The sequence below is a fragment of the Eschrichtius robustus genome, chromosome 1 (genome assembly GCF_028021215.1).
Source record: "Eschrichtius robustus isolate mEscRob2 chromosome 1, mEscRob2.pri, whole genome shotgun sequence".
In the NCBI taxonomy this organism is placed as follows: Eukaryota; Metazoa; Chordata; class Mammalia; order Artiodactyla; family Eschrichtiidae; genus Eschrichtius; species Eschrichtius robustus.
This window is the reverse complement of record NC_090824.1, coordinates 175,403,144-175,547,322: the sequence shown is the minus strand read 5'-3', so window position 1 is coordinate 175,547,322 and position 144,179 is coordinate 175,403,144. Positions and strand designations below refer to the sequence as shown.

General features: G+C 48.5%; 1 protein-coding gene across 6 annotated transcripts; it reads right to left on the bottom strand.

The window, feature by feature from the left end:
• Positions 1–33,390: 33,390 nt before the first annotated feature.
• PFKFB3 (6-phosphofructo-2-kinase/fructose-2,6-biphosphatase 3) lies at positions 33,391–116,898 on the bottom strand. 6 transcript variants are annotated; one of them, XM_068559970.1, is made up of 16 exons: positions 58,858–59,021; positions 51,836–51,961; positions 50,756–50,852; positions 50,111–50,177; positions 49,575–49,649; positions 49,128–49,184; positions 46,831–46,955; positions 46,143–46,350; positions 45,552–45,698; positions 45,324–45,428; positions 43,852–43,981; positions 43,170–43,232; positions 42,991–43,055; positions 41,048–41,221; positions 39,563–39,585; positions 33,391–35,981 (listed from the first exon to the last, which is right to left on the bottom strand). In XM_068559970.1, exons 1-16 carry the CDS (start codon positions 58,931–58,933, stop codon positions 35,972–35,974), a joined length of 1,548 nt encoding a protein of 515 aa, XP_068416071.1. In that variant the 5' UTR covers positions 58,934–59,021; the 3' UTR covers positions 33,391–35,971. The 6 variants fall into 6 exon arrangements, with proteins under 6 accessions (XP_068416071.1, XP_068416080.1, XP_068416089.1 ...); XM_068559979.1 differs by having other exon boundaries at positions 33,391–35,978; XM_068559988.1 differs by lacking the exons at positions 39,563–39,585; positions 58,858–59,021 and adding an exon at positions 116,786–116,898.
• Between the last annotated feature and the right edge of the window lie 27,281 nt (positions 116,899–144,179).

Here is a 144,179-nt window from a genome sequence, read left to right as displayed (position 1 = left end):
AAAATACTTTAAATATATACAATTTTTATTTACCAATTACCTCAATAAAACTGAAAAAAAAAATGAGCAAAGACTTCAAAATGTACTTCACAAAAGATAATATCCAAATGCCCAATAAATACATGAAAAGGTACTCAACTTCATTTGTCACAAATGGAATACAAATTAAAATCAAGATATCACTACACACCATCATAAAAGCTGAAATTAAAAAGACTGACAATGCCAACTGCTGGTAGGGATGCATGCTGTAAAGACTCTTGTACACTGTGGTTGGGAATGTGAATTAGTACAACCAGTTTGGAAAACTGTTTAGCATTAGCTACCAAAACTGAACACATGCCTATCACCCAGCAATTTCACTGATATTTACATAGCAAACTGAAATGCATGCTCTTTGTCTCTGAAAGACACATGCAAGAATGTTCATAGCAGCATTTTTCATAACAGCACAAAATTGGAAAAACACAAATGTCCAAAAGCAGTAGAATGGAAAATAAATTGTGGTATATTCATATAATAAAATACTACACAGAAAAGAGTATCAACCACAACCAATGCAACAAGTATGAATCTTAAGAACTTAATGATGAGTTTAAAAAAACAGTTATAAAAGAACACATGCAGTATGATTTTGTGTTTTAAAAAACAGGCAGGACCAAACTGTAGTGTTTAGGGATGCATGCTTAGATAGTAAAAGTATAAGGGAAAGCAGAAGTCATTATCATATATATCAGGATGGTGCTTACTTCTAGGAGATAAAGAGGGGGTGACAATAGCAGGGATGGAGAGGTCTTCTGGGTGCTGGCAATGTTCTATTCTTACCTCATTTATGTTTTTGCTTTTTGATAAAATATAGAACCATACTTTACTTTTTGTGCACATTATGCAGGTTGTATTTGACCAAAAAAAAAGGTTAAAATGTAGATAATAATGCACATTTCTTAGGATCATTGTAAAGATGAAGTGAACTAGGATGCATAGAGAAGGCGTTGTAAAGCGCCTGACATATAATAAGTATTTAGTACAAGCTAGTTATTATCTGGTGTAGTACTATAGAGACACAAAAGTAACTATGAACCTGGGCTAGGAGCAAACAAAACCCTAACAAGAAGCTGTCAGAGAGCCTAAAATGGTTTCTAATATATACTAAAGACTAGGTAGAGGATGGAGGTAAGTTTTAAGTGTGTTTGCTACACAGAAATGCCAGGAGATAAGAATTCATTCCTACCACAGTGCTTGGCTTATGAGCATCTCTCAATAACTATTAGAAATATGGATGGATGGGTGGAGGGGTGGATGGATGGATGGATGGATGGACGGACGGATGGGTGGATAGGTAGATAAATTGAAACAAGAGTTAGTCTGATGCACTTCTCTGGTGGCGCAGTGGATAAGAATCTGCCTGCCAATGCAGGGGACACGGGTTCGATCCCTGGTCCTGGAAGATCCCCCATGCTGTGGAGCAACTAAACCCATGCGCCACAACTACTGAGCCTGCACACTGGAGCCTGAGTGCCACAACTACTGAGCCCGTGTGCCGCAACTACTGAAGCCCACATGCCTGGAGCCCGTGCTCCGCAACAGGAGAAGCCACCACAATGAGAAGCCCGCGCACCACAGCGAAGAGTAGCCCCCACTCGCCACAACTAGAGAAAGCCCGCACGCAGCAACAAAGACCCAACGCAGCCAAAAAAATAAAAATTAAATTAAATCTAAAAAAAAAAAAGAGTTAGTCTGATGCAAATCTTGCAGCTCCAAGATCTTAACACACATCATATACAATAAAGTTTCAGGCTTTGTGATAACAGGGAAGTTGGTGACCATTTTCGCAGAACTTTTCATGGTCCTTCCTGGCTGTTGACTAGCCAGGGAAAGGGCAAATATCAACCTGGATCTATAATATCTACCACCAAGTGGGTAATTTATTTTACCTACAAATTAAGCATTCTGCCAGGGCTATCAATCTAGTCTGAAGGCAGAGTATGAGAGTAGTTTTTCTACCCACACAGTCTCCCACAGCAAGCAGAGGCTAAACTAATGCTCATCCAATGGACAGGGATTCACTAGGCTAAAAACATGTTTTCCTAAGACACCTTAAAATGACAACCAGACATCCGGAATGGAGACCACTGAAGCCACAATTTCCAGACCAGTATTGTATGTAATCGTAGTCCTCAAATTTTGTTCATCACAGGGAAAAGAAACATCATTATATTCACCAAGCAGTCACTATGCTCCTGTCTGGTCCTTAGAACTGCAGGCCAAGAAGGCTGTCAACTATTGAGGCATATGCTACAGTCACATGGCAGAGGCCGTGTACATTGAATGATTTCGTATTCCTATTATAAGGCATAATATGCTCGCTCACAAACTCTGAACATCTCCACCTACACCTCCACCCCTCTTCCCCAATCCCAATCAGTCCTCTCGCAACAATTACAACTGGATCTATTTCCTTCCCAACTTTTTTCCTTACGTACACACACACATTTGTTTTTATTTAAAAAAATGATATCAAACTATATATGTATAATACAATAACCAATATATTTGGTCTCTGTCCCAGGTTCCTGGCACAGAGCTCCTAAAACCCTTGGAAATTCCCGAGTAATCGGAATATCTTTTTTTTTAATTCATAAAGAGCCCCTTTTGATCACACCTGAGTTTATGCTAATGAGGTGATCTAGGTGGGGCTCCACATAACCTCAGGGTGGGGTTGGTCACAAGAAAGACAAAGTGATACAGGGTTGGAACTTCCAGCTCCACCCACTGACCTACGGGAAGTGGGCAGGAGGACTGGAGAGTAAGCTCTATAAAACTCTTGAGCAACAAGATATGATGAGCTCCCAGGTTGGTGACCACGTGGAGGCTCTGGGAGCTTGCGCACCCAGAGAGGACACAGATGCTCTGCGCCCCTTCCCACATGTTCGCCCTTATGCATCTCTTCCATCTGTCTGTCCTGAGGTGTACCCTGTATAATAAACCTGGAACTGTAAGTAAAATGCCTTCCTGAGCTCTCTGAGCCATTCTAGCAAACCACTGAACCTGAAGAGAGAGTCCATGGAACCCCCGACTTGTAGCCAATCAGCCAAGGACAAGCGCCAACCGGGGTCTGGCATCTCGAATGGGGACAGCTTGTGGAACTGAGCCCTTTGACTTATGGCATCTGACAGTAACCCCAGGCAGTTAGAGTCAGAATTGAACTGAACCACTGATACGCAGCTGGTGTTGGAGAATTGATTGGTGTCAGGAAACACCCACTGGACAACTTGCTTTCTTTGCTCAGTGCTTCCCATAAACAATTTTCATGGGAAGGACTCTGCACTGTACTTCACTCTTTTCATGGGTTGCATAAGAAAGCAGATGCCCTAACCAGAACCCCTCTGATCCTTTTTCCATTCCAGCATGTGCCCACCCCCTGACTTATGTGTGCTTTCCTGTAGCGACTGCACCTGTAACTCTCTCCCGAGGCCCGCCCGGGCTTCTGGAGCCATCTGCCTGGAAGCATTGAGAATTAGGAGGGCCTGCAGGATTAAGGAGGCCCAGCTCCTCGCCTCCAGGTGGTACAATTTATACTCCAGAGCTCCCCCCAGAAGATTGGCTGAATGCTGGGTCTTCATCTGAAATCACACCCTGACTTGGTGTCTTTCCCTCCCCCACTCCTGTCCCGACCTTCCTTTATGGGGTTGTCCTGGAACATGTCCCTAATAAATGACATGCAGATGAGTCCTCATCGCAGGGTGTGTCTGGGGAAGATGACTCGTCACACACAATACTCCATGGTATAGGATGTGCATTAATCCACGTAACCAGTATCCTGTGAGTGGATTTTTGTGTTATTTCTGACTCTTCCTATCCCAGACCACACTGCATACGTAATTGCACGCTAGTCCTACAGCAGTCCTTAATCCCTCCCCCCGCCCCCCTACTCTTAGGAGTTGGTCCAGTCAGTTGTCTGGCCTCCTGCCATCAGAGTTTAAAAACAAGAATGTATCTACAAAACAGAAACAGACTCACAGACATAGAGAACAGACTTGTGGTTGCCAAGGCGGAGGGGGAATCAGGGAGGGAAGGGTTGGGAGTTTGGGATGAGCAGATGCAAACTATTATATACAGGACGGATAAACAACAAGGCCCTACTGTCTAGCACGGGGAACTCTAGTCAATGTCCTGGGATAAACCATCATGGGAAAGAATATAAAAAGAGAATGTATACTTATGTATAATTGAATCACTTTGCTGTACAGCAAAAATTAACACAACATTATGAATCAACTATACGTCAATTTTAAAAATAAATAAATAAAAAGAAGGACCCCACCAAAGGAAAAAAAAAAAAAAAGAATGTAAACACGGCCACAAGGAACTCACTACCGTTATCAGCCACTGAGAAGAAAAATGACTCAGCAAGCTTGTTTATTTTTCCTGGAGTTAAGTTAGGATCAAAGGGCTCAGCCCACACAACTTCCCGAACTGCTCTCAGATTCCTAAGAAATCAATGGTTATTATCACACACCCGCCCCAGAGGCTGGGTCCCCTATTTTCAGATCAATGACTCAGAAAGGGTCCTTTGTCTGAGAAATTACGAGGTCTTACATCCCAGTGTCTAACCTCTTCCTAACTCCTTAGATGGTCCCAAATGAAAAAGATGAAATCTTGATGATGGAGAGACTTCATTTATCGATACTACTGTGAAATTTTCTGGGAATTTCCGCAAGGAAAAGGCTTGCATATTTCTTTTGAAATGAGTGGCGAGGACATGTGGAAATCTGTTTGAAACCTTTTTGTTTGGGAAACCTCTAAAAATAAGCTAAACTATCTTACTCACTGGGGAATCACCAGAGTGGAAACTTCCTCCACACTGTTCTCTTGACACAGAATCTAAGGCAGGAATCATTGGATTCCTTCTTTTTTCCCTCCTCGCAGGTGTGAATTTGATCTATCAGTGTCTGAAAGGCCCCCCTCATCTCTGGCTGTGGGTTTCCACTCACAGAATAGTTCCAAACGGTGTTTCGGGCTGACAAATCTCGAGCACATTAAATATACCTGCCAGTAGCCCCACCTCATTCTTAAAGCTTTCCGGGACAATTAATGAAGTCAGTCCACTTAAAACACACAACCACCATGTGAATAAAAGGGTAGTGGCTGCAAGCCAGTGGGTTGCGTGATAGAATGTGAGAAGTCATTAAAGACACAATCTCATTATCACAACCCTAGGACCAGCGGGGTCCAGACACAGCGGCCTCCTCTGTGTGTTATCAATCACATCCCAGCAAGTACTACCTTTTTTTTTTTTCATCAGGGATGACAAACTTAAAACAGGTTGACTCACCTGGACCTGCTCACTGTCTCCTGCTGACACACCCCTTCCCACTCTGAAAAGAAAAGAAAAAAAAATCTTCAATCAGTCCCTGGGAATTCACATCCTCTGGTTGGAGGAATACATACTGGGCCAAACCACCCACAAAGAGGAGAATGAAATCTTTTACAGGGAATCATCTCTGTCCTGATGCTAAGAACAAAAGACAAAGTAAGTTCTGAGGGCACGGATGTTAAAGTCTTAGAGGTAGGAGGGAATCAGACTATGAAAGGGGCTGTGGGGTGGAATTGGTTTCAGAGTTTAGGTGGTTTACCCCAAACAGGCTCATTAGTAGGAAGTCGGAGGCTTCAGCCAGCTTCTCTGAATTCATGGCCTGGGGCTCTTTCCACCAAAATGCATTGCTAATGTTGTTAGAAACAAAGAACACAGGAGAGAACGGAAGATGCAGGTCAGGGCTCCCATCACCTGTCAGTTACTTTTTAAATAATAATAATTGTCGTTATTATTATTATTATAGACTTGTCACTTTTTTCCCACCTCGTAGAGATAAAGGCCCCGAAGGAGAAGCAGCTGTGCCACTTCGCCAGCGGCTTCAGCAACACGCGCGCCCAGGCCACCCCTCTCGGCCTAAAACTCAGAGCATCTCCAGCCAGAGGCTGCTCAGGACCCAGAGCCTTCACCTCCTGAAACCCACACATCCCAGCTGCTCCCGGCAAAGCCAGTCCATCGGACGCCATTGTTTGCTTGACCTGGCGGAGATCTGCGTACTCAACAAAACTAAACCAAAGTACTAAACCAAGTACTCTGTCTCTCAAGTTGACACAGTCAGATAAGGGAGACACCTGTTGAAATGATCTTATCCAGAAAAAATATACCTTGCGTTTTTTATGAAAATTTATTGATATTTTTAAGAGGTTGATTAAATTTTATTTCATTTGCGTGGGGGTCAGAAAGAAACAGAAATAGATGTGACCCTTCAACATAACGCTGTAAGTGGGGCCCAAACAGTATAAAATGACAGGTTAATGGAAAACAATCACTTTCAATAGGTCTGTACTGATACCAAAAGTACAGAAGACACTAAAACTTATATTTTACGCAGTTGACACTGATCTGAGAAAGCACAAGATGACCCCAGAACAAGGAAACCTTCTCTGGGAGGCTCACTTTTGTCTTGGGTTATCTTGAGGAGATGCTTTCAAGAGAGCCAGAGCAGTGAAGGAGGAGTCAAAGGACCCGTCCGGGCTCCAGGACGCTGGGTGCAGGTGCCATCCCTGCACCTGGATGCCTATGCCACCTCTCCGCATATCCACCGACCACTCTGCTGGCCAGGGGGCTTAGACGGGGTGACCCGGGTCCCTCCCAGCAATTCCATTCTTGAACCCCTAAATAGGAAGGAGCACATTGTGGATTGGTTGGCTTGAGTGGATAATCAGAAGAGGATAAAGAGGAAAAACAAACCACCTGAAAGTACGTGAATTAAAAGACACTCTATTCCTTGTCCCAAGTGAAGCCTGTCACATTTTAGTAACGGCTTCCCAGAGACTGTACGCTTTCTCTCGCCTTGACGGCACACCAACTGCCCTCCTGATCCCCTGGACCCCAAAGCCAGGCTGTGGCAGCCTTTTCTGTCTCTTCTCTACGCCAGTGACCAAGGTAGAAGGATGTTGGAACCAAGGATGGGAGAGATTTTTTTGAGCTAACAACTCATGTCACAGAACACACCTCACTGCTGGCTACTGGGTGATGACACACCGTCACCCTTGCCTGGACCAGATCCATCCGCCTTAGGGGACCACACCCTGCCACCCACAGCCATCCACCTCCACGCAACTTGTGGGCGACCTCATCGGGTAGCCAGTTCACCTCAAGGCAATTGCCCAATTAGTTAAATTTTATGCTACCACTTTAGATTTCTGGAAGAGAGGGTAACTTTTTTTTTACCCTGCAATAAGCAGGCAAGCTTTAAGAGAAGGCGCGTAGGAAGAAAACGAAAAGTCAAGTCTTTTAAAGATTTTACTAGTTTTAATTACATATGTAATAGAAGTAATTGTTCTCGCTGTAAAAAATTCAAATATAGAAGTTTATAGAGTAAAACGTAAAGGTCCCACTCTATCATCCCCAACCACTTCACCTTCACCTCCAAAACTAACTTAACCGCTATTAGGCAGTTTGATATGTATCCTTCTAGTCTTTTTTTCTATGCATTGGCATATAATATATATAATTTATACATTTTATATATAATTAATATATAATTATATTATTCAGTAATATTTATATGATTTATATTGTATTTTATATAACTTATATTATTAAATTATAATTATATTATTATATTAATTAAATATAAATTTTATATATAAGTAATACATTATATAATTAATATATAATATATTATATTATATATAATTATATTATTATATTTAATGTTAAATATATTATTATATATAAATATATTTATAAAAATATATTTATAAATTTACTATATATAAATAAATTTATATTAAAATTTATATATAAATTTTATATATTATATATAATTATATATTAATTATATACAATATATAATTTTATAATTATTAAAATTATATATAACATATATTACATATAGGATTCTTGGTTCAAGATGGCAGAGTAGAAGGACGTGTGCTCACTCCCTCTTGTGAGAGCACTGGAATCACAACTAACTGCTGAACAATCATCGACAGGAAGACACTGGAACTCACCAAAAAAGATACCCCACATCCAAAGACAAAGGAGAAGCCACAGTGAGACGGTAGGAGGGGAGCAATCACAATAAAATCAAATCCCATAACTGCTGGGTTGGTGACTCACAAACTGGAGAACACTTAAACCACAGAAGTCCACCCACTGGAGTGAAGGTTCTGAGCCCCACGTCAGGCTTCCCAACCTGGGGGTCTGGCAACGGGAAGAGGAATTCCTAGAGAATCAGACTTTAAGGCTACAGGGATTTGACTGCAGGACTTTGACAGGACTGGGGGAAATAGAGACTCCACTCTTGGAGGGCACACACAAAGTAGTGTGTGCATCAGGACCCAGGGGAAAGAGCAGTGACCCCTTAGGAGACTGAACCAGACCTTTCTGCTAGTGTTGGAGGGTCTCCTGAAGAGTCAGGGGGTGGCTGTGTCTCACTGTGAGGACAAGGACACTGGCAGCAGAAGTTCTGGGAAGTACTCCTTGGCATGAGCCCTCCCAGGGTCCACCATTAGCCCCACCAAAGAGCCCACCGTAGGCTCCAGTGTTGGATTGCCTCAGGCCAAACAACCAACAGGGAGGGAACCCAGCCCCACCCAACAACAGTCAAGTGGATCAAAGTTTTACTGAGCTCTGCCCACCAGAGGAACAGTCAGCTCTACCCACCACCAGTCCCTCCCATCAGGAAACTTACACAAGCCTCTTAGGTAGCCTCATCCACTAAAGGGCAGATAGCAGAAGCAAGAAGAACTACAATCCTTCAGCCTGTGGAAAAAAACCACATTCACCGAAAGATAGACAAGATGAAGAGGCAGAGGGCTATGTACAAGATGAAGGAACAAGATAAAATCCCAGAAAAACAACTAAATGAAGTGGAGATAGGAAACCTTCCAGAAAAAGAATTCAGAACAATGATAGTGAAGATGATCCAGGACCCTGCAAAAAAAATGGAGGCAAAGACCAAGAAGATGCAAGAAATGTTTAACAAAGACCTAGAAGAATTAAAGAACAAACAAACAGAGATGAACAATACAATAACTAAAATGAAAAATACACTAGAAGGAATCAATAGCAGAATAACTGAGGCAGAAGAACAGATAAGTGACCTGGAAGACAGAATGGTGGAATTCTCTGCTGCAGAACAGAATAAAGAAAAAAGAATAAAAAGAAATGAAGACAGCCTAAGAGACCTCTGGGACAACATTAAATGCAACAACATTCGCATGATAGGGGCCCCAGAAGGAGAAGAGAGAGAGACAGGACCCGAGAAAATATTTGAAGAGATTATAGTTGAAAATTTCCCTAACATGGGAAAGGAAAGAGCCACCCAAGTCCAGGAAGCGCAGAGAGTCCCATACGGGATAAACCCAAGGAGAAACACGCCGAGACACATAGTAATCAAGTTGGCAAAAATTAAAGACAAAGAAAAAGTATTGAAAGCAGCAAGGGAAAAACGACAAATAACATACAAGGGAACTCCCATAAGGTTAACAGCTGATTTCTCAGCAGAAACTCTACAAGCCAGAAGGGAGTAGCATGATATACATAAAGTGATGAAAGGGAAGAACCTACAACCAAGATTACTCTACCCAGCAAGGATCTCATTCAGATTCGATGGAGAAATCAAAAGCTTTACAGACAAGCAAAAGCTAAGAGAATTCAGCACCACCAAACCAGCTCTACAACAAGTGCTAAGGGAACTTCTCTAAGTGGGAAACACAAGAGAAGAAAAGGACCTACAAAAACAAACCTATAACAATTAAGAGAATGGTAATAGGAACATACATATCAATAATTACCTTAAACATGAAAGGATTAAATGCTCCAAACAAAAGACACAGGCTCACTGAATGGATACAAAAACAAGACCCATATATCTGCTGTCTACAAGAGACCCACTTCAGACCTAGGGACACATACAGACTGAAAGTGAGGGGATGGAAAAAGATATTCCATGTAAATGGAAATCAAAAGAAACCTGGAGTAGCAATACTCAATATCACATAAAATAGACTTTAAAATAAAGAATGTTACAAGAGACAAGGAAGGACACTACATAATTATCAAGGGATCAATCCAAGAAGAAGATATAACAATTATAAATATATATGCACCCAACATAGGAACACCTCAATACATAAGGCAATTGCTAACAGCTCTAAAAGAGGAAATCGACAGCAACACAATAATAGTGGGGGACTTTAACACCTCACTTACACCAATGGACAGATCATCCAAACAGAAAATTAGTAAGGAAACACAAGCTTTAAATGACACCACAGACCAGGTAGATTTACCTGATATTTATAGGACATTCCATCCAAAAACAGCAGATAACACTTTCTTCTCAAGTGCGCACAGAACATTCTCCAGGATAGATCACATCTTGGGTCAAAAATCAAGACTCAGTAAATTTAAGAAAATTGAAATCATATCAAGCATCTTTTCTGACCACAATGTTATGAGATTAGAAATCAATTACAGGGGAAAAAACATAAAAACCACAAACACATGGAGGCTAAACAATACGTTACTAAGTAACCAAGAGATCATTGAAGAAATCAAAGAGGAAATCAAAAAATACCTAGAGACAAATGACAATGAAAACACGGCGATCCAACACCTATGGGATGCAGCAAAAGCAGTTCTAAGAGGGAAGTTTATAGCTATAGAAGCCTACCTCAAGAAACAAGAAAAATCTCAAATAAACGATCTAACGTTACACCCAAAGGAACTAGAGAAAGAAGAACAAACAAAACCCAAAGTCAGCAGAAGGAAAGAAATCATAAAGATCAGATCAGAAATAAATGAAACAGAAACAAAGAAAACAAGAGCAAAGATCAATAAAACTGAAAGCTGGTTCTTTGAGATGATAAACAAAATTGATAAACCATTAGCCAGAAAAAGAGGGAGAGGACTCAAATCAATAAAACTAGAAATGAAAAAGGAGAGGTTACAACAGACACTGCAGAAATACAAAGCATCCTAAGAGACTACTACAAGCAACTCTATGTCAATAGAATGGACGACCTGGAAGAAATGGACAAATTCTTGGAAAAGTATAACCTTCCAAGACTGAACCAGGAAGAAATAGAAAATATGAACAGACCAATCACAAGTAATGAAATTGAAACTGTGATTAAAAATCTTCCAACAAACAAAAGTCCAGGACCAGATGGCTTCACTGGTGAATTCTATCAAACATTTAGAGAAGAGCTAACACCCATCCCTCTCAAACTCTTCCAAAAAATTGCAGAGGAAGGAACACTCCCAAACTCATTCTATGAGGCCACTGTCACCCTGATAACAAAACCAAATATACTACAAAAAGAGAATTACAGACCAATATCACTGATGAATATAGATGCAAAAATCCTCAACAAAATACTAGGAAACAGAATCCAACAACACATTAAAAGGATCATACACCATGATCAAGTGGGATTTATCCCAGGGATGCAATGATTCTTCAATATACGCAAATCAATCAATGTGATACACCCTATTAACAAATTGAAGAATAACAACCATATGATCATCTCAATAGATGCAGAAAAAGCTTTTGACAAGATTCAACACGCATTTATGATAAAAACTCTCCAGAAAGTGGGCATAGAGGGAACCTACCTCAACATAATAAAGGCCATATACGACAAACCCACAGCAAACATCATTCTCATTTTCATCATTCAATGGTGAAAAACTGAAAACATTTCATCTAAGATCAGGAACAAGACAAGGATGTCCACTCTTTCCACTATTATTCAACATAGTTTTGGAAGTCCTAGCCATGGCAATCAGAGAAGAAAAAGAAATAAAAGGAACACAAATTGGAAAAGAAGAAGTAAAACTGTCACTGTTTGCAGATAACATGATACTATACATAGAGAATCCTAAAGATGCCACCAAAAAACTACTACAGCTAATCAATGAATTTGGTAAAGTTGCAGGATACAAAATTAATGCACAGAAATCTCTTGCATTCCTCTACACTAATGATGAAAAATCTGAATCTCTTTAAGGAAAGAGATTAAGGAAACACTCCCATTTACCACTGCAACAAAAAGAATAAAATACCTAGGAATAAATCTACCTAGGGAGACAAAAGACCTGTATGCAGAAAACTATAAGACACTGATGAAAGAAATTAAAGATGATACAAACAGATGGAGAGATATACCATGTTCTTGGATTGGAAGAATCAATACTGTGAAAATGACTATACTATCCAAAGCAATCTACAGATTCAATGCAATCCCTATCAAATTACCAATGGCATTTTTTACAGAACTAGAACAAAAAGTCTTAAAATTTGTATGGAGACACAAAAGACCTCGAACAGCCAAAGAGTCTTCAGGGAAAAAAACGGAGTTGGAGGAATCAGGCTCCCAGACTTCAGATTATACTACAAAGCTACAGTAATCAAGACAGTATGGTACTGGCACAAAAGCAGAAATATAGATCAATGGAACAGGATAGAAAGCCCAGAGATAAACCCATGCACATGTGGTCACCTTATCTTTGATAAAGGAGGCAAGAATATACAGGGGAGAAAAGACAGCCTGTTCAATAAGTGGTGCTGGGAAAACTGGACAGCTACATGTAAAAGAATGAAATTAGAACACTCCCTAACACCATACACAAAAATAAACTCAAAATGGATTAGAAACCTTAATGTAAGGCCAGACACTATCAAACTCTTAGAGGAAAACATAGGCAGAACACTCTATGACATAAATCACAGCAAGATCCTTTTTGACCCAGCTCCTAGAGAAATGGAAATAAAAACAAAAATAAACAAATGGGACCTAATGAAACTTAAAAGCTTTTGCACAGCAAAGGAAACCATAAACAAGACCAAAAGACAGCCCTCAGAATGGGAGAAAATATTTGCAAATGAAGCAACTGACAAAGGATTAATCTCCAAAATTTACAAGCAGCTCATGCAGCTCAATAACAAAAAAACAAACAACCCAATCCAAAAATGGGCAGAAGACCTAAATAGACATTTCTCCAAAGAAGATACACAGATTGCCAACAAAAACATGAAAGAATGCTCAACATCATTAATTATTAGAGAAATGCAAATCAAAACTACAATGAGATATCATCTCACACTGGTCAGAATGGCCATCATCAAAAATCTAGAAACAATAAATGCTGGAGAGGGTGTGGAGAAAAGGGAACCCTCTTGCACTGTTGGTGGGAATGTAAATTGATACAGCCACTATGGAGAACAGTATGGAGGTTCCTTAAAAAACTAAAAATAGAACTACCATACAACCCAGCAATCCCACTCTGGGCATATACCCTGAGAAAACCATAATTCAGAAAGAGTCATGTACCAAAATGTTCACTGCAGCTCTATTTACAATAGCCAGGACATGGAAGCAACCTAAGTGTCCATCATCGGATGAATGGATAAAGAAGATGTGGCACATATATACAATGGAATATTACTCAGCCATAAAAAGAAACAAAAATGAGTTATTTGTAGTGAGGTGGATGGAGTTAGAGTCTGTCACACAGAGTGAAGTAAGTCAGAAAGAGAAAAACAAATACCGTATGCTAACACATATATATGGAATCTAAGGGAAAAAAAAAAAAAAGGTCATGAAGAACCTAGTGACAAGACGGGAATAAAGACACAGACCTACTAGAGAATGGGCTTGAGGATATGGGGAGGGGGAAGGGTAAGTTGTGACAATGTGAGAGAGTGGCATGGACATATATACACTACCAAACGTAAAATAGATAGCTAGTGGAAAGCAACCGCATAGCACAGGGAGATCACCTCGGTGCTTTGTGACCACCTAGAGGGGTGGGATAGGGAGGGTGGGAGGGAGGGAGATGCAAGAGGGAAGAGATATGGGAACATATGTATATGTATAACTGATTCACTTTGTTATAAAGCAGAAACTAACACACCTTTGTGGGGCAATTATACTCCAATAAAGATGTTTAAAAAAAAAATCCAAAAAAATGGGCATTTTCTTATCTAACTACAGTGTCATTATCACTTTTAACAACAATAATTCATTGATATCACCTGGTACCTGATCCATAATTAAAATTCCTGAAATGTCAAAAATATATATATATATTACATATATAATTAATTATATATAATTTATAATTAGTATAATTATATATAATATATATTACATATATAATTAATATATAATATATTATATAATATAATTATAAAATATATAATTATATATAATATATAAAATTTATATATAAATTATATAATATATAAAAATTTTATATATTATATGTAACTTATATATATAAATGGGACATAAATGGTACCAGACTAATAATAATGTGTATTAGAGATATTTTCAAATCTGTACATATATGTTTATCTCATTATCTTTAATTGTTGCACAGTTTTCCGTAGTATGACCATATTATAATTTTTTAACCAATTCCATATTGATGGCCATTTAAGTTTTTCAGATATTTTTATCATATATACATGCATATATATGAGCATATAATATATATCATTCCTTAATATAAGACACTTCCATCATTTCTAAATTTATCCTTATTATAAACAACTTTCTATACAAGTATTTGCCTGCATTTATGTCTTAGGACAGATATCTAGAAGCTGAATCACTGAACTGGAAGAGACAAACTTTTTAAAACAAAAGTCTTACATGGTTAAGTATTCAACTACCAATCAGAAAGTATATACTACTGTTGATCACAAATAACACTAAAAAAAAAAAAAATCACGAAGGAAATTTACAGAGAACATTCTGGGTATCTGTTACCAATTATACCATGAGCTTTGGCTTGAGCTTTCTGAACCATCTTCTTCATTCTCATAAAACAGAGTATAGGAGTCCCAAAAGTATATCCTTCAAATACCCCAGGATAACAACTTAAGCCAAAGAGAATTATTTCTGTATTAGCCACGCAGCAGCAGGAGCTGCATCCTGTGACCAGTGACACAGAAGATACAGACCAGAGGTTTAGGCTCTGGAGTTAGACACAGATTTGAATCTGTCTCTACAACTTGATGCTTACTCTCTCATAATACCTCTGTTTATCAACTTCTGTTCCCTTCTTTCCATATCCTCCCCTTGCCCCTCAGCTCTCAATTTCAAACATCCTGCCTTTGCTACCAGACTAATATTCCCCTGCACCGGTTCACATCCCTCCCTTCGAAGGGCTTCCAGTGCCTGAGAGAGAGTTCCACGTCTGACTGGAACACAGAAGCTTGTAACAGACCATCACGCCCACCAACAACACTGGAAAAAGGAGAAGAAGAAAAACTGGATAAACAAACAAAAACATATTTTTTAAAAGCTATTGGGAACCACAGATTCAAAAAAATGTCTAAAGGCACTAAACTGGAGAGAGAGCCAGGGGGCTCTACCCCGTGATCAGAGATGGCACTTTGTTTCAGAAGTGATGGCTGAGTTGGGGAAGGGTTGTGTGGGTGAGTGTGCTGTAGACAGAAGAGAGGTGATGGATGATCCCTGTGATGATTAACTGAGAGTAGAGATATAAATGCAGTGGTTCCCTCCTACCCCAACCCCTGCCCCTGAACACGCGAGGTATACTCACATCCATTCAGGTTTATGCAATCTGAGAGTTGGAAAAAATAGTTTAGGTTATTCTAGTTCAAGGTTCTCAATTTTGGCTGCATGTTAGAATCACCAGGGAACTTTTAAAAATATGTTCCGGGGGTGCAGTGGGAGGGCAAGGGGACGTCCAGACCAATTAAAACAGAAGCTCTGCGGGCAAGGCCCAGACCTCAGCACTTCCTAAAGTTCCCAAGGTGATTCTGGGATGCAGCCAACATTAAGAAGCACTGGTTTAACTCAACACGCTTCTATCATTCCTTAGACTTTAGATTAGATCCTCATGTGTTAAACTATTTTATCTCCTTCCCACTGCTGAGGGCTCAGGCTACTTCTCGGCTACCTTTGTGTCTTTATAGCATCCACCAAAGTGCTCTGCATGTAGTAGGTATTTGATAAACATTCTTGACGTGATCGATTAAATACACTCCCATGAGAGTTAGTCATTAGGAACTCAACGTCAGGAACAAAATGCATTTCTTACAACTTCAAATTGAACACATCAAATATAGGAGAGAGAAGGACATTCCCAAGCCAGAAAAATTCACAGCTTATACTTTACATCAGCCCAGGAGAGTGGAAATGAATACATTTCCAGGGAAATCACCTCAATAAAAATGAAAGAAAAACTCTGTTTCCCTGTCTCAAAAGATTTTCTTCTCTTTCTGGAAACTCACTGACTTTAATCAAGTTGGATCTAGCAAAATAACAAAGACATTGGCTTCATGGCCACCTGGTAACCATGGTTACCTGGTTTGATTTCCCCCTCTAGCCGTGACAATCTGTGTGATCCAGGGCAAATTATTTAACCTCTCAAATTATTTAAACTCTCAGCCAGAGTTTTCTCATATATCTTGTTAAAAGATAAACTGAAGCATATTAAATTTTTTAAGAGTTTATTTGAGCAAAAATTGACTTGGATCAGGGAACATCCAATCTAGCGGATAGAAAGTTGCTCCAAAGAGCTGTACAAAATGAAAGACATTTATAGCCAGAAGGGAGTGGGAACAAGGAAGTTATTCTAGGCAAAAAGCGGGTTGGTTATTGCAAGGTTACTTTCCTGTAGGGGATGTGGGGGTCTATCAGGCAGATGACCTAACTAGTGCAGATAAGGTGTTTCCTGATTGACTGGCTTAAGACTCCATTTCTGGAAGAGCGGAAACTGTAATTAAGTATGGGTTTGGTGACGTGGCGCTTGGCATAAGTGATTCCATTTTGGGCCCGTTGCCTTGTTCTTAACAATACAAAATGGAAAAAAAACATAGAACTAACTCATAAAGTTGTGGGGAAGATTCAATGCAAAGTTTCAAGTCTAGACATCTAGCCCATAGTGGGCATTCAAATACTACTTCTGTGTATTATTGGGGACCATAGAATATTATATATCTTCATATATATTATATGTTATATATATATTATATTATTATATGTCTTCATACATTCTGTGGTATTCAGTTGAGTCCTTGCCTGTAGTCCTGATTCCCAGAACTCATCCAACACCAAAACTGGCCACGGAAGAGCTAAGGCGATTCCCCCATCAAGACTAGAAAGGGTTCAGTTAGGACGGGTCTGAAAGATAACACATCACAGCCGTGGAACCGGAAATTGGGCTGGTTGGGGAAAAGAAAGATGGATTTTTCCCTTACTGAAGGGAGAGCTGAACTCTTGAACCAACTGGATGTGTTTTCCTGTGTTTTGCCAACTAGCCAAAAGCGGTGGGCGGATGGATGTCTCTGCCTATTTCCTCCAGATTGTTTTCACAGACCTACACTTTGAGAGGGCTAATTGTTGAGTCCTCATCTTTCTTCCCCACAAGAAGAGGGCTTTGTTCAGCGATTAAATCAGGCTGAGAGGCAAAGCCTTTCCATTTTAGATCAAGGTTTGGGCCCCCACGGAAAAGAAATATCGCTTCTTTTTTCATTTAGCTGACAATGTTTTCTCCCCTAGAGAATGAATTGGAGATTTCCACCCACCAGAAAGGCCCCACCGTGACTCATATGGATATCAAAATACCAGGAGGTGAGACCCCAACAAGCAAAGCAGAGCGTGAAGACAATCGTTTAGACATCTTGTTTCTACTTCCAGTGAATGAACACAAGCAAAGATCGCCTTTGGTTCATCTACACAATGGCCTCAGCGCTCTCCCTTCCTTTGTTTTGGGGCGTATTGCATTTCAGGTTCACGGGGAGAGGAAACCCTGCCAGTGGCTGGGTTCTTTGTGCTCATTGTCACCATCTCGGGAGGTTTCTTTGCTGCCCAGCTTTGCAACACTGATGGATTTTTCTCTGAAGTTCTAGAGCTGATGAGAACTTCTCATTGTTGCTGTCTAAAGTCATCACCTGCTCTGAGATTAAAGCATTGTGCTCCATGGCTTTAATCTGAGTATAAACTTCTTCAGTCCTTTCTTTGGGAAATAAATATTGCCTCAGTTTCTTAGTGCAAGTCACATGGCAAATTCACCCTTTAAACAGGAGACTCTAAGGAGCTTGGGTCCAGCGGGGTTGACAGCCAGCACCGAAAAGCAACGCAGGAGAGCACTGGGGCTGAGGAACCCCATGCGGCATCATTGAGAAGGGGGAAGAGGGTCAGCTTGCAGGAGAGGAAGGAAGTTGTCTTCTCAGCTGTTAGTAGTAGCGGGTAGTGGCTGTATCTGGCAGCTTAGAGCTTTAATGCCACACAGAGCTTCTGACACATCCTGGGGCACTGTTTTCTCTCTCATTCTTTCCAGGGAAGTAACTCTCAGTGAAAAAAGAGCTGGATCAGGAGTCAAGTCGGTTTCGTCCCAGCTGCTATTATGCCTGAAATCGCTTCCCCTCTGTGAGACTCAGTTTCCTCATTTGTAAAGTGTTAGGGTTGAACTAGAAGACCTTGAAGACCCCAGCTCGAGCCATCATGGCTTCAAAGACTAAAAGGCTCATATGATGATGTGTTTATAATTCTCTTTGATAGGAGCTAATGTTTTTCTCATTCATCTCCTATAAAATTTTCTCCTAGCATTTAGCAGTCTTGGACCGTAACTGGAACTCTATAAACCTTAAGTGAGTGAATGAAGGAATGAACCTGATTTAACCCAGCTCTTCTCACTCCAGAGAAACTCCATCTCTGAGTGAGGAGGCCCCAGTAGTAGTATAATACTCCTTTGTCCTTAACTGCCCTTTTCCAGCTTCTCACTCACCTAATCCTTTGTGAGCTGTGGATTTTAAAGACCGGGAATTACTTGTCCAAGGCCAAGTAATTCTACTGGCAAAGTATACCAAACGTCCGAAAAAGAAAAACACTTAAGTGATTTTTTATAAGATGAATATAAGTCTGAGTCAAAATCAGGAAAGAACAGTGTAAGAAACAACAATTATAAGCCAGTTTCACATTTACTATAGTGTGAGGCTAGAACCACAAGGCTTGATTTCAGTAAAGACTGCTAAGAATGATGACTGAAATCTAATTCCTGGTGACCTTCATTTCAGTTTCCTCCTGAATCAGTAAACAAATAAAACACAAAATATACGAGATAAAGACACAACTAAGAAAGTGGATACAGCTTCCCATCTCTTGCCTAGTTTCTGAGAGGCGTGCTTCCTAAGTTTTGTTTTCTGTGAAGAGAAGGCAGGATGAGAAATCCACCACATCAAAGAGCCCAAGTCACCAGTTTTCTTCCATGTGTGCTCTAGAAAAAGGAGAGGGGTCATCATTCAAGGGTCTATCTATTACTATATAAAGCAATTCCTTTTTCCACTACAAGGACCACAATTTTGTGTCTTTGAAGCATTGTGTTTTTATTGCATTACTGGGTCCAGAGTAGACTTGACCATAGCCTATTACAAATATACGCAAAACTCCTAAAAATGTCTACCTGCAAATTGAAATCTGCAATGTATTTTAAAAATAAATAATGACCAGGTTGGGTATATCTTAGAAGTAGAAGGATATAGTAAAAGCTCTCATAACGTAATACACCACATCAATAGATAAAAGGGCAAAAAGTACAATTTTTGTACATGCAAAAAAACCCCACATTCTGTGACATCAACTCCGATTTATGATTTCACATAAAAAACTGACCAAATCAGGAAAAAAAAAGAAAAGAAAAAAAAGAATTACTCGTCCAGATGTACTCTGCTTGCCACAGAACTAATTTATTCTTGTGTAAGAAAGCCCAGAGTGTTGACTGGGCTAAGGTCCCTCTGACCCAGAGCATCCGCTGAGCACAGCTCTTTGGGGGGGACTGTACCCACACTCTCAGGCCTGGTCTGAACTGGAATATGGTTAGTGTCTTTCTAAAACACAGTGAGCAACCAGATTGCTCCAGAGAGAAGAGCATCTCTCCAGAAAGTCCCTTGGTCTTGACCAAGCTCGTCTTCCTGTGGCTGGTGGTGGTCCGGCTCCCTTGGAGAAATGAGGGTTTGATCTTCACTACATGCACTTGACTCACGTTCCCTGGGTATATGCATTTTTAACCTGGTAAGTGGAGTGGTGTCATGCTCTTCATTTGGCACCTGGGGCCCAGAATGTCCCCAACAGCTGAGCTGAGGCCACGCTGTCCCCTCAATGGGCTGAGGAAACTAAGAGCTACCACGTTTAACTCCAAAACCCTAGAGTTACAAAACGACGAATCATAATTTGTCTCCCACCTTTTCCACTCCACTGGAGGGGAGAAGCAAAGTGAATTAGAGAAAGAGAACAGGCCCCAGTAAGAAAAATCCCAGGCCCCGGGGGAGCAGCCCAGGAAAACGTCTGTCTCAGTTGACAGCTCAGATGTGCAGACAAGATCAGAGGGGTGGCACTTAGAGGCCAGCCTGAGCACATGGCCGTGTCCTTGCTCCCTCCTGGGGCAGTCGGGGAGGGCTCGTCTGATGCTGTCACAGTGCGTTTACTTCCCCTTCCTTAATCTTCCTCCATCCCTGTCATTCCTCACCAACTTCATCCACTGAGACATTCTGGGACTTTAATAACAAAGTAAAGAGCCTTGGGCGGGGAGTTACATCTAGGAGTTTTGTGTATATTTGTAATAGGCTATGGTCAAGTCTACTCTGGACTCACATCTTGGAGGTGGACAAAAATGCTAAATGTGTTGCCCTGGGACCAGCCACTGCTCCATTTCCAATCATGACAATGTGGTTTGTAAAGGAATCTTTTTCTTTCTTTAATGAGACACTGAAGCACCTGCCTTCTTCTCTATGCTGACACCTCGGCCGTACTGGAACTCTTAGGACCTGGGCATCCCCAGTGAATCTATCAGATTGCTAGCTCAGAAGGGGTGATGCCCAGTCGTAAAATGTTTATTGTCTCTAGTACTTCGAACAATGACTTGCACATAACACACCTTCAACAGATACTTGTTGGGAGGGATAAGCCCCTTCCAAGTCATATGTGAAAGCCTCAAGTTCTAGTGAATGAGCCCCTCTAGACTGCACAGTAACTGAATCTGCTGTAAAAAAAAAAAAAGGGGGGGGGATAAATTGGGAGCTTGGGAGCTTGGGATGAACAGATACACACTACTATTTATAAAATAGATAAACAACAAGGAGTTACCATACAGCGCAGGGAACTAACTATATTCAATACCTTGTAATAACCTATAATGGAAAAGAATCTCAAAAAGAATAGATATATGTGTACATCTATAACTGAATTACTTCGCTGTACACCTGAAACTAACACACCATTGTAAATCAACTATACTTCAATTTTTAAAAAAGAAAGAAAAAAAGCAAAACAAAAACTGTTTTTAGGGCATTGCATTGAGAATGTTTTCATCCTGCATGCTCAACCGAAACACCTGAAAGAAATCTTCCATTGCAGTTACTGCACTCGAGGAAACCCTGAGCCAGGATGACGCTGACCTTCCAGTTAGCATGGAAACAGGTAACCACCTCCATCCCAGTTAGGAATATGAAGTGCTAAACATTCTGGGTAGTGGAGGGCAATAGTTCATGGAAATCAAAGAACTACAGAGCAGGTAAGAAACTTAAAAACTCATCTGCAAAGGAATATCTGTGAGTCCATAGTGATATAAATAAATGATTGAATAAGTAAATGAATGGGGAGGAGTGACTAATTTTCCTTACAGAAGAATCACACACAATCATTGTAAAAGAAAGGAAGGAAATAGAAAATTGCCGTTAGACACCACCGTAATAACATCCGCAAAGAAAATACACCAATGAATGCTAAAGTTCAAGGGTGAAACTTTAAGAAGAAACAGGATATTTGTATATCCTCAGTGTCTCCCCCCAGATCTTGATCAATTACTGTGGTGGTTTTAACACATGTCCACAAATTCTTTGCTACTCCTCCCTTCAGAGATGGAGATAATTTCCTCAAGAACTGAAAATTGAAAGGGAAAAACACTAACCTGATGGTGAAAAGTGGCAGACACCACTAATAAGAACCTGCTGTATAAAAAAAAAATTAAATTAAATTAAAAAAATTTTTTTAAAAAGTGGCAGATACCACATTCACCAAATGACTGGTTAACATCACCAGCAATAAGTCGTGTTGTTATCTTGTCCCCCAAAATGATGCGATGAGAAAATCACCTCCCCCAAAATGCATTAGCTTAGTCCTATCATGAGAAAACCTAAGACAAATCCAAGTTGAGGAGCCTTCTGCAAGATACCTGACTAGCACTGCTAAAAAGTATCAAAGTCATTATTTAAAAAAAGGAAAGTCTGAGAAATTGTCACAAATTGAAGGAGGTTAAATGCCATGTGGGATCCTGAATGGGATTCTGGAACCGAAAGTGGATATTAGTGGAAAATCTGGGGAAATTCTAATAAAGTCTGCAGTTTGGGTAATGGTATTACACTAATGTTAATTCTTAGTTTTGATGAACGTATCATGTTTTTGTAAGACGTTAACATTAGGGGAAGCTGGGTAAGGGGTTGATGGGAACTCTCTGTGCAATCTTTGCAACTCTTCTGTAAATCTAAAAATATTCAAAAATGAAAAGTTTTTCTGAATCTATCTAGTCTATGCTCTTCATTTTATATATAAGAAATCTCGGGATGCTAACATGCAAATGTCCAGTATCCTAGCACCAGGCATGTGGTAAGTGCTTGATAAATGGTCCTTTAATTACATGGACTTTATTCTAGTGGCCCTAGAACCCAGGCATCCTGGCCATGCAGTCCTGGGCAAGTCCCTACAAATACTGACTCTATAAAGTAATGAAAGTAATGTTTTTTTTAAGTTTTGTTTTTAAAAGATAAAACAGAAATAAAGTAAAAACAAGAAGTAGCTCCTTTCCTTTCACTAACCATCAAATTCAGATTTTCCCTAGATATATTTAGTGAAAGAGAAAAATTAACATGGCTAAAATCTAACCTGTCTGGCAGCTGGCACATACTTTTAATTTTAATTTTAATTAATAGGTGGTAGACATCACTACACATTTAAAAATAAAATAAAAGGAGGACCGGTGACAATCAGAATAAATATTTCACGATACTATTTGATAGGATAGGTTTTAACCATCTCATTAAATGCCCCAGACATTTAAAGAATTCATGAAATTCTTTAAGAAGAAATTCTTTCACATAATTTACATGTTTCCATGCTTCTGTTTTCACTCTGCTTTGTCAGAAGCACTGAACAGAGTTTTATCTTTTCTATTCCTTGTTAGACTGCTCATTTAAAGAGAGGGGGGAAAAAAGCCAAACTCTACAGACACTTTCGAAGTTCAGTTTTATAATAAAAATTGTTTGGATAATTAGACCTGACACTCCTGAAGATAAAAAAAACATGTCATCTTCTATTTTATTTTGCTCAGTAAAATTGTTCAGAAGATCAAAAGTAGTAAAGACAATGTAAAATTTAACGTTTTGATATTGATGTTGGACCTTGTTTAACTTAACATTTTGGAGAGTAACTGCCTCTGACGTCAACTCAAGGAACACTTTTTTGCCGCTAATGTAATCGGTTTTGCAATGACATCAGCAAAGATATGTTTATTATTTTTTTAACAAAACACACGGAAACATGTAAAAGTTTTTAACTTTTTCTTTGGAAATAATTTCAAAATACAGAAAAGTTGCAAGAATAAGAATGGAACCAAAAAAAACAAAACAAAACTATACACCTTTTACCTGGACTACTTATTGTTAACATTTAATCCCATTTGCTTTATCATCCTTCCTCTCTTTCTCTCTCCCTCTCTCTCTCTCCCTCTCCCCGCCCCCAAGGTGAAATTTCACTCAGCCATTTTTTGCGTAAGTTGTATGTATGGGGACATCACAGCCCTGAAACCAGCAGTGTAAGAGATGACATAGAAGTTTTATCTGTGGGGATTTTTTGCAATGTTTTCTACAAATTGTATTAGCCCTAGAAAACATTCCAGTTACATTTTAAAGACTATTTATGACAACCTACATGGCTGCTCTGTTTAAAGGTATTTTTCTCTCCAGCTAGAGAATAATATTGAGAATAACTGAAAATAATCACTTATGTTTAAATTTTTTTTTTAATTTTAAGCATTCAGTATTTCTTACTGATATTCTTTGCTTTTTCTCAAGCGACCCTCTTTCAGAAGGGTTGTATCCTTGGACACTAGTGGAGAAATGGAAGAGGCCAAGACATTGTGAAACAAAATTATTATTTCTTCCATTTCCTTTTATCATATACCATTCAGAATAATGTAACAAAATGATTCTCCCTTTAAAGAAATATCTATAAGGCAGGGAAAGGCAGGAAGTTCCAGGGTTCAGGGTACCTTGATGAATATTTGAGGGAGTCATTTTTTGTTTCGTGCGCTAGAATTTTTTTATACACTAGGGCAATGCAGCTAGGGGAGATTTGAAATGGGCAAGAAGCACATTCTCAGACACATTATTTTGCAAAAGAATACAATTTAAGGAATTTAAGGTCTGGGATTGCTCGAAACTATTGCTGTTCCCCTTACACCTTAGAAGGTCTTCCTTTAAACACCCAGGGGAAACCTCAACCAGTTTAAAGACCACTGTCCTGAACAAGTCGTGGTCGTCTAGGCAAAGAAGAGGTTAAACTGGAGAAAGGAGGTAAACTGAACCCAGCTTCTTGGAGACGAGATTAAGGAGATGGCCCACCCCATCCCCATTCGACATGATCAAGAGCCGAGATTCAAAGGATGGCCAATAGGCACATGAAAAGATGCACAACATCACTAATTATCAGAGAAATGCAAATCAAAACTACAATGTAGTATCACTTCACACCGGTCAGAATGACCATCATTAAAAAGTCTACAAATGACAAATGCTAGAGAGGGTGTGGAGAAAAGGGAACCCTCCTACACTGTTGGTGCAAATGTAAATTGGTGCAGCCACTATGGAGAACAGTATGGAGGTTCCTTTAAAAACTTAAAATAGAGTTACCATATGATCCAGCAATCTCACTCCTGGGCATATATCTGGAGAAAACTTTAATTCAAAAAGATACATGCACCCAATCTTCATAGCAGCACTATTTACAATAGCCAAGACATGGAAGCAACCTAAATATCCATCAACAGATGAGTAGATAAAGAAGATGCGGTACACACACACACACACATATATATATGTATGGAATATTACTCAGCCATAAAAAAGAATGAAATAATGCCATTTGCAGCAACATGGATGGACCTAGAGATTATCATACTAAGTGAAGTAAGTCAGACAGAGAAAGACAAATATCATATGATATCACTTATATGCAGAATCTAAAATATGATACAAACGAACTTATTTACAAAATAGAAATAGACTCGCAGACATAGAAAACAAATTTATGGTTACCGAAGGGGAAAGGGGGTGGGGGAGGAGGGATAAATTAGGAGTTTGGGATTAGCAGATACAGACTACTATACATAAAGTAGTAAACAAGCTCCTACTGTATAGGAAAGGAATATACAGGGAACTATATTCAATATCTCGTAATAAACCACAATGGAAAAGAATATATATATATATGAATCATTTTGCTGTACACCAGAAACTAACAAAACACTGTAAATCAACTATACTTCAATAAAAATTTTTTTAAAAAATAGTTGAGATTCAGAGGGAAATGCAGAGTTGGGTGAGTGTCATTTTGTCCATTGGTCACCACTGCAGCATCTGATAAATATCGTATGATCAGAATGGCAGCCAAGAATGTGATTTGTGATTAATCAAGTGAAAACTAATTTGGTTAATAAAAGACAGAAAGGTCTGAAGTAACCTGAAACAGAAGGATGAGAGTTTCCAAATGGTAGCCCTTCTTTCACTCATTCACCATCAGCCTATTTGCTCTGAGATTGGTTATTGAGTATTTATCATGTATGTATGTATGTATATATATATATGTGTGTGTGTGTGTGTATATGTATACCCACTGGTTCTGGTCCTCTGGAGAACCTTGATCAATTAATACAATCCTTAATATTATATACTCTCAGAGAACCCCATACTTAAACTTCATGTTTTCATACAGCTATATAATGGTATAATGATAGAGAGATAGATATAGATAGACAGATAGATAGGTGGGTAGATAGAGAGATAGATAATAAGGGACTGGCTCACACAATTAAGGAGGCTGACAAGTCCCAAGACCTGCAGGTTGGGTCAGCAAGCTGGAGACCCAAGAGAACCAGCAATGTAGTTCCCGTCCAAAAGCCGGCAGGCTGGAGACCCAGGAAGAACTGACATTTCAGGCCGAGTCCAAAGGCAGGGGAAGACCATATCCCATCTCAAACACTGTCAGGCAGGAAAATTCCCCTTGCTCAGGGGAGGTCAGTCTTTTGTTCTATTCAGGCTTTCAACTGATTGGATGAGGCCCGCCCACATGAGGGAGAGCAATCTGCTTTACTCAGTCTACTGATTTAAATGTGAATCTCATCTAAAAACACCCTCACAGAAACACCCAGAATAACATTTGATCTGGGCACCCTGTGGCCCAATCAAGTTAACGTATAAAATTAACCATCACAAGGATGAAGGAAGACAGTCCAGAAGACTGACACCTAAAATTGAGTCTTAAGGGATTTGTGAGACTTGGCTAAATTTGGGGGTAAAGATTTGTGATCCAGGCAGAGAGAGAAGAATGTGGAGAGGGTCAAGAATAGAAAACAAGGCTCACTCTGAAAATCACAGAGGTTCAGACAGTGGGAGCTGGGGTAGCCAGGCCTGGAGGTCATTAGGGGAGGTGTTGGAAGGTAAGCAGAAGGGTCCCTGGCTTAGGGGCTTTGTCTGCCACACTAACGTCCTGTCCTTTTTTGTGGGAAATGAATGGGTGGTCACTGAAAGGATTTATGCATAGGAATTATCAGATGTCCCTTAAAAACCTTTAAATTATAAAACAATACTTACAGACATTTTCTCAAAAATGAATGAAGTGAGCTTATCACTTTAAGGAAAACAACTGACAGTATTTGTTGGCCATTTTAAGTTTTTCAAGTAAAAATTAGAACTGTAGAAAACTTGAATCCGTCACTATAAGGTTAATTGCTTTCCAATACTTTAAGAAGATGAGATCAGAGGGAGATTAATCAACGTGATTTTTTTTTAAATACTGTGTTATGAAATGTGTCAATATTGGAAGATCTTCATAACTCAGTGAATCAATATTTTCCAAATGACCAGTGTTGGATGTTACATAATCACGTGTGGGTTAAAAAAATCAATCCAAAGAGCAAGATAACCAAATGGATTTTAATGTAACAAAGTACAAAAAGTTCACTGACATGGTTTCAGATCTGGCACTGCAGCTAACATTTAAGAAACTATAATTTACCCAGTGTGGGTGTAGAATCAAAGGAGAATACTCACAATTATCTGAAAAGGCTGTTAGCATACCCCTCCCATTTTCAACTACATTTCTGTGTGAGGCTAGATTTTCTTCACATACTTCAACTCAAGCAACATATCACAATAGATTGAACACAGAATCAGATATGAGGATCTGCCATTAAAGAGATTTCTAAAAAATATAAATGCCATTCTTCTCCCTAAAAATTTTCTATTTTGAAAATTATAGTTATTTTGCATTCAATATAGGTTAGTTATAACATGTGATGTGTTTATTATATTATTTTAAAAAAACATAGTTTAAAATTTTTTTTCAGTTTTCATTTCAAATACACTAAATATAAATAGATATAACTCACACGAACAAGGGCTCTTTGGAGTCTTTAATCATTTTTAAGAGTGGAAAGGAGCCTTCAGATCAAAAATTTGGAGAACTGTTGCACCAACATATTGCGTTAACTGTTCTAAATTTAAAACATTCCAATAGTAGCTGAGTTGCACGTTTAACAGAAAGATAGGGTAGGAAAGAAATCCCTGGGGGTGTGTAGTGCCTGAGTTAATCATTAAAGGAGGCTTCCCTTTCTTGGGTGCCCTGGAGGTGTTTCCACCCTGGGTGCAATGCACTGGAGTGAGTGCTTTTGGGGTGGGGAGGGCTTTGCCTTTCTCTGCCTTGTTTGCAAAGTAGAGAAAGACTATTTGTGAATCTAAGCAAACTTCTCAGGCTACTCTGGAAAGGGCAGATGTGGACGTTGAGGATCTGGAAACCTATTTGCCTAAAACGTAACCCTAACCTATGCAGGTGAACTCCTGGGAAAGGCTTCATGTACCTCAGGAACGGGGTACTCCAAAAGATGGTCTTGAGGCCCAGTTTAAAACAGGTGGAAGGGGAAAACACAGAATCTTAGAGACTGGGCATCCTGAATCACGACCCCTTAAAAAAATCCTATTTTCTTAACGTATTTTTGGACACAGACAGTCCTCTCCATAGCCCCAGGGACACAAAAGCCCGTTTGCTAATTAACATGTGATTCATCTGGCAGCGTCTGGCTCAGCCCTAACACCTGGAGCTGACCACCAGTTAGGGCTGGGCGGAATCAGGCAGTCTCTGTAAGTTCTCCCAGCCTCAGATCCTCACCTGTAAAGTGGGGTTCACAGCATCGACTTTGCATTTAAAGGACCTGGCACCCGTGACTAGATTAATAACAGCCATTCCAGTGCTTACTCTATGCCAGAACTGTCCAGGGCTCTTCATGTATAAGATTTAGTCCTCACAGAAAGCCTGAAAAGTCTTTACAGTATTGCTGCACTTCTAAGGAGACTTTTGGTCTACATTTAACACATCCGAAATTGAATTTTGTCTTGCATTGGTTGTGCATGTGGTTAGTTCTCTTTTGTAGGAAAAGTTAATAAATTGATGGTGTATTCTACTGAAAATATGGTATGAGTTCCCCCATTTTATGGATGGGGAACACGTTAAAAATATAAAGGAATTTGTCCAGGCCCACACATCAAGAACGTGGGAGGATAGAAGTAAACCCAGGACTATCTTTCTCCAAAGCCTGAGGTCATCTTATTGATTCACTGCACTGGGCTGGTAGTCTCCCCTCTCCCCTTGATTCTGCCACACGGCACAGATTTCTGAAAATAAACTGAGCCCACCCAGGCCTCGAGTGCCCCCTCTACCCCTTTGTTCACCAAATGTAGGTGCCAGAATATCCAGGTGAGACATCTTTTGCGCAGTTAACCCGACGTCAGAGGCAGAGTTGCTCTGATGCCTGCAGCTGAGGTTTAGGCCTCAAGGAACTGAAAATGGACGGCTGGCACCCCCAGTGTAGAGCACTTACTGACTATGCAACGTTATGAAATATTTTATATATGGGGGACACGTCCGCACACTGCCCACCCTCATCCCCACCACCATCAGGTCCTAACAGCCCACCAAGCCAGCCTGGCCGTGGGCTTCATTTCACCCTAGATGTTGAATCTTGTGTGGCTAATGCGTGACAAAAATGAGGCTTCTGCCATGGATGTCCACACCATTAAATACATGCAAAGACATCTCTCAGGGAGTGTGCGGAGGGCCCCCTTTAGTCCTAAGTGGCTGAAGTACTCTGTTTTGTGCTTCTGCTGTCTTTTTTTTTTTTTTACTTTTTTTGTGTGATATAGTTGATGTACAATATTATATGTTACAGGTGTATATCATAGTGATTCACAATTTTTAAAGGTTATACTCCATTTATAGTTATTATAAAATATTGTCTATATTCCCTGTGTTGTATAATACATCCTTGTAGATTATTTATTTTATACATAAGAGGTTGTACCTCTTACTCCCCCATGCTTCTGTTGTCTTCATGGGAGTTCTCTCTGAGCATGATCTTAGTGGTATGTCAGAACCTGTAGGTTGAAACCTGTGCCTAAGCCATCAATGCACTGGCTGAAGACTTGACCCAAACTACTCACACTGTGTCAAAAAAATGTGAGCTCCAACTGAAGCTGATAAAACAGCCATTAGAACTTAACTCCAGGGACTTCTCTGGTGGCGCAGTGGTTAAAAATCCACCTGCCGATGCAGAGGACACGGGTTCGAGCCCTGGTCCAGGAAGATCCCACATGCCGCAGAGCAACTATGCCCGGGCAGCACAACTACTGAGCCAGTGCTCTAGAGCCTGTGAATCACAACTACTGAGCCTGCATGCCGCAACTACTGAAGCCTGCGCGCCTAGAGCCCGTGCTTTGCAACTAGAGAAGCCACCGCAATGAGAAGCCCACGCACCGCAAAGAAGAGTAGCCCCTGCTCGCCGCAACTAGAGAAAGCCTGCACGCAGCAACGAAGACCCAATGCAGCCAAACATAAATAAATAAATAAATGTATTTAAAAAAAAAAAAGAACTTAACTCCAGCAAACGTCAGTTGCCACATCTTTAAATGGTAAGGATTAAATAAAAGCCTTTGTCCAAGGATCTAGAAGTCTCCATGTTTTTCTTACTGCTCTGAATGTGTTTCCAATTTACATTTTAGAAAAATTTGGGGATTTGTCAAAATTGTTGCAAATATCTGTTAGCCTGTTGTTCTCCTTCTACTCATGTTCAAGGTTTTCGATGACATTGAACTTAAAATGTTCACAGGGTGTGGAATCTCAGTATTTCCTTTGTAGTTAATCTTATTGCTTCTAAGCCTGGTCTTTGTCCAACCAAAAATTAGATATTCACCAACATTTTCTTCTCCTTTGTTAATAGCTTGATTTTTAAAAAACACTTAGGTGGATGGTGCAACACATGATCTGATTAGCTTTTTCATCCCAAATAGTTGGCCAGTTCTCCCGTTACAGTTTATTAAGTAATTCCAAGTTAAGAGACTCTCAACCTTGCTGGTGGGAAAAGTGGAAAGTGAGCTGAGGGCAAAGTGAGATGAGAATCAGTCTGGCTGGAGGCTCCTGCCGGCCGCCCGGGGCCGGCAGGTGGGAGCACCTGGCATGAAGAATGCAGGCACGGCCCGCCCTCGAGAGGGACGCCACCAGCTCTGTTCACTCAGATCACTTTGCTGCAGCAAATCCTCCCTAAGCACGCATGCTCACTCCCCACCCCACTAGGCATCCTCTCTCTATGCAACCCTGTGATCTGTTGCCTCTTAAAAGTGCTAGTCAATTTCTTGGGAGGAAAGATTAGCAAGGCGGATTCTGGATATTACCTGGGGAGTCCAGAATCTGGACCAGGGCGCCCACCTTCTCCTGAAGGGCCACTGCTGACTTCCCTGAAGAGCCTGACCGTCTGACCACCAGCTGGGCACCACAGGGAGCAAGGCGGGAAGACGGCCCATGCCTCCCAGCCCAGCGGGCAAGCAGCTTGAAACTGACCTGACCTCTCACCTGTTCCACTGCTAACTCCCATTAACTTGGAGAGACCAGAAATATGCGGAGGGGAAATTTTACAACGGTAAAGCCACAAACCTTAGCGTCCCAGGCACTTGGATTTGAATCCTTGAAATTCACCTGCTAAGCAGCCTTGGGGAAGTTCTTTACCTTTGGCGAGTGTCGGATTCTCCATCTGCGAAACAGCAGAAAGGAAAAGCCTCACGCCTCAGGGCGCGTAAGGATCTCCTTAAGACCATTAAGTCTTCCGGCATTGCAGCTGTTCCTGTTTGACAGAATGACTTTATCTGCCGCTGGGGAATTCCTCACTTGGTTTTCCTGGTACAAAGAGCCACAGTCTGGCTCTAGACCCTCCATAATGAGTGTCCTTCCAGCATTCACCTTCCTGCAGCTCTCTGCATCCCTTCACCCACCATGCGTCCACCTGGTGACTCATTCTTCAGTATTTTTTCAATAACGGTCACTGTCGCACAGATGACTCTCAGCTTGCCCAAAAGGCCACAGAACTGTCATGGATTCCCATCTCCCAACAGGCCTGGGACTTTAAACTATGTACATATCCTGTTAGGGCAGCCTTCCAATTTCCTTAGTAGGTAACCTGGAAGACTGGCCCTGATTTGGGGACAAGGACCGGTGTCTGTGAAAGCTGCCTCTCTAAGCCCTGCACCCAATGCATAATGAGCGCTCTGCCCCATCACGCCGGTGACGGGTGACAACCTCCGAAGTCATTTCACAGTGGAGGTGCCAAACTGCTGAGTCCTGCTCTCTTCACAAGGTAGGGCTGGAAAGCGTATGGGATGCAGAAAGACTAATTTGGGAGTGAGGGCTATTTCTGCAGCGTAGCAGTGGGGCTGTGGAGAAAAAAAAAAAATCAGACGCAGTGAGAGCCCTGCGGGTCACAAAGGCCATACCCGATGGGGGTGCTCAGTGCTGCCTTATAACCACATGCATGTCCTCATCCAGCCCCGCACCCGCCTGAGGAAGTCCCCTCATCGCAGAGATGAAGATGCTGAAGCAAAATAACAGGCTCGAGTTGTGGCAAAGTGGTCCTGGAAGTTGGATTGAGTCTCTTCCCATTGGAACCCTGAAAGGGGTTACAAGGGGGTGGGGGGAAGGGCAGGGAAGTGAAAGGGACCAAGAACCTAAGATGAAATGCCTTCCTGTGATTCTACCCAGGGCCCCAACACCATCTGCAGGGCTTGTATAAGAACAGCTGCTGACTGGGACTTCCCTGGTGGTCCAGTGGTTAAGAATCCGCCTTCCAATGCAGGGGATGTGGGTTCGATCCCTGGTCGGGGAACTAAGATCCCACATGCTGGAGGGCAACTAAGCCTGCGTGCTGTAGAGCCCACGTGCCACACCTAGAGAGCCCACATGCCGCAACTACTGAGCCCTTGCGCTCTGGAGCTGGCATGCCACAACTAGAGAGAAGCCCACGTGCTGCAACTAAGACCAGACACAGCCAAATAAATCAATAAATAAATCAATAAAAAAGAACAGCTGCTGACTGAAGGGGCTGGGAGAAGGGATGGATGGCATTCTGAATACCGTGATGGTAGATACGTATCAGTATGTGTTTGTCAAAATGCACAGGACCACACAACAGAGTGAGCCCTAGTGGAAACCATAGATTCTAGGTAATAATAACGCATCAATATTGGCTCATCAGTTGTAACAAATGCACCACAAATGCAAGATGCTAATAACAGGGGAGACATATGCCTGGACCTGGGGGTATCCAAGAACTCTCTGTACTACCAGCTCTTCTCTGTAAACCTAACACTGCTCTAAAAATAAAGGCTATTCATTTTTTTTTAAAGGTGACACAACACTGTTTTGCAAATGCAGACAGTAGGCAATCAGAATCTGCATGTCCCGTTTTGTTTTTTTTCCTTGGCCATGCCGCACGGCCTGGGGGATCTTAGTTCCCCAACCAGGGCTCGAACCCAGGGCCCTTGCAGTAGAAGCGCAGAGCCCTAACCAATGGACCGCTAGGGAATTCCCTGCAAGTCCTGTTTGAAGGAAGGTGATGGGGCTGAGTGGTGGAAACTTGGTGTACTGAGCCCAAGTGTGATTAAAGACTCTTCCTCCCCACCCCCCAAAAAGGACCAGAGACGCACTTCATCCGTGTATTTTTCAACCAGGTATTTTATTGTTCTGGCAACTGCAAAATATACAAATTTCCGACAGGCATCCCCTGTTTGAAAGCTGGCACAGCTTCATCCCAGGTAATTAATTCAGACAAATGTATACAGAACACAGAGAAGTCAGAAATCACACGTAAAAGGCCCCCAAGCCAACCAACTAACAAGACCCAATCTATACAGCTTTCCATCTTCAGGATCCCTTATACATATTAAATAAATAAATAGCACATCTGCTATCAAAATAATAAAAAAATAAATTTCAAGTATTAGAAACGAAAACGTCATTGGCGTGGTTCAAACAGTCTTTCTTCCCCCCGCCCCCAAACGAAGAGCTTCGCCCACGGTCTCAGGACAGAAGAAGGAGAGGGGTGAGCCCACCCCCAAAACAAACACGCAAAGTTAAAAATATTGGTCCCATATGTTTTTAGGGGGGTGAGGGAGTGAGAGTCAATGGTCGGCGTTGCAGAAGCCCTGAGACCGTGGCTCAGACACACCCTTGTCCACCGCCTCCCTTCTCAGACGTCAGGTCCCTGGTCTCCAGTCTCCCAGCCTCCGCTCTCTCTCCCCATCTCCCCTCCCCGCCCGTATTGATGTTCTCTCTCCCCACTGAGGCTCCTGAAAACCAAGGTCCCGGGTTAGGCCAAATGCATCCTTTGTGGATGCACTGATTTCGGGCAGTCAGAGGCAAGGGGGGACACACCTTCACGAAGCCTCCACTCAGATGAGCCATGAGAGTCAAAACTCAGGGTCAGCTCCAACAACCAGAGAAGGAGCCAAAAGGTGGACATAAGAGAGCCATTCTCAAGAGCAGAGCTGCAGGCCCCTCCGTCTAAAAACACAAACCTACACACACACACACACACTCACACACACACACACACACTCACACACACGTCTGACAAGACAGCGGGAAAGCGAGAAAGTAACCAGTCTTGCATGGCAATGTACAGAGAGACGTCGTCTTGGGAAGATGGCCAGTTAAGGGAAGGGAGGATTTGAATGGTTTTGTGTGAAACCCACAAACCTGGTTGTAGGGTGTCTGAATCGTGTTCCCATTTCTCCTAACCAGAGGAACGTGCATTTTTCTAGAAGCTCCTCTCAAACAGAAACCCCAAAACAACTCCTCTCCCCACTCCCAGCTCCAGCTGTCTAGACGCCCCTGCCCCTACCCCCAGTGACTACTGCACAAGCTAAGAGGGGTAAGGATGTGGGACCCCAAAGCAGAAGGCAGGAAGGGAAGGTGACCTTTGGCACTGGCTTTCAGAGATCCTGAAAAGGGTCATTTGGACAAACTCTACTACTGAGTCCAAATCCATCCTCCTGGGCCTCGACACCCTCCCCCCCAACCCCAGTCCCCGGAGGCCTCAGAGGAAAACCCGCAAGGCAGAAACTACAGGTGTTCAGAACCACGTGTCCACAAGCCCTGCCTTGAACCACGCCCCCAAAATGCCACAGGTGCCATGAAGGCAAACGAGGACTCCAGAATCGCCCAAGGCACCCAGCTCCACGCCGGGCACACAGCAGACGCTTGACACAAGCATAGGGAACCGAGCTGAATCCTGCCAGGAGACAGCGGATAGCCAGGCTCTTGGAGGAAGTGGCCGTGAGCGAGGCCTGGTGTGGGTCACTGTCCCCACCAGGGAAACACAGGAGGTGATGAAGGCCCCAGAGGAGGAGGCCAGACCCTCGTTCCGCGGCCGTTTTACGGGGTGAGGGGTCCCTCCCCTCCCCACAGGCTGCCCAACTCCCACATCCTTTCAGAGCTCCAACCCCAAGGGCGCAAAATGCAAACATCTAAGTTCCTGAAGGTGTGACTTTCAGGTCACACTCTCTGCCATAAAAAAAGTGCACGAGCCAGCAGCCCCGGGAGAGCCGTGTCCCAGGTGCCTCGAATCCAGGCGGGAGCCTTCCCTGGGAGGCGAGGCCCCGGTGCTCTTTCAGCAACGTATCTCCTCCTGCCTCCGCAGCTAGACGGTCCCACACCATCTTCAGAGGCAGGACACATACCTGGGAGGGTGAGCGACATGCGGAGGGTCGCTGCCTGGCTGACCAGCAGGTCCAGATCCGGGCTCTCCCGGCCGACCCCAACCTAGCACGGGCCGAGGGCTCCCTGCAGGAGGCAACGTCCAGGCCGAGAGGCACCAAGAGCCTTCTGAAAGTCTTCAGCGTCCCTTAACCTTCAGCAGCTGAGATCCAGGCCCCCTTTAAGGTTAGGACTCGGGGCAGTGTCATCTCCCCAGCAGGGAAGGTCCAGAAACGAGATGAACAAGCCCACGGGGAGGCGCCGCCGTCCCGCCTCCACTGCACATCGTCCTGCCCGGGCCTCAAGGGGTCCGCGGGGCGCGGGGCGCGGGGCCCGAAGGCCAGGGGAGCACAGGCAGGCGGGGGCCCGGTCCTCCTGGAGCAGCCGCCCCTCCTCCACGCCGCCCTCCGGAGATGTCCTCGGGATCGCTGGCCTTGGGCAGACAGAAGGGCAGGAGCAAAGCTGCGGGAGCGAAAGGGCGGGGCGCCGGCGGGGCTGCGTCAGTGCGTCCTGGAGGCCTCCGCGCCGCTCGGGGAGCCTTTCATGTTCTGCTTTCGGGAGAAAAGACGGGGAAGCCGGTTACCGTTCCTGTTGACTAGGGTTCTAAAGCAAAGACGAAAGCCATGCAATTGAGACGTGCCCCCCTCTCCCCAGCAAAGAACACGGCCCTGAAGAGCATCACCACCAAACAGCGGCCCAGGAACGTGGTGGAGGCTAAGCCCGGGGGTCCCACGGGAGAAGGGCCGGGAGGGGCCCGGACATCTGCCTGTAGGAGGCAAGGAGGCAGGGAGGCAGGGAGGGGAGGGCGGGCAGCTCCTGTGGGTCAGAGCTGTTCTGGGGAGCACTGGGTGCCAGCACCTAGGGCCCCACCCCCACCCCCCGCCTGGCTCACGGCCCTTTAGAGCCCAAGGCTACCCTTGCCCCAACCCGGGGAAACTGTTGCTGGCTTCGCTGTCAGGCAGAGGAAGGGGGGGAGGGTGGTTAAATCTGAAGAAGCATCAGTACTCTCCTCCCAGCAGGGTATACCACAGCCCTAGGGACCTGGATTCCAGGAACACAGCTCGGATGCCGGAACTCAAGCAAGGGAGCCGGGCAGAGAAGGCACGTGTCAGTAAAGCTCTCACCCTGTTCTAATAAAAGCAATCCTACCCAGAAGCCCCAACCCAAAGATGCTGGCCAGTACCAAAACCCCCTTAAAAAATATTTTTCAATCAGCTGGGAGCAGATGATGGCTGCCACCACACAGTAGCAGTCTCTTGACCTACCCTCCCTAACCCACCCTGCAGGAAAGGGAAGCAGAATCTTTAAAAGTGTCCTCTTGCATCCTGAGTGTCTCCACCAAGACTGTCTCAAAGGGGCAGCAGGAAGAGTGGAACCCAGGCAGACAGAAATGTAAGCATCACCAAGGCCCACTCCCCTCCCGCGTGAACCGGGGGGCTGAGGTGGAGAATCTCTACAGAGGACCATCGCAGGGCTGGCAGCACGGAAGCCAGTGCCTGATCTGAGCCTGCTCTCGGCCGGACTCAGGAGCCCAGGTGACCGACCCTCCGACAACGAGTGCATCAGACAGCCCCCTGTGAGCGGGGTGTCTCCTGGGGAGGCCCCCAGCCTCGCAGCCAGAGAGGACCCAGTCAACCCGTGGGGTCAGAGATGGAGGTGCTGGCTCCCACCCACCCTGGGACATCTCATGCCCAAGGTTGGAGCACCCACGAATGATGGCAATGCAATGATGACACTGGGGACCACAGGCACAGGCCACGTCATTCACTCATGGTGCCCCTGGCTCTGGACACATGGGGGATCTCAAGACAATGGGGCTGCTCTTAAAAAACACACAAGTTCTGGGGCACAGGGTGTATGGGGCACAGGGTGTATGGGGCACAGACTTCACAATGGCCAGTCTGCACGCAGACTGAGACGCCCCAAGGGCTGAGATGCCATGACCCAGAGAGACGTGGAGGGGACAGGAGGGCATGCACGGAGCCATTTACCTTTCCAAGGTTAGTAAGGAGAAAACTTTGAGAAAATATGACAGACAGTTCGTCTTTCAAGCACAGTGGGGGGGAAGGAAGAAACATGTTGGGAAAGAAAAACAAAACAAAACATCTTTAGTAGGATTCTCTTCTTAGCGTGCATTTGAAATTTAAAAGTCAAGGATGCATCGTGAGGGCCAGATGGTCCGTTGGCCCCGAGCCCTAGTGCAGCCCCTGGAGAGTGGACTGCAGGGCGGGTGCTGAGTCCCACCTGGCTGTCGTGCCTGTTTTACCAGAGCACCAGCATCACCGCCATCCTCGGGCCACAACCCTAAGACCCCAGGGGCACCCCACTCCCCAGTCTCTAGGCACTCCTGCTGCCCACGAGGAGAAATCCCCCTGGCCTGTGCAGGAGGGAACACAGACCACAGAGCCCTGGATGTAACCACCAAAGCACAGGGCATCACATCTCCCACGGGAACAGCTACTGTGCACCAGGCACTGACCACATGTCAGGTATCTTGCTAAGTGCTACATCCATATTCTCATCATCAAAACACCTGGACCCTGGGACACCTGAGTGGATGCAGGTGTGATGGGTCCAGAGAACACATTTTTGCTGAACTGAAGGGATTTTGGCTACAGGCATTATTAGCCTTAGAGATGGACAAGTTCAACCTCAGAGGGTTGGGGGATGTGCCTGAATGGCCCCCTCCCAGCAAGAAGATTTCTCTCCTGGCAGCATCAGGCCATGGATCAGAAGGAACAGGATACACACAGATGCAAAACCGTAAGGTTCCAAACCCAAAGGCTAGTTTTCACACAAGGAGAACTCTTGATCCCAGGGCATCCTGGGTGCAACGCCTGGCGTCAAGGGGGTAACGGACGTGGGACTGTTACCCTTAAAGACTGAACTTAACGGGCAGGCCCACCATTAAATAAACACGTCTCAGCCACGGGAAGCAGCTGCAGGGGAGAGGCTGCAAGAACGAGAAAGGAAATTGAACAGCTTGGGGCCGCGCCCCACAGGCTGCAAACGTCAGGTGCCCCGGATAGGCAGGTGAACAGGACCCTGGCTGTTCTGGAAACCGGCAGAGAGAAAACAGCCAGCCTTTGGGACTGGGAGACCCATTCAAGGGCTGGTTCTGCTATGAACCAGCTGGGTAACAGTGGGCGAGAGACTCACCCTCATCTGGGCAACAGGGACGGGAACTGCCTTGCGACCTCCTGGGGTTATTTTAAGGACCAAAGACTCGGGATGTGTACAAGCCGTAAAGTGATGAAATGTATTTCTCAACAGGTGGTACCACCTAGTCCAAACATGATGCCCAACAGCGCCTATTTTCCAAGAATAAGCCACATTTCTGCATGAATTAGTCCAGGTAGCCTAACCAGTGAAAGGGACGCGGGGTGGGTGTGACTCGTGGCATTGGGGATGATATTTCAGGGTGTCTCTTATTAAAACTCTTCAACATAAAGGCCTCAGTTCCTTCTGGGGCTGGGGGCCGCCGGAGCAGAGGAAGTGCTGAATTATCCAGCAGCTGCTAACACTGAACTCTCTGCAGAGAAAAAGCTGCACCCCATCCTGAACGTGACCGTAAATGTCGAGCAGGTTGTGATACAGGACAACCCGATGCAGAATGATGGCTCCCAAACAGACCTCTCCAGAGCCTGGGGGTCCCGGAGCCCCTGAAGGTGGGGGTCCTTGCCAGGACAGGAGGGAGAGGCTTGGGTCTTCCATTCTTTGTTTTGCAGGTTAGGCTCTGGGTAAACTTTCCTTTCAAAATGACAGGGCTCTCCCGGGAGAGGCCCAGAACTTAAAAGACAACATCAGTAGGCACAAACCCAGCTCCCGCCAAAATCTGACTCTAAGAGGGAAAAAGCAGATAGACATCCAGCCATCAAGCACTGCAAATACTAACAGTCGCCCCGGCCCCGCGGTGGCCGTGGCAGCAGGAAGATGCACCAAAAACCCGCCGACTTCCTGTATCCTTTTCTGAAAATCCATGAATCCCTTATTCTTCCTCCCGTCCCATCTTCCTCCTTCAGATTCCACAGAAACTGGCATTACCCTCAACACTTTAACAGGTAGGAGGCCAAACTGGCAAGCAAGGAGAAAGAGATGCAAAAAGCAAAAGTATTCAGAGAAAAATACTTACAAACAGGCTTTCCCTAGCAAAGGCTGCAGAGAGAAAAGGTGGGAGAGAGAGTCAGTTGAGGGACAGGGTGAGGGCCAAGGTCATCGGGAACCAGGCAGCCTCCACGGGGTCAGAGCCCTGGACCCTCCTGGCCTGGCCAGCCAGTGGCCCTGCACACCGCCCAACCCCCGCCTGGCCGGTCCCCACGGCGTCTGTGACTGCGGCCTCTAACCTTCCAACTATGACCCCACCGTTTACACCAACGCAGGATATCACTGACACACCACTTCAGTTCTCAGTTTTCATAAAAAGCACCTCTGACGTTAGACCTGAAAGGAGCACTAATTAGACATCTCCCAGCCAGTCTACCTCCCTCATTTTAAAAAACAGGGAGACTGAAGGCTGGGGAGGTGACGGAACCTGACAATAAAACCCCAGAGCTGGCGCCAGGAGCAGACACCACCATGTCAGACTCTCAGCACGATCACCCCATTGATCAGCCCTTGGCAGTAGCTGCTGCTCCCCCATGCCACAGATGCGAAAACTGAGGCCTGAAGAGGTACGATGGCCTGCTGGGGCTGCACAACACCCGCCCCCCCACCACAACACATTTTCAGACAACACACGGTTTAAATGAGTTTGGGGGGAAACGCAGGAAGAGTTTGTGGGCCTTTAGCACCCAGCTCATTAACAAATCTAATTCAAACCTGAGCCTGTGATTTCTGTGTCAGAGGCCAGGCGGGGCAGGTTGGAGGTGGGGGAGACCACTGGGTGGGACCCGAATTTGTGCCCAGGGATTTCTACGTCTCACATCCTGGCCAGGATTCTCGGGTGTTGTTGAGGAAAAGAGTGGTTTTCTGAAAAAAAATCTTAATGCCCAGTAGCCAGTATCTTCTAGCCTTTCACCATCACAGCGAGTGAAATAACCTAAGACTGAAATCTAATTGGTTTTCTGCTTTGGGGTTTTTTACCGCGTTATAGGAAAAAGTGGCTAATTCCAGGTCCTCCGGCCCGGGTTCCAGCCCGGCCATGCTGGCTCCGTATACGCTCCCAGGGCCCCATCTGACAACAGCTTTTCTCTAACGGGGAACGATGGCAAGGGAGCAAGTCAGGAAGAATACTCAGCGTGGGGACAGAAAAGACGTCCCCGGGACACACAGAAGCCAACAGCCCAGAGCTGGATGGAGACTCCTGAACCGGGGGTTGCCTTCAACTTTTAGAAGAAACTATCCGCCAATGTGAATGGATCGCAGACACTCGGCCGTTTCTTTGCTCTGCCTGGTTCTGCCCGGGGAAGACCACCTCCCCCAGAACGGGCGTGTGCACGCACAGCCAAGGTCTCAAGGACGGATCCGGGGGTCCCACACTCAGAGCGGCGTCCATGTCCTCTCCCCGCACACCCCCAAGCGGGCCTGGGTCTGAGGCCGCCGCCGCCCCGCCGGGCACACTCCGCTCTCCCCACCCTGCACGAGACTCGACTCAGGAAGGAGAAGGGGGTCAACGCACTTGTCCGGGCAGCTGCGTGGGCACCTCCGGGGGCAGGCAGGTGGGCAGGGCAGCGGAGGTAGAGGCCACATGCTCCTCAAAGCTGTTGATGCGAGGCTTTTTGGTGGGCTCGGGGCTGGCTAGTGGGGTGACACTATTGCGTCTCATGAGCGGGTTAGGTCCCTTCTTTGCATCCTAAGCGAGACAAAGACAAAAGAGAGAAGGCGACAGTTACGAGGAAGGGGAAGTAAATAAGCCAAAAAAAAAAAATCCAAAACCAAACCAAACACGTTTCTCTGCTTCTGGATTTCACCGAGACCACGAGCCCGACCACGGTGAATGGCCCTGGACCGAGGGGCTGCTGGCTCGTCCCGTGTCTAGCGCTCGGCAAGAACAAGGGATGATCTCTCCTTCCGAACCCCCTGCCCGATCATTCCAAGACACCCACTCAGACAGACACGATGTTCGCAAAGCAGGCGAGGGAGGAAGAGCAGGACGGTTCTGCACAGACAGTGTGATGCAGTTACAGCAGGGAAGAGATCAGAAGGACCTTGCTGCCAGCCTCCAAAAACACAGAGGCAGGGGTCCTGGGCGTGAGGCTCGGGCGACCGCTGGGGGCGGCAGGAGGGGCGGGGGGGAGCAGGTGTGGTGCTGGACCCCCTCCCACTGACCTCAAGCCAGGATCTTCACAGCTCCTGCTCCCAGTGAGAACACCCAGCTTAGGACAGGAAATGCAAGCCTCCGCCAGCCAGGAGACCAAAGACGCAGGAAACCGCCAGCGAGGGCCACACACTAGCCTTCCGACCAAGTGACAACTCCGGTGGAGTGGGGACCTCTGAAGTCCCCCAGGGCCTGTCACTCTGTAGCTCGTGGCCCCGGAGCCTGAGCTGGGGTCTGTCTCCATCAAGCCCCTGCCCTGCTCTGAACAGTGAAGCGTTCAGGGGCCACCAGAGCCCAGTTCGGGCCCAACCCCAAGAACCCGGCTGCTGGCAGTCCGGCGGGGAGGCTGCTACTCCCGGAAGGAGGGCAAACGCGCATCCCGCCACCCCGGCTCAGGAGGCGCCGTCACAGCCAAGGGGAGCCGTCCGCCTTCGCTTCGCTCAACCAGCCAGGCAACTGCCATGGGAGCTGGGATTTTAATGCCAAAATCTTCTGGCCAAGCTCCTCGGGAACAGGGACAAGAACATCACACTCGGTGTAAAAGAAAGGGTCGGACCGATGCAGGCAGAGCACTGGAGTTTGACAGTCGGTATAGAGTAAATTCAAACTTTCTTTCACAATGTACGCCTGGGCAGAACCCTGCGCTGCCCTTGGGAGGCCCAGCCTGGCTGACCACCGAATTCCAGACCCCACCCTAGAGGGGGCGTCAGGTGCGGCCAGGCACTGGGGTCTCCTGGAAAATCATTCCACCCGACATTGCTCCCATGGCTAACTCCCAAATCACAGCTGTGTTTCCCAGTCCCACCCCTTCTTCACTCTTATCGTCTTCGTGGGAATTCGGGATCTGAGTGCATGCACATGACTGAGCGGATGTGTGGGTCCCGTGACTCGAACCTGCAATCGTTTAGCTGCCCCGGAGGACAAGGTGACAGTAACCAGGCTACGGTTAACATTTAAAAGAGCAAGAATGTCTTCCTCCTCAACGCTCACTGCTTGGGTCAAGTGGTGGGGGAAGAAGCATGGCAAGAAAGAAAAGGAAGACGATGCCGAGAAGCCACCAGACGGGCAGGTAGGAGCACGCGGATGCCGAGGAAAGGGAGGGCCGTCACGAGGGCCACTGTTCCAAACGAGACAGAATCCACCGACAGACACAGGCAGCCTTTACAAGCAAGCCGCCAGGGGGTGGGGGGGGCGGTGGGCATCCCAAGTGCTGGTGCCCATTGGTGCCGCCGCTTGGCAGTATCCTTCCCAGAAGGAGGACAGGGCAGGGGTGTGCGGGGGGTGGGCAGTGAGCTCGCACTCACCTCTGACCTCTCCCGATGCGTGCTCACGGACTCCACGTTCAGGTAGATGGATTCTACTCGGCAGCCTGGGCGAGGGCAGGGAAGAGGTCGGCTGCCGGTTAGAGGGGCCCCGCGCTCACAGCCTCACCGCCACCCCACCAGGGAGACTGGTCTCGGAGGGGCCGCGTCACCACACTCACCGTAAGCAACAGGCGTCAGCTTCAAGACGGCATGAAGGGGGCATTTCAGGTAGGGCATCTCCTCTGAGAAGGAGAGAAGGGCCCACGGTGAGACTGGAGACTTGAGGGGGGACATTCCCAGGCCCCAGTGAGAGCTTCTGCCATGTGGGGACCACCTGCAGAGGCCTCACTGGGCAGGGTGTCCCCCTGCCCTGCAACCCGGCCGGCCGGCCTGCTGCTCGAGGCAGGCGGCCCTACGAAGAACAGAACCGAAGCAAACCCAAACCCTCACACAATGAGCTGGAGTTAAAGAGTCAATTTCCCAAACAATTTAGGTGTCAGGATCCACATTTAAGTGTTAAGAGTAACATCAGAGTTTTCTGGGCTGTTAACTCCTTAGAGGTGGGCTGCCTCTTCCCCACCCGACCCACAGCCCCTGAGACGTGGGGACACAGGGCTTCCGGGAGGCTGGTTCTCGAAGCCATTAAGCCCACCCAGCATCAGACTGCTCGAGTGTCTTCCAGGGGCTGCAAGGAAGCGCTAGGCGGGGGGAGGGGGAGGGGACGCAGCCTTTCCTCACCCCTGGCAGCAGGCTACCCCAGCTCTAAGGCCAGTTTCCTTTCCCTCTCTCCTGTGGCGGGGCTGTGACTGGCTCCCCACCCCTCTGACCTCCCGGGAGAGGGTGCATCGGAGGACCAGGCACCTGCGCTCTTGTCCAGGAAGTAGGCCAGGAGGCAGCGCAGGACGGCCTGGTGGCAGATGACCAGCACATTCTCCTGCCGCTCCAGCTCCATGATCACCGGCTCCAGGCGCTGGACCAGGTCTTGGTAGGACTGCAAGGCAGAGGAACGGGGCACCGAATTGGAGCAGAAGCCCGGCATCCGTGGCCACACCTCTCCCACTTATAAACCAGAGACCACACGATGGATCCTCCATCAACCTCCTCCCCGCCACCGTCTGTGTGCTGCATCCCTCCCGGGCACTGGGGGACCCACCCCAACTGCCCTCTCCCTCTCACTGCTCCTTCCTGACCCTCACCCTCCACCGGGAAAGTGAGGGAACGGGGCCCTGACACACACTACAGCGCAGAACAGCCCTGAACACGTTACACAGAGTGAAAGACCACAGAGTGTATGATTCCACTGACGTGAAACGTCCAGAACAGGGAACTCCAGAGACAGAACGTAGACTCACAGTTGTCGGGGGCAGGGGAGGAGGAACTGGGACTGACCACTAAAAGGTTGTGGTTTGTTTACGGAGTGATGGAACGTTCTAGAATTAGTGGTGATAGCTGCACAATATTGTGCAATATAAGAAAAACCACTGACCTGTATACTTTGGTTAAAATGGTGACTTTTATATGATGTGACTTTTATCTCAATAAAAGGAAATTGAAAAAGAAGAGGTAGGCCTGTACCTTTAAGACCACCGAGATTCCCTCCACCCCCGGTCCCCTCTCTCACTAAGCAGGTCCCAGGGAACAAGGGCCTGGGAGGGACCAGGGACAGTGTCCTGGGCTCCAGGGAACTGACACGCTGAGCGGAAGAAAGGACCACAGACGGGAAGCACCCCTGCTGGGTGTCACCAGGCCAAGCCTGCGGAGACCCCAGAGCACCGCCTACAGCTGGACTCTCCATTCAGTGCTGCAGGCAGCTGCTCGCTCAGCCCGAGGGGGCTACACGGCATAAGGGTCCCTCCACCAGCATCGATGGAGTCAGTACAAGTGACTTGCTGACTTGTCTGCCATGTCGCCCACAGTCAAGGGGGGCCCTCGTGTCCAGTGAATCACCATCCAGGACTGTTTTTCTTTCCTGAATTGTCATGTATGTCATTAGAGAAACACATCTGTCCCTGCTGCTTGTGGGAAACACAACTGTGCTTCTCTTGGAGCTGTTTACAAGGTCCAACTCGGGAAGACTCGATTCAAAGGCAGACGGGCCAGGACGAGCATCGGGACAGGGTAGCGGGGTGGACGCAGGGGCCCTTCCTCCCCGGAGTCACCGGTAATGGGTCCCTCCGGGTCCCTAGCAGCCCCCTTCCCCAGCCTCGCCAGACACAGCAGCCTCAGAAGGACCAGCTCAGCTCCTTGCCCACAGCCCCCCGGCCACCTGCCCATCACTTGCCCAGCGCACACAGGCCCGAGCCCGAGACGCAGAGGGAGTGGGCGGCACGCACCTCCCCGGTGGGGTAGCGGTAGTAGTACTTGTCCTGCTCGCGCAGTGCATACTCCTCGGGGTAGGTGTCTTTGATCTCCTCGTAGGTCATCTCCTCACAGACGCCCTGGCGGGAACACCCAAAGGTCACCCGAGGGAATACCTGCCACAGCCGCCCCGACCTGGCCAGCGCAGCCCCTGCAGGTGGGAAGCTCTCAGGATTCCCCGCGGCTCCCGGCCCCGGACTCACGGCGTCAATCTCGTTGAGCGCCTTCCACTGCTCGTAGGGGAGCTGCAGGGCCTCCGCCGTCTGGATGGTGCTCTTCAGCTGGCTGGTCCACACCTTGAGGTCCTTGAGGTTCTGCTCCTCCACAAACTTGCTCAGGGCATTGGCGAACTGGGGGGGTGGGGGTGGGGGTGGGACGGCGGCCGGGATGAGGGGCTCACGCTGGACCACCAGCTCTGCCCCTCCCTCCCAGAGAAACAGTGCAGGGCCAGTCCCCGTGCACATCGGGGTCGGCCACACTGTCCTCACTGCTGGTGAGGGGGGCCTGGGAGCAGCCACTGCACACGTACCCCCTCCCCTCGGGCACACACACACACACACACACACCCCTCCCCACAGGCTCAGGAGACCCTCCACCCTCCCCAGACACATATATGTACACACACAGACACACGTGCATATACATACCCAGAGGAACACACACAGACATACATGCACATGTACACATGTACACACAAGGACACACGGACACAGGGACACACACACACAGAGACGCACAAAGGGACGCACAGCCCCACCCCTCGGTTTCCTGCCCCATCCCCGCACTCCTCCTACCTTCCTGCCCCTGCTGGACAGGCCCGAGTCCCCTCCGATCTTGCCCTGGAGGTTGTGCTCGCTCTCCCCGTGCCGGCACAGGTAGATGGTGCGGGGCTGCACGTGGATGTTCATCAGGTAGTACACGATGCGGCTCTGGATGTGGTCCTGGACCCTGTTCACCAGGAACCGCCGGCCCACGTCAATCACCTTGATCAGCGACAGGTCCCTGCACAGGAGGGCGACCAGCGTATCAGAACACTGGACAGCACAGCACAGCACAGCCCCGCCCCCGCCCCAGCCCCACTGCCGAGACTCAGCCCCAACTGATCCGCAGTGTCAGCTCCTGGGGACACGGATGGAACCTCTCTTCTCTGAGAGTCAGGGGGTCTGAGTCTGTAATTCCCGCAGAGGAGTGAGTGCCGGAGAGGCTGGCTGGCCTCCCAGAGCACGGGGAAAGAAAAGCAAGAGGATGGAAAAGAAAGCAAGGGAAATATCAAAGGAAAGGAGCAAGATGGGGCTCAAATATTCACTTTCCACACTTGTACACAATGTCTAAAGCACCAAATAAGTCATCAAGAGTTTTTTTTAAGATACTTAAAAAGAGAGTTTATAAAAGTATCCAGGAGCAAATGCTTCGTGGGAACATCAAGAATAATATTCAAAGCCCTAAAGTAGGTGGCTCGGATGGTCACCTCTTAGGAATTACCTGTCACATTTATCGGGGTCGAGGGGCTGGTAGCTGGCTTCATAGCAATTAATTCTCTTCATGAAATCGTCCATAGCTTCTGCTGAGTTGCAGTCTTTGTAATCCGGGCTGGAGATTTTTACTTCCTGTAACACCACAAAGAGGCAGCTGATGAATCACGCTGGAAGGCTTTCTGCTTAGAATGAAGCAGGATTTGGGGCTCGCAAACGGGGAAAAGCACAGACGGGCTCAGAATGATGATGACCCTAGCCAGCGTTTTAAGAGAAAAAAAAGAGATACGGCTGGGCGCTGAGTCATAGCCCCATGCTTCCATGGGGAGAGCACCCAGGGTAGACAGAGCCTCTCAGCCTGGAAGGGTGAACACAGGAAATCCACGCGGATTCTAATGAACCCCTCTGAAAGAGCCCGGATTCGGGATCAATCCAGTAGTCAGGTCACCACCAGACAACCCAGCCTTCAATTCAACTGAGCTCCCCATAAGCACCTACAGCGTTCACCCCACCAAGCGGAGGTTGTCCGTAAGCAAAAGTGCACCGGGAGGTGCTGGCGATGCCCTGGTCCCACGTGCCAGGCAGGATTCTTCCTCCACTGCCCAGAGGTGGAGGCAGCACACACTTGTCACTGGTCCCCAGTGGATGCTTCTCCACCTGGACTGCGTGTCCAGTCCTGCCCAAGGCTTGCTCTCATGGGACAGAGACAGAGGAGAAATGCCCCTCGGGCCTGCCATCCCCTATAACTGAACATTAGGCCTGAGCAACCTGGCAGGTTTCAGGGAAACCCAGGATTTGTTAATGCATGTGCTCTTTTCGTCCTCAATAAGGACCACAACCATAAAAGAGAGGCAGGCACGCTGCAAAATCCGAGTTCAGCGGGGAGTTTCATGGGTGCACGGTTACAGTCAGGGAAGATGAAAAAGTTCTCGAGGTGGATGGTGGGGATGGTTTCCCGACAATGTGAATGTGCTGAGTGTCACAGAGCTGAACACTTAAAAATGGTCAAAATGGTACCTTTTATATTATGTATATTTTAGCACAATTTAAAAAAAAAAATCTCAGTTCACAAACCCCTTTCTCCAGCACAGCCTTTGCATAAAAAGCACAACAGAAAGGCCTAAAAACTGCAAAGTTGCTTTGAGGCTTCATCAGAGAAAGAGATCTCTGAACACGGAGGGTCAGGGCAAACAGATCCACGGATTCACAGAGGATGAGACAGAGTTTCTGGCCAAAGCGAGTGTAGACGGCTCACTGGGGAAAAAGGATTCTGCAGCTGCACTCTGCTTCCCTACCAAGTGGAAATGGTAGAACCAAACCAAAGAAATACAGCAAAACCCTTTGTTTAGAGCATGGCAACTTCTGTTTCCTCATACCCTGAGCCTCTTCCTTTGGGGCCACTGAAACCAATCTGGACTGATTTTCTACCATTTCAATAGCTCTTCCTGAAATATGAACTCATTTCTGAGAAATGCGTTTAAATATTCCCACTGCCTTGGAGAAAAGCCCCAACACCAAAAGCTAACTAATTCCCAGCATCCCTTTAAAGGATGCACACTTGTATGTGGCCAAACTCTAGCGTTCCCTGTAGAAGTGTCAGACCAGCTTTTCTTTACAGGTAACGTCTTACTCTGATGTATTTAAGCTGGAGAAGAAATTATCTACAGTATAAGAAAGGGAACTGCGGTGAAGTCTTCATAGTAACCGTTTCTATTTATGATCTATTGCTATCAAATAAAATTTAAGAATTAATCAAATTAAACCGCCAATTACCCTCAATTTACCTGGGCAACTTCCCCTTGGTACAGGGAGAGGAGCAGGAAGATAGTTTAACCACCCACATTCTTCCCAAATTTGGAAATTCTGCCTTCTGTCTGCTGAGTCCCATGTGCTTTTGTCAATACACAACCATTCTTACTTACCAGGGGCCTTTACAGCAAAAGAGACCAGCCTGCTACCTCCTTTCCCGTCTGGAGGGGTGAGCTGCTCTTTGCCCTAAGCAGCCCCATCACCCCCCAACTGCCAAGCTCCTGCCACCAACAGAAACTGTTCGAGGTCCCCCAATTCCTCTCTTATGTCCCACAAAGACAGCTTTCTGCCAACCGTCTGAAAGGACCTTGATAAAGCCAGTCCAAGTCATAGAATGTGCTTTTAAGTTAAATACCGCTCTGTACTTCTGACCCCCCCGATCCCTCCTCAGACAAAATCAACAACCAGCTGGGAGAGCCAGCTCCTTCTCAGGGTGGCTTCTCTGGGCTGACCCAGTCCCTCACTTTTCTCAGATTAGCACACTACAAAGGGTCTTACCATGATGTTGGAGGCCACAACTGTAGGATCATCACACACAGACTCAATGAAAAACACCTGGGACGAAGCAAGACAGAAACGCTAAGAAACAACAAATGTCGTAACACAAAGGGCCAACTTTGGTATCACTGTGATGTCACTACCATGATGGAGCAGAAAGGACCCCACTCATAAATCCCCAAATACAGAAAAAGGAACCAGCCACTCAGTCCTGAGTCCTCCGCACCCGCCCCCAACATAGGGATGCTCCCCCTCCCCCTCCCTAGTCGCTGTAAACCCTAAGAGCCCCCACCAGCCAGGCCCAACCTGTAGGCAGCAAAACCCAGGCAGGCGGAGGGGAAGGCCCGAGCGTGGAGCACAGGTGCTCCAGACACGGGAACCAGCCGATCCCTCCGGGGCTTCCCTTGCTCCTGAGCGCTCCGAGGCGAGACAAGAAATCAGGCTCACCTTGAAATCATTTTCTTTGGCAAAATGAAGGATCATGTGTCTCCTCTCTCGAGTAGTATTAGTGGCATCGAAAACCTGGCAGGGAGAAAGAAGGGCAGTGAAGAGAGCCCAGTTTGAGTTGAACAGTGTTTACCAAACCACCAGAGGTGAGGCCTGGCACTTCCTGGGGCTCCAGGAGAGACCTCACCCTCCCAGGTCCCCCACTGCCTCCTGCACTCAAGGATGGAAGGGGAGGGGTGGGAATAGAACGTAAAGCAAAGGAACAACAGCCATATGCAGGGGAGGGAGCCCAAGGAAGGGACACTGGCTCCCTCGGCTGCAGCCACCCCAGGTCCAGCTGCCTGTGCCCCCGAGTCCACCCGATGATCACCTTCCTCCCGAGTCCCTGTGCTGCCCTTGCCCCCCGCTTCTCTCACAGCTCAGGCCAGACACCCGTCCCCACTGGAGGTGTCCCCACACAGCTCTGTCTACATTCCCCTCCCCCGCAGGGCACCATCCCGCTGGGATCGGAGACAGGGCTTATACTCCAGGCTTACCGCAATTTGGCCCCCTTCCTTCGTCAGGTAACTTTTGACATCTCTCAAGGCAGCCAGCGCACACTGCCTGCAACACACAGAAAGAACATGGGCGCGTCAGAGCCGGGCCATCGCAGGGGGACGCGCAGGCACCCCCAATTCACCCCAACAAGCAGGGTGACCTGTGATTCTACTGCTAAACTGCTCAGGCAGGCGGGACCGTCAGGCCTGAGGCCCCTGATGGGGGCCCCGCACACATGGCTGCAGCACTTGGGACTCAGCCTCGTGCCGGCTGCACACTGAAATTCCCCTGGGAGCTTTCAAAACACGGATGCCCAGGTCCTGCCCACAAATGCCCACTGTACCCATCTGGGCAGGGCTGTGCCCAGCTCCCAAGTGATTCTAAAGTGCAGCTGTCACACTTTGGTTCCCTGGTCACTTTGAGCTGAAAAGAAAATCCTTTTCCAACGTAAACAGATGATTTTCCAGGAAAATGATTTAGTTCACTCCTAATGAGATGTTGTTGTCAGTCAGTGGGATCAGTGAGGCTCAGAGGTCGAGGGGCCCATGCTGATACACAAGGAGGGGGACCAGCTGCCTCTCTCTCACCCAACCTGGCGCTACGGAGCGCCCGTCCCCCTCTGCCCACCGCAGCCCGGGCCTCACTTGCGGACTTTCATGGCTTCCTCGTTGTCAGGGCGGAAGAAGTTGTAGGAGCTGTACTGCTTCACGGCCTCCCGGCGGTACTCGCCCACGTTGAACACTGGATGGAAAAGAAAGGCCCCTTAGCTGACCACGCTGACCACTAGAAGGGCCTCTCATGGTCAGGATCGCTCTTTCCAGAAAAGAAAAGCAAGCCAGCACACGACTTGAATAAGATCCCGATAAGACCCGGAAACCAGACAGTGGGCTCCGCGTCCTGTGCCAGCATCGCTTGGCCTGGAAGGCTGCCCAGCTCCCCCAGACCCAGCACCCTGCTTCTCCGGGGTCGCCTCCCACGGCCCAGCCTGCAGGCCGGCCTCTCCAGGCAGGGGCTGGAGCCTGAGCCTGAGAGCAGGTGGCAGCCGCAGGCCTAGTGAAAATCGGGGCCATGATGTCCGCCAACGCACTGGGGGTGGGGGGAGTGAGAGCTCATACGCATGGCCGGGGCCACAGCAGCCATTCTGCAGATCAGCAGCCCGCACCCAGGGTGGGCAGTGGGTGCTGAACCAGCGCTTAGTGTAGGAAGCACTGCGCTGGGCACAGGGCGGGGTGGGCAGCAAATGTGAAAAATTAGTCCCCGTGCTCAACACCCCCCGTGTAGGTGGGAAGACCAGGCGAAGATTCGCAAAAATATAATCAATAGTACAGAGCACTTTATGACGGTCAGTGGAGGAGTGTCACAACTAAGGGCTTGGGGAACTTCAAGGAAAAGATCCGCACAGACTGCGGTGGTCAGAGAAGGCTTCTTGGAGGAGGTGAGGGCTGAGCTGGGCAGGATGCAGGGCAGTGGGAACCAGAGAGCAGCCAGTGAAAAGAGACCCTCCCCCTCCCATACACAGCAGGGTGTGCATACAGGGTGGTGGGTGGCACAGCCGGAAAGGAAAGTGTGTCCCTCGACTACAGGGACAGCACCCCCCAGATGGCCCCGCAAAGAGAGTACCAGCAGCTGGAGAGGGAAAGGCCATTCTTTTTTTGGGGGGGTGGTCATGGCAAGCGGGAGGGTGCCCTCAGCCTGACAGCCCTGGCCTGGAGGCGCAGGCTCACCTTTCGTGGGGACGCCAATCCAGTTGAGGTAGCGGGTCAGCTTCTTGGAGATGTACGTCTTCCCCCGGGCGGGGAGGCCCACCATGACAATCACCGTTGGGGAGTTGGTGAGCTTCGGCCCACAGGCTGGGGAGAGCAACACAGAAAGGGCCATGAATAAAGCAGCCAGCAGGGCCCACAACAGGCTTTAAAGAATTCCACGGGGGACTTCCCTGGCAGTCCAGCAGTTAAGACTCCGTGCTCCCAATGCAGGCGGCATGGGTTCGATCCCTGGTCAGGGAGCTAAGATCCTGCAAGCCTCACGGTGTGGCAAAAAAGAAAAGAAAAGAAAGAATTCCATGGACACACGGCTTTCATTCCCACCTTGAAGCCCCTACATTTTACAATCCAGCGGGACTGGGCCCCTGGTGGCCAGAACCCTTGGTCACACAGCTCTCTCTTGCTCTGAGGTCCACACGGCAGGGATCTCAAATTCCCAGCCTGACACCTGAGGGCCCAAAACCCAGCCAGGAAACAATTACTAACCCCAGAGCAGAAAGCACCCCTGGGGGTGTAAGGTTCACCAATGATGATGAGGTTATCAGTAGGAGAGGTTGTTTCAGATGCAATATAACATGTAAATCGAGGCGGCAAGTAGGAGTCCTGGGGGGCGGGGCCCCAGCGGTGGCCAAATTACAGACAGAAGCTTATTGCCTATTTCCCCACCGCCATGCACGAAGTCTGCATGGCCTTCCTAAAATAAGTAATTTTTAAAAGGCAATTTTCACAAGTAAGAGTTTATCAAATGGAAGTAGGTCAGGGACCCGGAAGGCTGACTCCCACAAATTTATCTGTCCCTGAGACTCTCCTGCCCTTTCCTCCTCCTCGCCTTCCAAGTTCAGGCTGACAGCAGGTCACATGGGCCCCGGCAGGGCCCCCGGAAACCCAGAGGGTCTTGCCTGTGAATCCCCTCCTGACTTCGCTGCTGAACCACTGTCCCATGTTCCTCAGAATCTCAACAAAACAGCAGGGAGAGAGGTTTTCACTGGGTTTGAAGAAAGCAGTCCAAAGAACCCTGTTCTGGACATTTCAGGGGCAGTGTTTCCTTGGCTGGTGTCTTGCCCCTGAGATTCTCCGGCATCCTGGTGACGCGAGTGCTCTCGAGCCTGGGGCTGCCCATGGGAGCCAGAGACCAGCCGCCTGCCCGCCCCCTGACCAGCAGAGGGGAGGCAGGGAGGGCCGCCAGGCCACTGACAGCACAGGCTTGAGGAGACGCCTCTTCTTGAGCTGGACACCCCAACACAGCCCCGTGATGCTGGGCCTGGGGGCCAAACAGAGGTCACGTGTCCAAACACCGGCCATGCTGTTCCAGGGTCTGCCCCTGGACCTGCAGGCTGGGGCCACAGAGGCAGCAAGCACCGCACACAGGGGCTGTGTCTCCTTTCATGTTTCTAGACCATCGGTGACCTTCTCCACGCAGAGCGAGGAGGAGGAGGCCAGGAGACACTAGGGAGCCACAGAAACCCTTGGCTGGGATTCCCCAGCAGCCATCGGCCGGGAACAAACAGGTTCCTAGAAAACAGAGGCCATTTCCCTGCCCTGCGTGAGCACACGAGTGGGGCAAAGAAGTACCCATCGGCCATGTGTCACTCTGGCAACTGCAGGTGACACATGAGAAAGTGAAAGTGTCCTCGCTTGTGCCTGGAAACAATACTCATTTTGCTCACCCTTCCCCCAAGCCACCGGTTTTCCCCTGGTCTTATCTGATGTCCCCACGTGCCACTGCTCTCAAGAGCATCCAGACACACACAGAGACAGACGTGTGCACGCACACACACACACACACACTCTCAGCTGTGCACATACATGGAATACTTTTGTTGGACTCATGCCAAGGAAACAGAGACAGAGGCTGACCGATTTATCAAATCGGGGATTACTTCTATATCCACTAATCGTATGCGCAAATCTCCTCTGGCAGTAGACACTTTGGGAGGAAAAAAAAAAAAAAACCATAAAGACATGGCAGAGTACATATCTGAAGCCAAAAATTCAAGCTGGATCTCAAACCCAAACAAACCATCCCTCCTTTGTCTGGCGAAGCAGAAATGATTCCTCTCTTCCTTTGGCTTCTTGCATGAGATTCAGAGAGCTGCCAGAGGGATGGCCAAAGGTGCCTGCAGCTGCCCCTCCGCGCAAGGGTCCCCAAGAGAGAAGGGAAACCACAAAACCTTGTGGCTAAACCTTCGGGTTTTACTCTTCTTCATTCCTGCCCCCTCTTTTTTTAAACTCACAACACAGCTCAAGTGCTTTCATGGTCCTATAATCACCTGCCTCTGCTTCAGTTCCCCTCTGACTCTCAGTTTCTTTTTCTCTGCAGACCTTTTTAACCCTCCCACCTCTCATACCTTCCTCCCTGGAGCTCTGCCTTTTCGTCTTCCTCCCCAACAGCACAGGGGTTTTTGCAAGATTTTCCAAAAAGTACTTGTGTGTAAGGGGATACACAGAGGTTAGAGGGGTAAAGAAGCAATCGTCTGAAGCCCCTGGACAAAGGCTGCATTCGCAGGTTCCAATTCCAGCCCTGCTCCCTGACTGAGCTGCTAACCTCTCTGATCGATGTAACCCACTGCCTCAAGCAGGCAGGACAGCTCTCCTGGGCCATGGTACGGACACCACAACGCAGGCTCAGAAAATAAAAGAAACCAGTGGAAGACACTTTGCCGCTGCTCCCATACCTCCTGCAAGCTTTCTTCTACTCAGAGGCGCTCCAAAATGTTAACCTCAAAAAGATGCCACATCACTTGTGCTCTTTCCCTACGAGTAGGTAAGTCATGTTTCAGTGCCGAGTTTCAGGGGAACTAATGGAAGACCGACGGCCAAGCTGCAGCTGTAGACAGGGCCAGTGCTCAGGATGGCCCCATGGAAGTTCCACGGCCGCGTGTCTACAGTAACCATGGCAACCTGCTCCCCTGCTGCTGCCAGGCAAGGGCAAACAACATGCTGCACAGGAAGCCCTGCTGTGACCCTGCGGTGATGCCACTGCCCAAGAAGGGCTCTCTGGGGAATGGGTCCATGTGATTGGCCCTGGACAGTGCTCCGCTGGACACAAACCCTCTCCTGAGATCACACCAGCCCAGAGAGTCTGCTTGGTCCGTGTTAAGAATACACATCTAGGGACTTCCTTGGCGGTCCAGTTGTTGAGACTTCGCCTTCTGATGCAGGGCGTGTGGGTTTGATCCCTGGTCAGGAAGCTAAGATCCCACATGCCTCACGGCCAAAAAACCAAAACATAAATCAGAAGCAATATTGCAACAAATTCAATAAAGACTTTAAAAATGGTCCACATCAAAAAAAAAAAAAAATCTTTAAAAAAACAAAACAAAACATCTAAGTGAGCTTGCCCCAGGCAGGTGGGCTGAGGCTCTGCCGGGTAGGGAGACCCCAGCTCAGCAAAATCTCTTTTCAAAGCTCTTCTGGACTATGTGGTGGATGCCAAACTCATTCATTGCTTTGCACGCACATTTTAACTCGCGCCTAACCTTTGTGCAGCAAACGGCCCTCCCAACCCGACACGCTCTCTGGCAGAGAGCAAGGGATGGGCATTTTAGTGAATCAGTTGACAACACAAGAGCATGGTGGCTGAGAGGGTCTAGAGCCAAGCAGAGTTCAAAGCCGGGCCCTGGCGCTTCCTCGGGCCGTGGACAAGTTACTTGATCTCTCAGGGTCTTGGTTTTCCCTTTCTGTGAAATGCAGGAAGGCTTCATAAAGGTTCTCGGGAGGATTAATCACAAGATAATATGTGTAAGATACTTGCCACGTTGGCCTCCATCAGCCATTAAGGCTTCATCATCCCAGACGCGAGGGAACTAGGACCCACAAGTGAAGGAGGTCCCCCTGCACAGGCGGTGAGGGACAGACCTGGGGCTCACCTCAGTCTTTCTCACCCGAAATCCTTCAATCCCTCCTTCCTCAATCAGCGGTTCTCAACCAGTGGCTGAACCTAAGAAGTTTTTTAAAACCAGGATGCCCGGGCCCCACCTGCAGCAATTCTAACTTGGTGTGGGGTACCAGCATGGATTTTTTTCCCAAAGCCTCCCCCAAATGATTTTAATGTGAAATCAGGGCCAAGAATCACCTCTATAAATTATAGTGGCCACCCAAGGATAAGGTCAGGATTTCTCTGGAAGGTTTCCTTCCCTTCCTTCCCTCTTTAAGTTGGAAAACCATCAGTGGAGCTAAGCCCCTGCTGAGATGAAACCTTCTCTCAGCAGACAGTACACAGCCTACTTTACAGAGATGAGGAAACTGGATTCTGAGTGGGGAAACGGTAAGTAGGTCCAGACCTGTACACAGAACTCTCAGCTTTCTGTGATGACAAACAGAAAGGATCGCCAGCTCTTGCCAGTCGAGAATTTACTTCCTTGTCCATTTAGCTGATTCACCAAGTCAGTAAGTCTCCCTGAGTTACGGTCTGCACTTGAAGGAAGCTGCAGGTTTTGTAAGAAGCATTTACCGCCATGAAGGTGTAGCAACGGGGCCCCTAACCGATGTGTTTCAGAGGTGGAAACACCACCAAACGAATCAATCTGGGGCTCTGTACCATGCTTGTTTGAGTGTTCTTTATATATCAGCAGTAGTGTTTCCCCTGCCCTCTTGTAGTTTTCACATCTCAGAGGAGGCTGCTGTAGACCCCCAACTAGGACAGCACTCAGAACGATGGGAACAGGTTCAGAAGGGAGAAAATCCACCCAATGTTCCAAATGCCATGAAAGAAGGGGGGAGGGGCAGGGAATCTGGAAAGACGCCAAGAAGGGATACCCTCTCTTCGCTATTGGACGAGAGACAAATGTGAGTATATAAACAGAGACAGACACTGCTACTTAAAATAATGGCATGCAAGCAGTAAATATCCAGGGTACAGATATTTTCATAAGGAAAAAACATAACCCCACAGCCACATGCAAGGATTCCAGGAGTGGGCGGGGACAGGAGACTTAATCCATCAGCTTTAGCAAGCCCCCCCCACCTCAAGCCGTGAATTGTTCCGACAGGGATTTTCAGGCAAATCTCTCATCTGCGTGTGAGACGTGCAGACTGATAGATTCTAATGGATGGGTCCCTGAAGCCTGGAGGAAAAGCATGGCTGCATACTTGTGTCTCTCACAATCACGCGGCTGAGCGGATGCCAGCCAATCTCAGCACCCCGGCACCGGCTGGACCTCCCAGTCCTCACCCCACCGTGAACCCCAGGGGACGACTAAATGTGTGTGTGCATTTGTATGCGCATACATACAGGCGTTTAGAGAACCAACCCATATTTGTATGACCCATTACAGTTTACCGAGCACTCCATAAATATCTTTTATTCAAAAGTCAAAAAGGCTGGGGCTGTTTCTGCATCTCGCCATCTCCCTCAGGATTTCAGGCGGGGCATTCCTCACTACCAATAGGTTTTACAGAAATACAACCGGACCGTGGTCAGCCTGTTCAGCGAGCTATGTAAGAGCATACCTGAAAGGCCGGCGGAACAAGACATCTGCAAGGCCCCCAGCCCTCGGCTACCTCGTAAAGAAGCCTAGCTGTCCTTCAGGCTCCTGTAGCCCACTGGACCTGAGGGGTCAAGCTGGTGGAGGAGCCCCCCACCCCCAGTGTGGGGAGCACCTGGACAGGTCCCCATCAACAGGACGACCTAGGAGCACCCCAGGGCCAGCTCTCCCAACCTCCTGGGGCAGGTCCGGGGTTGGTGGGGGGCGGGGGGGGGGTGTGTGATTCACACCCGGGCAAAGCCTGGGGAGAGGAGCTGTCACCGTGGCCTTGGTGACCATCCCCTGAAAAACGTGGCAGCAGAGAAGGTCAGCAGGCCACCTAGTGCTCAGGCTCTGTGGATACCTAAAAGCCACCTGGAGGGTTTGCACCTGGGAGCCCACATTTACCTCTCAGGCAATCTGACCTGACCTGGAGCAAAACACCACTGTCTCGGCCTGGCCACCTGATAGGCTCCTGGGCGGGTTCCCTGGAGGAGTGGTGTCGCCTTCAAGAGGTGGCTCTCTCCCTGGCTGGGGACGGAGCCCAAGGTAAACCTTCCCAAAGCATTTATGGGCCGCGACGGACAAGGCGAGGAAGTGAACTGCCAGCAAACTCCGAGCTCAGTGAGTGTCTGTGCGCGCGCGCGCACGTGGGAAACGTTGCCAACTGTGCAGTCACCCATCCGCAGAACCCCCACCCAAAACCTGCACAAAGGCTTGGTTCCAGACAGCTCTCTTGTAGGACCCAGCACAGGAGCTAGAGGTGGGAGCGGGCAAAGGAAGAGAGGAGGGAGGAAGACAGCAGTAAAGACAGAGAAGACAGAGGTAAAGAACAGAACTAGAGAGAGGAGATTAGAAATTCATAGAAAGGAGGAAAGAAAAACACGAGATATATAAAGAGAGAGAAACATATAGAAAGATGGAGTGAGCGGGGGTGGAAATATAGAGATTGAGAGATAAATATATAGGAGGGAAAGGCGAGATGGAAAGAGGTAAAAAGGAGGGAGGGAAGGAGGGGGAGAGAGAGGAGGGGAGGTAGCGACGGACAGAGAAAGGGGGCTGAGACCCGAGGAGGCGCGGTGGGCGCCCGGGAGCGGGGCCCGGGCCGGGGAACACGCCGACGTTCCTTCCCACGCCTCCCCAAAGCGGAGACTTTCTGCCGCGCTCCGCGCCTCCCGTCCCGTGCGCTCGCCGTTTCCGGGTCCCTCTGCGCTCCCGGCGCGAGCGGAGTGGAGCTCCGCGGAGACCCCGGGCCGGGCCACAGCGCCCCTGACGCCGGCCAGGGTAGGCGCAGCGCCCGCGCCGTCCCCGCCTCGCGCCGAGGCCGGCGGGGAGGAGCTGGGGGCGCCTGGGCCGGGCCTCGGGGACGGCGTGGAGGGCGGCGCCCGGCGCGCCCGAGCGCGCCGGAGGAGGGGAGCCGGCACAAAAGCGCCCGGCCGGCGCCCGCCACACAATGGCCTCGCTGTCCACACGGCGCGCCCTCCCCGGCAGCCCGGCCCCGCGCACGTCTGCACTCACATCTGGGCAACGAGGGGCGGTGGTCGACCGGGATCCAGATCTTCTGCACCCGGCTCTGAGTCAGCTCCAAGGGCATCTTCTCAGCCGAGACTCGGCGGTCCTCCGCCCCTTCTGAAGAATTCGGACTTGGGGAGGAGAGCGATCTGGCGACCCCCGAAACAAAGGGGGGAGGGGGTGCGTGCGCGAGAGCGCGGCTTTTTGGAAACGTGCTTTGTGCTAAATCACGGACGCTCGCCCGAGGCGTGAGGCTCCCAGAGAGCGGCGTGAGGGCTGGGGCTGCACCCGCAGCTCCCGCAGGGCTGGACTCTTCCGCTCGGGAAGCCCCGGGATGCTCAGAGCGCCGTGACAGCCGCGGTCCCCGTGTGCCGGCTCGAGTGCGCCGCGGTCCCCACCAACTCGCCTCCTCTCTGGCTCTGCTGGGATGCCCAGCGCTCCTCCCGGGCTTTTAAGAATCCGGGCCGGCAGAGACGCACACGTCAGCCCCAGGGCGGGGACGCATTCCTCGTGTTCCATCCCCCTTTCACGTGGAAGGAGGGTGGCCCAGCCAGGAGACAGCCTGCTGGCGCCCCCTGCAGGCCGGCGACATCGGCGCGCCCGGCTACTGAGGTCCCTCGGATAACGCCCTAAACCAGCCCTGGCTGAAAGTGCTACTCCGTGAGCCTCCTCCTATCATCCCCTAAAAGCGACCTGCACAGTTTCCCAGAATAATCACCTCAACTGCGCTGGGAGGAAAGAAACAGCACCGTCCAGTGTGGTCCACGGAGCCCCTCTGCCGAATCTCCTGGCATGCTTAATGCATCCTGCTGACTCGGTCTCTCTGGGAATGGGACACCCATACTCTGCCTTTTTAGCACGAGCTCCGGGTCAGGCACAGTCAAGGTGAAGACGCGGGTTTAGGGTTAAAGGTTGCAGAGAGGTTAGAGGGGACCCGGGGTGGGGGTGGTGTCTCTGCCACCCTAGAGGGAAGCCAGAGGGAGGATGCTGAGAGCGCCTGTGGGTCACTCCTTGCCGGAGCTGCTCCCTAATAATACCTGTGAGTCACCCACCACGGGCCCCGCCACCCACGGGGAGAGGGCTTCCCTGGTCCTTCGTCCTCACCGCGCCCAATTTCCTGAATTCCTTAGAAACCCCAACTTGTGCTGAACATTGCTCCCCCAACACCCAGCCCCCAAGACCTGGAACCCCGGGTCCCGGAATGCCGGGCACGAGGAGGGGGTGGGAGAGACCCGGAGGCTGGACCAAAATGGAACGTGGCATCTTGGTTTTCACGGTGACCGTTTACAATATTTTCGATATAGCCTTATCTCTCCGAGTAGAAGAGTAAATAAAATAGATCCTATTCCGACGTGCAATTCATGACTTGACTGCAAGCCCCGGAATAACTATTGGGAGGCGCCACCATGATTGTGCAAACCCCTAAAATTCGTGCCATTTAACCGGCGCAGCCCTACTGCATCTCTTCCTCGCCAGTTTTTGGTGTATGTGTCCCTTCTGCATCCCCGGTCCCCGCAGCTTTGCATCAGCAGGCGACATGTGGCAGTCGTGTAGTCAGGTCGGTGGCCGCTCTGTGAAGATCTGGGCTGCTTTGAGCGGGGGCTGCCGCCCGCACAGGGCATGGCATGTATGTGGCTTTGGAATGCGATGCCTCGGTGCGCAGCGCAGCCCTGCCCTGCAGAGGTGTATCCCTCACGCTGGGCTGCGCCGTGATTGGAAGGAGGCGGCGCTCGCTGAAACCCACACCGCCACGGAACAGTCTGCGCAGAGGCTGCCACACGTCGCTCACGTACCGCATGGCTCGGCTGGGACTGCGCCCGCTCCCTGGCGGCCGTCAAGCGGCTCCCGCCTGCCCCGCCCCCCCGGGCCTCCCCCTTCCTCTCACCCCAGCCCGCCCAGAGGCGGGGAGCGCCCAGCGTCGCCCATCGGGCGGGTGCCCCAAACCACCCCCCAGCCCGACCTCCACCCCAGGCACACCCCCAGTCCAGGCATCCCCCTCCCAGCCCGCCCAGGGTCGCGGAGCGCCCAGTGTTGCCCACCCGGCGGTACCCTCGACCCCTTCCCCCCCGCCCCGCGCCCCGACGCCCACTCTAGGCACCCTACTAGCCCGGGCATCCCCCACTTTCCCCGCATCCCAGCCCAGGGACGAGTGTCGCCTACCGAAAGGGTGCCCTTGACCTCCTCCTCCCCCCGCCCCGCCCCTACCCTGGGTACCCTCCCACTCCCACCCCCACCTCCCTCTCCTGAGTCCCTGCTCTCCTCCCTCCCATAGCTTTGCTGACAGTCTGGTTTCGGCGCTTGGGCAGCTGTTCAGAAACCCGAGTGCACTGCATTTGGACTTGTTTTTCTGTACCGGGAGCAAATGCCAGAGATGACACCCTATAGCGCCCCAGGGAGAGTCCCACTCCACTCCTGAAATAAGAGTGGTCTGATCCAAAGAGGAAAATAGCAGCGAGGGAGCGCTGGCGCCCGCGCCGGAAAGTCGCTGGGGCCGGGGTGGGGACGGCTGCAGCCCTACAAGCGTGCACACTTGTCTCTCCCGGAGGACCCAGTGTACCTGGTGTACCCGCGTGCCTGTACTTGCCCACCGATTTTTTTGCACACGCTGAAGGGCAAGGCAGGGGATGGCGGTCCAAGCTTGAAAACAACTGTGGGTCTCAGCTCAGCGGGAGAGTGGTCCACACCAGTGAAGGCACATCTTTAATCTCGTCATCTGGAGGATGTGTCTGACCAGGGTCCAGCTCTGAGGGCACCAGGCAGTTGACGTTCCTCGGAGCTTCTAGCTAAGTATTCACACTCCACACCCAGACCTGGTGCCTTCCCAGCCCGGGTGTCGGTAATGCCTAGAGCCTTAGGCGTTCTGGCTACAGAGCAGAGACTAAGTTCTCCCTCATCACCTCCTACACCTAATGGGGGCCAGCAAATGGAAGTTTCACGTAATCCCCCTCCCACTTCTGATATCTAAGTGCAAACAAACTGGGAATGAGTGGGGGGCTAGGACAAATTTACACTTTAAAATAAAGGGGGGGTAGGGCAACTAGAACTGCAATCCTCAAGTGCCATACATTAGCGTAGCATCCTTCTGCAAGCTAACACTGATTCACTGCAATGCCGTTTACAAACAACCCAACTGCATCTGAACTCCAAGAACGTACTGGTTCAGTGTTTACTGTTTTAGACACCCACCTCTTTCCCTAGTTCTGCTAACGACCGCATCTGTATCCAACTATCCAGGACTTTGACCAACTCCCCCCAAGCCGACGATCAGAACGCCGTCCTTCAGAAAAGGCAGCAGAGAATGTAAAAATTCCTCGAATACGATGATGGTTTTACAGATAGGACAGCTCCAAGTACTGGGGCGGGTGGGGGGGATTCTATGACCCCTGGTCCTAGGCATTATTAAGGCTAGAAGGAATTTTCCAGATAATCCAGTCATCCTTTTAAATGAGTAAAGGGAAGTAGCGATTAGAGGGGTTAGAACTAGGCCAAAGGTCAAGGAACCCAGCCAGTTAGGACCCTCTACTTGACACAGTGGGCAGATGGCCCCCAAGGGACTTGTGATGACTACAGCCTGACCTGGGGGTGCTGAGTGGAGTCCTGATGAGGGGCAGAGCACACTGTGACTCAGACCACCTCACCCAGAACAGCTGAGTGGTCTGGCAGGAGAGAGCAAAGAAAGCCCTCCTTGCACAGTAGTGCCTGGTGTGGTGCTTATTTATAGCGAATTCCTTAGCTAGCTCCAGACTCAGAAAGGATGGTGGGGGTGGGTTTTCTCCATGACCTCTCTCTTCTCAGTTCCCTCTGCCGGCCAAAGGCATCTAACCCTCACCCCTGCTCCCCGATGCTGCTGTAACTTCAGCCAAAAGCAACCCCGTTTCCACGATCAGAAGCCAGCGAGCCAGATTTAAACATTGAAACCATGCTGGAATCTACCTCCTTCTGTCCAGTGAGAGGAGGCAGAACAAGCCATGGCAGGCGTGAGCAATCAGAAGTTGCTAATTAGACACAAAGTGTCATCATTTGCTCCTGAGAACAATCCTGTGTCTGAGAGAGTGAAGAGAGACGCCAAATAAAAGACTGAAATAAGCCCTTACCTCACTGCCCATCCAAAGCCAAAGACGGGAGAGGGCGACATTTTGGTTTTTTTTCTAAATAAAATGTAACTCATGTGAATGGGAACACAGGCACGGACGTCCACACGATGCCACAACGGCAGGTTGAAAACCCAGTTCAAAACTTGCACACAGAGGTTTATAGCAGCTTTATTCATAATCACCAAAACGTGGAAGCAGCCAAGATGTCCATCAGTAGGTGAAACGATAAATAAACTGTGGTGCCTCCAGACGATGGGATATTATTCAGTGCCCAAAAGAAATGAGCTGTCAGCCACGATAAAGACATGGAAGAACGGTAAATACATATTCCTAAGTGGAAGAAGCCAATCTGAAAAGGCTACAGACTGTATGATTCCAACTCTATGACATTCTGGAAAAGGTACAACTATAGTAAAAAAGATGAATGGTTGCCAGGGGTTGGGGGGAAAGAGGGATGAATAGGAGCAGCACAGAGGATTTTTAGGGCAGTGAAACTGCTCTGTATGATCTTACAATGATGGATACATGTCCTTATACATTTGTCCAAACCCATTAAATATACAACACCAAGAGTGAACCCACAGTAAACTATGGACTTTGAGTGATAATGATGTGCCCATGTAGGTTCACCCTTAGTAAAAATGTACCATCTGGTGAGCGACATTGATAACAGGCGAGGCTGTGCGTGAGTAGGGGCAGGGGGTACATGGGAAATCTCCATACTTTCCTCTCAATTTTGCTGTGAACCTAAAACTGTCCTAAAAAATAAAGTCCATTTTTAAAAAATCATTCCTCTTCTACAAATGTCACGTACACTTTTCTCCAAATGAGGGGACTTACCCATCTCATTACGAGAGTATCAGGACAGTTAAATGTGGCCATGACCTGGCTCTGGGTGAAGCGTCACAACTGAAGTCCTACTGAACCAGCAAGTTTCCTTTCCTTCTGCCCAGTCCGCGGTCCTCCACTTCCTGCAGGCCTTTCCTCTTCTGAGTGTACGCCCCTGACCTTGGGACCACGCTATTAAAACTGCCCCTGGGTGTTTCACACTTAGCATCCCACCAGGCTCCTGTTCTGAGAGTATTTTACACTCCCTGTCAACCTCCTCACCCTATATCAAGACATATGTTATTTGTGTTTAAAAGTATTACTTTATGACTTCAGAATATGTGTGCTTTTTAAAAATCAGATATTCTGTAGTCTAGTTAACAGTCCTGTACCAACGTCAATTTCCTGGTTTTGATATTTTACTACAGTCATATAAGAGGTCACCATTAAAGGAAGCTGGGTGAAGGGTTCATGGGACTCTACGTACTATTTTGTAACTTCTTGTATTTCAAAATAAAAAGTTTTTTAAAAACTGCCCAAATTTTAAATCGATGATAGCTCAGTTTGCTCAAATTCTGGAGGAAAAAAGAAGAAGAAAAGCATAGATGGTATATAGATCCAGGCATTGAGGGAGAAGGGAACTGACGGAAAGGTAGCCAAGAACTCTGTAGTGATTTGCATGTGTTCCTAACACCTTTGCTTCTTGCAAATGACACAAATATACAAACAGAATTTGCACAAATCCTGCACCTGTGGAAAAACGGAATCAAGCTCAAGCTGTGTTTTACTTGGGGTGGGGGGATGATTCTATTTCTGGGCTTTGCGTAGATCGTCGGGAGAATATTGGTGGGTTTGTAGTCTTTGTTGTCACCAATTTGCATGCACAACACAAAATAAAGAGAAGACACATGCAGAGTTCAGCTGAGGACTCCAGACGGCTATGCTGAGCCTGTCTTTCCCGGAGGGGAGAGGAGCCACAGAGATAAGCAGCTCACTGTGCATCTTCTGGCACATGTAATAGATGCTCACAGGCAGTGGCTGCGTGTCAGACACAGAACAGGCTGCACCGGAACCTCAACAAGCTCGGGTCCAGCCAGGAAGAGCAGGTGATCACACAGCTGTCATCAAGGTGTTCCGTGCTCCATCTCGCTCCGGGTATGACAAAGAAAGATCTCCCACGCCCAAGAGCTTGTAATTGAAGACCAGAGGGGGAAATGTACACGAATTAGAATACAAGCAGGGAACTAAGAGAGAGGTGTTGGGTAAGATTATGCCAAATGCAGGCTCAGGGTAAAGTCCAGGTTGAGAGAATAAGGAAAGTTTGCATGTAATGGGGGCAGATCCGCTGGGAATTTCATATCCATTTCATTGTCCTTCAGCCTCTCTCTGCTAAGCCCAAGAGCAAACATGGAACTAAAAGTCAGTATCTCTCATTTCTTCCCACATGAAACAAGTATTCACTGAAAGCAACTGTCCCGGGGTCTCCAGAGTCAAGTGAGATGTGGTCCTTGTCAGAATTATGAATTCATTTTTGAATTTCACAGTGTCCCTAACACACAAACACACACAGACACGCACACGCGTGTGTGCGCGCACCCCTACCTTTTTCCCTTAGAGTTAATGAAACTGAGGCTCAGAAATATTACATTACTTCCCTGTGATCACATAGCTAATAAGCAAAGGAATAAAAAACAAGTTCTCCGGCTAGGCTGGTATTCTTTCAAGTGTCACCCAATTAAATTACTTTCCAACTAGAACATTCAGTCTTCTTCTCAATAACAAAGTCAACAATAAAACTTTGGATCCAAGTGGTTTCTATGACAATGTCTAAATTACTTAGTATTTGGATATAATGAGGAAATAAGAATCGTCTTAAGAAACGATTATGAAGATTAATAACTAAAAACTTTCAAATGAACCTACAATGTAAAGTGCTACTTAGCATATGAAGACAGAGAGATAGCCTCCCAAAGAGTCCCAGCCCTCATACTGGGACAGCCTCGCCTACTGATGCAGAAAAGGCTCATGGTCGACACCACAGCTGAGCTAATTTAAAAAGAAATTACTATTTTATGAAATAAAACTGTCAGCTTTAAAAAATTTTTAAAAAGAGGTAGAGGAGGCTTTGGGCTTTCTGTGTACTTCTCAAAGGTTTTCAGATGTCCTAATTGATTAGCAAAGGGAAAGAAGAAAAGAAAGATCCTATTTCTCAGACACTATTCAAATTCTTCGATAAGCTTCAAATTTCTATTGTTGATAATACATCTTTACGGCCAGGCTGTCAACAGCACGACATCACCGTAGCTGCAGGGCAGCACTGGCCCATAGGAGCGACAGCCTTGGCTTAAGATTTTCCAGTTGTGAGAAGAAACAGGAGAAGCTAACAGCAGCACTAGATCCTAGGTAACCTCACATAGCCCAGATACTGTCCCTTCAACACGTGCTGTGACAAGTTGGCGAGATGGTCCACATTCCATTTTGTATCCTGCATCTTCGGTCGCCCTTCCAGGTATCTGGAGTAAGAGGCGTCCAAGTGGAGACACACAGACAGAGGCGCTGGGGTAGGATCTGGATTCAGGGAAGAGCCAGGTGGGTGGCACAGAGAGGATAGGAGAGTGAGGAGGGGGCGGGGCAGTCAGGGGGCACCTTGTGGACCATCAGGATGACTGGCTCCTGTTCTGAGAAAGAGGAAGTCCCCAAAGGGCACTGAGAAGGATGACCAAGAGGACGGGAGGGACCTTCCTCGCTTTCACAGCTGTTTCCATCCCGAGGGGCCTGGAACAGAGCCGGGCTGGTGGCACGTATCCGTCAACACTGGTTGACAGAATGCATGTTTGGTTAAAGACTGGCCTCTGGGGACTTCCTTGGTGGTCCAGTGGTTAAGACTCCACGCTCCCAATGCAGGGGGCACAGCTTCAATCCCTGGTCAGGGAACTAAGATCCTGCATGCCACAGTGGCAAAAAAAAAGACTGGCCTCTGGTTACGGTGCTAAGAACAGGTTATAATAAGCAGGTAATGGTCTTGGGATCCTGAAATAACCGTTAGCTCCAGGATCTCCACTCTGGGTGTGTAAGGAAGATGGGGTCAAGGGGAGCTCAAGAGACAGGCCCCTGCGTGGAGACAGTTTCTCTTCCACTCCTCCCGCAGAGAGCATTTATCCTATGAAACTAGAAGAGGAGACCAGGCCAGAAACCTTTATTCTGGAAAATTCCTCTCCAAGGCTTTAAAACAAGAGGCGGGGGTGGGGTAGAAAAAGATCGGGGTGCTGAAACCCATAACTGGATGTTGGGATCCGTAACCACACTATACGTTGTGGTAAAGGGTCCTCAGATCCTGAAAAAAGTTGCCGTCTGCAGTGAGGATAAATTAATGGGTACTTTGCTGAGAAACTATGTATCAGCTTCTGATACATAGCTCCTGCCAGCAGCCCTGACAGGAACCCACATGCTCCTTTCACTGCCCCGCCAGGCACAGAATCCCCCTAACTCCCGCTTACCTGCCCTCACAGACAGCCCACCGGCGAGCAGACCTGAATGTTCTATTCTGACCAGCAGCCATGACCCTCCTAGAGACGTACCAAGTGTGCAATCTAGATTAAATACCATTCTCTCACCAGTTTGGTTTGTGACTTGGTCTCCCTAGGCTTGACCATCTCTGGCTGCACTGCTAAAATCCAGCTTCTAAAGAAGAAAATCTGAGGACCAGACACCGGGGCACAGGGACCCCACACAGACAAGGCTGGCCACCCGTTCCTCTCTGACACCAACCTGGTTTGTTTTCATTGTGAGCATGGATATATGCCCTAGAACACTTGTGGCTTTGTTTCTTATCAGAAGAGTTTCCCAATGACAATATTTTATAGACACAAACACAGAACAGAGATCGAAGAAACAATCCAGAAGTGAAGAAAGACCCAGATAAACTGATGTAGCAGCTCTGGGTAAACTCACTGTGGAGTAGGGAAAACCATGGCAGCTACTAAGCCACCCCAGATGTCCCCTGTCTGAGGGTCTTCTAGGACCTGCACGACACTCTCTCCCAAATCACAGATGGAAAAGAAACAGGCAAAAATCCACCTCTGCCATGAGAAGAGGGCTGCGTGACTTTCAGTAGGTGAAAGATTTTCAGAGTACATCACTAGATAAACTGAGGATAAGTTGGACAACTCTGGAGTTATTCTTTTTGATAGCTCTTGCTGTTTCTTCATCAGTAAGAAAGCTATCACTCAGCCATTAGTCATGGTGGATGAAGAGGCCAGAGAGATGCCAGGGAGAGTGTGCAAACGCCTGAACAGTGATTACATCCACTAAAGACTCAAACAACCCAGCAGCTCTTCACTGCCCCAAGGCAAGCTCACAACAGCACAGCTGCTTGTCAAATACCTGTTACCAGCTTTAGGAGGGCCAGCGCTGCCCTGATACAGAAGGCTGGACTTTGAATCTGCACCCAGACACTTAGCACTGCTCCCTGGGGACAGTGTACACATCCTACCTGGCCCTCCTCTGCCACCCATCCCCCAGTGCCAGTAACTCCTTTATGCAAAAAGGCAGTGGATGTAGCAGCATTTTTCGCAAGAACCAAAGGCCCAAGTGTCCATCAAGAGATGAACGGAAAGACAAAATGTGGTCCATGCATACAGTGGAATATTATTCAGTCATGAAAAGGAAGGAGGGGGACTTCCATGGTGGCGCAGTGGTTAAGAATCCGCCTACCAATGCAGGGGACACAGGTTCGAGCCCTGGTGGAGGAAGATCACACATGCCGCAGAGCAACTGAGCCCGTGCACCACAACTACTGAGCCTGCGCTCTAGAGCCTGCGAGCCACAACTACTGAAACCCGTGCGCCTAGAGCCTGTGCTCCGCAACAAGAGAAGCCACCACAAGGAGAAGCCCGCACACCGCAACGAAGAGTAGCCCCCGATCGCCGCAACTAGAGAAAGCCCACGCGCAGCAACGAAGACCCAATGCAGCCAAAAATAAATAAATAAATACATTTTTTAAAAATTTAAAAAGAAAAGGAAGGAGGTATTGAAACACACTGCAACATGGATAAACCTTGAAGACACTACAGGTATGGACTGAGTTGTGTTCCCCTAGAACTCATATGCTGAAGCCCTAACCCCTAGTACCTCAGAATGTGACTGCATTTGGACATACAGTCTTTAAAAAAGTAATTAAGTTAAATGAGGCCATTAGCATGGACCCTCATCCAACCTGACTAGTGTCTCTATAAGAAGAGGAATTTGGAAATTCCCTGGGGTCCAGTGGTTAGGACTCCGTGCTCTCACTGCCGAGGGCCCAGGTTCAATCCCTGGTCAGGGAACTAAAATCCCATAAGCCGTGTGGCATGGCCAAAAAAAAAAAAAGAAGAGGAATTTGGACACAGCAAGACATACCAGGTGTGTATGCCCACAGAGGAAAGGCCCTGTGAGGACACAGCAAAAAGCCGGGCATCTGCAAGCCAAGGAGAGAGGCCTCAGGAGAAACCCAACCTCATCTTGGACTTCCAGCCTCCAGAACCATGAGAAAATAAGTGTCTGTTGTGTAAGCCACCCAGTCTGTGGTATTTGTCATGGCAGCCGGAGCAAACTAATACAATTATGCAAAGTGAAAGAAACCAGACACAAAAGGTTATGTACTGTGTGATTCCATCAATGGGAAATATCCGGAATAGGTAAATCCATACAGACAGAAAGCAGATTAGTGCTTGCCAGGGGCCGATGAGAACAGGCGTGACTGCTTACTGGGGATGGGGCTTCCTTTCCAAGTGATGAACGCGCTTTGGAATTGGATAGAGGCAAGGGTTGCACAGCACTGTGACTGTACTAAATGCCACTGAATTGTGTGCTTTAAAATGGTTCATTTTAGGGGCTTCCCTGGTGGCGCAGTGGTTGAGAGTCTGCCTGCCAATGCAGGGGACACGGGTTCAGGCCCTGGTCTGGGAAGATCCCACATGCCGAGGAGCAACTAGGCCCGTGAGCCACAATTACTGAGCCTGCGCGTCTGGAGCCTGTGCTCCGCAACAAGAGAGGCCGCGATAGTGAGAGGCCCGTGCACCGCGATGAAGAGTGGCCCCCACTTGCTGCAACTAGAGAAAGCCCTCACACAGAAACGAAGACCCAACACAGCCAAAAATAAATAAATAAACCCAAAGTTTTAAAAAAAAAAACCCACTTATAAAAAAAAATAAAAATAAACAAATAAATAAAATGGTTCATTTTATGTTATGTGAATTTTGCCTCAATTTAAAAAAAAAGACAGCGGATGAGGGAAGACAGAGAGTGATCCGAAAAATGAAGATATTAAACCTGTTCAAGTTAGGACAGGGTGGTAAACAAGACAGAGGAGAAGAGGATACTCGAAAGACCAGGAGAAAGCAAACTCGAGAGACCGGAGAAAAACAGAAAAGACACGGTCGGCCCAGACCTCTGCATCCACAGCCCAGTCTGCACCTGCCGACTGGCAGCCTTCCCCCACTTTGCTCCTTACCCAGGCCCCTTGTCATCAACCACACAAGGGGTAGGGAAGGAGGAGAGGGGAGGAGACCGAACAAAATCATTTCACATCGTGTTCATTCCACATCAGGCGGGTGTGACCTGCTGTACCAGAGTGGCTTTGCTCAACGATGCATCGGGGACAATGCCCACCTATATACAATGGGGTTTTCGTATGAAGAGTGCACAGCAGAGCCCCTGGCACACAGTGGGCTCACGATTTTGTAGCCAAGAGCTCTGTGCAAAGCGAGCCTTCAGCTTTCTCCAGACCCTGCATCTCACCCTGAACTCTCAGCCAGGTGGTGGCATCTAAGCTAGAAAACAGGTTCCCTGATTCCTCCACCTTCGCCACTCCACCCTGCTCAGTGAAATCCATCACATAGCTGGGAGGCTGCATTACTTCCTGTAATAGTCACGGTTCTCCTGAGAAATATGTATGTATGTACAAAAGGACGCTCATTATACGGTTTTGGAGGCTGAGAGGTCCCACCAGCTGCCGTGTGCAGGCTGGAGACCCAGGAAAGCAGGGGGGATTCACTCAGAGCCTGAAGGCCTGAGAACCAGGAGCTCCGAGGTCCGATGTCCAAGGACAGAAGAGGATGGACACCCCAACTCATGCCGAGAGAGCGAGTTCGCCCTTCCTCCATGCTTCTGTCCCACCCAGGCCCTCACCAGACAGGATGGTGTACACCGCTTTGGGGAGGACCATATGCTTTACTCAGTCCGCTGAATCAGAGGCAGTCTCTCCAGAAACATCCGCGCGCACACACACCCAGAAATCATGTTTTACCAGCTACCTGGGCACCCCTTGGCCCAGTCAGGTTGACACATAAAATGAACCATCACTCACCCCAGTAGCCACTCTTCCCATCATCCTTAGCAGCAGAACCCCCGTTTTTAGCTAAACAATCTCCTGGCTAAATGATGATTTTCAGACTTGCAGGTTAGCCATGGCTGAGGCGAAGGTGGAGCCAGGGGAGAGGGTCAAGCTCCCAGCCGCTCCTCCGCCCGCACCTGGCACCTTCTTCTGCTGCTGGAACAGCTCACATCCCCACCCTCCACACCCTGCATGTTCCCTAGGCTGTTTCCACACCGCATCTACAAACCCCAATCTAGAAATCTGACGGCCCTCCCGCAAAGCCTCAGCTTGAACCTGTGGCTTCGGGCTGGTCATTCTATTATTAGATGGGCTGCTGGCCAGACAGACAAATGTCCCTTCCTGCAACTTCCCTCAATTCTCTCTCTTCCACCTGCCCCCTCCTCCAGGGCAGATGCCCACCCTCCAAGCTGTGTGAGCAGCCGTCGTGTCCCCATGAGACATGCACTCTTCAGGCTCAGAAGCCCACTCCTGGGCTTTAAAGCAGCGTGAACACAGCCTTCCACGGCACACAGCAGAGCAAGAGTGGACTGGCCCCACGATGTGAAAGGAATCAGGTTCTAGGGAGGAGTGAATGATGACTGACACCATAAGACCTGCTGTTAATACCACAGCCAGGCTCTTGAAATGACTGGCAAAAAGCGATACTAGGGAACCTATGGATAACCCAGGTTTGGATCCTCAACTACGCAAACCAGCCCTGTCTGGTCTCCAAAGCTTATTCAGCGGGAGTGGGGGCAAGGAAGAGACTGCAGGGTGGGGAGGAGCGTGGGCTAGGGCTGGGAGCCTGGACCCCGCCCTGACCCTGTCTGTACCAGGTCACGGGATTGCCCTCTCTGGACCCAAGTTCCCTCCTCTGCCCATGAGCCCTCTAGATGGTCTGGAAGCATCTCCTCCACTTCTCCAAGGATTCTAATTGCTCTCAATGAAATGCAAATAGAAACTGGATGGTAATTACTAGACTATAAGCACTTAAAACACAGAGAGCTATTCATCCGTGTATCACCAGAGCCTGCCATCATGTCAGGCACACAGGACGTCTTCAGTATGTTGGATGAAGGAAAAACGTATTTGCAGTGATGCTATATGGCTCACATCATGGGCTGGAAGTAGCCTCCGTAACCACTCAGGGAACCCCAGGGCTCGGAGAGGGACAGAGAGCCACTCGCCCTGGTGAGCAGCTGGCTCATCTGGAAAATCCGGATAATCGCTGCCTGTGCACCTGGCGAGGTGGGGAAGGGGGTCAAATCAGATGCCACGGAAAGTGCTCAGGCAAACACTCCAGTACTCAACACATACATGAAGGTTAGCATTTTCTGAATCATCCAGGCCCAGCCCGAGGTGGTGGCTGAGGCGTGTTAGTAGACTTCTTCTCCTCTTGAGGCTCCACGACCTGGTCTGCAGCCCTTGGTTTCCTCAACACACACACACACACACACGACCTGGTCTGCAGCCCTTGGTTTCCTCAACACACACTCACACACACACACAAACACACATGACCTGGTCTCCAGCCCTTGGTTTCCTCAACACACACACACACACACATACACACATGACCTGGTCTCCAGGCCTTGGTTTCCTCAACACACATACACACACACACACACACACACATACATGACCTGGTCTCCAGCCCTTGGTTTCCTCAACACACACACACACACACACATACACACACACACATGACCTGGTCTCCAGCCCTTGGTTTCCTCAACACACACACACACACACACACACACACACACACGACCTGGTCTGCAGCCCTTGGTTTCCTCAACACACACACACACACACACACACACACACACACACACACACAGAGAAGAGCCGAAGTCAAAACAACCGAGGCTCCCGACCCAGGACCCTGGTGAGGACAGAACTGACAAGCAGCCACCTTCTGCCGTGTGGTGAGCGCCCAGGGCGATGCACCGGGAGCCGAGGTTGAGAAAGTGGGGAGCAGGCTGTGTGGCAAGCCTGCTTACGCCCCACGGCGCATGCAGCTCTGCAATTGCCAAATCAGAGCTGACATCCTTTCCCCTCTCTGTTCCCCCTTGTACTTCTTCCTTCTCCCGGTGGAAAACATTCTAAAAATAGAGCCAAATCAAGCCAAAAAAATGTTTAAATGCAGGTTTTAGAAAACAGCACTGAGTAGATGTTGGAAAGCCTACAGCAGCTGGGCAGTGCTAACGCCTAGCGTTCAAGTTAGAGGGGCGGGTGGTCTGTAATCGCTGCGCTAAGACCACACTGCGCATGTGTCCGGTTCTGGGAGACGCCTTTTAAGGGAACGGTAACAAACTCAGACACATCCAGAGGAAGGCAATCAGAAGGCCCCAGGCATCTGGAAACCACTCTGTGAGGAACAGCTAAAGAACTACATGTGAGATAAAGAACAAGATGATGAGATAAAATGATAACCAGGTACCAATACAGGGGAGCTGACTTGCATTGTGTTGCTCCCGGGAGCAGAAGCCCGACTGCGGGCTGGAGGCTACGGGGGACCATGATGGGACAGAACGATGACACAGTGCCTGCCGCATTGTGAGCCCCCGGCCCAGCTCATCAACTTGGTGATTTGGGGCAGGGCACTTCTGTACACCTGAAGTGTGGAACGATCTCATGATGTCAGTGGTCCTTTTCCGTTGTAAAGTCTTTAAGTCTAGAACCACGATACTAAGTGAATCTGGGTACAAAGCTGCTGACCCAGCATTTAATCACGCATCTGATCAGCCTGGGTAGCCACGGGGCCAGGAGCCACAGATTGGGTGGAACATTCTTCTGACAAGCCCCTTGGAATGCTATAGCCCTCCGGTGATCCGGCTGACGACTCATTCTTTCCAGTCGCCTGTTGAGGCAACTGGAGACCATTACGGCCCCTCTGAACCAATCAGAGACGCCAGCTCGAAACCCCAGACAAGAACGGAGTTAGACACCTAGACCAGCGTTTCCCATCTAGTGATGATTGAAACCTCGGGGAGTCACAAACGCGTGGGATCCCAAGAAGATGTCCACCCCCCGTGTAGGAATTAGTTCTGTTTCAAATTTCTAATTTTTGAATCAACAAACACAATCTTTAAATATTTTTCCTACGGCCGCCTTAGAGGTATGCCCCTCCGGTCTCCCTTAAGAAACAACTTGCTCATCAGCTATGAGGGGTGCAGTTAAATGAGCCTCCAGCCACAGCACTTTGGGATCCATGGTGGCCTCGAAGGCCAGGCCATGCCCCTCCCGGCAGCTCCCAGGTAAGGACTGAGGCCCAGCGGGGCACCAGGGCCTGGCCGTTTCTGCCCACAATGGGCAAGCTCTGCACTGAAGCTCCCCACCGGGGCTGGCAGAGACTTCTCAGAGGTGCTCTCCATCTCTTCCCGCACACCCCCCAACTCGCCATTCACAGGTATCGGGCCTGCAACCCTCTCCCTTTATTTTTCACAAGCACTACCCCCAATAAATCTCTTGCACTTCTGACTCCTGTCTGCCTCCTCGAGGACCCAACCAACACACATGCCCAAAATAAAACAGCTTGAGAGCATCCGAGTGTGTATGGAGTTCACAGAAGTTAGGGTGCAAGACGATTGTGCTCTTGATGCTTGGCTGGCTTAGCGCTCAGATGAATTACCAGCAGCCGCGCTGAGGGGTTTGGCCACGGTACAGCTTCAGACGAATTTAGTCTCAGTTATTTGGTATATGATGTATACCCTGTATTGATGACTGTGTAAAGATGGGAACCACAAGAATCATTGATGTTGACATGTGACTTCATGAGAAAATGATAAGGAGATGTCAAAAAAGACACAAGGGTCTACTTTAAGGCATTCCACGGGTCAAATCTGGTACAAGTTGGGCAACAAAATGAATAATAGTAATAGATTATAACCCTGAGTAAAATGAGAATCCCCAAATCCATTCACCTGTAAATAAAATGAATGAATGAATGGGTGCAGGAGATGAAAGAGCATCTCTTTACACAGAATGCCAACAAATAAGTGTAAAAACAACGATGAAATTTGTAAGGCACTACTTGGTAATAATTATTTCAGATAAGAGTCATCGAGTGGCTGAAAGTTTGACAAGAAATGGGATATTTGCAGCATCTCAGAGTATCTCCCCACAAGACACTTATTAATTACAAAGGAGGAATAGTAACCTCACAGTAGAGGAAGCTGGCAGACGCCATCCTACACAAGGAATCAAAGTGAACATGGGCAGGAATAAGACAAAGACCTACCACACAAAGACCTACCCCGAGGACACGGCACTACTCCCCGGTGTTCCTGCCAAAAATGTAGAGGTTGGATCTAATCATAAAGAAGCAACAAACAAACCCAGATAGGGGGATATTCTAAGAAATAAATGGCCTGGATCCCGAGGAGTTACTTGCACATCCATGTTCAAAACAGCATTATTCACGGTAGCCAAGAGGTGGAAACAACCCAAATGTCCATCCACAGATGAATGGATACACAGAATATGGTCTATCCATACAGTGGAATATTATTCAGCCTGTAAAAAGGAAGGAAATTCTGACGTCTGCTACAACATGCATGAACCGTGAGGACATTATGTTGAGTGAAATAAGCCAGTCACAAAAGAACAAATACTGTATGATTCCACTTACATGGCGCACCTAGGGTGGGTAAGGTGGATGGATGGATGGATGGATGGAGAGAGAGAGAGAGACAGACAGGCAGAGGAGTGAGGGAAAGAGAGAGAAAAAGAGAGAAGCAGAAATCAAATAGGGTAAATGTTAACATTTGCAAAATCTGGATGAAGGCTATCTTGGAAGGCTTTGTGCTATTTTTGCAACTTTCCTGTAAGTCTGAAATTATTTCAAAACAAAAAATAAAACTCAAAAAAATTTTAAGTTCATGAAGCACCTAAAATGGTAGTAAAAAAATTTTAAGCTCATAAAGCACCTAAAATGGTAGTAATTCTGCACATTCACTTCAAAAGGCTCTTCCTCCGGGTTGGAATTTGCATGCATCTGATCAAATCACGGCATCTCTCATATTTCGAAATCTAACGTACAATGGCAATTACATTTAATTTAACTTTTCACTTGTTGGCAACAAAAGACCTGCCACATGGGAATTCCCTGGCGGTCCAGTGGTTAGGACTCCGAGCTTTCACTGCCAAGGGCCTGGGTTCGATCCCTGGTCAGGGAACTAAGATCCCACGAGCCGCGTGGCTTGGCCGAAAAAAAAAACACAGAAAAGTCTTGCCACACAGGAAACAGGTAATTTGTAGAGAAGCAGCCTAGAATAGTTGCCTAACATTTCTCTCCTCATTTACTATATTTTAAATGGTGTAACATAAGCCATGTCATATATATTACACTATATTAAACAGTGTAACATAAGCTATGTCGTACATATTACACTATTTAAATATTATAAAGTTATGTAGAGCAAAATATACTGGCATAAAGGATGCTTGGCTTTTTACTTTTAAAACACTCTGCAGGGGACTTCCCTGGTGGCGCAGTGGTTAAGACTCCGCGCTCCCAATGCAGGGGGTCCGGGTTTGGTCCCCGGTCAGGGAACTAGATCCCACACGCATGCTGCAACTAAGAAAACAACTAAGGAGTCCGCCTGCCACAACTAAGACCTGGTGCAACCAAATAAGTAAGTAAATATTAAAAAAAAAACAACACTCTGCAGAAGTCTTGGAACTCCTCCCCATCACCTCACTGGCCAGAACGTGGTTTCCACACTGGCCACAAAGTCAGGAGGGAAACTCAGTCTTTTATCTGGACCAAATGCCCGGGATTCTGCTGCTCAGAAAGGGGGCGCGTGGATGTTGGGGGAATGCTCACAGTCTCTGCCATAGCATCCTTTTCGGATAACGCAGTTTTTCAACAAACCCCTCTCAGGAGACATAGTCTTTTATTACAAAAAGAGTGGGGAAAGCTATTAAGCTTTGCACTCAGACGAGACCAATGAGGTTTATATGTTCCGTCTCCAACCCGAACAGGTACAATCATGTGATGCCTTTTTTTTTTTTTTTTTTTTTTTTTTTGGCCACGCTGCGTGGCTTGCGGGATCTTAGTTCCGGGACCAGGGATGGAACCCACGCCCTCAGCAGTGAAAGTGCCGAATCCTAACCACTAGACCACCAGGGAAGTCCCTACGGTGCCATTCTTGAACTCACCTGTCGAAAATTCATGTTACCCTTCCATAACTAAAGTAAATCAAATAGCATGTGTTAGCTCTAAAATACCGAAAGCTGAAGATCTGTTTCAGTAGATGTGGAGACGTGGCCCACTGTCCGCCCTGCAGCCCCTCCGTTTCTCCCCGGCTGCCTGCACCTCGCTTGGGCAGATGGGGGAGGCGGAAATCCCCAATTTCAGGGTAAGCTGCCTCCCGTCCCATCCGCAAGCCACTCCCCTTGGCACGTCTGGATGTGACCATCTGACCCATTCTCGATGGAAAACAATCAAGAACATCCTTTAGGTTTAAGCTACTGATGGTCAGGAATTCTGTGAGTTCTAGCCAAAAGCATTCTTAACTGGTAGACGTATCATGAGCACCATCAAAATTCTAATACAGACTTCACACACAATTATGTTAATAATATAATCGAGAACAAAAGAGTTTCACTTAAAGTCATTTCTCTTGTTATATACCACCAAAAACACCACCAGAAAAAAAAAAAAAAACTTTTGATTTTGGCCTCTTTGCATCCCTGAAAGCAAGGGAAGACCCCAACAGCTTCACTGGAGCCACCCCAGAAAACTTGGACAGGGTTCCTGCTCTTGCGGGAGAATCAGCAAGACCTTACATCACTGTGGAAAGGGTGCCGGAGTTTTTGTAATAAAGGAGGAAGGAACTGTTGATCTAGTATAACTAGGTGAGGCCTGAGCCCCACGGAGCGACTTGCCTCAGCTCCCAGACTGAGAACTGGTCCAGCCACACCAGCGGGAAGATGGGCGGGACCAGAGCGACCACATTTGAGGCCCTGGCCTTCCTCCACCGCCCTCCTCGCCCCCTCAGTTGGTCAGTTTTTGTGGCCTGTTCTCTTCATCCTTATCAAGCTTGCTTCCAGAAAAGAATCTACACCCCATCCCCATTAGATTATCAATGGTTGCTGGGTGGCTTAAAGCATAGCCCCTCCTGTGGTCCTGAACTTAACCGGCATCCAAGCCCTTAAGCTGAAGAGACAGCACATCAGGCACAGATCCTGAGGCCCTGCACACGGCGGGTGGGCTCAGGACTGGCCTCTTGTGGCCTACATCTGCTTCCAGGGGCTGGTCTCTTCCGGGGGGATCCCTGAGCCCCTTCATGTCTGCCTGCTGAGGGGGATTCTCTCTTTGCTTTGGTCTTCAGGAGACTGGCCCGAGCCACTCAGCATCCTGGCCTGGGCCCCCCCCCCACCACAGATCGCTGCTTCTAGAGCTGGAAAGACACCCACACCCAGAAGGAGGCGGAGGCACAAGGCTGCCAGGCAGAGTTGTGCAGGGAGAACCCCACTCACTCGGAACAAGAGGGAGGCAGAGCACCAGCTCCAAGGGCGTCCTTTGGGTGCACAAATCAAGTGGAAAACACCCCCATGGACGAGTAGCCAATGCAGGGGACCCAATCTGATGACCCAGCTCCACAGTGAGTGGTCAGAAACTCATCAGCAGGGAATAAGGGGGAAAAGGATAAAAGCCAGAGACACAGAAGTCACTGGACCCAGATGGTGTCACTGCCGCGGTGAGTGCATCTTTTGGACACTGTCACGTGCCATATATGAGGTGTACTGCTGATAGCAGAATACGGCGACAAGGAAATTACACATAAAATAATGCTGGTGGGATATAGAGAACAGACTTGTGGTTGCCAAAGGGGAAGGGGGTGTGGGAGGAACGGAATGGGAGTTTGGGGTTAGCAGATGCAAACTGTTACATATAGAATGGCTAAACCACAAGGTCCTACTGTATAGCACAGGGAACTATATTCAATACCCTGTGATAAACCATAACGGAAAAGAATATGAAAAAGAATATATATATGTATAAATGAGTCACTTTGCTGTACAGCAGAAATTAACACAACATTGTAAATCAACTATATCAATACTTTGATAAATTTTTTTTAAAAAGTAATGCTGGTGGAATCCCAACTTTCTAGAATATATTAGATGTGTCTATAGATCAGAAATGATAGATCTCGGTGGTTGAATTATAGGTGATTTTCATTTTCATTTTGTGAATGTATTTTAACATATTTTATAATGACTAGAATACAATACTATAACAACTATTTGATAACCATAATAGTAATCATTATTAAAACAGCTACCATTTATCAATCAGTAAATCTGGGTCAAGCTCTGTGCTCAAGTTTTACATATATTTTCTCAACAATGCAATCAGGTAAGTAATGGTGTCACTAGTTTTCAGAGAAGGAAATCCAGGTTGAGAGGTAGAAATCCTGCACCAGCTCACACAACAGGGATTCAAATCCAGATGTGCCTGCCGCAAAGTTAATAGTCCCTGCCGTTAACCACTGCGCCCCATCGGCCTCCCGAAATGAAACCCTTTTAAAAGAAATATATATGTGTGTGTGAAACTGGTTAAAGGGGGCAAGAAAACGGGAAGGATGGCGGGTCTGGGCTGGAGGTCTGCTGGGGACCCTCAGGCAGGAGGGGCCACCGGGAGCCCCCGTGTCACCCAAAGGAAGAGGCCCCTGAGGTTTAACTCCCCGGGGAGGGAGCCTGAGGTTGGCAGCCCTCACCGCCCCTTCTCACCTACTTGCTGATCCAAACAGTTTTCCTGGAGGAAGACAAAGGCTCTCATTTCTCAGTCTGACCTCCAGTGCAAATTGGGTTAAATAACACTTTAACAAAAGCAAGGGATACAGTAAACGACTAGCATATTAGCAACTATAAATGGGGGTGTCTTCTGATTACCTTCTCTTTTTTTTTTTTTTGACAAGGGAACTCCTTTTTTTTTTTCTTCTTGACAAGCCCCATGCTGGAAGTTGGAGGAAAGGCACCAAAAGGAGAAGAAACTTATGGATCCTGGCAGACGCTACAGCCTCCAGGTAACGTGGACGGGATGAGCTCCCTGCAGAAACAGCCTGGCCCGGGATGCCTTGTAAATGGACTGTGGGTTAAAACAGCAGTCGTTTCCATAATCCTCCCAAAGCAATGAGAGATCAAATGAGGATGTATGGAGAGAACTGGAAGGCCTCATGGGCCGATAAGAGACGTGAAGGAACTTCAGCAGGAAACCCTCTGGGGCATGACCTGGTCACCCACGTGTTTCTTCCACTGAGCCTCATGTAAAGCCAGGCCTTAGCCTCCTGGCTATTTCAGTCAGGTTTGTTATGTCCTGGGTTTCAATAACTTGAGATCCCAGGCTGATAGACTGGATAATCTAGGGGGAAAAAAAGGAGTGAACACGCAAAACTGATTACTTAACCTGAACCATGATACAGATCACTGGTTTTCAGCATCAGGGACACACGAGAACCATCCAGAGAACATTTTCCAAACATCCGATGTGTAAACCCCATGCTAGACCCATTCGGTCAGAACTGCTGGGTAGGATTTAGGCTTTGCAATTTTTTAAAAGCCTCTCAAGTGATCGCTGTGTCTAGCCAAATAAAGATCCTAATTTGCACCACACCTAACCAGCCCTATGCTGAGCTTCAGGCTGGGGCCACAGGATTGGGAGAAGTTCGTGGCATCTGACTACAAATACTTTATATCTTGTTCAGGAAACAAGACATATCTGCATGGGAAGCAACTAGTAGACACAATCGCCATGGAGTTTGTTGGTGTTTTGGAGAGATCCGTGAGCAAAAAAATCTAGAATAAGTGAACCTCTCGGAGCCGGCGTTCCTACTACACCTGCAGCCTTTTCTTTTCTGTGCCTTATGACCAGCCACTTACCAGCCTTGAAACTTGTTCTTGTTTGTTTTGTTTTGCTTTTGAGAATGAAGAACTGGGTTGACCTTCTCAAAGAAGCTGGATAAATTCTTAGGATACTAAACTACTAGGTAGTTTCCAGAGAAAATTCCCTCCTACCTGCTTTGCTAGGCTAGAAAAGTCCCCCGAAAGGTCATTTACCCACGAGGTCCGTTCACCCAACAGAGATGACGAGACTCACTGGGAGTCCCCTCCCCACCCCCCATGAGAGCAGCTGGGGTGGCGGGTAAAGACGAAGTCACCTAGGGATGGGCCTGGGTGCACGCGTGTGTGTGTGCGTGTACACGTGTGCACGCAGGGCTCTGCTGCTTCAGACCCTGCAGGGCTCAGCCATGTCCACTTTCTGAGGTCAACAGGGTGGGTCCATGGGGACAGACGGACACTCCGGCTGACCCTGCCGTGGAGCAAGTGGGGTCCCTGGGGCACCGGCAATGGGGTTGCACTGCCTGGCAGAGACTCGGCCCTCTGCCCTCATGACCCTGGCCCCAGACCCTGAACTGGTTGACAAACTTCACCCACACTTGGACATCGTCCAGCTGAGCCAGGGAGAGCCTGGGGCCATCTCGCCGCCTCCTCCACTGGCCCCCGAGCCAGGCTCCATGTCCGCAGCCTGGAGGAACAGGAGTGGGTGGAGAGCCAGCCCATGGGAGGCATCGGGCCTGTGATCTGGGAGGCCCTGCTTCTCCCAGAGGTGGTGTCAGGATTCCAAGCCACCCCAAGTGTGTGCCGGGCTCCCCTCCGCTACCTGCCCCTCCTCCTCCCCTCTTCTTGTGTGTGATGCACACTCACGCTTCCCAGAGGACGGGGTCAGGGGTTAGAGGGGCAGCCGCGGGGAGGAGGGGCAGGAAGAGTCACCGGAGCAGAGACCCAACAGCTGGAAGCCAGGCTCCACGGCTCCAACTCTTATCTTTTGCCCTGTTTAGTTTCTTTCTGGTGAAATATATGTAACCTACACCTTACCAATTTCACCATTTCTAAGTGTTCAGTCCAGTGGCACTGAGCACATCCACGTGCGGTACAACCATCACCACCATCCACCTCCAGAAATTTCCATCTTCCCAAACTGAATCTCTCACCCACTAAAGGATAAGTCCCCCTCCCCCTCCCCATCGGCCCTGGTAACCTGCATTCTACTTCCTGTCTCTGAATTCCTCAGAGAGGTGGAGTCATATATTTGCCCTCTCGTGACTGTCCCATTTCTCTTAGCATGATGTCCTCAGGGTTCACACGTGTTGCAGCACGTGTCACAAAGTCCTTCCTTCCACAAAGGCTGAATATTATCCCATTGTGTGGATTAATGCATTCATCCGTCGATGGGCACTTGGCTGCGTCCCCCTTTTGCCTGTGGTGAATGTGCATGGGTATACAAACGCCTGTTCAAGGGTCAGCCTCTATATCATATGATTAGAGCGTGCCTTAGTTTTAGGGACACATTCAACAATTTGCCATTTTCCAGAGAACGAATAAACCGAGTAGACCATCTTAGTTTGAATTCTTAAAAGTAAGGCAGTCAGAGTACAAACTGCATACATCCCATGATCAACCTTTTGGAAGAAAGAAGAAAATTCCCAGAAATGATAACAACAGCTACCTCTATGCTAGCGAATCACGGGTGATGCCTTTCTTTCGTTGTACTTTCCTGCCCTTTCTACAGTGAGCCCGTATTATTGTGATCCTTAGGGAAAAAAAATAGTACTGTTTTTCCCTCGGTCTGAATGCCTTAGGACTGCCTGTTGTCCTGGAGTCCACACTGACTTACATATACATCATTCACTCACTCATTCATTCATTCATTCATTCATTCAAAATAACGCTAATCCCAGACATTTCTAAAAGCTGGTAACTTTGAATGGCTGAGTGCTGAGAGTCCGATCATTCCCGTGCAGTCGTACCTGTCACTTAGATCGATCTCACTCTGCGCCTGTTAAAGGGCACTCCCCGTCTGGAGCTAGTCACATGCCTCATTGTCACGCAGGGGGCTCAGAGGTCATCTCACAACTCACCAAACTGGAAGGAGCACTGAGTTCCAGCGCCAGCACCGCTGTCTGCCTTGGCTGAGTCTGGCTCACATGCACATCTCTGTTCTTCGTCCCTCCCGTACCTACCTGCTCAGACAAGAGGATTCCTCTCCACCTCGGGGCTCATGGGGCGCCCGCTTCCTCACCATTCGAAAACCCAGCCTCCAACAGTTGGAACTCACGGGGATGGGTTCCTTCTCTTCCCCCACCTTCTGCCCGTTGCCTTCCTGGGCCTCCACACCGTCCTTTGAGGGCCCGAACGGATGGTGACACCCCAGAGCAGAGAAAGGAGGAAGAGGAAAATTCCTCCAGCTGGGGGCCTCCTCCCCATGCCCCAATCTTTCTCCTTGTAGATGTGGCCTTTCAGCACCAAAGGAAACAAACTGTTAGCTGATAAATGATAAGAAAGCTTCCAGCAAAGAGTAAGGGACTTGGAGAAAGAGCTCAAAAGCAGCACAGGGTCCTACAAGTTCAAGCTTTTGCCTGCTTCACCTTCATCTGTTGCTCCTCCCTGGTGGGAACCAGACTGCCTGGGTTCAGATTCACCACTTACCAGCTGTGTGACCTTGGACCAAGAACTTAACCTCTCTGCGCCCCAGTTTCTTCACTGGGAAAACAGGGTAGAAAATAGAGCCCAGGAAGTATTAGCTATTTTTATTCTTAGCCAATGAATTCATCACAGCTCCCTTTTACTGAATGTACCAGGCATCATGTTAAGTACTTAAAAGAGATTATCTCTCATCTTTAGAACTACCCAACCAGGTAGGAACTATTGCTATTCTGGAGATAAGGATGCAATCTCAGAGAGATTAAATAACTTGTCCTAGGACACGGAGTGGTGGAGAAGCTTTTCACAGTGGTCACCAGGGTAGGGAGGAGGAAACTGGGACTAGAGACCATTTCCCAAGGCAGTTTGTTTCAAAAGTGGTGCCAGCAGTGACCAAAGTCCTACATCAAATCCCACCAGCCCAATTTGCAGAGGCAGAAGGGCAGGGTGCCCTCTGGGGCAGAGGAGGCAAGTAGGGGCCGAACACACGCAGGGGCCCTCAAACACTTCCCCACGTGCCCTGCGAGGCCTGGAATTGCTCCAAAAGCAATAAATCCCTTGATCCAGCAAACAAATTCAAGGCAAAGACGCCCACTCCCTGCCCCCAGGAGAAATAGCACCTGACTGCATTCCAGAGGAATCGCCAAAGGCCCCTGTGTCAGGGAGGAGCTCTCTGTTCACGTGACAGTTCCGGCCCCCTCCTCCCCTCCCACACCCCCTGCCGAAGTCACTTGGTGATGCCCCCCCCCCGCCCCCGTCACTATGATTTAGCACACACACACATCCCCCCGACACTTCACACCCCTCTTTCCTGTTTTATTCCACCCCCCCCACCCCCCGCACTTATCACCATTAACGTGCTGTGTTATGTTATCCTGTTTATTGTCTCATCTCCTCCATGAGGGCAGAGATTTTTGTTTGTTTCTGCCACTAATGAAGCCTCAGTACGAACGAAGCCTGGCGCCCAGTAGGTGTGCCGTGAACATCCGACGAGTGGGTGGTGCTGTGCTGGGCAGCGTGTGCCCACAGTGGCCTAGTCAGTGGGGCCTGAATAAACAAACGGGCTCACTCTCTGAGTCTGGGCATCACTGGTGTTCGATGCCTCACGTTTCCCATTATGACCCAGGCGGCATCCAAGTCCGACGGGAGCTTCTCGGTACGTGGGCCCCTCCCGTGTTTGGGGTCTTCACACCAGCCCCCACTTCTCACATCCACCCTCACGTGCACCCCTGCAGGTGCCCAGAGCTCTCTGAGATGCACTCCACCTCCCAGAGTTTTCCACGCTCCCCAAACCATCGCCCCCCGCCCCGCCCATGCCTGCATCCAAAACTTCCCATTAACGGGGTTTTACTGAAGTCTTTTATGTGTAGGGGAAAAAGAATCTGATACGAGGAATTCATACAAAGATGTGAATGGCTGCATGCCAGTCACCAGGTAGCTGCTGAATTTCTGTCCACTGGGAGGAAGAGCAAAGCGGTCAGCCAAACCCTCCCGGTTCGGGCTGACTGTAGAGCTGGGAAGTGTGTCCTGTAAGAAGCCACTGCAGAACCACAAGCGCTGGGGTGGCTCCCTGCAGGCGCTCTGAGCGCTGGACACCGGAGTCATAGGAGGCCTCAGAGCTGCTCCCAGCCCAGGAAGCCCAGCTCTGCAAGCCCCCAAGAGCACACGGTCAGGGGGCTCCCATCTGCTTCCCCCAGCCCTGGCCAGACAGCACCCGCATCTCCTATCCTGATTTCATCCCTGATTTCTTCCCAACCCACTCGATCTGTTTCATGTACTTAGACTTCAGGTGAGGTTTTGTTTGAAGAGATGATTCTGCGGCCCTGAGAGATCTGCAAACCACGACCTAGTCCAGGCCATCAACTTCACAGAAAAGTGGATCCAGAGGGAGGTGGTTGGCCCGAGGCACTCACAAGTTAGTGGCAGCTAGAACCCAGGTTTCCAATCCCCCAAGCCATTTTTAAAATCAACATCTCATTCTCATTTTTGTAACATACATACAAAAATGCACCCCTCGATAAAGCTCCAGGTGAACCCACCTGCGTAACCATCGCCCGCGCAAGAACTAGGTCACTTCCCGAAACCCCAGGAGCCCCGTGCCCCTGCCAGTCACCACCCACTTAGGACAACGGATTAGTCTGTTCGGTTCAAGCACTATGTCAGCGGAGCAGCACATTAGTGTTCTCCTGGGTCTGGCTTTATGCACTCGACGCTGTGCCCGTGAGATTCTTTCGTGTCGCCTCTTACAGCCGTGGTTCCTTCGTTATCACTGTTCCATTGCACAATGTACCACAATTTCTTTCTCCATGTTGCTGGAACGCTGAATGGTTTCCACTGAGAGGCTCTTGCGATAATGCCGCTGGGAACGTTCTTGCACGTCTGGGCACATAAACGATTCCTGCGGGTCTACACCGAGGACTGGAGCTGCTGGACCACGGTTCAGTAAATATTGCCAAAGCATTTTCCAAAATGATGATATCAATTTTCACCTCCAGACGAGCGTTCCTGTCACTCCAAAGTCTCCTCAATACTTGGTCTCTTTCTTTTTAGCCATCCTGGCTGAAACAGGGACAGACGGTTGACCCTTGAACAATATGCGTTTGAACTGTGTGGGTCCACTTTTATGTGGAGTTTTTTCAATAAACAGAGTATCTGTATTTTCATTTTACAGACCCTTAAATTAACTAAGGGTGGGGAAACGTCTGTGGCACTTAGAGATCATAATACGTGGAATCAAAAGAACAAGGGTTTGAGTCCTGATTCATTCCAAACTGTGTCAGCTTCCTGCCCTTGGGTGAGTCATTTATCAATTCCTCTGTTTTTGAGGCAGATAGCAGTACGTGCATTCTCGACTGTGTGTGTGGGGGGGGGGGGAGGGTTGGGGGGTGTCAGCACCCCTAACCCCTACATTGTTCAAGGGTCTGATGGTGGCTTTAATTTGATTTCCTAGATGACTAGGAAGATGGAGTCGCTTTTCATTGCTTCCTGACCATTTGGATGCCTCCTCATTGAACACAATGAGATGTATATCTGTGTTTCCACATTAAAGCCCTTTCTGGTTTGTTTGGTTTTTCTTTCTCCTTCCTCCACAGTGACTTTCATGGAGCAATGCCGTTTCCTGGGTAAGGGCTCTGGAGCCAGACTTCCTGGTCACGTTCCAGCTCCAGTGACACAGGGAGTGGCCATCACTCTGGGCTCCATCCCTCCCCATGCCCAGCGACACCATCTGTGAAACGGGGCTGAGGATGCCAGGACCTCACTCCGTAAGCTTGAATGTGCGCACGCAAACATCCAGGACAATGCCTGCATGAACTAAGTGCTCGATGCATTGGGATTTTGACCGCGATACCTGGCAATATGCCCCTGAAAGAGCCAGAAACTGCAGAGAAAAAGGACAGAGGGCGCAGAGCAAGACTAAGACAACGTTTCACAATCTGTCAGTAATTTATCACCACTTCAATAGCAGCTTCCTGCTTCTCCCTATGAAAGAGATTTCCCTCATGCGTGGGAACCCGAGAAGAGGTGATGCTGGTGTCTGAGGAGAGACGCTGGGTCCGATTCATCTCCACTGAAAAAAAACCAAACAGGCCCATGCATGAGGCTCGCCAGGACCCCAGGTCCGGGCGTCGCCCGCAAAGCCTGCAGACTGGGAACTCGGAGCCCCCGGGCCCCACGGAGCGCCAGGTGGCCTCACACCCGCCCTTCCTCCCGCCATACCAAAAGCGCTTAGTTCCGGCCTCGCTGGCCAGTCCCCACGGACCGGGGCAGGGATGACCACGTGCCTGATAGCTGGGCTCCATCTCAGCCTCCTTGGCTGGGGCCTCGGGCAGCTCCAGGCAGCGGGCCCAGGAGGTCAGCCTGGGCTGTGGCCATCCTCACTCGATGGAACCTGAGCTGCTCCCGGGGACACCCTGTCTGGACAGCCGGGCCAAGACCAGGCCAGGTGCTGGGGGTGCTGGGACTCTTCTAAGAAGCCCCATGCCGGATGAATGGGAAAAGTAGGTGATGCGGCCAGACGGGAAGAGATCAGGGAGGGCTGGGCTTCCGGTAAACAGGACTGGTCAGTGAAACGATGTAAACAGCAGGCGTGTGCCAGGAGACCAGGATGAGTCACCAGGCCCCAGCTCCCTGAGTGTACAGACAAGGAAACTGAGGCTCAGGGAGGATAGAAGACAAGCCCAACTGGTGATCCCTGATCCCTCCTCTGACCATAACCTGCTCCTTCAGGTCCCTCCAATCCCCACGGCTAATTAGTCACCAGACCCTATTTCACGCAAGGTCACTCATACAAGTGATCTGTGTTCTGCCCGATCCTACCGTCTCCGGTCAGATGTAAGCCCTCGAACCTCCCGAGACCACAGGTCGTCACTTCCCATCTCCTCCTCCAGCCTCCCTATTCCAGTCCAACGTACACACCGCTCACACACTCATCTCCTAAAACGGTACTTCAGCTCTGTTCTTGCCCCTGCTCAGGAACTATCACTGGCTCCCTACTTCCCCTAAGACCACTTCCAACCTCTTCAGTCTTCACTGCAGGTCCTCTGCAGGGGGCTCTCGGCGGCCTCTCTCCCCTGTGCCTCCTCCACTTGGGCCATAGATCTGCTTCTTCCCCCAGACATGCCCTCCCCCACCCCCTTCACCACCACCCGCCCCCCGCCTGTCTCTGCTTTTCTACAGAGCAACCCTCCGTAAATCCCTTTCCTCCTTTCTGTCCAATCCCTACATGTCCTCCGTGTCTCGTAGCATCTCTCCCTTGCTGTTCCTGTGAGCTTTTATTTCCTGTACTACATCAAACACTGGCGTCCTGTCTGCACCTTTTCACATGCATGGATCTGTGTTGTGCGTGTGTGTTCAGAGCCTGAATGTTCTCTCTGCATCCAACACAGCGGGCAGCATAGCCCCCCCACCCCAGAACGTGGGTGCTGAAAGTATACGCTGATGGACTAGACACACACAAGATGCCAACAGCATGCGCAGCCTTCTTGACAAGCTCTCCCTCCAGTTTAGATGCACTCGGCCCTGGGAACGTGGAGACTACGGAATCTCACCTCCACCTTCTATGGGCTGCTGTGGACACAGACACGAACACAAGCAGTGACTCTTATAGAAGTGCGTGAGGGGCTGGTGGAAGGAGCGAGAAGAACGCTCAATTCTGCCACGAGCAGTCTGAGAAGGCTTCCTGGAGGAAGTGTCGTGAGGGGAAATCTGAAGTGTCAAGTGCGCGAAGGGGGAGGACAGGGGTGAGAGAGGAGGACATCCCCAGTTGGAAGAGGATCATGTGTGAGGGGGTCTGGGGAGGCCTGAATAACGGGCCTTAGTGACTGAGCAGGTCTTGAAGTCAGGCTCATCACGGAGGGGCCTTCCCTAGGGAGAGACAGGGCAGACGTGCTCCAGCACTCCTGGAGGTGGAGGACCTTGTCCTGCTGCTCCTTCCCAGGTGCTGTCTGGCCTTGGGGGGCTGGTAAATCACTCCGGTCCTCAGTGCCCAGGTCCTGGTGACCCATCACCTGCCATGTGTTCCTGGTCCTCGTCGGAAACCAAGCCTCTTGTGTCTCCCAAACCACTGACTGCTGGGTCCCATTACGGGTCTGAGAATTTAGTGTTTGAACCACAAGGACGCTGAGTGGTGACCGGATGCATCAACAGGGCATTCAGATGTTTACCTGGAGAGCAACCTTCCATTCGGATGCTGCAGACACAGGGGTGGATGTCCACCCTACCCACGCCCAGGGCCAACCCCTTCTGCTTCAGGACGTGCCAAACCCGTCCTGGCTGTTACATTTGAGGCTTCAGGGAAAGCGTTAGAAATTCTCTTTTCAAAGAGACTCTTCTCATGCTGTGTCGGGGAAGCTTACCACACCCCGGGCCACCACAAGGCTGGTGTTGAATGCGCGTGCCTTCCACAGGCAAACCCCTTTGTACATCAGTCAGCAGCCCAGGAAGGCCTCATGGAGGAAGTGGGCTTACGAGCCTCCTAAGTGGGCTTTTTCTAGCCAGAGGGGTTTGAAGGGGGAAGGTAGGGCTTCTAAATGGCGAGACATGGGTGTGAGGATGGGGACAGTGGGGCCTGTGCTGTCTGTTCACAGTCAGCTCCTTTCCCAAACCTGAAGACCAAGCTCCATGGGCTCCAGACCCGAGGTCACTGACTCTGGGGCCCAATGCTGGGGAAATATTCTTTAGAGCCAGCAGGCTGAACCCAATCCAGACTCTGGCCCAGAACAGACTGGAAGAAAATCCTCCCACCTTGGTTCCCGGAGGGGACATTTCTGTTCTTGTGCTTGAGGACAATTCACAGCTACATTAAGTGCAAATGGTCAAACACTACTTAAAAGACACATCACACTGGATAAAAAGAAAAAGCAAGCTCCACGAAAAGAAATCCAGCTTAAGTACGAAGACATGCATCATTAAAAGTAAAAGGATGGGGGAACTACAGCACGCAAACACTAGTCAACAGAAAAGGGAGTTGCTGTATTAACAGCAAAGTAAATTTCAGAACAAACAATATTAGCAGCGTTCAAGAGAGACCTTCCATAATGGTTAAATAGGCTGATTTAGCAAGACGACATAACAACCAGCATAAATCATTAGGATTATCGTTATTAAGTTTCAAATGTATTAATCACCATCATTTCTGTTTCAGTCGAAGTGAGGAGAAATTCCAGTATCTGCGTACTGAGTCCCCTGCTGCCGTCCCCCCCCCACCCCGCCTTATCTCGCTGAGACCCTGAGGTCTCAGCCTAAACGCTCCGCCAGTTCACCTTCTCTGCTGCTCTTTCCACGGCAATGGGAACCCCCAGTAGCACAGAGCCCTGACCCCGTCACGGCACCCAACAGGCTGGTAGATGCATCTTTGCGCCTCTGTCTCCCTCCTGAAGGCCAAGGACTGCCTTGTCCATCCCTGAATTCTGAACACTTAAGACTGGACACATCCTAGATACTTATGATGAATGAATGAATGAGGATTAAAGTCCTCAAAAACTCAAGCCTCTTAGCTCTCACTGGCTCCCAGAATAGAGACAAGTTTTTATTCAAACGTAAAGAACAAGCGAGCATGCAGTGGGAAGAGCCTGCCCTGCTCCACTGCTGCCCAGCCCTGCAATCTTAGATGAGTCGGCTGACCACTCAGGGCCTCAGTTTCCTCATTTACAAAGTGGTAAAAAGAATTCTAGGCCCGGGGAGCTGTGGTTTTTAAGCAGCAGTGTTGAAACGTGCTTTGCCAATGTTAGTTAACGTTAGAAGCGGTAGGCACCAACCGTGTCACCTGTGTCTCAGAGTGCCCAGACAAGGCCGGCAAGGGAAGGGAAGTAGGGGAAATGCACAGAAGGCAGGAGGGGCGGGGCCGGCTTTAACGGGCGTACCTGTTCGCCCACCTCCTCCCCCTCCCCCTCCTCCTCCTCCTCTCCCCTCCCCCTCCTCTCCCTCTGCACTGCAGAGGGTTAGGGCCATCTGGACCAAGCAAAGCAATGTCATATGACCAGGACAATGACACATCCCTGATGGGAATAGATGCCAGGACCTCTATGATATTCACCACACAGGGACTTCCATGCAGTGCCAGGGGTAAGGCGGGGACATTCTGGGGAGGAGGCTCCAGAATATCTGTTCCTGACCCCCTGCTGGCTTTCAGGTTTCACTATGACTAAGACACAGAATGAATGGATACTGTGGCAAAAAAAAAAGGGGGCGGGGGAGGGGAGAAACACCATTTCACTCCTTCTGAGTCAACCCTCCAACTGCAGAATGTGGAGCTCCAGCCCAGACCTACTGAACACAGATTTGCATTTCAACTACATCTCCAATGAGTCACATGCATTCAAGTTTGCAAAGCACTGTTCTCTCCCTGCTGTGTCATCATTTCTCTGAGCAGTGGCCTCCCAACTTCTCTGATCACCAATCACTACCCCCCAATAAGATACGTCTTTAGTTGTAAATTATATACAGGTGCCACTGCGCTGCTATATTATGTACGTTATAAAACTTGTTTGAAAATTAGAAATTAAAAAGGATGAGTTAATAATAAGTAGAAAGAGAAGTTGCAGTATTTTCTTCCTGCACTTGAAGTCATCCTTTGGGGGCTGAGGAAGGACACAGGCATACTCTGCCTTTCCCGACTGCAGGATTAAGGAGGGATACTCAGCGCGGAGGTTCAGTTGGGGTCCTGGCAGCGGTCATCTCCTCTGGCTTCTCAGCAAGCGCTCATGCCCCGGTATCACCCCCACCACTCTCGTTCTTAACCGTCCCCTTTGCACCACCCATGGCCTCAGGAATATGTGTGGCTGAAAGTTTCCACTCCCGTTTAAACGGGATGTTTTTCTGTATTTCATTTGTTACAGGGGCAGGAAAGCGAGCATACATGAGGAGTGGAAGAGAGTGGGAGTGAGCTTGGAAGATAGATTTTTCTTTTGATGTGAAAGCAATCCACACTCTTTCTGATTTCTGGATCACCAAACCCTCCAAGCAGTCTCTCAAGATAAGATGAGGCTCAAACGACAGAGGTTTTTTAATTGCTTCTAGGCACGCCGCCTGCTACCTTGGAATACGGATCTATTTCTGGAGCTCCAGGAGATGCTAAACCTGGTTCTTCTGCTTGAAAGCAAAACCACGGTCTCCTCGTCAGAGAACCGGCGGGCAGGCCCCCAAGGCACATCCCCCCAACCCTGCCACTTCAAAATAACCACAAACAGACATCCAGGAAATTCGCTGCAAAAAAAAGGATTCCCAAAATGTTACTAATTTAAGGTTCGTACAAACAGGGAATAGGAAAAGTCAAGTCCTTCCAGAGAGCAAGCCATACATACTACCAGTAAGAATGTCAATCTTCTAGTGTACAGACCCAGAACCTCAAAGAAGCTGGTGAAGGTTTAAGGAAATGCACATCTACAAAACTAAAACTTCATAAAAACATAAAATTGGGAGTCAGACCGGGGCCAGTCCTCCCTAGGGTCTCTGATCCTTGTTGCAAATTTTGTAGCAAGCCCAGAGGCTGGGATTTTGCCTAATTACATATGCATTTAAGGATGCTGCATTTTTTAGAAGGATTTTTAAAGATTCTTCACACTTGTGAGCCTCTCCCTGGCCCTCAGAAAACTACCCCTTTCTCCCAGTTCCTCCCTCACACCCACCAGTCAGCTGGGCAAGTGCGCGCACACACACACACACACACACACACACACGCACACACACACGCACCCTGCCCCTGGAGGCCTGAGGAACAAAGGCCCAAGATCAAAATCAAAAATCCAGCGGGAACACAGGTCTGCTCTGTATCTACTGAGGATGGCCGTCTCCTCCCGGCTCCCAGCAACTGCAATGATTGTGGCCCGGTTTTGAGCCCCCTTCACTCCTATTTCCACTAAAGTTAAGATCCAGCTCTGCTTGTAGCCACCAGAGACCCCATTACAACCCCACAGGTGTGCGAGTGGGGAAAACTGGAGAAACTTTTTGCCCCCAGGCAGAGGGACCACCCCATCAGCTGCACCCGGGAAAGCACGAGGGGGTCCCTGCTGGAGAATCTGGGGAGGCGGGCAGGGGGGCGTTCCGCTGAGGACCACTTTGGGAGGTGCGGTCCTGGGCAGATGGATCACTAGCAAGTTTCCTAGACAGTCAGCACCGCGGACCACCTGCCTTCCCACAGGGCAGTCCTGGGTGTCAGGGTCCATCGGGCCTGGAAGGGCAGTGAGCCCTCCAGGCGGCGGCAGCTGCAGTGCTGACCGCTCACCCCTGCCCCCCGTCGTCCAACCCACTGAAGCTCACTCAGAAGCAGGTGGCAGCAGCAACCGCAGAGCTGTCATCGCTGGACTGAGGGCACCGGCTGTGGAGCACCGAGCACATGCAGGCCCAGACTGGAGTGCTTCCTGCTTCATCCTCAGGACCACCCCACTCGGCTGACAGGGGAGGAAACGGAGGCACAGAGACATGAAGGAAGTTCCCCAAGGTCACGCAGCTGGTGTGTGAGCCCAGGAAGTGTGACTCCAGAACTCGAAGCAATATCCCACCTCTCTCGCTTGCACTCCCAGCCTCCAGCACAAAGCCTGGGGGGTTTGGTCTTATTGACCAAATCCCTTATTGAATGAATTATAAGTGAATACAAAGACCACCGGACAGGGAGATCTGGCTCAGTAGGCAGGAACAGAAGTGGGGTGTGTCATGGCTAGCTTCCAAAGCACTCATCACCTCCACCTCCACAGCCACCCCATCTGAGCTGCCCTTTAGGATGCGAACGTTAGGGTGGGGAGGGGAAAGCTAGGGAAAGAAGAACACTGTGCCTTAACCTTGGCCCCTACCCTAACCCTAGGCTGTTTATCAGTTAAAATGCAACCTGGGGGAGAAACGGACCAGAAGGAGGCAGGCAGACAGAAACATTTCCCCCTCTCTACCCTGTTGATGAGGGCTGGGCTGGGCTGCCTGGGAGACGACCAATGCCTTGATACCCTGGAGGCAGAGGAGAGAGGAGGACCCAGGAGGTTAAGGATGAATAATCAGGAGATTTACTAAAAGGAAGGAGAGTGGACCTTCAGAAATAGCCTCTAGAGCTCTATAAACTGTGTCCAGAGCAGAAGTAGCCTCAGGCAAGTTCCTCTGGGGGAAGAGGGCTCAGCTTGGTATTTTCTCACTGGGTTTTTTTTAATAAGAAATTGTAACCAGGTCCGCTAGAGATCCAAGAAAATCCAGATTCTTTACACGCATTTCATACCCCTACCTTCCTCCCAGGGATGCTAAAATGGGATACACTGAACAATTTAACACATGTAGTGGAGACAAAAACTGACTCCTAAAGTACTCTTGTCTTTTCAGAAAGCATAAAGCTATTAGTTCATAAAATGAACCCAAGACCTCAGGGAGGGCCACCTCCTCTATGCATCTTCCCTAGAGGCTTAAAGTCTGAACTATGAGGCACTGAGGGCCACAGAGAGACTCCAACCAGCCCGGGGGCTCCCCTCCTGACTTTTCAGGGCGCTGTGTCTCATGCTGCCTTGAGGGCTGACATGTACTCAGGTCAGAGTTATTTGTTGCCTGGGCACTCCCCTCCTGACTTTTCAGGGCGCTGTGTCTCATGCTGCCTTGAGGGCTGACATGTACTCAGGTCAGAGTTATTTGTTGCCTGGGCACTCCCCTCCTGACTTTTCAGGGCGCTGTGTCTCATGCTGCCTGGAGGGCTGACATGTACTCAGGTCAGTTATTTGTTCCCCCAGTCCTCAGCTCTTACTGCGTTGGTCCCACTTTTAGCCAGGTCTAGGCAGACAGAGTGGGCAAGGGGCAGAGGGTCAGATGCAAAAAGAGGGCTGGGAGGCCGTGACAAAGACTGATGACCGTTGGATACTGTGATCACATTTGTTAAACTCAAAGTCAAGACTGCTTTAACAAGTGTGAGAGCACTTGCAGGGACAATGGATCAGAGATGTGCGTGGCTGGAAAATCTGACTTGCTGGTGAGATAGGGGGCCTCCTCCTTCTCAGGTAGCCATGGCATCCTGTCTGGCCCAGGACAACCTCCCTCTTCATCAGAGCTAGAGATTCAGTGACACCACTATCCTCCAGTCCAATGCACTCCATCAGTGCAGAAACCCTTTGGCACTGTCATTACCCCCAAAGTAACCCATCCCATTAAAACAGATACATCATGAAAACTGAAAAGGCAAGGGCTTTGGAATCTGGCAGATCAGAGTTTGAATCTAAGCTCCACCATTTTCCTACTGATACATGTAAACACCTATCTGTACCAGGTTCCTGGAGAAAACGCCATCAACTTTCTTCCCTGACCCGTCTCTGTAATTGACCTGAAATTCACCTCCTGTAAGCATCTCTGTTCTGTCCGCTCAGGCAGCACGGGACCAAAGCAATCCGAGAGTCCTTCACATATTTGCAGCTGGGCTCGTGTGCCCTCGAGGCCTGTCTGGTCTAAACACCACAGTTCTTCAGCCACTCCTCATATGACTTGGTTTCCTGACCCTCCACTAGCTGAGTCACTCTGCGAAAGTTAACTTCAGAGAGAAGAGCCGTATGTAGCCACGGTCCCAATTCATTCTAGGCTCTGGGGGAGGGGGAGGGCTGGGATGCGGGCTGAGGGGAATTGCTCAGCTCGGGGTCAGGCCCGGGCCTCAACCCGGGGGTAGGGGAGAGGGCTGGGAGAGCTTAAATGCAGGGGTGGCTGCGGTTTCTGGAGTTCACTGAGGCCCCCGACCCTCGGGAGGCGTCCTTTCAGGGTGGCTGTGTGGGCTGTTTACACGATGTCACACGGAACATCGCGTCCACGATCAGCGGGTTTGGTACGTCTTTCTGCCGGGCAGGAAAACGCAGCGCGGGGCACTTGCACTATTTACTTCCCGAAAATAAAAACATTGCACGCGCTTACGCAATCTCCCGCGTCCAGGGCTCTTTTTAATGCCTCCCCGGACCCCCTTCCTCTTCTGCGGCGCGCATCCCCCCACCCCCGCCTGGCCCCGTCCGGGTTCGGCAAGCCACCTGCCGACCTAGTTCCTCTGGCGCTTTAACAAAGCTCAGCCAGTCCCAGGCCTTCTCGGAAGAAACCCTTGGACGGAAAATGAAACCAAGCCGCGGGGAGGGGAAGCAGCACGGGGTGCACGGCAGCGCGGGGTGCACGCCGCGCCCACGTGCAGGACCCGCGCCGCGGGGCAGGCTGGGGTGGCACCACGTGAACGCGGCGTGGGGCGGGGCGGGGCGCGCGCTGACCGGCCCGTGCGCCGCGCCGGGAGCCAATCCGCGCGCCCGACCGCGCACCCGGTCCCGCCCCGCCCGCCAGGCCCCGCCCCGCCGCTGCCTCTTGTCCCGGAGTGACCTCTCCAGGGGCGGCCGGGCTCAGCTGACCTGGGCGTAGGGCATCAGCCCCAGGAGGGCGCGGCGGCTAGAGCAGGGCTCCACCTGCAGGCTCCTGCCTGGCCTCCCGACCGGGAGACGCCGCAGAGCCCTGCCCTGTGCCTGCCCCGCCTTATCCCACGGTACCTGCCCACCTCCGTCCCCACAGCCTGGCTCCAGGAGGTGTATCAAGGGCGGCAGAATCTGCCACCCCAAAATATGCTTCTCGGCTTAAGGGTTATTTTGAGCTGGTTATTTTTGAGAAACCGCAGACACAGGAGAAGTTACCCTTTTACAAGGGAAATTTACATTGGGGGGCGGGGGCCTGTTTCTGGGAAGGTGCACTTCTTCACCTGAGACACCTGTCTGCAGGGCGGGGGACTGTGGACCACACCTTTCCACCCCCCGCCTTCCAGCGAACTGCCTTCTTCCCCTGAGAAGCCCCCAGACCCCCACCCCTGGCCTTAGCTCAGGAGGGTATATAAGCCTCAACTGCCTGGCAGCCTTTTGAATCTCATATCTTTGTGGGTACATGTACGTCCATCATTTTAAAATTTTTTTCCTATTAATCTTTTTTTTTGTTGGAGGGGGAGTCCTCAGCCAACGACCCAGAAGGGTGGAGGGAAAATTTCTTTCCTCCCCTGCAATATGTAGGATGGAATGTTGGCATCCGATCCATATAGGGCTTTTTTTTGCCCTCCTCTCTTTTCCCTCTGCAACCTTCCATTTTGAGATTATCTAGGATTTTAGTTATACATATTTTAAAATTACTCATCGAGAGTTACTGAAACCTAATCTAGGTTTTCTATTTCGTTACCACTGTTTCTCGTATCTGATAACATTAAATTCTTTCAGCTACCTTCGTCATCCTTCAGTCCCCCTCACTCCCCAGACCCTCTGCCAGAGGGCATGAGCCTAGTAACTTGTCTGAATCTTTGCCATCCTAAATGCATCTTTATTTTGCTCTCATTTCACTGGTACGTTATATACTAAATATAGGATTCCAAGAAAAAATATTTTTCCTTGTTTTCCCCTAATGTCTGGTTTTGCCAGTGAAAGCTCAGATGCAGTACTAAGAGAGACCACCTCACCTGGGGCTTTTGACTAATTTTCAGTTCAGCTGAATCTACTTCTGCTTTTCAGTCCACCAATCATTTTTTCCATCCAATCATCAAAATTTCAAACACCAGGCCCTCCAGCTCAGCGCCACACAGACATCAATAGGCATATAGATCACCTGTGGGTCTTGGGAAAATACAGGTCCCGTTGTCATTCTGGGGTGAGGCCTGAGATTCTGGATTTCTAACAAGCTCCCAGGTCACAGCGAGGGGGACCACACCTCGAGAAGCAAGGCTCTAGCCGCTGCCTCTTCACAATGTGACTCCGCTTTAATCATTCTGAAGATGTTAATCATCAATCCCACAGTCGGCCTCTGTGTTCTCTAAGAACTCTGTGTCTTGTCTGTTAATACTTGTATCTGTTAAGCTTGTGGCTTCTCTCTTCTAGTGTTGGTTTTCCTCAGCATTTTTCTTTTCCTTTCTCCTTTTGAAATGCCTGATGGTCCGAGCTGCCTGTTGCTTATCTGCTCCCATCACTGTGGGTGAGGAGCGGCCCTGCTGACCAGAGGAGTGCAAGGAGGCGGGGGGCTCGGATAGCAGGCGAGGGGGTTCTACACCCAGTTCCCTGAACTTTTCCCTTATAAATTCCTGTGTCTTATTTTTAAAGTAACATACACGCATTGTGAAATGATTGGCAGGTACAGAAATAACATGAAGAGTTCCTGGTTGTGTTTCCTCCAGAACCCCCTGCCTGTGCAGATATTTTTTAAGGCCCCAGAAGACTCGGTGTCAGCCCCCACCTGTGCACTGAATTTATGATCCATTCGCTGCCCTTGCTCTTGGGGAATCAGGCATTCATCATGAGGAATTTTGTTTACCAAATTAATAACACCAGGAGTAAAGGAGATTCAAGATGTAAAAAAAAAAAAAGATTCCTGGGGAAAATATAAAAAGTAAATATGGAATTGGAGGGGAAGGAGAGGAAGAGCTGTCTGGTATTGGACCGGAATGCGAGAGAGCAGTATGAATTTATGATATTTTAAAGCATCTGTTTCCTAGCTCTGCCCATTGAAAAGGCCCTAGAAACAGTGGTAGCCCAGGTGCAGGAAGCAAACCAGAGCCCAGGTCTGGCTTCTAACTCCCATCCTCCAGTGAAAGTAACCAGGGCTCCTTGGAGAAATGGCTGATCCCAAGGCTGAGACAGGCTGTAGAGGCGAGCCTGCAGCACCTGATTGTGCCAGAAAGTAAGGAAGAGCTCAGAAAGCAAAGGGAATGTGTCAAAAAGACATGGCAGCCATGTTGAAAGGGTCTCAGCCAAATCTGGGCCGATTTGAGCGTCAAAATGCATCATGTCGGGAATGGATTCTAACACATGCAATCATAATTTTAAAAATCCCCGAATCCATATGGACAAATTAAGAGAACATTCTTGGACTTCCCTGGTGGCACAGTGGTTAAGAATCCACCTGCCATAGCCAGGACATGGAAGCAACCTAAGTGTCCATCGACAGATGAATGGATAAAGAAGATGTGGCACATATGTACAATGGAATATTACTCAGCCATAAAGAAGAAACGAAACTGAGTTATTTGTAGTGAGGTGGATGGACCCAGAGTCTGTCATACAGAGTGAAGTAAGTCAAAAAGAGAAAAACAAATACCGTATGCTAACACATATATATGGAATCTAAAAAAAAAAAAAAAATGGTTCTGATGAACCTAGGGGCAGGACAGGAATAAAGACGCAGACATAGAAAATGGACTTGAGGACACGGGGAGGGGGAAGGGTAAACTGGGATGAAGTGAGAGAGTAGCACTGACATATATTTACTACCAAATGTAAAACAGATAGCTAGTGGGAAGTAGCTGCATAGCACAGGGAGATCAGCTCAGTGTTTTGTGACCACCTAGAGTGGTGGGATAGGGAGGGTGGGAGGGAGACGCAAGAGGGAGGGGATATGGGGATATGTGTGTGCATATAGCTGATTCACTTTGTTATACAGCAGAAACTAACACACCACTGTAAAGCAATTATACTCCAATAAAGATGTTAAAAAGAAAAAAAAAGAATCCACCTGCCAATGCAGGGGACACAGGTTCGATCCCTGGCCCGGGAAGATCCCATGTGCCGCGGAGCAACTAAGCCCGTGCGCCACAACTACTGAGCCTGTGCTCTAGAGCCCGCGAGCCACAACTACTGAAGCCCGCGCGCCTAGAGACCGAGCTCCGCAACAAGAGAAGCCACCGCAGTGAGAAGCCCGCACATCGCAAGGAAGACCCAACGCAGCCAAAAATAAAGAAAGAAAAAGAAATTTATAAAAAAAAAAAAGAGGGAGAGAGAACATTCTTGATCTGGGGAGGAACACGCTGAATTATTTAGGGATGACGTGTCATTATGTCTGCAACAAAGTCTCAAATGGTTCAACAACAGCAAAACAGGTTGAGACAATAACACAGTAAAATGCAACAGCCAGGGAATCCAGGTGACACGGGTTGTTCCCTGTGCCATGCCTGCAACTCTGCTAAATGCTTAACATTTTTTAAAGTAAAAAGAGAGAAATGGAAAACCCTCCAGGCAAGGAGTGTCCCTCGTTGCCGTCACACACTTTTATTACTTTCCTGACACACGCAATTAATGCTCATGCAGCCAAAAACTATTCCTGAGTCATCAAGTGTAAGTTAAAAGTGTTATGTTTGTGTAGACACACAAATAAAGTACATATGCAATTAAAGGGACACGTCTGGGGCAAATGAGTCCCGGGTGTTTTATCCAACATTCGGTGCAGGAAAAGATTTCCCATCTGCTCCCAGGCCCCCCGCCTCCTGAGCAGAGCAGTTGCCCCCTTTAGGGAGGCTCACACGCTCAGTGGGCGGCCACTTTATAACAGACTTCGAGGAGGGCAGATGCTGCCATTTCTGCTGCAGATCAAAGAACAATGTGGACATTGATAATTAGGAAGCACAGGGGTCACAGAAAAGGTCTCTTGAAACCTGGGCCTCCCTTTGGCCACTTGTGCTGGGACGCATTTCTGCTGTCACTTAAGCATTTCGTGTCTCCTTTGTTACAGCCAGCCAGGCCTGTCCCATCCATTCATCTCACACACACTGCAGTGGTTCTCAAACCTTCAGGAGGAGACCCAGGACCGCCTGAACTCTATTACCTCGTGTTCCAGGGGGGTCCTCTCAGGGGTTCTGATTCGTTCTTAACGTCCCCCCAGACACCCTGTGTGGTTGTGATGGCGGGTGTCCCGGCTTCAATAACTTAGGATCCTACCTAAGCATATTGGAGAGAACAGCGTCTAACTCGTCTCTCTCTGAAAAAGAGGTGTTTGGTTAGAAGGGGGAGCAATGAAGGAGAGGTGCAATGCAGAATAAAACTCGAGGAAATGCCCCAGAAGAAGTCATCAGAGCTATTCTGCAGGGTCAACAACACATGAAGGCCTAGAGGCTGGGTGCTCCCGAGCCAGGCAGCTGCAAACCCCAGAGACTCTGGAAAAGGTGTCAGCTTTCTGGGCTTCTGTTCCTTCGCGGGCAGGTCAGGCTCCCCGAAGCGCACCTTCTGTGTGATCGTTGTCAGGGATTGGGATAAGATTCTGATTTAATCAAGAAGCAAGAAAGACCCTCAAGTCAGAGAATGACATTCTTTGAGGCCTCTTCTGTGCACTGAAGTATTAATGTTCCTATTAATTCATTAGTTAATTCAATATATGGTTGTCAGTCATCTACCAGGCCCGAGGCTGGACAACAGGACACTACCTGGGAACTTACAGTCTAGCTGGGGAAATGGAATGAACACACATTACAGCACAGGAACCATGACTACCTCCGGCTTGAAGACTGTAAGGCTAAATTTTAAAAAATTAATTAATTAAATTTAAAAATAAAAGAAGAAAATGCTGGATCTTTTTTGCAAAGTAAAGAATTTCTCCTACTGTAATAGTGAATTCAACACCTATAAACATTTTAAAAATAAACACTAGACAAATTTTAAAAAGACTTTAAGGCAGCCTGTGTTTTGAGTTGGGCCTTGAAGGGTAGGGTACAGATGCATCCAAGGAGGGAGCTGATAAGAAAAAGCAGAGCTGGGAAAGTGAGTGGTGTGCACAAGGAAAAGCATGCAATGAAATTGCAAGAAATGTAAAGAATTGCAAAACTTTGTGTTTCCGGGAGCGAAGGCAGAGTAAGGAAGATATGAGGGGAAAAAAATCTCCGGAAGGTAAACTTTTCCCAAGGAAGACAGCATCCTTCTCCAACATCAAGTAGAAAACACAATCTCTAATCCACAAAAGACAACTTCATCTACAGCCAGGTGCTAGAGGAGCTAAACCTCCATCTCCACCATCAGCTGGCAAGTCCACAGAAATGAGTGTTTTCACCACCAAAAGGCAGGTACAAATAAAATGTTCATCGGACCTCAGGGCATGATAACCCCAAACCAAAAACAACCCAAAGGTCAACAACAGAAAGGACACAACGGAACACTCCATAGCAACAAGGATGAACTAAGCCTTCTACAAACAACCACATAGGAAAATCTCATGGTCAGAATGTTGATGGAAAGAAGCCACCTTCAAAAGATACGTAATGTTAAAAAAAGAATGAAATTTTGCCATTTGCAGCAACATGGATGGACTTGGAGGGCATTAAGCTCAGTGAAATAAATCAGATGGAGAAAGACAAATACTGTATGATATCACTTATATGTGGAATCTAAACAATAAAACAAACTAGTGAATATAACAAAACAGAAACAAACTCACAGATATAGAGAGCAAACTAGTGGTTACCAGTGGGGAGGGGGAAGGGGGAGGAGCAAGATATAGGGGTAGGGGATTGAGAGACACAAACCACTATGTATAAGATAAGCTACAAGGATGTATTGTACAGCACAGGGAATGTAGCCAATATTTTCTAAGAACTATAAATGGAGTATAACCTTTAAACATTGTGAATCTCTACATTATACACCTGAAACTTATATAATATTGTAAATGAACTATAATTCGATATAAAAAATATTCAGAAGAAACAAAAAAGATACGTAATGCATAATATCATCTAGGTAAAGTTCAAGAACAAACAAGATTTCTAATGGGAGAAGTCAGAATAGGGGTTCCTGCTGGGAAGAGTTTTGAATGGCAAGGGCACCGAGGAGCCTTTGGGGACTGGAAATGTTCTCTAGCTTTGACCCCAGTGCTGGTCACATGGATGAGTACATGTGTAGAAGCTGATTGAGATCTGTACACTTAGTGCATGTATGCTACACATCAGCTTAAAAAAACGTAAAATGCAAACCAATAACAAAAAAGACTGACTTAGATCTTGGTGTGAACCACTGTTTTGAAATCCCTAAAGACGTAAGGTGTACGGGCCCCAGGTTAGGACAGAGAGATGACACTTCAGAGCAGGAGAGACTGGCCTGTCGTGATTTGTTCAAGTTGCCTCTACACATGGTCTTCCCAGAACTCAGTCTGCCACACACTTTGTAGAGGGCATGAAGAGGAGCAATTAATTAAAGTTAATTTTCTGAAGACCTTCATGATACCCATCAAGATAACTAAATACATATATTACAAATCAAACGTAAGAATCATTACTATAGCCCCTTTGGGTGCTAAAAATCAAATGCATGTTTAATGCTGTTAATCCTAACAGCATGAGAGATGAAAGAAGACCACTAGAATTGCAGAAGGAACTTGCTGGAAGAGATGACCCAGTTAACGCCTCCATTTTACAGAGGAGAGAATGAAGGTCCAGAGAGATGAAGCAACCATCAGAGGTCCCTCGACAGGTAGAGACATCATAGGACTGGAACCCAGGTCCCTCCTGCCTGCCCAGCACGCTCCCATACTCCCAGAGGTCTCCTGAGGCAGCTCCCAGGTCAAGGTCCGCGTCACCCCTGCCCTGAAGCCCCCCTGCCCCGAAGCCAGCCCTCACGGAAGAAGGACAAGGAAGTGATGGGCAGGCAGAAGGATGGGCAGGCAGAAGTCCAGACGGAGCCTGGAAACCAGGACCAGCCTCAGCCATTCCTCCTGGTCATCCGTCACCTTGACAAGGTCTATGAAATCTTTCTCTTCCTGCTTATCCAGAAAGTGGAGCCAAACCTTCCTTCTCAAAGGCTGAGAAACCAGCTGCCGTGAAGACAGTGAATTCTTTTTGTTTGTTTTTTGGAACAGCTTTCTTGAGATCGAATTCACCCATTTAAAACCATGCAATTCACTGTTTCTTAGTATATTCACAGACTTGTGCAAAAATCACAAATCTAGAACCTTTCCATTCCCCCCCACCCCGAAGAACTCTTCAGCTGTCTCAGTCCCCATCTCCCTCCCCCTCTAACTTCTAGGCAACCTCAAATCTACTTACTGTCTCTATAGATTTGCCTTTTCTGGACAGTAAGTATCCATGAAATCATACAGTCTTTTGGAAATAGCTTTTTCACTGAGAGTGTGTTTCCAGGTTGTCTAGGTTGTGGCATATTTCATTCCTTTTTGTTGCTGAATAGTATTTCATTGTATGGATATACCACATTTTAAAATATTTATCAGTCCACTGACATTGGGTGGCTTCTCCTTTTAGGGGATTATGAGTAATGCTGCTATGAAAATGCACACATATCTTTTTGCATAGATGTGTTTTTCATTTCTCTGGGGCATATTCCTAGGAGTGGAACTGCTGGGTTATACAGTCGATGAATCCTTTGTATAAGAAGAGCCCTTGCTCGGACTTCCCTGGCAGTTCAGTGGTTAAGACTCCACGCATCCACTGCCGGGGCACGGGTTAAATCCCTGGGGGGGCTGCGCAGCACAGCCAAAAATTTTTTTTTTAATTTTTTTAAAGTGCCCTTGTCTGTACCCTTAGACACAGTGGGGTAAGAGACAGCCAAGGAGAGTGATGGGAAGTGCGTAGAAGAACCAGGGGCAGGGGAAGGCCATGAGGCTGGAGAGGTGACCACTCACCTCTCACCTCTGTTTTAACTTCTCATTTTGACATAATTTTAAACTTACAGAAGAATTTCAAGTAGCACAAAGAATTTCCATGTATCCTCCACCCAGATTCACCAGTTGTTAACATTTTGCCGTATTTACTTTATCAGTCTGTGTTATCACTATTTAAATATATACATATTTTACATATACAAAATACCACACATAGTATTTTTAATTATTAAATATTCATACATATTATTTTTTTTGGAACCACAAGGGTAAAATGTGCCCCATTCCTCCTTAATACTTACCTAAAAGCAAAGATGCTCGCCTACACGCATAACCACAGGACAACCATCAAAAGCAGGAAATTAACTCAAATACAATACAGGCTCCAAATGAATTCTGCCGATGGGCACCATCACGCCCAGGACCCGGGGCAGGACCACCCACCGCATTTACGGTCCTGTCTCTAATCTGGGTCCTTCCCTCTAAGGACCTAATACTTTAAAGTACCTACTATTTGAAATGGACTCTCCAAATCATTTCATTTCTCTGTTAAAACTTAAATATAATTGGTAATAGTAGAAACAAGAATTTAAAATTTTAAAATATGACTTTATGTTCTATTTAGATGCCATGTGACATTCAGTCCTGGATTGACCGTCTTCTTCTTGCTACACGTCCACTTACTTAGCAAACAATCCCTCCTGTGGGCACAAACGGCAATCTAGCTGCCTTACAGCTATTTTATAAACCATGAAAACTTACAGCTTTGGGAGCTGCTGATCTTTTTAACAAGTAGGAAGGAAAATTCCTCTTCATGCTTTGGTGATTTGGGTATAGAGAACTGGGTTAATCTTAACCCTTGGTTCATCTCATGCTCCCATCATTGACCCCTGAATGGCCCTCTTCTGTATGTTGGTTCGTTTTAATGATATAATAGACAACCAGGAATCTATCAGCCAATTGACATCTGAATTACCGGCTCTGATAACGTCTGTCTGTACAAGAGAGAAGTAACCATTCTCCTGAATCTCATAAAAGAAATATCGTTTTATTATATAGGTATTCCTCAAAAGCATATTGTTTAGTTTTTGTTGTTTTAATTTTGTTTTTTAAAAAGTATCTGACTGTATCTAATGTTTTGAGATTTTTTAAATTGTCATGGACAATACTGAGTGTAGCTGTCTTCAGAGTGTAGCTCATTCAAACGGCCATAGAATATTCTGTTATGGGACTACACCAAGAGTGAATTCATTCTTCTCTTGTCCATGTGCTTTCAGGTTGTTTAAAGGCATTCCTAATAGAGTCTTAGAGTGAACACCAGCGGGCCAGAAGTCTCTCTGTGACACACCCAGGAATGCCACCTGGTTACAGGGTGTGCAGATTTCAACTTTACAAGACAATTCCAAACTGTTTCCCACGCCCACCAGCAATATATCAGAGACCCTTCTGACCAGCATTCTCCCCGACACTTGATAACGTCAGACTTCGTTTCTGCCAGCAAAGAAGGGTAAAATGGAGCCTTCCACGGTGATCTCCATCTGTGTTTTCCTGAGAAGTGAAGAGGCTAAATTTCTCTTCTTTTCTTCAGCCCGTTACACACTCCCTGATTTTTAAAAGGTTTTTACCAGTCATCTGGTTATTTCTAACAGAAGCCAGAGAAAGGAACACGGCCACGTAGACACACAGGCCTGTCCCCTTGCTGGGCACAGCTAGTTCTCCTGGAGAGCGGATGACCAGTTTAGTGTCATGCCATGTATTACTTATTGGGAGGCATCCACAATGAATTTGTAAGAGTTTTATGAGGTTAAGAAACCAATTTCCTCTAAAGCAGTAGTGACCATATGACCTTTCACTGCATTCAAATGACTTTATACAAAAAGCTTTTATATCATCCGGGATTTGCACCAAACATGATTTCAGCTGGAACTGCTTTCTGGTTCTTTTTCCCCACTTATATCTGGGAAATGATGTAACAACAGCAAACATGATTCATGGTAAAGTGGATGCTGACTGACTCATTTTCATGAAAAGGGGATGACATTTGAGTTTTAGGATCTTCACACTGAAACCAGGCAATTTGCAGATTCAGATTTCTGTGCTGTTATTACAGCAAGTTGATGATAAAATTCTTGCTCTGATTTCCTGATGCAGCTGTTGGCAGAATTGCTTTGAAACGTATTTTCCATACTTTCAAGCCGTAACCCAGGGCCACAGAATTAGCTTGGATTCTATTTGTTGTTCAAACGTGGTTGAGGTTTTCAAACCTCTTCCTCTAACATGAGGCCGTCTAGGGGTCATCAAGCCCAAGGCATGAGGGTTGGCTGGAGGTGGGGAGGCTGACCCACTGTCCCAGTTTGCCTGGGATGAGGAGGTGGCTGGGTCTTGGGACTGTCGAGGCTAAAACAGGGAAATCGCGGGTGATCCAGGGTAAGCTGGTCACCCCGTTAGGAGGCTAACTTGGTCAGATGGTGGCTGGCCTGAGTTTGTTCAGGAAGCCTTCCTGGAGTGGGGTTTTCCTTTTCTCCCCACAATGGGGGCCTTCACAGTTTAAGGAAACTGAGGAAGGGAGAGAAATTAAATTGCTACTTTGGTACTACTGACATGGAAACACTGGCCCCGTGGGAAACCTACCAGTCGCTTCCCTCCCAGCTTGGAAACTATCTGTGCCCAGCGCCACACGGAAACTTGATGGATCCCTTATGTGCGGCAAGAACGGTCAACCCTGATTTGACTTGGAAGCCAGTTGCTTCTCTATCTGGAGACGAGCCCAGAGCATAATGGATCTTTGCAGAGGGCCGCGTGCCGAGTCCCAAACCTCTCAAATCCTCTCATAGTTACTCAACAGGCACTAGGCCCCCTAACCCCACCCCGCTGTGACCTGTCCCCTTGGCTGGTCCTGAGGCTGTTAATGTCCTCAGCATCCCCACAGATCAGCCAGGGGGCAGTCGTGGGAGCTACCCTGACTCACTCTCCCTCCCTCCACGTCCAATCCATCCACAGGTCCCGCGGTCTCTACCTCCTGAACACACTCAGAACCCAACCTCCCACTGCACCACCCGGACCCCAGCCCACGGCACCGTTCGCGGGCCACCTCAGCCGACTCCCGTGCCACCTGCAACCTGATCTCGGGAGGGCAGCCACGGACCATCCAGAGGGTTTGCTAACCTAAAGTTCACTCGAGCCTCGCCCCCACTAAAACCCTCCCAGGGCCTCCCACCCACTCCAAGGAGGAGGCCAAAGCCTTACCACGGCCTCGAGGACCCAAATGACCCACGCTTTCTGAGCCATGTCCCACACGCACTACACACCAGCCCCACTGGCCTCCACACTCAGCCCACTGTGGCCACAGGGCCTTTGCACCTACACGTCCCCCTGCCAGCCACTCTCCTAAGATACCGCGTGGTCCACTCCCCCAGTCCCTTCTGTTTCTGCCCAGATGTCCTCTCAGTGACCATCCTATCATCCTATTTAAAACAGCAGCCCCCGCACCCTCCCTCTTCTTTCCCGTGTTATTTTTCTCCCCAGCACTGATACCCACTGGACACATACCGTACTCACTCGTCTGTTACCGTCTGTCTCCCCGTCAGGACGTAAGGCCACGAGGGCAGGCGTCTCTGTCCAGTTCCCTGCTGCACCCTCAGCACTTGACTCAGCCCTGCTCCACGAGGCGCTGAACAGACATTTGCCACGTGATGGAAGGGCTAATGGGGGCGACTAAAGTATTGATAACATCACGGGGCTGGGGGCAGTCGGCACAGGCAGGGGCAGCGCAGCCGGCCTCCTAGTGTGTTTCTTGCCTTTTCTTCTCAAGTTCCTCAGCTGTAACTCTCCCTTTCCTATATTCCCAAAATGTTTATGATGTTCTCCAGCAAAACATGGCCCATGCAGATGGCTGCTTGATGGGGGCCTCCCTCCCTCTAGATGGATCCGCTGCTTCCTCCCACGGCCCCCTGGCTCAGAAACCCACCCCCCAAAGGTCAGGCAGGTCACTTGCACCCCCCAGACCTGACGGAGACCCTCAGTCACACCCAGAACCCGAGGTGCAAAGGAGTCTGGGAGGTGCCGGTGAGGGCTTCCTAGCATTTTCAAGAGTGTGGGTCTCTCCCCATTCGTGGCCTTGAAATGGGTCTTCGGAGCCCGACCAGAATCTTTGTTAATGAAATGGAATAGACTGGAAATGTCACCGTGTACCTCGTACCCTACAGATAAGATTGATTCATGAATCTTTCTGCCCAGGCATCAACCCAGAACATTAAATCAGAATTTCTGGAGCATCCGACTTTTTTTAAAAGCTCCCCAGTTAACCCAAATGTGCGGGCAGGAATGAGACAAACGGTGCCCCTGTACCCGTTGTTCCCCGGCAGCATGAGCCACCCCAGCAGTCAGGGGGCGTGGTGCCGAGGGCCAGGCTTTCCCAAGAGTCTGCATCAAAATGCGTCTTTCTGTGCTCAGGACCTCTCTCCTTCTCTCTTCCTGCTTCAAAGCCCACATGGGGGCACCCTGATAAGCTCCTGTCCGACCCCACCGGCTGATGGAATCTTGCCCTTCCTGTGAAGACTGGCCCTCGTCCCCAGGCCTCTGGATGATGCCTCAGCGGGAGGCCTTCCTGAATCCCATCGCTGGGGTGCAGCAGGTGAGGCCGACAGTCAAAATACCAAAGCAATCGGCCCTCGGTTGTTTTCTCAAAAGCATCAGCATCCCTGCACTTCCAGGCAGGACGGCCAGGGCAGCACAGCCCCAAACTCTCCCGTTCCGCAGACGTCGCCTGCCTGGCCCCTGACCAGGGCTGTGACACCTCCAGGCTGGGCCCCCTCGCTCAGTCTGGACACAGATGCAGGCAGGAGCCAGACGTGCTGGTTCAGGCCAGTGGGATGGGGGTTTGCTCCTCTTACTGCTGTCCCTCCACCGGCCTTGTCACCAGGAGGAATCCTGGAACTGTTCTCTGCAGGTCGTGAAATGATGAACGGCTTTCATGCTCTTCTTTGCGGTTCTCTGCATTTTCCAAGTTGCTCACAGTTGAACTTACGTGGGAAACACTAGGGCTTCAGTTTTTTTTAAAGACTTTTTGATGTGGACCATTTTTTTAATAAGATGAACCACTTTACTTATTTATTCATTTATTTATTTATGGCTGTGTTGGGTCTTCGTAGCTGGGCGCAGGCTTTCTCTAGCTGCGGTGAGCGGGGGCTACTCCTCGCTGTGGTGCACTGGCTTCTCATTGCAGTGGCTTCTCTTGTTGCGGAGCACAGGCTCTAGGCGCGCAGTCTCAGTAGTTGTAGCACGTGGGCTCAGTCGTTGTGGCTCGCGGGCTCTAGAGCGCAGGCTCAGTAGTTGTGGCGCACGGGCTTAGTTGCTCCATGGCACGTGGGATCTTCCCGGAGCAGGGCTCGAACCCGTGTCCCCTGCGTTGGCAGGCGGATTCTTAACCACTGCACTACCAGGGAAGTCCATGTGGACCATTTTTCAAAGTCTTTATTGAGTTTGTTACAATATTGCTTCTATTTTATATTTTGGTTTTTTGGCCCCAAGGAATGTGGGATCTTAGCTCCCCAACCAGGGATTGAACCCGCACCCACTGCATTGGAAGGCGAAGTCTTAACCACTGGACAGCCAGGGAAGTCCCCGGGGCTTCGATTTTTGATATACATGATCTACAGCTCTTCCCCAGGCCCCCTGTGAACACGTGAGGCTCGGTCACTCTTTGCTGAAGTTCCGCACGGAAGGCCCTGCTACTGGTGATTCCTTTAGACTCTGGGGAGACCCTCAAAGAGATGGTGGCCGCGAGCTCCCTGCAGGATGCAGACCCAGGATGACGTCGGCCTGACATCACGGGCAGGTTCCAGAAGGGTACCGTGTGCTTCCACAGAAGGCGGGCTCCAACGCCGACTTCCTTTTGGTCCAATTTCCGTCCTGAAGTCGTAGCCGGAGGAGTGCAGAGACCAGAGACCGCACGCCCAAGATGCCATCATTTGCCACTCGCCTCCCGCCTGAAGCTGCTGGAGAGACAGGCCAGGGTGCCCGGGACAGAGTCCCTGGAGAACCCGGCCCAGCAGGGACCCCCAGCCTCCCGTGGCCCGGCTTAGCCAAGGAGCTCGGAGGGGGAGACGGGGCGCATGTGTGACAAGCGTCCCAGCAACTGGGAAGCATCAGTCTCTGGACCGGAGCTGCAGGGAATCTCACTTCACCCCCTTTGTTTCCAGATGGGTCAACCGAGGCCGAGCGCCATCCAGGGGTGGCCCTGAGACCCAGCCCGTCACCAACACGGTGGACCTGCCACCACTGGGTCTCCCAGCGCCCGGCCGGGGTGTCTCCCCGACAGCATACATCTGACTCCTGCTGAGGGCACGGCCCCACATCCTTAGTTGCTTCCTGCAGCTTCCGCGTCACTTCTGCCACCTGTGGGTACCTGCCCTGACCCAGCCGCTCTCAGGACTGTCCCAACAATGATGAATAAACACTGAGAGAAGAGCCTGTCTGTAAACGCCGACTCGCTCCTCCTCCTCCTGGTCTCTGCCGATCATCACCTGGGGCCGTCACACTGCGGGCCGGGGCGGCAGAGGTTATAAAAGACCCGGGCTCTTAGGTTACAGACCTCGGACCTCAACTCCTGCAGAACAGCTTGCTGGCCAGGGGCCTGGGGTGGGAGCACTCCTGACCTCCCTCCCCTCCCCTCCCCTCCTTTTCCCCCCTCCCCTCACTCCCTGTGCCCCTCCCCCTGCTCTTCCCGGGTTTCTCCTGTGACTTTGTGACTTCCTGTGTTCGTTTTATCCAGCTTTCATCTAAATGCAGCAATTGGGAAGGACAGGAAGACAGAGTCTGCCTGCCTCTTGTAGGGCCCCCAGGTGCTGATTCCGGCACCTCCCAGGAATCCGATGCAGATAAGGAGGAAACAGGAGGCCACCCGCGTAGGTGCCAGGAGCTGGGACAGAGGTGACCACCCAGGCCCTGCCCTGGGAAAGTCCTGTGAAGTTAAAGATTCACATTCCTTGCAGGGGAGGTAAAGGGATGACGCATGCTTGGATGCTTCGCGGATGTAAATTCCTGAGCATGTGGTACTTTTAGCTCCACAAGGAGAAGAGCGCCTGCTTGCACGGGGCCCCCAGGTCTGAACTAACCAAGGTGCAGAACACACTCAGGCACACAGCATCAGGTGCTGTTGTTACTGTTGTTTGGACCCTGCTATTTCACCCAAAAGCACCAAAATCGTGACCATAGTAAAAATCAGAAGAGTGTCCGCCTTGCTTACATTTATGACGTGGTATTGTCTTTATTTTAAATTACATGTGGGACGATGACCCTAATCTTTTAGGGATCTGACGGTCTTACTTCGGCTCTGCAACTACTCACTGCAGAAGAAAACGGAGTTTTGGACAAATTAACCAGGCAAAGGATTTATGAAGCACTTGCTATCACCTGGCCAGATAGAAGTATGAGATCTAGACCCTCCCCCAAATTGAGGACAATTAAGTGTGAGGACAAGTAACTGCCTGCAAGAGCCCCATCTGCATAGAATAGATGGAAAACAGGGCAGAGAAGACTTGAACTTGAGCAGGGCCTTAAGGAACCACCAGAAGCCTGCACGTGCCCACGTGTATATCCACACGTGTGCAAATGTACCGTGAAGGATGGCAGCACCTGGGAGGGTGCGGCTGGGTCCTCAGAGGGGACAGGATGCAGGAGGGAAGCACAGATGTGGGAGCACAGGGACCCTGGTGGCCACTACTGGACATTGAGGACACGGACCACAGCAGAGGACGCACTTTAAGATAATGGGAAGGCATTAGAAGGGCGCAGCCCAGGGATCAAAGGCCTGAGAAGACAAAGCAGAGGATTCAGAAGGGAAACCTGGAGACAGAGGCCCTGATGGAAACGGGCAGGCCCAGCCTGGTTGGCGGGTGCTTCCCTGGGGCAGTAGTCTCTGAAATGGAGCCCGTCCTGCCCAGCAAGCTGCCAGACCCCAAGGGAGGAAAGTGTGCCTGAGGACAGAGCCCGCCCGCAGGGCTCCAGAGTGGAGGGCGGTGCCGGCCCAGCACCGGAGCTCAGGGGAGGGATGAAAGGACCAGGGACCAGCCCAGCCCTGCCGAGTCTAGTCGGGATCTGCTCTTTGCACTTCTACTGGGAGTGAAAGGAAGGAGAGGTCCCGGATTTGGGTCCAAAAATGCTGACCTAACTGCGATGGAGTTCCCGCTGCAAGCAGCTCACCTGCAGGAACCCCGAAGGTGCTGCATCTCCTGCAACAGTGGGACTTGTCTTTGCCTCCGTGCCCAGCAGGGGACGGGGCAGTTCCTGGGCAGCTGTGACCTGACATCTGGCTGGCGTATCATCTCCATGACACCAGACCCATGTTATGAGTCCAGCCCCTGACAGCTGTGCCCTTGGGGCCACGGGAGAGAGGGGAACCCCGACTGTCCCCACGTGCAGTCCCATCCCTTCCACCTGCCTCTCTCAAGGATTCAGAAGAGTCAGGCATCTAAGTCTGTCTCTCGGCTCATTTCTAACGTGGAAGACGTCTGATGTTCATAACGGCAGACTTATCACACTGTACGGTCTCAGCCTGACACACATCATACCACATCCCAGGCTAGCCCGTCACTGGGGTCCGAGCCGGAAAGGCAGAGCCTCAGTCCAGCGCTGCTCAGCACACGAGTTGACGGTTGTGTACGGAGCCTCTCTGAGCCTCACTTCCTTCACCTTCACAGTGGAAATAATAGCCCCTGGGGTAGTTGTGAGGACAAATGCACACGTGCAAAGCACTCAGCACAGGACCTGGAAGGTGGTCCCTAAGTGTGTTTGGTTTCTTACTGTTATTTATTATTAGAACCTTCACCCCTATCCCCATCCCTACTGAAGGTAGGATGTGCAGGAATACTTAGGACTCCACCATCTGAAGACATTTTTTTCAGCTTCTCCACCCGAAAGGGACCTCGAGAATTTAGCCAAGACCACAGTCTCTGAACAGAGCACTCCTCAACCCCCTAGAAAATCACCATCTAGCCTGCCTTTAACATCCTCCAGACGGAGAAGTTTCCAGCTTTAATAACCCCGTTCACCACCTTCCTCCTGGGGCCCACCTAAGTTCTTCCCACCCCTTTGTTCTCACGAGTTTCCCTAATGGTCCACGTCAGGGCATTTCCTTCTTACTCAAGCCCATCTCAAAATTCCAGCAGCTCGGCTGAGGGTCGGACTCTGTTCGCCCCACTAGCACCCAGCACCCTGGAGCCACCAAGCAGAGAGGCCAGGGCGGATATGAGTGTAAACGCGGTGCCCGCATGCCATCCCCTCAGCCGGCGGGGAAGGGCACCATCAGCTACTGCCCGCCACCCCGCCCCACCATTCACCCATCTCAGGCTACACGGTCCCTGCTGGCCATGATCACAGGAGGTGGACCACGCCGGGGAGGTGTGACTGCGGCGAGGGAACTGCCAAGTCTGTCATTCACAGAGAACCTCGAGCGTGCCCGGCGCAGAGCAGGCGCTCCGTCTAGAAAATGAATGAATGAATGAATGAACGAACGAATGAATGAGCGAGCGAGTGAGTGGCGTGCAGTCACTGAACTCTGCCCTAATTACATTCAGTGCCATTGATCAAGCCTCTCACAGGCAAGGCCCAGGACGAGTACCAAAGATCAGCTGGTCATCTGTTTGTTCCCCCAGATCCGCTGTCACGAAGGGCAAATCCACCCGGCTCCGGTCCCCGCAGGCTGACCTGCACACACACAACAGGCTCCCTGTCCCTCGGCCGCCCATGTCCTGGGGTCAGAGGGAGGGAGCAGCGTGGGGCCTCTGCGGGGCCACAAGCCGCCTGCATCCTCCAGGGAGGGGCAGCCCCCCTTGGGCCACTGGCTCCAGTGACTGCTCGGCCCTCACCCCTCAGGCCTGGGGTGGGACTGCCTGGGCTTCTGCAATATCCCCTGTGGTTTTCCTCTACCCTAACCCAAACCTTTGTAACAGGCCCTTCATTAAATTCTTCTCAACTTGCCCTATAAGAGCGGGCGTGTGCTTCCTGCCAGGCCCTGACCCAGCTGGTCCCCGAGTCTTACTTGTCAAGACACAGAAACACAGCCTGGGAAGGGAATCAGCGGTCAATTAACCTTCTAGACGTTAGCTACAAGGAAGTCCTTCGCCATCTGGCTTCTCTTCGTTTTGCGGGGCGAGAAGCAAAAGTCTTTTCATTTCCCATTTTTTAAATTACTTTTTTTGAATAGTTAGTAGATTCAGATGGTTCAAAAATTGTTTTAAGTATAAAAGAGTATATATATACTGAAGTCTGAATATATACTGTATATATATTCCATATATATACATATGCTGAAGTCTCCAGCACCGGGACAGTTCCAGGGGTGGGGTGCCATATCCCGGGTCACGGGCCCACCTCTCCACCTCCAGGCAGGTCCAGATGACATCTCATCACCAGATTGAACAAGCCCGGCCTCGCCATCATTTCCACTTGCTGTGTTCACTTCTCAACAGGAGGTTCCGACCAAGCCAAGTGGGGAGGTTCTGCCTTGGGCTGGAAGCAAGCCCTCCAGGGCCCCTGCCCTGGCTCACACCAAAGCTTCCAGAAATCCCAGCAACACCTGTTTCTCACACCCTGGACCTTTAGGAATCAGCATTCACAGAATGGAGGGGCAGGATTCACCTCTCCAGGCAGCAGTGTTCTCTTCAGATTAGAAAAAAAAAAATCAAAGCTTAACGTGGTTGGCAGCGGGCAGACAGACGTCTGTCGCATGTGACCTAATGATGCCATCACACAGGGAAACCTTCACAGGTGAACACTCACTCAACAGCCCAGGTACTTAAGCCTCCTGCATAAGGCTCCCTCCAGCTCCGTGACAAGTAAACGGGCACTTTGCCTCCTAGGAGTTTGCCTCCAGAGGCCACAGAACACAGCAGATAAATGACCATTCACACTGCAGCTAAATGAGGTCAGCTGGGGACTCGGGGGAACGTCCAGGGACACGGCGTTGCCGTTATATATGGAATAATGGAGCCAATGAAGACGGTGAGTTTGGGACCACACGTCATCAGCTGAGGATCCGACTGAAGCCTCGGTCCCTGCTCGTGGCTTTCACCTTCCTTCTCAACATCCCCACAGCACAGGGAGTGCCAACCATGTATCTTCACAACCAGGACCTCACAGTGGCACCTTAGCAACCTCCGTTTAAGGGACAAAGGCCAATAAGGTAATACTGGCAACCGTAGCATTAACCTGACGATTCATCGGGATTATGAGAGAAGTGAAGAGGCGGCCAGAAAGGTGGGGTGGAGGCAGCGGCGGGAAGCCACGCAGCCAGTCCCAGGTACCCGGGTGCCTGGGAGGGAGTCTCGGCTTACTCTCTTTTCGCCCCGGTCAGTGGTACCCAGGTGGGGGTGGGGAAGCCTTGGGTCAGAGTGACAATGGGTAACCGAGCCCAAACCCCTTCCAACACAAACAGAAAAAGCAGGAGGAGCCAATCAGCTCTGTTCGGAAAGTAAAACGAGTCTCCTCCATCCTAGGCTCCGACCTGAGGGTGGCCAAGTCCCGGCCCAGCTCTGCAGCGCCCTGGGCACAGCAGGGCCTCCATCGCCCTGCCCGGTAAATGGGGACCCGCGAGCATCTGGGATTTTCCGACAGGCCTCGCGCACCCAGCCCGCGGTGCAGGTGGGCCAGGTGGGGCGCTGGGTGCCAGCTGCCAGGCACAGGGAGGCAGGTCTTGCCTGGCCGGCCGGCCGGCCGTTACCCCGCGCCTCTGCATGCTGCGCCGCGCGCCTCTCACCCGTCCCGGTCCCCACACGGCCGTCCCGGGTCACGCGCTCGTTTTGCGGATGAAGAAACTGAGGCTCCGGGTGGTTAAATGACTTCCCGAGAGTCAGAGGGTAGAAAAGGCCGAAGACAGGACCCGCACTCGGACCTGCTTCCACACCGCCGAGCTGCCCCCCCTAACCCCTCGCCCTCCACTCCCTCCCGGAGACTCAGACCGCAATCCGAGCGCGCCGCCGGGACCCCACGCTGCAAACCTCTCGCCACCGTAGAACAATCCACCCCCCCGCCCCAAATCTCCAGTCCTCCGGGAGAACCCGATTCCACCTGCATCTCAGAACTTGCTGCGGCGCAATCCGGGTGCGGTCCAACTACCGCGACCGCGCTCTGCGCGCCGCCTCCGCCGCCGGCTCTGCGCGCCGGCTCTGAGCACCGGCTCCGGCACGTGGGGTCGGCCGCCGAGTGCCCGGAGGGGGCGACGTGGGGTCGGAGGGGCGATGCGGCAGGAGAGGGGCAGTGCGGGTCCTGGCCCCGCGCCCTCCCGGCCGCCCCCGGCACCTGGCGGCGCAGGTCTCCCGCCCCGGCCCGGGAGCGCAAGGGGGGGCACTCCGCCTACCTTTCCGGAAGGGCATCCTGGAGGGGAGCTCCCGGCAGGGCCGGCCCGGGACACCGAGGCCGGGCGACGTCCGAGTGCCAGCCCCGCGGCTCGGGGGTGCCTACGGGCGCCGGGTGCTGGGCGAGGGAGGGGGAAAGGGACATATTTGGGCAAAGGCCGGGGCGTCACCGGCGGAGGGAGGAACCGCGGCGAAGCGGGAAGCGCGGCCCCGGGGCGGGCCTCGCGGAAACCGCTTAACCCCTGAGCTCCCGGCCGGGCGGCGCGCCGGCGGCCTCCCCAGCCCGAGCCGGGGTCTGGGTCGCGAGCCCCCCACGCCGTGCAACGGAGCTGGGCCTGCCTCTCCTGACGCCCCTGGGCGGAAAGGAAACTCCTGATCGGGAAGAAAAGCAACTCACTCATCCACGCCTTTGGGCGGCTGGAGGACATCATCCCTGGAAGTATTTGGGGAACTTTATTCCATTTTAATCTTTTTGTCCTCAGACCCAGGAGTCCGCTCAAAGGCTGGTTGACTTGACTTGAAATTAAGTGAGGGCTGGAGGGAGCAATCCCACACACAACTCAATAAATATGTTAAAAAATAATGATGGTAGTGGGACTTAAGGAACTATAACCCAGAGAAATGGGGGAGGGGGCTCACCCCTCACATTACTATTTATTTTGCCTTTGGGAAGATCCGCACCTGAGAAAATGCTTTATTATTTGGCGGACTCAAAAGTCTCAAAGGCAGGTCATCCTTCCAGTCAGGTAAGAGTTAATTCCTGTGACAAGTGCTGTTTCACATTGCAGTTTGAAGACCGGTGTTGCCACAATCTCCTGATCTAATATTTAAAGCACCCATGCAGATAGCAATTGGCCCACTTTCTGTATAGTGAAAAAAACCATCCAGGTGAGCTGGAAAAGTCAGAGCCAATGGTTTGGTGGGTTGTTTTTTTTTTTTTTGAATCTTTTCTTAATCAGAATCAGTTGTTCAGCCTGTTGTCTTTTATGATTAATAGTCCGAACTCTCCCCACCCCCTTTTGAAGGGAGAAGGAAGTAGCCATTGGGTCAGATACTGTATTGTCAGCTGGCTTGGGAACATGGTAGAGCCTCCTGGAAAGACACTGTTGCATGGACCCAGCTGGAGATCCAGATGGTGAGCCCTGATGAGTGTAGGCATCAGTCTGCCTGAGAGGAGCAGGAAGTGAGGGATGCTGGGGGAGTCCCAGATTCAGTGCTGGGAGCAATGGCCAGCTCCCTCTGCCCTTTTCCCTGCCACGACCATAATGCCTGGTGGACGTGCACTTTACTCAGTGGGCTTAGCTGCCACGGAAGGCAGATTGTATCTAAGGCCAGATGAAGTGTCAGGACCGCACATCTCGGACTCAGACTGCTGTGAGTCATTCTGAAGCCAGAGGACATGCACTTTGAGAGGACGGGCCTTGCGCCCTTCTGGTTGGCACCTTTACTGTCCTATGGACTCACATGGCTGAATGTGCTACGATAAGAAATTTATGTTTGGTCTTTTTCACCGGTTCTTGACACAGAGCTCCTAAAACCTTTGGAATCTCTGGAGTGATCTTCTGTATGCTAAGGAGAGGACCGGTGGCTGGGGGCCCCTAGATAGCTTCAGGAGAGGGGCTGGTGGCCAGAAGACCAAGCACGATTAGAGGACTGGAAATTGAGTTCAACCACCAATGGCCAATGATTTAATCAATCATACCTACAAAATGAAACCTCAGTAAAAACCTCACCATGACGGGGCTCGGAGAGCTTCTGGTTGGTGGGCACATGGAGGCGCTGGGAGGGTGGAGCACCCAGGGTGGGCACGGAGGCTCCGCATGCCTCTGCCCTCTCACCTTCCCCCCATGCATCTCCTCCACGTGGCTGCTCCTGACTTGCATCCTCTATAACAAACTGATAATAGCAAGTGAAGTACTTTTCTGAGTTCTGTGAGTCATTCTAGCAAATTATCGAACCTGAAAGGACGGGGCTGGAGGATCCCCAGACTTCGTAGCCAAATTGGACAGAAGATGGGTACCCTGGGCATCTGTAGTGGGGCAGTCTTGCGGGACTGAGGCCGTAACCTGTGGGATGTGGGCTAAACCCTGGTAGTTTCAGGACGGAGTTGAGTTGCAGGACATCCAGTTAGTGTCCAGAGGGCTGGACAACTGGCTGTTGGTGTGGAAAACCCACACATTGGGTGTCAGAAGGGTTCAGGTTCATGCAGCCTGACCTCGGCTTTGAGTCTAACGCCAGCAGGAAAAAGAACGCAGGACTCCTTACAGTCTGGTTACCATCCTGTGTTCAGAGAGCAGCCCTCTCAGATTTTTGTAGTGCTTGTTTAACAATCCTGAGAACATTTGTTCTTTCACCACCAGTCAGAGGCAGCCAGCAAGGATTGATGTCAACATCTTATAACTCAGAGGGCTTCTGCTTGTCCCTTGCAGAAGGGAAGAAACAGCCCAGGCAAGTTCACGCAAGAGATAAGAGTGGCGTGGACGGCTGGATTTGCTGAAGCACTATCTCACCACCGCCAGCACTGGGGGGAATTGGGCTGGGGTGGTGGGTCATGGCCCTCTGGTTTTCAGACGTGGAGGAAAGATTGGAAGCAATTTGAAATTGAGAATAAATTCCCAGGCCCTGTCAACAATGTAGCATGAGTCATAAACTAAGTCATTTCATCAGTGTTCACCAAATTTCAATTGTGTCTGCTGGCATTTCTGTTCTTAATCTAATGCACTATTGATTCAACACTGCTCCTCTCCTAAGGACCTCTTAGTACCTCAAAGTGGTGTTTTTAAAATCTAGCCTAATTGCTACAACCATGAGGAAACTCCAAGGCCTCCTCCAGGCCCCAGTTTATCATCAGTTTAGGATGGTCACCGCCAGCAGCATAATCTGAGGTCACCTGCGGTCCTGAGGCACCCCAACTTGCAGGCAGGAGAGGAGGTTAGAGGGCTGCCCGCATGGATCGCTGGGCCTCAGCCCCCGTTTCTGATTCAGTCTGGGGCGGGGCCTAAGAACTGGCCCATCTAGCAGGGTGCCCAGGTCATAAGGATGTAGCTGGTTCTCCTGCTTCCAGACCGTCCTTGAAAAGTGAAACTCAGCGGTGAGGTGAAGGCCCCGGAGGAGCTAGATCAGAATCTTGGGCTCTGTTTACCCAGGGCATGAGCTGCCTTCCTCCTGGCTTTGGTGACCTGTTCCCAGGCTCTTGGCAGGAAGTGCCCAGGCCACAGCCTCTGGTTTTCTCACTGCAGGAAGAAAAGCGTCCCCTACCCAGATTTCTTTTCCAATTCATAGGCAGAAGACTTTCATGCCCTCTCAGAGGGACGGTAGCACTCAAATAGGAAGAGATCTAACACTCTGTACCCCTGGCAACTCACTGTCCCTACCACAGCCTTTCCCTTCCCAGGTATTTGGGCATCTGCATTTTCAAGCCTTGTCTCTCTAATTATAGAATGTAAGGCTTTGTCTCCGGTGAAGGGTTCCCAGGCCAAAGAAGGGGGCTGGGAACTTTTGATGGGGGTCAGGAACAATGGTAAAAAGAAGTGTGTGTGTGTGAAAGAGGAAGGAAGAGGAAGGTGCCGGGGGCAGGGCCCACCCCCGCCTCCACCAAACTGCCAGCGAGGGGAGACCAGGGGCTGTCCCCACTGCACTGGCTCCCATGGCCCGGCCGCCCCCTCACTCTTTGCCCTTCGGCATGGTTTAAGCTTCCAGCTCCTCGGTGTTTGCCAAAAGGCAGACCTACAGCCAGTACGGGGAAGGGTGGACGCAAAGAGCAGGGGTGGAGAGTGAGAATCGCCACAGTGTGCCTCCTACTCTGGCTGTGTGATACACCCTCTTGGAGCCTCTGTTGTCGGTCTATAAATGGGGATGCTGCCTTCTTTGTGCATCGCTGTAAGGATTCGAACTCATGTTTGCCTGGAGCACAAGGACCCAACAAAAGGTAGTTACTGTTAATGATATTAATATTAATAGAGCTGGAAGCGGAGAGAGGCTACTTTCAGGGTCCCCAGGGTAGTGAATGGGAAGGGTCCCAACAGAGGAGGTAAGTGATAGGAACTCCTGGGGAGGCACAGGGTGGGAGTGTGTGGCTGGCCCAGGAAATGTAGGGGCTGGTTCAGGGGGGTCAAGTGCAGCAAGAGAAGTCCAGATGCCGGGGGATGAGCTCCCAGTGACTCTGCGTTTTACCAAAATGTGAGTCTGTGTGTGTGTGTGTGTGTGTGTGTGTGTGTGTGTGTGACTATGAAAAGATTAATGATCCACAGTATCAGAGAAAACTATGACCATTAAGAGTAGTTCTATGGAAATAGCCAAGATATGGAAAAAATGGTCCATCACCAATAGCCAAGATATGGAAACAGTAGTCCATCACCATGGATGGATGGTCCATCACCAGGTGAATGGATAAAGAAGAATGAAATAATGCCATTTGCAGCTACATGGATGGACCTAGAGATTATTATACTAAGTGAAGTAAGTCAGAAAGAGAAAGACAAATACCATATGATATCACTTATATGTGGAATCTAAAATATGATACAAATCAACATATCTATAAAACGGAAACAAAATCACAGATATAGAGAACAGACTTGTGGTTGACAATGGGGAGGAGGTTAGGGGAGGGAAGGATTGGGAGTTTGGGATTAGCAGATGCAAACGATTATATATAGGATACAGAAACAACAAGGTCCTACTGTATAGCACAGAGAACTATATTCAATATCCTGTGACAAACCATAATGGAAAAGAATATGAAAAAGAATATATATATATATATATATATACATATATATATATATATATATAAAGAATATATATATGAGTCAGTTAGCTGAACAGCAGAAATTAACACAACACTGTAAATCAACTGTGCGTCAATAAAATTTTTAAAAAAACAGTTCTATGGACACGTCTAACTCACAGATCTTGTTTTCTAAATACCGTTCTCTGATTAAAGGGCCCAGGAGATCTTGGCGGGTTGGAGCAGGAAAGATGAGCCTGGAACATGTTAGGGTGCCAAGAGATAAGTAACTTTTATGCTGAGGTGCCAACAAGTGACGGGGACGCGTCTGAAAGACCCAGGGGCCAACCTGAAAGGGCTCTTCTGGGACAGTTTGAGCAACAAGATAAATCATGATGGCAATGGGTTCTGACCCATAGAATAAAGACTCTGTGAGTCCACGCTGACGTAAAGAAATAGGTACATGAGTAAATAAGTGGGAGCAGAGGGAACGCTCTTCCTCACAAATTCTAGGATTTATGGAAATTAATGATTTCTAAAATTTATAGAAATTATTAGAATTCTAGCTAATAAGCCGCATAGCACAGGGATATCAGCTTGGTGCTTTGTGACCACCTAGAGGGGTGGGATAGGGAGGGTGGGAGGGAGATGCAAGAGGGAGGAGATATGAGGATATATGTATACATATAGCTGATTCACTTTGTTATAAAGCAGAAACTAACACACCACTGTAAAGCAATTATACTCCAATAAAGATGTTAAAAAAAAAATCCTGCCATTCATATAAATGCATCAACTCAAATTTTTTCCAAGTATCAAAAACAGCATTTCTCCATAACTACCTCATATTGTAATTAAAGTTCTTATTTCAGTTAAAGTGTTTTCCCTCTAATACTATTCTTCGTGGAGAAGCTGTAGAACACAATTACTGATATTTAGACTTTTTGCTTTTTTATCTAATTGGTTTACTATTCTTCAGCTTCAATCCCAAATAAAAAGATAAAGATTTAAAACTCTAAAAAGAAAAAGAATTCTAGCTAATAAATGTAAAAGGAATCGTAGACTAGGACAGTCACTGTTTGGCAAATCCCACAGTAGTGATTGTTTCACAGAGGAATCATCAGTGGTTGCTGAAATTAGTGAGCAAAAATACGATGAGAAACAGGATACTGACAGTCTCACAGTATCTCCCACAAGGTAGTTGTTAATGACAAAGGGGAAGAAGGCAACATTACTGGGGAGAAACCCGGCAGCTGCCTTAACCAAGCGATCAAAGTGAACGCCTCCAGTGATAGACCAAATCGACACTGTGTGCCTCCTGACACAAGGCACTGAGAAGGACACAGGATGACACCTTCAGTGTTCTTGCCAAAAATGCATAATTTGAATTTAGTCCTGAGGAAACATCAGGCACCTAAAATAAGGGGCATTCTACAAAATAACTAGCCAGTACTTCTTCGAAAACGTTAAAATCACAAAGGACAAAGACTGAGGAGGACTGAAGGGTTCCTGCACTGTGTCCTGGACCACAAAGGGGACACCAGTAGGACAGTCGGGGAAATTTAAATAGGATTGTGCCAGTGTTAATTTCCAGATTTCGATAATTGTGCTGTGTTTATATAACAATTGGGAAATTGGAGTGAAGGGTATTTGAGAACTCTTGGTACTGTTTACAACATTTTTGTAAGTCTGAAATTAATTCAAAATGAAAAGTTTTTAAAAATTAAAAAGTAATTATAGATGCTGGAGAGCTCACTAAATGAGAAGACCCCCAAACTGATTTGGCTGTGTAATCAGCTGCTAATTACCTTAATGACAGGAACGGCCCAACTGCCAGGTGGCGGAAGCATCACCACACAGCGAGGGGCTTCGACACTGCCCATCTACTAGCTTGCTGTTCTGTAGGTCAGAGGTCACGCAGCGAGACTGGGTTCTCTGCTCAGGGTCTCATGAGGCTGAACCAAGGTGTCAGCCGGGCTGAGTTCTCACCGGGAGGCTCTGGAGAAAAACCCGCTTCCGAGCCCTTTCTCGTGGGCAGAATTCAGTTCCCGTGGCCATCCGCAGGTCCCCATTTCCCTCTGGCTGTCCGCAGGGGCCACCTGCGTTCCCGCCTCCATCTTCAAGGCGGGAGGAGTCCTTCTCACGCTCAGAGCTCTGACCTCTTTTTCTGGGACCAGCTGGAGAAAACTCTCTGCCTTAAAGGACTCAGGCCCACCCGGATAATCCCCCTCTCTTAAGGTCAGCTGACTTGGGCTCTTAATTACATCTGCAACTCCCTCCTCTGTGGTACCTAGGCTCCTGTTTGCCAGAATCACTGCGGAGGTGTGTGTACACCGCGGCCAGGAATCTCGGGGGCCATGGGAGAAGCCTGCCAACCACGGGGAGTAATCTCTTAAACCGAATGCATGCATGTGAATTGGCAGCAGGTTATGGACGGGGAGAGTGGGCTACCCGCAGTGAGGATGCGGACGCCCCAGGGCCCCCCCAGCCAGTCTGACCCTGCCCAGCCATGGGCTGAGCCTCAGAGAGGCCTCCTTTCTCTCCAGGCAATCATCCTGCTTAAACTCCCTGACCGTGCGGGAATGTGGTCAGTTTTCCTCTCTCCTCCTTTCAGCTGGAGTTTCAGAAATCAGGATTTAGTCTCTAGGGGACCGATCCTTTTCAAATCCTTGATTAATGCCCCCAAGGGACGAGAGCGCCATTGTGTTTCTTGTTCAACTGTCCCTGCAACTTCATAAGCACGGAGCAGTTACAGCTGAGCCTGTTGGGAACCTGTGCCCCGCGGCCAACCAGCTCCGTCGGGGACAGTCTCCCCTTTCTTCAGAAAGAAAGAATAGCTGAAGTGAGGCTCCAAAATCAGTGGTTGGCCTTGGCCGGCGGTTCACAGAGTCCAACTCCAGCCTTTGAAGCCCACTGGGCCCAGGGATGGGTTTGCGCTGAAGACAGAGCCACTGAAAACATCAGGGCCCTAAATGACCGAGCGTAACCAGTCTGCTCCTAGGAAGCCACTCCTGTGTCAGTACAACCAGGCTTTTTTTTAATGTTACAAAGGGCTTTCGTGTGTTGTTTTCACTGCACTCTGACAAGTTTTTGATTCATGCAGAGGCCAACATTCACCCCGTTTCTCGGATGACAAAGCTGGCCCCGCGGGTGGGGGGGGGGGGCGGGGGGGAGGGGTTTGCCCCGGTGGCTGGGCCAGACAAGGACAGAGCAAAGGCCCGAATCTAGGCCTCTCGACCAAGGCCACTGTTCTCACTCCCCACCCTCTCTCCAGGGAGCTGTGCTCTCTCCTGGCCCTCATTGTCCTGCGGGCAGGATGTCACAGTCCTGAGGATAAGCTTAGCTGGGAATCGGGGGCCATTTGATCTCAATGTATTTTGTCTTAATAACCTATTTATGGCTGAGGAGCCAGGCTGCCTCTTTCCCAGAAATCAGGCTAAATCTCCTGGGCCAAGTGGCGGCTTTCCACCCCATTATGGTCCAAGAATGTGATGCTGCCTCTGAAGGGGAAAATGAAGAGTCATTGTAATTTCAATGAGTCACATAATCACTTCTGGAGAAAAAGGGTAAATTTGCTTTATGAGGTTTCACTTCACCTGTAATAAGGTCACTCACTCAAGAGGCAAACGAAACAGTGGACGGGTCAGGCCGTGGAGGCAGGTGGCAGATGCGTGACCAAGTCCAGCGCTGGCTCTGCTTCTGCTGCCAAGGCCACTTCTCCCTTCCTCTGCCTCTGTTTCCCCATCTCGGCAACAAAGAATACCAGTTGTCGGCTGAATGTAAGGAGCAAACGACTGCTTAAGAGAGAAGATATATCAAAGTTCTAATGTAAGACAAACATCTTTTACTGTAATTGAGAGTGGCTTTTACATATATAAAAAACTGCTTGAATTATGTCTATTTTTATTTAATATCCACTTTATTCAAATTCAAAATTTTAGGTTTCCCTTAAGCTTTTAGGTTTAACTTAAAACTGCATCATTCTACTTAGAACTTTATTTTATAAAATACAGTAAAATTTAGCTCTCACTGTTAAGGGAAACTTAGATGACTGGTCCCATGTAGAAATTTAGTTATTTAAACTGCCTTAACAATTTAAACCTGCATTTATGAAATTAACTTTAGAATACTTCAGTTTGCTCACAAGTCTTCCCAAGTTTGTTTATTTATTTATTTATTTATTTATTTATTTTTGTCTGTGTCGGGTCTTCGTTGCTGCGCGTGGGCTTTCTCCAGTTGCGGTGAGCAGGGGCTACTCTTCGTTGCAGTGTGCGGGCTTCTCATTGAGGTGGCTTCTTTTGTTGTGGAGCACAGGCTCTAGGGCACACAGGCTTCAGTAGTTGTGGCGCACGGGCTTAGTTGCTCCATAGCATGTGGGATCTTCCCGGACCAGGGCTCGAACCCGTGTCCCCTGAATTGGCAGGCAGATTCTTAACCACTGTGCCACCAGGGAAGTCCCACTTCCCAAGTTCTTGACCAACTGAATATGGTGAATCTTGAGTTCACTTAAATGTTCCCATACTGCTTACGATCTTAATAACATTGCACTGCACCTTTTAACTTAACACAAGTCTACATCAATTACTCAATTCGAATCACAAGCTTCCTACATCGGTTACCCAAATTTGACACTTTCTCTTAAAATTAAAAGTTCTTAAAATACCAAATACAGATCACCTAAACTTAACCCCAAATTTTCAAAAGTATGAGTTTAATTTGCTTCACATTCCTCTGCTTACATAGAAACTTTTCCAGGGTTACAAGAAACTTAATAAAGAAACAATTGTCATTACCAGCAAGTCAAGGGTTCTGTCCCAGGGCACTGAAGTTACCTATAGATAACACGTAATAATGGTTTCCAGACCGGAGTTGGGGATTATTTATTTTTGCAATAAAATGTTTAAAACTAAAAAGAAAGCTAAATTATAGATCTGCTGCTGGGAAGTTGCTAAACGGGATTTGAGGAGAGCTTTGAAGCTGTTCCCAGGCCTTTGCTGCTTGCTTCAAAAGGGCTTCAAGAATTAGCCAGGGAATTAATTTCTAAACGGTGTCATGTGCCAGAAGCATCCAGGGCTGTGTCTGGGGTCTCTGCCAGCTGCTCTGCAGAGCTTCCTTAGGCACCGGGCTGCAGAGGGAAGGAGAGAAGGATGAGACTGCATAAGGTTAAAGAAAAAGCAAGGCACCAAAATCAGTCCCACAGTGCAAGGGCATCAGACTCTTGGGTCTGAAGGACAGATACCTAACTCAAAGGAGCGTAGGCAAAAGGGCAGTTTTCTGGAAGAATGCTGAGGTTACTTAGGACAAAAGGCAGAACATCCAAACCACAGGACAGGATGACAACCTGCTACAGGGACAACGGGCACAAGGACGCCTGGACACAGCCGGGACCCGCCCCTCTCTCATCTCTTCTTCCTGCTGATGGTCACCTTATTTCATGGTGAACCAGCCCCCCACCCCTGTGTGCAGGGACACAGCTGATGGCGACAGCAGGGGTTTTTGGTGTCCCCACTCCCCCTCCATCTTGGAGGTCCTGAAGGTGCAGGCGGCTACGACGGGAACCACGCTTTCCGAGCTGGGGAAGAGCGGTTCCCAAAGTCAGGAGCTGTCACTCCAGGAGCGGGCTGGGCGGTCCTGAAGGGTCAAGCCTGGCTCAGAAGAGCAGCTTGTGCCCTTGGGCTTCACCAACCATAGACAGATTTATGGGAAGGGCCAGGCATCAGGAGACCTAGGTTCTGGTGCCAACTGCTGCCACCAGCTAATCTGCTGACCTTGGATGAGCCTCTTCCCTTCTCTGGGCCTCAGTTACTCTAAAGTGACTGAAAGACCTCGAAGGGGGCTTCCCAGCCCTGGCACTACAGGTCTCTGAATTAGGGACGGAAAGGCAGACTGGGGGCAAAGGAGAGGTAACAAGGGCACCGGGTGGACTGATGGAGGTGCAGGCACTGATTACACAGCCAACACCCTGGAGGAAATTGGGCTTTGGAGCGAAGGATGCGGGCCAGGGGAAACTGCCCGGCCAGACGCAAAACATGGAAGAGGGAAGAGGCTTGTGGCCCAAGTGGCACTGGAGCACCCGATCACCCCGTAGGGAGAGCCCTGACCATTCATGCTGGTCAGACCCACCGAAGTGCCTCTGTCCAGGTCCCCTCCCCTTGTTTCATTCCTTCCTGAATTCAACTTCTGGCACCTATGGTCCTATTCAAAGCAGAATGACTTTGTAATCCTGTTAACTGATGTTTCCCCTCAACACATGAGCTCTGAGCCTGCCTGGTACATAGTAGGTTCTCAACGAACATTTATTGGGTAGATGAAGGATGGCTATTTGGAAGACTGTGCTCCTAAAAGCTTAGGGCCATGATATTCATCTCTGTATCTTTAGCTCCAAGAGTCTGGTTCACTGTAGATGCACAATAATTGTTACAAGAATGAGTCAGCCAATCACAAAACTACCTTTGCTGAATATGGATTCATATTTCTATGTGGCTTGGACTCTAAATGCATCTTGTTCCTTTTGTGTCGTTGGTCTTGCACAATGCGTGGCGTGCAGAAAACGTTCAGTAAACATTTGTTAAAATGTGGTGAAATAAACAGCACCTCCTAAGCTCCGTATTAAATTTAAAAAATAATCCTGGGAGCCACTCATTTTCAGATACCTAATTCTGTATCAGGCAGGGATGTGTCTGCCCATAAGTTACAGAAACCTGGGTCTGCTGGGACTTAAACAAGAAAGGGCTCCTTTTTCGGGTGTAAGAAGTCCAGAGGTGAGAAGTCCAGGGCTGTTGATGAACCTACACGTTCTGTTCTGCCGACCACGGCAAGTAGGCTTGTTGCCCATGGTCCAGCCACTGTTGCACCTCCAGGCACCGGGGCCACATGGTTCAAACTTGAACTGGGACAAAGGGTAACCACCAGCTCATCTTTCCCTTTTACCAAGAAAGCAAAAGCCTTCCCTGAAAGGGCTGAGACAGTTCTACTTCCATCTCATGAGACAGACTTACAGCTTGGCTTCTGAGAAGCAGATAATGTGTTTCCTACAATAGGACAGGTGGGAAAAGGAGGGCTAGAGGATGACATGTGACCACAGTGCTCCTATATGGAGAGGAGGGCATTTGGAGGCCTTTCAGTCCTGTTCAACGTCAGTTGGGAGAAGCATTCTCCGTGGGATATTCAAGGTTCTTCCTATCCCAGTCCTGGAAACTTACTCAAAACAAATGTTTTAGACAAGCACCAATCTTGGACCAAGGATTTTTTTTTTTTAATATATTTGTTTGTTTATTTATTTTATTTATTTTTTTCTGCATTGGGTCTTCGTTGCTGTGCGCGGGCTTTCTCTAGTTGTGGTGAGAGGGGGCTACTCTTTGTTGCAGTAAGCGGGCTTCTCATTGCAGTGGCTTCTCTTGCTGCGGAGCACGGGCTCTAGGCATGCGGGCTTCAGTAGTTGTGGCTCACGGGTTCTAGAGCACAGGCTCGGTAGTTGTGGCGCTCGGGCTTAGTTGCTCCGTGGCATGTGGAATCATCCCGGACCAGGGCTCGAACCTGTGTCCCCAGCATTGGCAGGTGGATTCTTAACCACTGAGCAACCAGGGAAGTCCTGGACCAAGGATTTTTAAAACATCTTACTAAAATGAACTGTTTCGGATTCCCAAGATTAGCTTGGAGTTCACAGTCGACATGCTGTCTCATAGGTAAATTCGGTGTGACGACTTTACCGTCTGACCGAGGATGCCTAGCGGCCCATCTCTGGCTGGTGGACTGAGAACTAAACACAGATGAGGACGTGGAACCAAGGCTTTCATCCACCTCTGGCTGGGTAGGAAGAGTCTACCTGCCTTTCAAGGAAGACTGATGAGCCAGGTAAACACTGAAGTTTTGGTGTGGATAAGAGCCTTCAATGGCTTCGGCAAAGGGGTCATGCTTTGGGATTTTTTAATGTGGCTCTAAGAGCTGGAAAAAGGAAAAATAATCTCTTTTTTCTATGCCTTGGATGTGATTTTCAGGCCAATTATACCTTCATCTGTTTGCTAACATTATGGTTTACATATTTTAGAACCATATTTGTTCCCACATTTTCAACATGATTTGGGGACAGCTGATAGATATATGTTTTTATTTATATTAGTGCCTAACAGAATGGTAAGCATTTCATAAATACTTCTTCAGTGTCTAACTGGTATGAAAATATATGATTTCCCTGAATACATTTTTCAACCTGCCCCAATAAACAAATAAATTACGTAATTTGGCTTAAATGATTCTTCTTTGTAGATAAGCAGAGAGATGGCATCTTTTAACACTGGAAAAAGCAAGTTATATCACTCTTCCCCGCCTCACCCAATACTTTCAAGTTGACTTGTTTCAGAAAGAAGTTGAACATCTTACTCCGGCCTCTTCTTCCCTCTAAGCCCTGGGAAGATGAAATATTTCAACACGAGTAAGCTTGATAAGGGCCATCAACCAGCACAGTGGTGGCAGCACCCAGCTGGCAGTGGTATTTCAATCTTTGGATACAACTTCTGGGTCTGCCCCAAAGGGCTGTCATTAGTAGGAGGGGACTAGCTCTTCCGAATAAGGGATGTATGGGTTAGCCTAAAAGGATATGCGAGGAGGAAGGTTTATTTTTGTCAGAAAATATGCATTTGTCTAATCGCCTAGAGGGAAAAGCATTGCCTTTATTCCCGCACAGTCATTGTTACGAAACTAACACAACTGGTGAGAAGTGGCAAATGAGGAAATCATACACCAACCTCCATGAGTTGTATAAGCAACTGTCCGCGATGAAGTCTTATTAAAGTGAAATTGTTAGTTCTCGGCTTCTCGAGGAGAAGGATGGAGTCTTTGACTAGAAGCTCTCAGGTGGAGGCCGTCCTGCACCAGCCCTGTTGTTCGGAGGGCATTCCGCTCCAAGAGCAGGAACCCACGAGAAGGCGAAGAGGGGCGAGGATGAACTCGGGGGAGGAGCCTAACGATCGCAGGTGCCCACTGCCCGGCGCATCTTCCCAACTGCGCATCCCGGTTCCCGCCCCCCTCCCGCCCCCCTCCAAGCTCTGGACTCAGCTGAGAAATGTCTAAGCCCCTCCTACGTGTCCTCAACAAGCCCACTGAAATATGCTAAGGGCGGGGGCGGGGGGGGGGGCAGTGACAACGAAACGAGCGTGAGGAACGCGATCTTCGCAGACAGAAAGCCCCCCCTCGGCGGGAACACCGGGTGGAGATTGACAGAGACAGGCAAAGTGAGTCAGAGGCCTGCGTCAGCGTGAAGATGGGGACTCACTGGACCAGGGCCACATGAGGCGGCACAAGTGAGAAATTCTCCGCCTCCGTCCTCGGCCCAGCCTCCTTCGGACCAAAGGTTTTATTTTTAGTGAATGCCGTGTCTTCCCTCTTACGTTATCTGATAACGTCCAGACTTATTAGGCTGCTGCAAGAAAGCCTAACTCCTTTCATACCTTTGGGGGCTTAGAAACACCTCTAGGAAGGAGACGGAGGAGAACCATCTGCAAGAAGAGCAGCGCCGAGGAGACTCGACGACACCCGGGTGCGGGCGGGAAGGCGCCGCTCTCTGTGAACGAGGGCTGCCGGGGTAAGGTCGGGAGGCTGGGGCTCAGCTACCTAGTCGTGCTTGCAGAGCAGCAGACGTGAAGCACCGTCACTTCCTTTGAGCTTCCAAGCTAACGCAACAGCCTGCATCTCATTAAAAACAAAGTCAGTTTTGGAGTTCTTCAGGCGTCTCTGGTTCCTACAACATAGATCACTTTTTAAGAGAATATATTATCAAGACATTTAGAAAATCATTAAACAAGCACAGTAACTTTCGGAGATTCATTTAAGAACCGACTTTCTATACATGTCCTGGGGAAATAAGACAAGCCACCCTGACTGTGGAAGATTGCTGGTTGCCTACCTAATACCCATTCACCCTCTTTTTCTCAGAAAGAGAACTTGCAAGGTTTAGCAGGACACAAAGCTGTCTGGAAAAAGGCAACGTCCCCAGCCTCCTTTTCAGCTGGCTGTGCACTTGACCAAGTTCCATCCAATGCAAAGTGAGCAGAAATACTGGATTGTGTTATTAAAGTACAGTTGGCACATGCCGCCGTAAACTCTTCTTCCACCCCTCTTTCTCCTTCTTGTAGGTGGAAAGCAGATGTGATGGCTGGAACTTAAGCAGCCTTCACGGACCATGAAGTGGAAGGTATGTGCTAAACATGGTAGGGCAATTAGATAGGCAGCACCTGGGTTCCTCCTACTGTCACCTGGCCACCTCAAACTGCTTCTCCTGGAACTTTTCTGTGAAAGACAAAAACACTCTTATTTAAGCTATTCTACTGGGTTGAATAGTGTCCTCCAAATTTATGCCCTTTCCAGAACCTCAGAATGTGAACTTATTTGGAAATAGGGTCTTTGCAGATGCAATTAGTCAAGATGAGGGCACACTGGAGTAGGGTAACCCTAAATCCAACATGACCGGTGTCCTTGTAAGAAAGATACCGAGACAGAACGCCACGTGATAGAGACTGGAGTGATGTGTCTAAAGGCCAGGAAATGCCAAGGATGGCCACAACTACCAGAAGATAGGAAGAGGCCAGGAAGGATCCTCCCTGGGGCCTTCAGAGAGAGCTCAGTCCTGTCGACACCTTGATTTCAGACTTGTAGCTTCCAGAACTGTGAGAGAATAAATTTCTGTTGTTTTCAGCCCCCCAGTTTGTGGTCATTTGCTATGGCAGCCCCAGCAAACTGGTTCATCTCCTGTTATATGTTTTGTCTTTGTTCCGCAAGGCCTAGCCTAACCCTCTGTACTAACCCTGCAGAACCACTGCTTTTTCCATTTGACGCTAACATCACTGTTCACTCAGGAATGGGAAATTTTGCTGGCAAATGGCTGATGATTTCCACTGATTTATAGGAGATGAAAGTTTTATTACCAGCTCCACTCTAAACTCTGCCCAGACCCTTCCTCCCTGCACCTCCCACTAGATTCAGCAGTGCTCTCTGTGACCGCCTTTCCAGACAATTGATAAAAAACGCAATACAGTTGGTTCTTTGTATCCATGGGTTCCACATCCGCGGATTAAACCAGCTGCAGATCAAAAATATTTGAAAAAACTTTCCAGAAAGTTCCAAAAAGCAAAACTTGAATTTGCCCCATGCTGGCAACTATACAGCATTTACATTATTAGGTATTAAAGCAATCTGGAGATGATTTAAAGTATACGGGAGCATGTGGGTAGGTTATATGCAGATACTATGCCGTTTTATATAAGGGACTTGAGTGTCCTCAGATTTTGCTATGGGGGGTGTTTCCTGGAACCAATGCCCCACAAATACCGAGGGACGACCCTAGAGGTAAGGGGGGCAGAGCAGGAAAACTGCCTGTTTAATAAGATCACTCAGCGCTTACTTTCTAACACACAGTTTCTCTTTCACTCTTGTTCTGTCATCCCTCTTCACCCTCTCCCCTCTCCCTACCCCCTGCCCCATCCACTCTGGGCAAGGACCTTTGGGCCATCCCAGAAGCAAGTCACAAAGTGCTACCTGGAAAGTATATCTAGACCCCTCTGAAGTAGCTGTGGTAACTAGGCCTTCCACACCCGAATTCCAGATGTATAACTGCAAGGACTCCAAAAAGAAAACAACAGTAACAATCAGAAATCTGAGCTGGATGACTGCCACGTAAGAGGTGCTTTTAGCACAAGCTGCACCATCCTTGCTCTTGGCTTCTCCTCATGATGTAATGGCAAGTGCTGACCTGATGGGCACACACAGCCCTTGCCGACAGCCTAAGCCATCAGCGCTCCCTGCTGCAGCAACAACGACCACGAGAATGCCTGTGTCAAGTTTCCCTTTTTCCAGCACTGGATGACTCCACTCATCTCTCAATCTTCAAGTTCATTAATGCCTCTGATGCGTCACTGCCATACTTCAAGTGTCCCCTTAGGCACAGTAACCCTCTTTTACTGATGGCAGAGGTTAGAACAGAGACTGCAAAAACTTTAAAAAAAAAAAAAATCAAAAGTTTCCTTTGAGTTCATTGATACATATTATCAATTCCCTTAAAACACCACAAACCTTAACTTACTGATAAAAAAGAAAAAAAGTCAAGAATAATTATCCAAAAGTCACACCAAAAATGTTGGGAGCTCAAAGAAGTTGTCACTCATTCATTCAGAGATCAGAGAGCCTACTCTGTGCCAGCTGATGCCGGGCATGTTGGCAGCGTGGACTCTTTCTGCACAGTCCGGGGGGCGTACAGACCGGCAGCCACATGCGCTCCACAGTCTGACGAGTGCTGTGATACAGGGTGACAGAGAGGGTGACGGGAGCAGAGGCCACGCCTAGCGTGGAGCTGTGGGTACAGGTATTAGCAGGCATTTATAACCTAAGGGTTGGAGCCTGAAGGATCAGCAGAAATCACCTAGGGGAAGGTGGAAGCCCCACTCTGAGAAGTTCTGTGTGGCCCCGGAGCAGGCGCGGGGGTCGGGGAGGGCGACGGTGCAAGGGGGAGGATGGAGAAGCACGCAGGGCAGGAGAGCGGGGGCTTTGTCGGGCATGTGAAGGAAAATCAGGGCAGCTCCGGACTTGAGGACACAGACTCAACTGGGGGTAAAGTCTAGGCCTTAGGCTGAAATCAGGGAGTTAAAAAAAGTTTGCTGAATTAAGTGAGGGGAACCCCAGCTCACTTCCCAGAACACTAGCTGGGGAATGTAGTCTTTTTTTTTTCAGACAGTTTTGTGTTCAGCTAAAGCTTAGAGGTCTCTTTCTAAGGAAAGGGGTGTGAGGGGTATTAGGGTAGGAAACCAGCAATCTTCCACAGTCAGGGTGGCTTGTCCTATTATTCTGTTGTTGTTGTTTATCTTGTCCCATGTATATTTCAAGTGCTTAGACAACTGTCTGTACATAGTATCGCTTAATAAAGAATTGTTGAGATAATAAAACAAAAAAACCTCATTTATGTCCTCAAAGAGATAAAGTTAGGGGAAAAAAGAAAGAGCAGGGTGCCATGCTAAAAAATAAAAAGAGAGAGAGAAAGGAAGGAAGGGAGGACGGGAGGGAGGGAAGGAAGAAGAAAGAGTATATCAAAATAACATTTCAAAAAGAATTTAAGATCCAATACTTGATTAACTGGAGTTTCAGAAAAAAAGAACGGAAAACTAAATGATGAAGCAATAGTACTACATAATACAAGATTTATTTCCCAGACTTTAAAGACACAAGTCTCTAGGTTGAAAGGGCCAACCACATCATGACATTTCTCAACACTGGGAGTAAAGAAAACATCCTAAATGTTTCCAGAGAGAAAAAGACATCACATTTAAGGAAAAATCAGAAGAGTCCTAGACTTCTCAACATCAACCGTAGGAACTAAAATGAAATGGCATAATAGCTCAGAAGTCTGATGGAAGACAGTTTAAAACCCAGCCACGTATGTAAGTATAAAAATCAAGGATGGGGGTAGAATAAAGACATTTAAAACACATAAAAACTAACAAAATTCTCATGAAGTTCCTGGCGGGATGTATTCCGTGAAAGCAAGAACGTAGAAGATAGGAGACTCTAAAAATAAGGGACCCAACACTGAAAACAGCCAAGTGAGGTCTCAAGATGGCAATGCACAAAGACCTAGAAAGTGACCAGTCCAGATTGGGGCAAAAGGTCAGAGGACTCGGGGGAGAGGGCTCCAGGAAAAATATGAAACTGATGGATTAACTGATATACCTGACCAGGGGTAAAAATATTGAATGGCAGATAAAAACCAATGGAAGAATTAGGAAAAAAACTTAAGTACATACACGAAACAGTTTTTTGTTGTTTTTTTTTTTAAACTGGGCAATTATTATTAACTCTACAAAAACCCAAAAGTTATATAAGAAAATAATCACGATATACTACCTGGATCATAAGTGGATCATATTTATGTACTAGTAAGTTAGGAGTGACTACTGCTTTAACACAAAATTTTGATGTAAATATATTAGAACTGGGGAGGAGATACAGGACACAAAAGTGGGGTTAAGAGAGCTAAATCCTCCTCTCCCATAAAAGAAAATCCTTTAAAAAAAGTCTAAAAATAGAAAGTCAAGAAATAGCATTATTAGCAAGTGAGTTAGAGCCAGGGGAGTAGATGCCATGAAAAGACAGTTATAAGAGTTGAATGTGTTTTCCTTGGGGGAACAGGATTGGTGGCGAAGGGGGCAGGTCTAATTTGCTATAAACCTTTGAGCACTTAATTTTACAATTAAAATTCCTCTGAAAATAGGAATAACAGCCCTGAACTTACTTTCCAACCCCAATTTTTGTAGTAATTATGCAAAATTCAGTTCAGAATGACTCAGTACAGTTGGTCCCTTGTAAACGACCCATATTCATACCCGTATCTAAGGTGGTTTACTGACTTGCCATGCGTTTACTTCCGAAGTGACACAGAGCCAGCATGATTTTGTTTCTTAATTCTTGATTATGACCCTAAGAACAGAACTGCAAGAAACTGCAAAGTGTGTCTTTGCTAGTTTAAGATTTTTTGCCAAATTCTCAGGCTTTGATTCCACTTGTTCCTTCTGTTTTTCCAAGATATATCAGTAATGAATTCCCTTTAGCAACTTGCCCACCCGTTTCCTCCCATCACAAGCTCTGGTTTCAGCAGGACACAGACGCACCCATGGGCTCTGCTCCAAACCCACCTATGGGGACAGTGTGTGGCTTATCAGAACTTTGAAGACTTCATGTATTCACTGCTTGGATAGGACACTTACGCAGAGGGAGAAAAGGGCAATAGGAAGCAGATAACAGAAGAGATTTAATAAGAGATATTTTTAATATCATGTGAGAGTGCAGAGGAGGGAAAAAGGTGGTTGCTAAAGAAAAAGACCCAGCTGTCACCAAATCCAGAAGTTGCTGGTATCCTGAAACATATTTAAAAATATTTGCAGACCATATAACTTTTAAAGGGACAATAATGTAACAACACTCTTTCTCTTTTACTATAGTTGTATGAACCCAAGGCGCTCTACACATAAAATATTTCCCCCAAAAAAGTTTTAGATTACGTTTAAAAAATTAAACCTATTTTGTGAATGTCTAGCTGATAAACGAAGGAAACTTAATAAACAGCATTTCACAGAATAGGGTCTATGTGTTGCCCTTTGTTTAGCAAATAATATCTATCTCTTAATAACTGAGTACTGAGTAAGAAGAACATACTTCTAAAAGGAAATTGCTAATTTTCCCATATTGTCAATATATGTGCATTTACATAAAACATCATTATTAAATTCATTGTTCTTCAAAAGATCTAAAAATCTTCAGAATATTCTGCTTTAAAAAAAAATAAAACAACACATACAGCTCCATAATTTAGATCCATCTTGGACTCAAGGTCCAGGACTCAACCACTTCTGTATCTTACTGCCTTCAATCAGAGGTCAGCAAACAACAGAGAAAAGATAGAAAGACCAATCCAGAAACAAACTGACTAATACAAGCTCCAGAAAGAGATACAATGAAGGAAGCGGAGGGAATTATCAAAGCAATATGATGTGAAGAATTTCCAGGATATGAATTCAAAGGACATGAATTTCCAGATTGAAAGAGTCCATCTCAAACACCCAGCATAGTCGTGAAGAGAGGCACATCAAGACACATAATCATGACACTTGAGAACAGTGGTTCCAAACCCTTCCAGAGAGAAGAAAACAAGTCATAAAGGATGATATTGATTCTCTCAACAGCAATATAGGAAGAGAACAGTATAGCGACGCCTTCAAAATTCTGAGGGAAAATGGGTCTTAACCAGGAAGTCCCTATTTAGTCTAATTAGCAATTAAGTATGATGACAGAATTAAGATATTTTCAGATGCAAAGCTTCAAAAAACGTATCTCCCAAGTCTCTTTTCTTAGGAAACTACTAGAGGATAAGCTCCAGCAAAAAGATAGAGGAAATCAAGAAAATGAAGACATAGGATCCAGCACAGAGGATCCAATACGGAAGAGACAGAGAATTTTAATAATCCATTGACTTCCTGGAAAATGAAAGAGTCCAGCCTTCAAACACCCCTTCTAACCCTCTCTGTTCATTCTTTCAAGTTAGTCATAAAACAACACTATAAACAAATCAGAAATTAGTATTTATATATATATATTTTTTAAAATATTAACTTATTTTATTTATTTATTTCTGGCTGCGTTGGGTCTTCGTTGCTGCGCGCGGGCTTTCTCTAGTTGCGGTGAGCGGGGGCTACTCTTCGTTGCGGTGCGTGGGCTTCTCATTGCGGTGGCTTCTCTTGTTGCGGAGCACGAGCTCTAGGCACGCAGGCTTCAGTAGTTGCGGCTCGCGGGCTTCGTTGCTCCGCAGCACCTGGGATCTTCCCGGTCCAGGGCTCGAACTCATGTCCCCTGCGTTGGCAGGCCGATTCTTAACCACTGTGCTACCAGGGAAGCCCTAGTATTTATATTTTTAAGACATTCTGTATATTGTTCTCAGCTGAGCCAATTGTATACAGTGACTAATTTTCATTATTCTACAACTTTTCCTGTAATTAACTGAGTCAAGTTTTTCCTGGAACTGAGTCAGAGTATGTAATAAATCAATTCCATTTTCCCCCTCAGAGACATCGGTCTGAGAGCCCTCCTCTTCTTGCTCCAGTGTGGACTGAGTTCTCCAGGCCTTCTGCACGTCACAGCTACTGGACCAAGACTTCCTTTCCCATCATCCTGGGAAATACTTCTCCTTCTCTCCTGTGTTGGGTCCCCTGCTTCCCTGAGCCAATGTCATCTTTTCTGGATTTACTCCTGAGTTGTGGTGGGAATTAAGGAGGTGGCGACTGAGTTCAGACTATTCTCCTTAAACGCCTGCTCAGGAAGAGAAGGATGAAGAATAGGGGCAGTCGGGGGGGGGGGCAGTATATTTGTAAATATACCCTCATGAGAGTATATTTAGAAATACAGAGGCAGACACCAGAAGCAACCAGCTAAAACAGTTAAAAGCAGTTACCGCAGGAGAGGTATAGAGCAGAGGACTGTTGTTTTCCATTATAAGCCTCATGGTGCCAATACCTTGCATGAGTAGCAATTCACTAGGTGCAAGATAAGTGTTGGAAGACTAGGGGGGAAGGGCCAGTTCTCCAGGCAGAGGGAAGAACATGAGCAAAAGCCCTGCCAGTGTTTCTACTGCTGGAACGTAAGGTGAAGGTGTGGTGGGGAAGCGTAAGCACGGGGTAGACAGAACTCCCCAGTTTACTCACTTAGAGTCTAGAGTGGCTGTGGAGAACGGTCGAAAGACTCTGATATATGGGGGTAACTTGAATGGCTGGGGTATTGCTTCGGCAGATTAGAGGAGGGTAAGATTAGAGCAGGGAGTCTAGCTGGAGACCAGGGTCTGTTACAGGCAAGAGATGATGAGGGTCTGAAATCAAGGAACTCCACCGGGTTAACATGAAAGATGGAAAAGAAATAGAATCAATGGGTCTCAACTACAGATTGGGCTGGATGTAAGGGGAAGGGAGTAATCTAGGATGATGCCTAGGCTTCTGACTTGGGTGATGCTTCCCCCAAATTAGAGAACCTGGCAGGTCTGAAAGGGGAAAAGCGAGTGAAGTTTGGGACAAGTGTGTGGGATGGGAAGGGACCATCTAATAGGCAGTTGGATAGAGATCTGAAGTTTTGTAATGACAACTGGCAGAGATAAAGATGCGTGTCGGCCACAGCAGAAACTAAAGGCCAGGAGAGTAGAAAAAAAACACCTAGGAAGAGGGAGAAGGGTAAGAGATAAAGGGAAACACTAACAGGAAGAGTGGTCACAAGCCTCAAAAAGGGAGTGGTTAACAGTGTCGAATGTCATAAAAGGTCAAGAAGGAGAACAGAATAGATCCCATGAGATGTGGGGCACAGTGATCTCTAACAGAGCAACTGAGGAGGAGGCCTGGTGGAAGTACAGGTCTAGCTTGCAGTCAGTTACAACCCCCATTCCTTGAGTGTGGGCTGAACCGAAGGGGTGAGCAAAGTAAAGAGGAGGCAGTAGAGTGCAGGTGATTCTTTGAGAAGCCCGGCTGTGAAAAGAAGAAAGAGCAGGGGCACTGGGGAGTAGCAGAGTGAGTTAAAATTCAAGGGTTTGACTTTTTTCCCCCAAAGAAGCGAGAGGTTTGAGAATGCTTATATGATTCAGAAAAGTTGTCAGTATAGGGAGAGTGGGAAAATACAGGAGAGGCAAGAGTAAACAGCCCTACCATGCAATCCAGCATCACACTCCTAGATATTCCCCCAACTAGTGTACAAACTTATGTCCACAAAAAACCTGCACACAAATGTTCATAGCAGCTTTATTCATAATCGCCAAAACCTAGAAGATGTCCTTCAGTAGGGGAATGGCTAAACAAACTGGTACATCCAGGTAATGGAATAAAAAATGAGCTATCCAGCCATGAAAAGACATGGATGACTCTAAAATGCACAGTGCTACATGAAGGAAGCCAGTCTGAAAGGCCACTTACCATATGATTTCACTACATGACCTTCTGGAAAAGGCAAAACTATGGAAACAGTAAATAGAGCAGTATCTGGCAGGCATGGGGGAGGGGAGAAATCTGAATAAGTGCAGCACAGGGCATGTTTTTTAGGGCAGTGAAACATTTTGTATGATAGTGTAATGTAATTTATAAATTAAGCATTTGTAAAAACCCATAAAACTTTACAGCCCAAAGAGTAAGCCTTAATGTATATAAATTCTTAAAAACTCATTTAGGAGGTTGGGGGATCCCAGGATGAAATGCAGAATGGGTCAAATAAATCTAAATATATTACAAACAAATAAAACAATATTACTGAAGGTTGGGGTAGGGGAATAAAGTGCTGAGCTAAGTAACTTTGGAAACGTGTGGAGTCTGTAGGACTAAGGGCATGATAAACTGTACATAAAGCACTGTACTCTAGTTGATAAAGTTGTTTCCCACAGGGCATGGACGAACGATTCTGAAGGTGCTGCGTATGTATACTGGAATTGAACAAGTAAGTGGATGGCAGAAGTGGGGGCTTCTCCCCGCGGCAGTGGGAAGTTACAGTTGAGCAAGTGGAGGAGGCTAGAATAATCAGATCAGACATCAGTATGAACTCATGTTTACCTTAATATAGATACAGATGGTTACATATCTACACACATATATTTCCTTGCTCTATTAGCTGAGAGGGCCTAGACGCAGTGACACCCCATTAGCAATGAGCACACCTAATGCCCAGACCTTGGTTCCTAATACCACTCTCCAGTAAAAGGAACCATGGCAGGAAACAGACAAGGTGAGCCTGGAGCATCTTGTAGTTCCAGAAGGTAAGGAACTGCTAAAAAAACAAACAACTCACAGCAATGGGATGTCGAAAGCTAAAGGGATACAGGTGCCAACTGCAAAAGCTTCCTATTGCCAAGGCTGGAACAATTTGAGCAACAACAGAGTAATACTGGATTATAACCCAAAGTGTAAGATAAATATCCATATGTTCATACTGATATAAATGGCTGAGTAAGTAAACAAACAGATAAAACTTCCACGCAGAGCTCCAAATAATTTACATAGCTACTCCACTCTAAGGAGGTGGAACATACCTCCTACTCCTTAAGTGTGGGCTGTGCACAGTGACTTCCTTCCAAAGAGGAGAAAGGAATCACTTCACAGTGGACAGGCCTGACAAACATGACCTCAGCCAGGTGACCAAGTCAACATGAACAGGGATAAGTTGTGTTCATAGTGTGCACCCTTGATACGAAGTGATGGGAACGCACTTCACCTCCGTGGTCTTCCTCTCCCTAAAACATTACCCCAGTCTAACCATGAGAAAAACACCTGACAAATCCCAGTTGAGGGATGATCTACAAAATACTTGACCAGTACTCAAAACTGTCAAGGTCATCAAAAAACAAGGAAACTCTGAGAAACAGTCACAACCAGGAGGAGCCTAAGAAGAGAAGACTATTAAATGTAATGTGGTATCCTGAATGGGATCCTAAAACAGAAAAAGGACTTAAGCTAACAACTAGAGAAATCTGAATAAAGTACATAATATGCTAATACTATATATTCTACAGGTATATAATAATGTGTCAATACTGATTCATTAATTGTGACAAATGTACCACACTAATGCAAGATATTAGTAACAGAGGAAGCTGGGAGTGTATAAGGGAACTCTGTACTACTGTCAAGGCAAACTATAAATCTAAAATTCAAGTTATTTTTTAAAATATGGGAGAGGAATAACTAATAGAGCTGGGGATGTGAAATCAGAACTAGCCCAAGGTCAGAAGGCAGCAGTGAGACAGACGGGGTCACGCTGTCACTCCTCCATCCTTCCCCTGCAGTTCTGTCTGGAAGCCCCCCTGTTGCCTTTCCAGAGGGCAATGCCTCTTCTTCCTTCAAGCCCCAGCACACATCCCCTCTCGTTTATTGCCATCTTGGCCTTTGCCACACCTAACAGATCTGTTCAGTTATCTATGACCTCAGTACTTCACACACAGTCAGCAAATTTACTGCCAATTTATTGTATACCAGACACGTGCTAGATGCTGGGACTAGAGATAAGTGCCATTAACCACAAAGAGCTCAGTCAAGGGGCATCTCTTAAGCTAGCCTGTTTCACCTTGCACTGCTTTTGCTTCTCTCTCTCTCTCTGAAATAAACTATGAACTCTTTGAAAGCAAGGATTACTACCTTCTTGTTCATTTTTTTCACTGTCAGTGCTAAAAACAATACCAATATATACACAGCAATTCACAAAGAAATGCTTGTTGAAACTAAATGAAGAACTGAATTCTCCTTCAGTTTAGATACGGATGACTTAGAGGAAAAGCAAACTATGAGAAAATAACAGTCTGCAAGGTTTTATACTCCTAGGTGATTTTTTAATTGTCTGCAAAATAATCTCCCCCCAGCTTTTGAATATATTACACACATTGTGGAAAGCAGACAATCAGCAAGAGGTGAATGTACCTACAAGCAACAGAGAAACCACGGGTCCAGGGGCTCACATGGTTTTCCCCCACAAGAGCTGCACCCAGGGCTGCGGCAGCCCCTCACTGCCCGTGACCAGGACCCCCCTTCCCACCATGCTTGGCACGTTGGCCTCAAGTTCACCAAATGGTTGCCTTGGCTTACTTGGAAAAGTGAAAAGGACTTCTAAAACTACCTCAATTGCCACTTACAGCTCGTTGGTCGGACACATGGCCACCCCTAGTTCCACATTAGAGGTTCATTTTTTCCAGCCTTTAAAATAGAGGCCTAGGAATGAAAGGAGGAGCTTGGGAATAGGTGCTGGGCTATGCAGTGTCTGCCACAGCCAACCTTTCTGGCTCCCCACAAAGTATACATTGATCATCCCGTACATACACTTCAAAAGCACTCACCCCATCCTGAGGAAGACCCCGGTCTCTTGCTGTGGACTCCAGTCCATTCTCTGGGTGAGCTGTTTTCTCCATCAGGTCAAATGTGGCTCTCCATGCTGCGCAGCTATAGCTAGAAAGCCAGGCCATCTGCCCTGGACACAGGACCCAACACAGCAAGGCTGGAAAGGACCAGGACACCAGCACATGCCAGGCCTGAACGAACGAAGACCTTACCTGGATGGTCTTTGATCTGAGCGCTTTGTCTTATAGCAGCGGGTCTCGGGCTGTCCAGTCCCTCCCATACCTCAGTGGCTACTATCTTGGGGCAATTCAAACCATCACTTGAAGTGGGAAAGCAACACCTTTAACCTCGTTTTGCAAGACCACAATCTCCTGTCTAAACTGCTGAGGCTGCTGCTGGACCCGCTGGTTGAGTCTTAGTTCTGGTAGGTTTTCCCAAGCCAGCAGGACTCTAACTGTGGAACTCTCGACTGACTCAGACTGCAGGCCGCAGGCAGAGAAAGCTTCTCCGGGTGAGGCCGTATTTCTTCTTCACTCTGCTTTCGAACCAGCTCCCTTTAGTCTGATTTGATGGTTTTCCCGCAGGACTTCACAGCTTGTGTGTGTCCGCTGCTTCCCACGTATGGCTTGTTTAATCCTCCTGACGACCCTAAGAAGTGGGTATGATTATCACTTCCATTTTCAGCAGAGGCACCTGGTCACACAGCGAGTGAGCAGAACCAGGGTTTGACGCCACGCGACCTGGCACCAATACCACAGCTGCATAAGAGATGACCAGCCCAGGCCAACGCCCTGCAGATTTCCCTATCCTTCCCCTCAACGTCAGTCTTGTCTGGACCCTAAAGTACAGTAACAGTTTGGCAAAATGTTTTGCCACCAAATAACTAGGTTCATCAATTTTTCACCAACTAACCTAAGACAGTAGGTCCCCCATTCTCCATCTTTTAGGATTTGCCGTTTGCAATTCCAGATATCAACTTTTTTTTATCAGTTCTTGGTTGCAAATGAGAGAATTCACTCTGGCTTGTTTGTAAAAAGATTTTACAAACAAAAACAAAACCTAGGTAGCAAATGGAATCTCCAGACAGGAAGGCCCCAGTCAAGTTTGGAGGCTTTACATGAAGAAAGAAAACTCCCACATTACACCTAGAAATTGCTCCAAAGACTACCCTGCCACACAAGTGGCGCCACCTCAAGACATGCCACTATGGGATAAGGTCTCTGCCACCACCGTCCCAAAGGCTAGACAACGCTGGGCCTACTCTCGCCAGTGTGAGGATAGCTGACGGGAAGA

Excerpts from the sequence above, each read along its gene's own strand:
- PFKFB3 (XM_068560007.1), bottom strand. The coding sequence starts at position 58,933 with ATGCCCTTGGAGCTGACTCAGAGCCGGGTGCAGAAGATCTGGATCCCG. Across the intron at positions 51,962-58,857 it reads CCGCCCCTCGTTGCCCAGAT|CCTGTGGGCCGAAGCTCACC; the intron begins GTGAGTGCAGAC and ends TGCTCTCCCCAG. Across the intron at positions 50,853-51,835 it reads GATTGGCGTCCCCACGAAAG|TGTTCAACGTGGGCGAGTAC; the intron begins GTGAGCCTGCGC and ends TTTTCCATCCAG.